Source organism: Eulemur rufifrons, chromosome 1 (assembly GCF_041146395.1).
Source record: "Eulemur rufifrons isolate Redbay chromosome 1, OSU_ERuf_1, whole genome shotgun sequence".
Classification (NCBI taxonomy): Eukaryota; Metazoa; Chordata; class Mammalia; order Primates; family Lemuridae; genus Eulemur; species Eulemur rufifrons.
Window position 1 is genome coordinate 93564293 of NC_090983.1, and position 144179 is coordinate 93708471.

General features: G+C 44.6%; 2 protein-coding genes across 2 annotated transcripts; both read left to right on the forward strand.

Annotated features, from left to right (window-relative positions):
• Positions 1-12145: 12145 nt before the first annotated feature.
• On the forward strand, positions 12146-105775 carry CFAP221 (cilia and flagella associated protein 221). Its single transcript, XM_069473624.1, has 23 exons — positions 12146-12284; positions 13491-13591; positions 23017-23103; positions 23238-23336; positions 25754-25854; positions 53170-53273; positions 66483-66642; positions 69161-69281; positions 69367-69478; positions 69671-69779; positions 72256-72343; positions 76548-76637; positions 77984-78082; positions 81796-81901; positions 83789-83922; positions 86191-86271; positions 86888-86995; positions 87086-87220; positions 91220-91378; positions 92725-92816; positions 98624-98716; positions 101751-101846; positions 105667-105775. The coding sequence occupies exons 1-23, from the start codon at positions 12146-12148 to the stop codon at positions 105773-105775; spliced, it is 2523 nt and encodes an 840-aa protein (XP_069329725.1).
• Positions 105776-128091: 22316 nt separating this feature from the next.
• TMEM177 (transmembrane protein 177) lies at positions 128092-131234 on the forward strand. Its single transcript, XM_069473638.1, has 2 exons — positions 128092-128124; positions 129843-131234. Exon 2 carries the CDS (start codon positions 129865-129867, stop codon positions 130798-130800), a length of 936 nt encoding a protein of 311 aa, XP_069329739.1. The 5' UTR covers positions 128092-128124; positions 129843-129864; the 3' UTR covers positions 130801-131234.
• The last annotated feature ends 12945 nt before the right edge of the window (positions 131235-144179 follow it).

Below are 144179 nucleotides of genomic sequence, written 5' to 3' on the forward strand. Positions count from 1 at the left end.
GGGGGCCTCATGACTTACAGTCAAACAAGGTAGGCCAGGTCCTTTTTGTATGGCCAGTTGTTACACAGAAAAGTGAAGGGAAAGTTAGGGTAATATTTTTATGTTTTATGGCTGGTTTTGGGGAAAAGGAGTTCTGGTTTCTATGACGTGCCTTGGGGAAGAGGGAGTCTAGTTTCTGTAGCTAGCCTTGGGGGAGACCGGGACTGAGAGAGAGGAAGGCAGGAGCAGGTCACAGAACTTTTCCTTTTGAGGCTGCTTCTGAGGCCTTCATTTGGGGGTATTGTTTTCTGAGTGCCTACATATAATATATGTTTAAATAGCTAGATGAGAGGTCTTGAAATGTTCCCATCACATAGAAATGATAAATACTGAAGGTGATGGACACCCTAAATACTCTGACTTGATCATTACACGGTCTGCATAGATAACAAAATATTACATGTACTCCATAAATATGTACAAATGTTATGTACCAATAAAAAAAAATTTAAAAACAAAACAAACAAAAGAAATTCTTTCTCTGTGTCTTTGAGATGTATGCAAATCTCTGTATTAACATGTGTGCAAAGGATTGTATCTGCCTGGCCATATAAAAGGGTGAGATTTCTATTTGTCTTTGCAAACTCTTTTATGGATTGCCAGTGATGTACATCACAGTCTGGTTTGACGCTTCTCCAATAATAAAACAGTTTAATTGTTTTCCTCATTTTGTGGAGAAGAATCACTGGGTTGGCAGGAGATCTTATTTTTAATTACTTTTCCAATCATGTCTTCTGTTTCTTCGCATTTTTCCAACAGCAATAAACACTTGGAGAACTAACCTTCATTTGATGAATATTTACTGAGCACCTACTCTGTTCTAGGTGCTGCGCTAAGACAACAGAGGCCTGAGGAAACTGGCAACCCCAGCCCAGTGAATAAAGCCATCGTGCTATGAGTGCATCCCCCTCCCAGGAGGCGCAGAAAGATGACTGAGGCTTATTTAAGATTTAAGAGACTTGCATAACCACATATTTAGTAAATCTATTGGCTGGCTGACATAAACAACTGCAGAGTGTAGTGGCTGGTCTTGCAAATTATGATAAATTCTATGACAGTAAAGATACAAGACAAAGCCTGGCAGATTAATGCATTAGTTTGAGTCATATCAGTCACCCACCACTTTTGCGGGTCAAATATATTTGAATATCAACAATATTATAAGGTCAAGCTAAAAGACGTCTGTTGGTTTTGCTGTCCAGCCTTCGTTCACCCTTCTTTTTCACCGTTCTTCTGGTACAGGGACCTCCTTTCTCCACTCTCAGACCATGTGGCTTGGGTGGAGCTCTCACCAGAAGCAGCCCCAGGAGTTAGCACATGACCCCAGCCTGGGCGAGGAGGGTCACCACCATACCCAACCAACTAATCACAGTGATTTGTTCAGGGATGGGTACAGGACTCAACCTGGGCCAACAGGAGTGGCACCAACAAAACCTATGTGTTGGCATTATGATCAAGCTCAAAGCAAAATGGCAGTCTTTCCCATGGCATGGGAAGATCCTGGCTGAGAATGAGGCCAACTTGGACTGGAGAGAACCAAGAGATGGAGAGAGACAAACCCTGACACCAGCATCCAGCACCTAGATGCAGCTGTGACTGAAATCCCCCCATCTCTCTCTCCTCTCTCTCTCTCATATATATACGTATGTCTATACATACATATATATGTACACACACATACATTTTTAAAAAAACTGTTTGAATCCATTTCCAGCACTTGTAACTGAAAGAGCTCTCTAACTTACACTTAAGGAAGGCTTCCCTGGAGAAGTGACCCTTGAGCTGAAGGGACTGGTTTGGGGCCAGGAGTCGGGGTGTGGGGTGGGGGCAAGGAGAGCACTGGGGAGGGAGGGAGAAATTAGCTACCCATGCGTGTCTGGGTCTAAGGTCTTCACCAAATGACTACATAAGTGCAATGAACTTGCTCTGCCCCTCCGGGCGTTGAATGAACCAAACAAAAAGACCTGTCCTCTCTTGAATGTCAGCTTTACTGGAAGCTGAGCTAATGTATTATTGATGAGGCATAAATAATGGGACAAGCGTGATTTCCTATTCAGTCCTGAAGTAAAAAAGTATAACGCTGACATTTTAATGAGGTTTTTATGGCCCAGGCTCACTGTGTACACTCTTGAAACGTGGGCTGGCTTTCTCAGGAAAGCAATTTTTTCTTTACTTTTCTTATTTTCCTCCTCCATTTGTCAGTAACCTTTTGAATATTTATATGAATTATTACAGTTAAAACAGATCAAATAAAAGAGAGCAAATAAAACCACATCTGAAAGACAATGTTGTTAGCGCTCCCATGGCCTTATCTTCACTGGATGGAGAAAAGGAAGGTCAGGTGCACCCCAACCTCCCAGAGACTCCCCACATTTCTGGCATTTGGTATACAGAGAAGAATGTTGCCAACAGACAAACCTGGATTCAAGCCCTGACTCAAGGTGTGCACTGGCTCACATAAGGAGAGTCCAGAGATCACGCATGGTTCAGGCTGGACTCATTCATGGCCCAGACTCTGTCTGTCCATGGATCCCATAGCTCTGCCCTCCCTGGAGTTGGAAAACCTCCGGCTGGTGGCAAGGTGGCTACCAGAGTTCTATAGCCTCACATCCACAACCAACACCAAAAGAACAGAGAATGTGGCACTCGCTTAAAATGTTGACACTCCCCCATCAAAAGGTGGAGTCTATGTCCCTCTTTTTAGATCTGGGTGGACATTTGTAACTGCATCAACTAATAGAATTGGTGGAAGTGATGCTGCCTTCCTTCCAAGGCTAGGTCATAAAAGGAAATACAACATAAGCCCGGCTCTCTCCTGGGACACTTGCCCTTGGAACTCAGGAACCGTGTTGTGAGGAAGTCCAGGCCACATGCGGGTATGTTGGCCAAGAGTTGTTCAGGCTCCCAGCTGACATCATCAACCCAACCTCAAGATGATGCTGTGGGAGGCCAGAATATGCCACCCGAAATATAACTGCAGACAGGAATAGCTCTGAAAAGCTATCCTTTTGTAAAAGAAACTTACATCTAACTACCTTGGTAAGGTAAACAGCAGATGCAAGCAGAGGTTTTTCTCTGAGGCCCCTTTATCTGCCTACAAATGGGTAAAGGTCTGATACCTCCTCCAGACAGAGATGCCCACACACAGTCACCTATTCTTTTGATTGCTGCTACCTGAGAGACCTGACCTGCATCGCAAGACAACCTTTGTTTGCAGTGCAGTTTCCCCCTCATCCTCCCATAGTTTGTAACCACCACCCTCTAGAAGCCCTTAATTCACTATTTCTTTCTGTGACTAAAAATGCTATTTAATCTCCTTGATCTCATTGTGTTATTGGGGACTCACTTTCCTGTGATACCCCCGTCCCCGCATGAAAATAAATTTGTGTGTTTTCTCTCCTGTTAATCTGTCCATTGCCAGTCTATCTCTGCAGACTTAAAGACTCAAACCTTCAGAGGATGAAAGGAAAAATTCCCTTCGACCTCTACAATGTCGTCAGACAATTCCAACTCCCATCTGTCAGGTTTTCCAATGGAGCCCCCAGACATTATGGAGCAGAAACAAGCTCTCTCTGCTGTTGTGTCTGAATTCCTATCGCAGAGAACCTGTGGGACAGAGTAAATGACTACAGTTGTTTCAAGTCACTAAGTTTTGGGATAATTTGTTATGGAGCAATAGATAATAAACACAGCATAATTTTTTTTAATTCTGCAAGATAAAAGCCAATCTTTAATTCTTTACAGTCAAATGACAAGCTTGGGGAAAAAATTGCAATAGTTGTCACAGAACAAAAGACAAATTTCCCTAATATATAAAGAGTTCCAACAATTCAGTGAGAAAAAGACCAAGAACCAAATGGAAAAAATGAGTCAGGGGAATGGCTTTACAGAAAAGGAAACACAAACGTCTCCTAAACAAATGATAACATGCTCACCTTCATTCAACATTAGAGAAATACAAAATAATACCACACTGAAATACTATTTTTTACCTATAGGATTAGCAAAAATATAAAAGTTTTATAATGTGCTGTTAGTGAGGCTATACGGAAACAAGCACTCTCATGCATTATAGATAGGAGCAGAAATTAATGCAACACCTATGGAAAACAATTTGGCAATAGTTATCAATATTACAAATGCAGAGATTTGGGGACTTAGCAATTCAACTCTGGAGACATTTTCTACAGATATATTCATGTGTATGTGAATGGATGTATGTGTAATTTTGTAGAAATGATGTATACATTTATATAAATAATTATAACATTGTTTATAATAGCAAAAGATCAGGAACAACCTAAATATCCAACAGTATGGGACTGCTTAAATAAATTATGGAATACTATGCAGCCATAAAAAAGAAGGAAGAGGTACTCCATGTACAGATATAATATGATCATCCAGATATATTTTTAAATGAAGAGAGAAGTGTCAGAAGAGTAAGCAATTTGGGCTTTTAAACAAGAGGTAAACTTACAAATACAAGCACACACATAATTGCTCAGATATATATAACGTATCCCTAGAAAGATAAATAAGAATCTGGGCCAGGCGCGGTGGCTCACGCCTGTAATCCTAGCACTCTGGGAGGCCGAGGCGGGTGGATCACTCGAGGTCAGGAGTTCGAGACCAGCCTGAGCAAGAGTGAGACCTCGTCTCTACTAAAAATAGGAAGAAATTATCTGGCCAACTAAAAATATGTATAGAAAAAATTAGCCGGGCATGGTGGTGCATGCCTGTAGTCCCAGCTACTCGGGAGGCTGAGGCAGGAGGATCACTTAAGCCCAGGAGTTTGAGGTTGTTGTGAGCTAGGCTGACGCCATGGCACTCACTCCAGCCCGGGCAACAGAGGGAGACTCTGTCTCAAAAAAAAAAAAAAAAAAAAAAAAAAAAAAGAATCTGGTAACATGAGTTACCTCTGTGAAAGGGAACCTAATGGCTAAAGGTAGAGGCAGGAGGGGAGATTTTTTTGCTTCTTGAATTTTGGTGGGTTTTTTTTTTTCTTTTTTGTTTTTTAGAGACAGGGTCTCCCTCTGTCACCCAAACTGGAGTGCAGTGGCACAACCAAAGCTCACTGCAGCCTCAAGCTCCTGGGCTCAAGTGATCCTCCTGCCTTAGCCTCATGAGTAACTGGAACTACAGGCATGCCCTACCATGCCTGGTTGACTTTGTTTTAGAGATAGGGTCTTGCTGTGCTGCCCAGGCTAGCCTCGAACTCCTGGCCTTAAGCAATCCTCCTACCTTGGCCTTCCAAAGTGCTAGGATTACAGATGTGAAGCACTGCACCTGGTCTACTTCTTGAATTTTGAACCCTATGAATATATTACCCATATTCTAAAAATATGTACAATTTAAAATATGGAAATCACTTGGCACAACTCACTTTTGTTTTTTTGGTTTTTTTTTTGAGACAGAGTCTTAATCTGTTGCCCAGGCTAGAGTGCCGTGGCATCAGCCTAGCTCACAGCAACCTCAAGCTCCTGACCTCAAGCCATCCTCCTGCCTCAGCCTCCCGAGTAGCAGGGACTACAGGAATGCACCACCATGCCCGGATAATTTTTCTATGTATATTTTTAGCTGTCCATATAATTTATTTCTATTTTTAGTAGAGACGGGGATCTCGCTCTTGCTCAGGCTGGTCTCGAATTCCTGACCTCGAGTGATCCTCCCGCCTCGGCCTCCCAGAGTGCTAGGATTATAGGCGTGAGCCACCGTGCCTGGCCGGCACAACTCATTAATTTTTTTTTTTATTTCAGCTTATCATGGGGGTACAAAAGTTCAGGTTATATATATTGCCCATGGCCCCCCATCCCCCTGAGTCTGAGCTTCAAGCGTGTCCATTCCCTAGACAGTGCACATCGCACTCATCATGTAGGTATACACCTATCACCTCCCCCCAGCCCCCACCTCTGTCCGATACCCAATTGGTGTTATTCCCAAATGTGCACTTAGGTGATGATCAGGGAAACCAATTTGCTGGTGAGTACATGTGGTGCTTATTTTTCCATTCTTGGGATACTTCACTTAATAGAATGGGTTCCAACTCTCTCCAGGAGAACCAAAGAGATGCCGTATCACCGTTATTTCTTATAGCTGAGTAATACTCCATGGTATACATATACCACATTTTACTAATCCATTCATGAATTGATGGGCATTTGGGTTGTTTCCACATCTTTGCAATTGTGAATTGTGCTGTTATAAACATTCGGGTGCAGGTGTCCTTTTTATAGAATGACTTTTGTTCTTCTGGGTAGATGCCCAATAATGGGATTGCTGTATCAAATGGTAGGTCTACTTGAATCTGTTTAAGGTATCTCCATATTGCTTTCCACAGGGGCTGTACTAGTTTACAGTCTCACCAGCAGTGTATGAGTGTTCCTGTCTCTCCACATCCACACCAACATGTGTTGTTTTGGGACTTTTTGATAAAGGCCATTCTCACTGGAGTTAAGTGATATCTCATTGTGGCTTTGATTTGCATTTCCCTGATGATTAGAGATGTTGAACATTTTTTCATATGTTTGTTAGCCATTCTTATATCTTCTTTTGAAAAATTTCTATTCATGTCCTTTGCCCACTTTTTGATAGGGTTGTTCGATTTTTTTCTTACTGATTTTCCTGAGTTCTAAATAGATTCTTGTTATCAGTCCTTTATCTGAGGCACAACTCATTAATGACTTAATTCTACAAATATTTTTGAAGTCCCAGAATGTACTAAGCAGTGTTCAAGGTGATGTGTATATAGTGGTGAACTAGCCAGCCTTCACTGAACTTATATAGTTCAGGAAAACAGATGTCAAAGAGGTAAACCCAGCAGCTATGGTCTGAATATATGCCCCCATAATTCATATGTTGAAACCTAACTCCCAAGGTAATGGTATTCGTAAGAGGAACCTTTCTGGATGTGATTAGATCATGAAGACAGAGCCCTCCTAAATGGAATTAGTGCCCCTGTAAAAGAAGCCCAAGGGAGCTCATGCACCCCTTCCGCCATGTGAAAACAAAGCAAGAAGGCACCATCCATGAACCAGAAGGCGAGTGCTCACCAGACACCAAATATGCTGGTGCCTTGACCTTGGACTTCTCAGCCTCCTGAACTGTGAGAAATAAATTTCTGTTGTTTATAAGCCACCGGGTGTAAGGTGTTTTGCTATAGCAGCCCGAACGGATTAAGACAGCTATGAAGGAAGAGAACTCAGCATAATGGGAGGGGCCCTGACTGAGAAAGAAAGCCAGGAGAAGCCCCTCTGAGGAAGGGATCCTTTGGCTGAGCGGGAATTAGGCAAGTTTCTGGCTATTTATCGCTGCAGCATAACCTGCTATACCAAAATTCGAAGGCTTAAAACAACACCGATTTATTATGTCTCACAGATTTTGGTGTCAGAAATTCAGGTGGGACTCAACTGGGCACTTAAAACAGTCATAGGCCCATCCAGATTCAAAGGGAGGGGACAAGGACCCTCTATCTCCATGGGAACAGTGTCATAGGATTTGCACCCACCATACCAGGCTAAGGGGAGGTGAGGGAGCACAGTAAAGTGGGGTGAGCAGCGAGGGGCCAGCAGTCAGGTCCTGCATGGCCCTGAAAGCATGTTAAGGATTTTGAATTTAATTTTCTGTATAATGTGAAGCTACCGAGAAGTTTTAAGCAAGGAAATTAACAGCTCCCCCCGTACTACTAAAGCTTACAGCTTATAGCTTCCATGCCTGTTATCACATTCACCTCATTGCATTCATTTGGTGGAAGCTGGGACACCTTCGTGTTCTGCTCCTTGTAAACTCTAAGTGAAATAAATCTGGAGCACATAATTAAATTGACTAAATAACTGATTATGTAAAACAGCTATAATTGTAGGGCTCCATCAGTTCAATCCATCAGATTCTCAAACTTTAATGTGCCTATGAATCTCCTGGGGGATCTTATTAAAATGCTGATTCTGATGCAATAGGTCTGGTATAGCCTGAAACTCTGCATTCCTAACAAGCTCCTGGCCACAGTTTACACTTTGAGTAGTGAGTGTTTAGAAATCATATGTAACATGTTTTCAGCTGCAAGGAAGAGATAACAGATTGCAAGCAACAAACAACCAGAGGTGAAATGACATCATCCAGGCCCAGGGTCTTAGTCCCGCCTCAGTCTTTTCCTGTCCTTGGCATCATCTTAACACGAGGGCCTCTCTGATGGCAGCTGCAGTTCCAGGAATCACTTCCAGACACTACAAAGTCCAGAAGGGGAAAGATTCTATGTCTATGTATGTCTTTTTTAGGAGAAAGTCGGTCTTCTCCAGAGGTCCCCCAGAGGCCTTTCGATAATGTTTCTGTGGCCAGAACTGGCTACACTCACAACCCACAAGGTGGGCAAGTGGCTTGGAAATTCCATGACTGGCCTAGATTAATCAGGATCTACTGCCAGAACTGAGAAGAAACTTGAGTAAAGCTGGGGTTCTGTTTGAAAGTGGAAGTAGGCAACCAGCAGTGTCCACTACACTAAAATATGCAATTTGGTTAATTGCTTACATAAAGACCTACATGTTATCTACACATGAGAGGGAATTTGTCAATTTTTCTAGGAAAAAATTAAGTACAAATTAAAAATCATTGTCCAATACCCATTCAAAAGTATATGGAAACAATCATGATTTGTGCAGGGGTGGAAAGGTCCCAGACTGTGGGAAACATAGTACCTGTTCTCTTGAAATCTACCACCTTCTTTTGAAAACAAAACAGAAAGAACTAAAGCAACTTACTCTATAAGCAAATGCATTGTTTCACACCCTTGGCCAACAGTTTCTGAGTAATCAGTATGGACAAAGAACTGTGTCAAGGGCTGTGGGAGATCCAAAGATAAAATACAGTCCCCTCCCCTAAGAATTCTGCGGTTTAAGACACATACACAAAGAATGGGTGCAGCATATCAAGAGTTAAACACAAGTGAAACAAAGTGTTATGGAGGCCCAAAGAAGAAAGAGCCTTTCTGGCCTAGAGGGTTATGAAGAGGCTGCTGGGTGTACCTTATCTAGTGCTAGCCTTGAAAGATGGGGAGATTTTTAATAAGTAAGATGGGGGAGTGGAGAATGAGAATGAAAAAAAAACGAGCATTTCCAGTGGGGGGGAGGGGGGGATGGATACACACACATCCAGCCCAAGTGATGATGTAGGAAAGGCAGGTATTCTCATTGAACTGTTATTATAATCGCTTATGAACATGAACCCATAAATAACAAGCAAGGGTCAGATCATACAAGGAGGGAGGGAGACAAGCACAGCTTCTGAGAAGAGAGGAGCCTGAGCCATCTGTGCAAAGGGCAATGTTCATGGATGAGCAGGAGGGCGTGGGCAGGGCAGGAGGTCAGGGGGGCAGGCCCTGTGTCATGTTTACAACCCCTAAACGTCAGTGTCAAGGACAGAAAGTTTCCTCAATGAATGAATTCCAACAACAAAAAACGAGATGGAGAGGGAATCTATTCATTAAGAGACCTAAAAGACATATCAATCTATCCCAATGTGTGAATTTTATTTGGATTCTGATTCAAATTGGCAAACTCTTAAAAAACACTTTACATATTTATGAGATAATTGAGTACTGTATATTTGAAGATGTTAAGAAGGTACTGTAATTTTGAAGGTATTGGTATTGTGGTTATTGTTTTTTAAAAAAAGAATTCTTATCTTTTGGAAGTATATTCTGAAATATTTATGGGTGAAATGATGTCTGGGATTTTCTTCAAAATAATACAGGGAGTGAGGAAACGGTGCAGATGAAACGAGAGCGCTGAAGGTCCATATACCCTTCTGCCTACCTTAATTTGAAATTTACCACAATACAAAATGCAAAACAAACTAGGAAACAGCGGGCCTTGGGCGAGCGAAGGTGGCGGAAGCGCCAGCCTCCGCGCTGGGAGCCCCGCCCCTGGGTCCTGTGCCCCCGCGGGTGCCCGGTGTCTGTCGTCTCCCCACTTTCTCGCTGCCCCTCGGGAGTCCACAAGCCTCGCATAGCGTAAGTTGCTCCCTCTATTCCTCTCCAGGCCGCGCAGACTGCTCCGAGCCCCCAGAAGTCGCCCACTGTCCCCGGCCCAGCCGCGGCCGCCCGGCTCTCCCCCACGTCCCGGGGGACTTTGGTGGCGTCCGCAACGAAGCCCGGGAGCGCGTCCGCGTCGTCATGGCGACGGTCCGAGCCTGTGCGCCGCCGACCGAATCCCGCCCGGGAACCATCTCCAGAGTGAGCGGTCTCGGACCGGGGGCCGGGGGTGGCCCGGGGGCGGCCAAGGGGTGGCCGCCGAGCTTCTGAACAGCCTCAGACCCGGTTGGGGGTCCAGCCGCAAGTCACCCTTGGCCCGCGGTCGGAGGAGAGGTCGGGGTGATGAACGAGGATGGGGTGATGCGCGGGTCTGGGGGCGACCCCTACCCCTAGCAGGGGATGGAGTGCAAGGTCGCCGAGGGGAGGTGTTTGGCCAGGGGAGCGGGCTTGCTCCGGAGAGCGCAGGGCGAGGGGACCCCCGGGGACTTGGCAGCGAAGACGAGGTCACGTGGCGGCGGGTGAGCTGGGCTGGGGCTGCGTGGAAATGGCTTAGCTCAACCACCTGCCTTAGTGCCGACAGGGGTTTGAGGAATTAGAGGGACCGGGAGAAGGGGCCGGAGAGTGACCCTGGGCTGGAGGCGGTGCTGAGCTGGGGGTGAGGGGAGACATTCTTCAGCGTGCTTGTGAGCAGGGATGTGAGGGAAAGAACATTCTTTCGGAAAGTGACTATTAAGCGCCTCACTGTGTGTATTCACTGTGTGTTGCTTGAGGCTGTAGACTGTTGGGAGTCTAAAGCTATGGGTCTCCTCCACAAAAAAAAAAAAACAAAACAAAACACAAACACATAAAGATCCACGCATTTTACATTCAATTTCAGGGGTTTCACAGAGCAACCCTCCTGTCTGTGCGAGGGGACCCAACTTAAGAGATTTAGTTGTGGAAGATATAAGGAAATGTAAGACTTGTAAAATGTCATTACAGGGCAATAAATTATCAATGTCAAATATGTAGTAGAAGCAGTGAATGCCAAAGAATGTTTTTTGTTGTTTTTGTTTTTTGGAGAGAGTCTCGCTCTGTTGCCCGGGCTAGAGTGCTGTGACATCAGCCTAGCTCACAGCAACCTCAAATTCCTGGGCTTAAAGCAATCCTCCTGCCTCAGCCTCCCAAGTGGCTGGGACTACAGGCATGTGCCACCATGCCAGCTAATTTTTTCTATATATTTTTAGTTGTCCAGCTAATTTCTTTTTATTTTTAGTAGAGACGGGGGTCTCACTCTTGCTCAGGCTGGTCTCAAACTCCTGACCTTGAGTGATCCTCCTGCCTCGGCCTCCCAGAGTGCTAGGATTACAGGCATGAGCTTCCGAACCCGGCCACTAAAGAATGTTCAAGGGTGTTGGATCAGAGTAGACTTCATGAAAAAAGTGGAACTTAATGAGTGTGTTAAGGGAAGTCAGACACAGGGTTCGAGGTCAACCGAGAACTGCAGAGCCCCTAGGAATGTCCCCAGGGCTATGGGTCTGGCTGACTAGGCTCTACCTTCTCATCACCCCCTGTTAGCAGAGGGCCCCGTAAATGCCAGGGCCCTATAAGCAGTGTCTCTGAATGTTAAAGGGTTCCACGGTCACATGCTCTAAGAAACTGACTTAGAGAAATCTCAGAAAGAAGAGTCCTATTTAACTGTTTACTTCAAAATTTTCCACATTTATTTGACTGTGAGAGGCTTTATTACCCGCTTCATGTGGCCCTACAGTGAGCTCAAGAAGCATCTCAGGAGTACATTTTGGGGAAAGCTCTTGAGAAAAATTAAGGACCACAGGAAGGTTTGGAGCAATGGCACAGTATTGGGTTGTGATGTGCGTTGTAAGAAGATTAATGGGACAGCCATGTGTGTGGGAATGGAGTGGCCGGCAGAGACGGGGGCAGGGAGTGCCTGAACCACAGTAAGCCAAGCAGCGACGAGGTACATTTGTCAGGGAATTAGAAAAAAAATGTACGTTTCTCATGGATGATTACACTGCTACTCTTTTCTCCCCAGGAAATGACCTTTGGCTTTAAAAAGAAGACTCCATTTTTCATGATAAAATGGCAGTGGTGAAAGCCCCCAGCAGAGAACTGAAGAATGCCGAAGAACCCTTTAAGAGCACAGCGCCCCTCGGTTTGAAGAGCCTGGTGGAGGAGCCTAAGAAAAGAACAGAAGTTCCTAATCACCTCCTAGAATCGAGTAAGTGGCTAGAAGACAGATTTGCTGTATAACTCATATCTTCCCAGGGGAGCCAGAGTCCAGAAAGCATAATGGAATTTTTGGTGCTGATTTATCCATATCATTTTACAGGCTTATCATAGGTTTTATGACTAAGAACAATGGTTCTATTTAGATCCATCTGCTTACCTGATAGATTTTTGTGGTGTAAATTAGTCCACAAGTTCTGTTGCTCCTACTTCCTCCAATTTCTCTCCTATCTGTCCCCACTGCCTTGTTTCTCATCTTCAGTGGGTTACTGGGACTCTTACAGGGGTCTCCTCCCTGGGCACACTCTTGTCCTGTCAATTTTCTTTCTAGAATCCAGGCTGGCACTTGTCCCTATCCTTCTTACATACTCCCAACCGTTCCCCTTGCATACAGAATAAAGTCACAGTTCCTTTGCTTGGCATTTGGCCCCCCTCACTGTTCCATCTGAACCTGCCCACCCAGCGCCATCCCCATGCGGTGTCATCCCTGGTCCAGCCACACCAGGTCACTCCCGGCTCCATCAGACCACTGCCTGGCACAAAGCGCTTCTCCACAGGTCCCTGCTCCTGCCCAAGTAAAGAGCTGGGGAAAGTTTTATAGACCTGGACACTTTTATGAGCTCGGGTGTTTTAATTTTGTTCTCAAAACTGAAAAAAAAAAATTCACATTACACACATTACTTACTGTCCAGAGTGATGATTATTCAGAGCTTTAAGATTACTCTGTATCACATTGTAATTCTATTCAGAGGAAATCAAACAATAAAAGCTAAAAGTACAGAGTAATAAAATTAAACATTTGGTGTTTGGTTACTTTGACCTGGATATTCATCACATAATAAGTAAGCTTAGTGCTAGAGCAGAGGCAGCCTGTGTACGCTTTATGAGTTGGTATTTTATTACAAAGATGTGTTCAAAATGTGTGAAGAGCAATTTCTTTTGGTAGGTGATAGACAATATATATGAATTTGTATTGTGATGGTAGTATCTCCCAAGCGATGTTTAAAAATAGAGAGGGAGAAGGAGTACAGTTTATTTGGAACAGATAATTAATCTTGTTGACAGCTGTATCCAGTGTCTGCAATTTTCATGTGCTTAAAATGCCCCAAATTAAAAAGAGCCTATGTTAATTGGATCTTCTTTAATTTAATATTTTCTTTGATGTCTCATGATACACTTATCTACATTGTTTTTATAGAGGTTTATGCAAAACTACTGAATAATAAGGTGATACAGGCAAGACCTGGCATATTACATTTTGGAGGCTATCGAGTAGAAAAACAACACCAACAGATTCTGGTAGGTACTTTTTAAGTGGGATAATCAATCATACTAACGAAATGACATGAATGTTCTGCATTTCTATTACTCATTCACCTAAAGAACAGCATAATCGGCCAAAGTGTTGGTGTAAATTAGGCCAGAAAGAGAGTTCCATGATGAGAAACTTTAAAGTTGCATCAGTGTCCTTGGACAAGTTATTCCAAAGGCTCCCCACAGCACTCTTTCCAAATAGGCGTCATTGCTGAGTGCCTCTTAGGAGCCAGGTCCTGCACTTTGTGTTTTACATGATTTAATTTAGTCCTTATACTAGCTCTGGATGCTGCATTATTACTCTCATTACATAGACGAAGAAACCGGAATTCTGAAGGGTTAATAATTTGTTCAAGGACACAGAGATACTAAGTGACAGAGACAGAATTTGGCTGTTAGGTTGCCTGCCTCCAAACCATTCTTGCTGCATGCCCACAGCACCAAGGAGTGGGGCGTCCCTTTCCTAGGAGGTTCCAGCCAGGGCTCCGTTTTCTCTGCTTGGGTCAGATGCCCACTCTTAATCAGTCGCTCTGGCCAGAGAGAACTTGTCTACGTCTGAGGAGGCAGGAGCCAGCTCCACTGGACCTCGGTGTAGCTCCATGGTGAACTGAAGTCGCTATAGCCTTTGGCCACTTGACCAGAAGAGACAGAGGAAGGGCTGGACTGCCAAGTGGCAAAGTCTGTAGTGACTGCAGTTTGCCACAGAGCTACACTGAGGACCTGTCCCTGCCACAGCAGACTCTCTACTTATAGATGTACCGCATTCTTAGAAGCCACGTCTTAAAGTGGATCATTTTAAGAAAGAGTTCCAATTATCGCGTTAGATTGTTCAGAGTGAGGAGAAACACTGGAGGAAACTGACAAATGGTAAAGCTGTTGGGAAGTAAAATTAGTTTTCTATCAGGCAGTGCCTAACAAACAGAGGGAGAACACAGTTTCCAAGGGTCCTTATGCATTGACGTGGGGACAGAGAACAGACCAGGAAGGGAACCTGCTATGTGCCGAGCATTTCCTCCTAGGGTAAGACTTAGGATTTAAAACTGTGATTAGGAACTTCACCCATCAAACTCCGAGGTCACATTTCTTAGAACACAGCATCAAAGACCAAAGTTAATGATTCATTTTGAAGCCTACTTTTCCTGGTTGTGAGGTTTGCTGTCTAGGTTATGGTAGGATATATCTAAAATATTAATAATTATGATTCATGATTACTCATTGTTTATAAACTAAATATATACCAAACACTAAAATAGAATTTTATTACTTGCTTCTTATGATTTTCTTTTTTTACATCTTTACTGAGGTATGTTAATAATTCACATACTATAAATTCACCCATTTATAGTATACATACAACGAGATAATTTTTAGTATATTCTCAGAGTTGTGCAACCATTGCCACAATCTAAATTTAGAACGTTTTTATCACCTCAAAGAGAAACCCCACACTCGTTGTAAATCACTACTTATTCTCCACTCCCTCAATTCCCCCACCCCCACACCTGCCCCACCCCCACCTTAGGCTAACACTCATCTACTTTCTGTCTCTATAGATTTACCTCTTCTGGACATTTCATATAAATGGAATCATACAATATGTGGTCTTTTGTGACTGATTTCTTTCACTTAGCACAATGTTTTCCAGGCTTATCTAAGTTATAGCATGTGTTGGTACTTCATCCCTTTTTATGGCTGAATAACATTCCATTGTGTGGATAGATCACATTTTGTTTATCCATGCATTAGTTGATGGATGTTCGGTTGTTCACACTTTGGGGTTATCGTGGATAATGCTGCTATGAACGTTGATGCACTTGTTTTTGTGTGGACGTATTTTCAGCTCTCTTGGATATATACCAAGGAGTAGAATTGTTGTGTTATATGTTATAATAGTTTTCTATGGCTGCTATAACAAATTACCATAAATTTGGGGTATTAAAAAAACAGAAATGTCACCAGAAAATTGGTTTCCCTGATCATCACCTAAATACAAATCTGGCAACGACACCAATTGGACATCAGACTGAGGTGGGGGGTGGGGGAGGGGATGGGGGTATGCCTACACAATGAGTGCATTGCGCACCGTTTGGGGAGTGGTAACACTTGAAGGTGCTGACTCGGGAAAGGGGGGGTGGGGAAAAAATATGAAACTATTGTAAAAAAAAAAAAAAAAGTCATACCAAATAAAAAAAAAAAAAAAAAAAAAACAGAAATGCGTTCTCTGACAGTTCTGGAGGTCAGAGTCCTAAACCAAGGTACCAGCAGAGCTGCACTTCTTCCAAGGCTCTTGGGGAGAATCTTCCAGTTTCTGGTGGCTCCAGGTATTTCTGGGCTTGTGGCCGCATAACTCCAATCTCTCTCTACCTTTCGCTTCACTTGGCCTTCTCCTCTGTTTCCCGGGTCTTTTCCTCTTTTGCTTTTAAAAGGACACTTACTGGATTTAGGCCCCAACTGGGTAGTCCAGGATAATCTCATCTCAAGATCCTTGACTTAATAACATTTGCAAAGACCTCTTTTCCAGTAAGGTCACATTCACCGGATCCAGGGATTAGAATGTGTGCATATCTTTTTGAGGCCACTATTCAATTCACTGGTTTTATTTGCTTTACTTATTTATGAGCTTACTGGCCATTTGTATGTCTTCTTTAGAGAAATGTCTATTCATATCCCTGTCCATTTTATAATTAAGGGATTTGTCTTTTTATTGCTGAGTTTTAAGAGTTCGTTATGTGTTTTGGATACAAGTAACTTATAAGTATTTTTTCCATCCTGTAGATTCTTTTAACTCTCTTTAGAGTGTCCTTTGCAGCACAAGAGTTTTTAAAAAATTTTGATGATGTCCAATTTATCTATTTTTTCTTTTATTGCTTATGCTTTTGGTGTTGCATTTAAGAAACCACTGACAAATCCAAAGTCATAAAGATTTCCTATGTTTTCTTTTAGGAGTTTTATAGTTTTAGCTCTTATATTTAGGTCTATAGTTCATTTTGAATTCATTTTTGTGAATTGTGTAAGGTAGGGATTCAACTTCAATCTCTCGCATGTTCCAGTATTATTTGTTGAAAAGACTGTTCGTTCCCCCATTGAATGGTCTCGGCTCTCTTGTTGAAAGTCAATAGACTGTAAATGTACGTGTTTATTTATGGACTCTCAATTCTACTTCACTGATCTACGTATATATCTATACTTAAAGCAGTACCACACTTGATTACTGCAGCTTGTGTTAAGTTTTGAAATCAGAAAGCGTGAGTCTTCCAGTTTTGCTCTTTTTTAACGTTGTTTTGGCTATTCTGGGTTCCTTGCAATTCCAATTGAGTTTTAGGATCAGCTTGTAGGATTTTGATAGAAAATGCATTGAATCTGTAGATCAATTTGGTGAATATTGCAATCTTCACAATGTTAAGTCACAATTCTTTTTTATAATAGACGTTTTATAACTTTTGTCACAGGTGGCATTTTCCACCGGTGTGGGTTCAAGAGAGGAGGTATCACCTTTCTTAACATAGACTTTCCTCAGAATCGCAAAGAAAGTCTTTTTCTTTCTTTCTTTTTTTTTTTTTTAGTCTATGGTATTTTGTTACACATAAGTCTCAATTAGCTTGCCAAGATTCCCTTAGTTTCAAGAAATATTGACATTCTTTACAGGATGGCAGTTAGTAGAGTTAATAATTAACTGGTAATTTTACAAGTTACTATGCCAAAAAATTAACAACAACATGACTCTTTTGGGTTATACATAGCTTTTTTTAAACTAGCATTTATTTTTTTTTTGCTTTTTTGCTTAGTATAATGTCAATGTTTCCAGTAATGTTACTAAATTTAAAATTATTTTGCCCTCTTCATAATTTTAATCATATTGAATGTACACTTTCATATTTATTTCTCCAATATCATTTTTGCATATTATTTTATTATCGCCAGTGAAGTTGTACTGTCTGGTGTACGCTGTCATGTTTTTAATAGAGTTAAGGATTTTCTTCTGTTTAATTCCACACACAGTTAGTGAGATCATCTGTTATGTGCCAAACAAACATTATGTCAAAGCATTACGGGAAATGCTAAGGTGAACAAAATCAAGAAGTTTTCCAAGTAGTAGAAAATATTAGAAAAGCACCAAATAACTCAAACATGATACCAGGCAAGCAAGGTGGAGGGAACTAAAAAGAAAATGCTCTGTGGAGAGGCAGCCTCTCACCCATGGAGGGGGCTGTAACAAGGGCTTGTGGAGGGGAAGCCATGTGGGATCGCCCAACAGCAAAGCGGGAAGTGAGGAGGAGACGTTCGGGGCAAGAGGAAGACGTGAAAGAAGTTTGGGCTGAGCGAGCACGTGACATATTTGGAGGCCCGTGTGCGATGTGGTTTACGTGGACCATTAGGGCTTTGGAGGGAGGATGTGGTGGAGAAGGTGGACATGTGGGTTGGAAAGAAAATGCTGACATAAGGAGCATGTGTATAAGTCAGAAGGCAGCAGGAAGTTAATGAAGTGTTTTTGAGCAGGGGAATCATGTGCTTGTGGAAGACCAATTTAGTGGAATTTTAGAGGATGGATGTGGTTCTCAACCTTTCTTTAATTATTGTCCCCTATGGAGGCGTTAATGAGAGAAACCAAATACTAAGGAATAAGATTTTGTCAGGTGGGATTGAGCTTCAGAGGGTTGCAAGACATTGTAATGTCTAAGATTGCTGTGGCCTCCCTAGAATCAATTTTCACTTCCCTTTGTGTGATATTACCCCCACTGAGAATGCAGGGTGGCAAGGGAGTATGATTTAATTATTGGCAAAGATAGGAAACCTCGACTCTGCACCATTCTGTTGGAGAACAGAGGCCATGTGTCTTTTGTAGTGCTGCCCCCAGCACTCAGGGACACTAGAGTGAATGATACTGAACTCACTTTATTAGAAGAGATTGACTTGGCAGAGACACTCTAATTCCAAGTAAATACAGTATAAAGCCTAAATAATCATATCGTTTCTATCAGACATTAAAACAAACAGAAATAGAAAAAAGTACAAAACGATTTCATCTCAGTAACATTCTGGGAGGGAGCACCAGCCTCCTGTTTCTACCAGCGAAGTTAAGCGGAAGCCGGAGGCAATTACCTTGAGGTTCTTGCCAGACTAGGGGGGAAATCCAACAATTGCTTTTATCTTGGTTTTGTTACAGGAAACTATGCAAATTGCCAAAGAATGGAATGATTGAATGTGTGTTTAAAACTGCAATAAATTGTTCATTAACATTTGAGATCGATCCAGATCTGGTTAAAGGGTATGAAACATTTTACTTGCATTCATACTGAAATCAGTGTATCAATTTACTCTTTTTTTTTTTTTTATTTTAGACAGAGTCTCACTCTGTTGCCCAGGCTAGAGTGCTGTGACATCAGCCTAGCTCACAGCAACCTCAAACTCCTGGGCTCAAGCAATCCTTCTGCCTCAGCCTCCCAAGTAGCTGGGACTACAGGCATGTGCCACCATGCCCGGCTAATTTTTTCTATATATTTTTAGTTGTCCAGCTAATTTCTTTCTATTTTTAGTAGAGATGGCATCTCACTCTTTCTCAGGCTGGTCTCGAACTCCTGAGCTCAAACGATCTACCCGCCTCGGCCTCCCAGAGTGCTAGGATTACAGGAATGAGCCACCCCGCCCGGCCCCTCAATTTACTCTTAAATTTGAAATAATGGTCCCCAGTTTTCTCAAAACCAAGACCCCCTTAAATTATTTTTTCCATTTGTGCAATGTGATTTTGTGTGGGAAATTACATTTATTAATTAAGTAATCCATCAGTTTTCCTGTGGGACAACGGGTGTTGCTGTTGCCAAGCCCAAAACAAAATTGTTAGCCTGTAAGTTATTATGTTAAATAAATGAACAGTTCCTTCCAGCTTTTGAAGATAATAACATTTTCCAATTCCCTATTGCAGCCTTTAGAGACACCCCCAACCCCTGCCCAGAATCTTGCTTCTCAAAATTAGGGCCGTGAATCCCAACGGCTTCTCCTCGGTGTGTGGGTGGGGGAATTGTAGCCACCCACATATATATACAGCCATATATATACAGCCATAAATACAGCACATCTTTCTAGTGCATCAATTTTACTCTTATATTTTGGAGAAATGCTAGCATGGGGCAACATTTTAGAGTAAAATACATGACCAAAATGCATTTTAAGATAAAACACTTCAAAAAACTTGTAAGCCTGCTTGAATTTTGTCCCCAGATCCCTTGTGTTAAGTATTAACCTTCTCTGAGAAGCTGTGCCCCTGATCTTAGAGGCTGAAATGTTGTGTTTGCAGGTTAGCGCCCCTTCTCCGAGCCAAGACTTCACTGGAAGGCTGGTTCTGCTCTTCTCTCAAAGGAGAGAATAGACTCTCCCGAGGGGACACAGAGGGAGCTCCAAGCAGACATGGGAGGGTAGTGAAGAGAACTGCGAGACCTGTGTGGGAAACCCCTTTAAGTGCTGAGTAATGGCTGTTCAACCCATAACTACTTGATGTGTGGCTGGTGGCCTTTTTTTTGGTGGGTTTTTTTTTGGAGTGGGGAGAGGTTCTGAAAAACCACAGAAGGGGCTGAATTGCATGTTAGAGACAAGATGGCGCCCTGTGGAGGCAGCAGCAGGGGAACGGGTTCCCCAGGGCCAGGAGAAGGTCAGCTCCCATGAGAACAGAGATCCTGGAGGGATCGGGAAATCTGCTGACCCCAAAATTGGGACACAGGGTAGGATTTTAGCTTGCCTCAAGGGCAACACTGGGTTATACATGTTTTGTTATGTTTTCAAATAAACTTTTAATATTAATTTAACATATACTTTCTAAGCACTTAATTCATTTTCTCAAGGTTTTTTATTCTTTGAATGATGATTATTTTTCCCAGTTTTAGTTATAAATGGAAAGGCAGGAATGTCATTTTATCCATGAAAGAATACTATTTTTAACATTCTAAAAATAAAGCTGATCTGCTGATAAAGCATTAAAAAAAGATAGGAAATGTGGTTTGAGCACTGAGATACACTGAGCTATGGGACAGTGGGATGGAGTGGAAAGAGCCCTCGGCCGGAGCTGGAGACCAGGTTCTAGGCCCAACTCTGCCACTCAGCCCCAGCTGTGGGCAGCACCAGGTTCCTGTGTCTTCATAAAATAAGGGATTGTACTACATGGCCTCTTCAGTCCTCCTAGGGCTCACACAGCACAGTCTTTGGTAGGACAAAGAACATGGACTACTATAGGAAGCAATGAGTATTTGCAACTAAAAATTGAGAACCACAAAATTAGTAGAATCTCCAGTACTCCAATATATTTTGGATGTCAGTCTCTTGGATGTTGACTTTGTTTTCTAAAATGTAGGGAGCAAGTTGTTCCTTTTTTGCTTTAATTTGTTACATCTTATTGTTTTAAGTGCATTGAAAAGCTCAGTGGCAGCACGTCCCCTAGAATTGTTGTAGGTAAGATTTGGTTGAAACATCCTTGTCAGAAGGAGTTCTCCCCGCCATCGCCACAGTCTGCTGACTGCCTTCTCTGCCACCTGCCACGTGGAGCAGTGGGCCTGGCCTTCGGTCTTAGCTAGTCTCCATTCACTTCAGATCTCAAATAGAAGCTGGACATTTTTTTCCTCTTTCTGAACTCCTATTACCTAAATGTCTACATTTTTGTTTGAGTTATTTCTTATTTCTCTATTGATCCAAACAATTCCAGATGGAGAATGTTTAAAGGCGAATATGGGAAACTATGGCCAAATAATGTACCTTTTACTATCGTGAATGGGATCTATGTTGTTTTATTCTTTAAGAAAATAATTCAAGTCATGGGCCCTTGAATGTCATTCTAAAGGATATCGGGCTTCTGGGCTCATCAGATGCTCACATCCCTTTTGTTCGAGAGTGGAAGTGCATGGATAGTATTTCCAGGTAATCCACACATCCTGAGCATCCCTTGTGCTGACATAGAAGACTCGCCAGCATGACTTGCATGAGCGTAAGTGAAGCACTCTGGCAGCCACTTCTGGAGTATGGATGCTGGATTAGGCTCTTTCAGTGCTCACTGAGTACTCCTAGAGTGTGGATTGCTGATTTCTTCTGAGGTTAACCACCCCCAGTGTACACATTAAAACCAGTTCATATGCCCTTGTTTGTTGCACTGTTTTGATGCCTTACTGAATTATTTTAAAGTAAATGACAGATGATAGAAGCACTTCTGCTCCAGTTCTCCCTGGACTCCAGCTCGAGGCCCTCACAATCCTTCCCCCATGACAAGCATGTGGACAGAGCTCTTTGTCACGGCTTCCAGGCCCAGGGCCAAGTGGCACCTTTCCATCCCCAGGCAGGTCCCACCTCCCCAGAGCTGTGGGTGAGGTGGGCCCAGCCCACCCAAGTTTCTCTCTTGGAAGGACCACTCTCAGGGACCAGGCCCTGGGAACCCACACCTTCACCAAGACTGCTGCTTGGAGGTCAAGAAAGGCTTTGGAAACTTTTTTTAAGGCTTTTAACATAATGAAAAAAGAGATGATATACCAAAACAGGGTCACAAAAATTGTGGTACTTTAAGAATGTTCACATGTAACAAGTAAGAACTTTTAACACATGCAAACACAGTGTAAGTTCACTGAGAGATAATGCCTAAAGTCTAGCTTAGGGCCTCGGAGAATGTGAGGCCTTGGGCAATGGGCCTTCGGAGCCCTTGTGACAGGCCCAGCCTCTGGCCTAGACTTCAGAAACCAGAGGTCCCTCAACTTTCCCCTGGCCCAGGAGAAGCCCAGGTCCCCAGAACCCAAAGTTCCTGCTTCCCTCTCGAGCAGAGGAAGGAGAAACACCTCTTTCTTCCAGACCCAGCTTATTTATCCACCAGCTGATCCTGCCTCACAGGGACAGTCTTCTCCTGTCACTGTGGAAGTCCTGACCTGGCCTCTTCATTGCCCCAGGGATGGATTGGCGGCTGTCCCCACCACACTCTCTTTTCTGATATTCTGATGGCCTGGGTATCCTCTGGCCCCCCAAACCAGTGGCATGTATTAGAGGACCTACAGGAATGGGCTGCTGGCTTCTTAGCTCAGTTGAGTCACAGGACTAAGTTGAGTTCAACAAAAAGCACACAGGGTAACTGTTAGAATGGTGGAGAGGGGGCGTAAAGGAAGACACATCCCTGGCGGGGACCAGGGGCCGCAGCCTCTGGTGCTGTTCCTACGGGGGCAGTAGGCACGTGGGGCATATTTTATTATTCTTGAAATGGTGTATGTTGTGTTTATTTCATTATTCTTTAAATGGTGCATGAAGTATTTTAAATCTTTTGAAACAGTTAAAAAATACTTGATGTCTCCTCAAATGCCTTTAGAAACAAAGATGAGGTATAAAGAAATGAGGAGCTGAATATGCAAATAAATTAAGCAGTGTATTTACTCTAAATGCTGCTTCTTCTCTCCCAGCACCTGGTCAACATTTCTGATGAAGACACACACGTTCATATTTTACCCCCACAAACCAAATACTTCCAGATCAGTTATGAGAAAAAGGTAAGCGCCTTTTCGTTACCTGTCCTCCCCACGGTGTTCTTTGCTGGGTTGTGGCTTTCTGTGTCTCAGGCCTGCATGGGCCAGGTGTGCAGTGTGCTGTCACCCACAGTGACAAGAGCCTGCTTGTCTTCCAGGAGCACCGCCTTGTCCCTGGCTTGTCCCTAATGGTCACCGTTACATTTTCTCCAGATGAGTGGCGATACTATTATGACTGCATCCGCGTTCACTGTAAGGCAAGTTTCTCAAAATTCCTTTTTATTTTTTGGAGGGTGGGTTGAACCTTATGTCCTCAAGGGAGGAAGAGAGAGGGAAGGACCAGTTAGAGCTTTCTCAGCCTGGTGCCCGGGTGTCCCCGGTAGCCAGTCTGGCTGGCATACTGGCTCACTGCCTGGTGACATGGGCTCCCGCTGGGCAAGTGCCAGGCTCTGAGGACCTGGACAGAGTCAAGAGACACTGTTTGAGGCAGATTTCTCACTGCCCTGAGCCTAAAAGCTTGTTTATCATGTGGCACTGGCAGTTGATGAAGGCTTTTTCAAATAACTTTAACATTTGCCTTTAAGTGCCAGGTTGAAAAATTAACAACCACTCGGGTTGTGATTATAAACACCAGCTACAGGAATGTCCGCAGAGGCAGCCCTAAGGGCCCGCAGGGAGGTGGAAGCCCTTTGAGTTCTTTATTTTATTTTTTTATTTCAGAATATTATGGGGTACAAACATTTTGGTTACATAAATCGCTGTTGTACTGTTTGAGTCAAAGTTATAAGTGTGCCCATCCCCCAGATAGTGCGCATTGTGCCCATTGGGTGTGAATTTATCCACCCTCTCCTCCCCACCCCCACCTGCTTAATTGCCAGTAAATGTTACTTCCATATGTGCACATAAGTGTTGTTCAATTAGTTCCAATTTAATGGTGAGTACATGTGGTGTTTGTTTTTCCATTCGTTTGATACTTCACTTAGAAGAATGGTCTTCAGTTCCATCCAGGTTAATACAAGAAGAACTCCAGCAAATCAGCAAGAAAAAACTATTAAAAAGTGGGCAAAAGACATGATTAGAAACCTTTGAGTTTTTTTTTGGCTGGGCGCGGTGGCTCACGCCTGTAATCCTAGCACTTTGGGAGGCCGAGGCGGGCGGATTGTTTGAGCTCAGGAGTTCGAAACCAGCCTGAGCAAGAGTGAGACCCCATTTCTACTAAAAAATAGAAAGAAATTAGCTGGACAACTAAAAATATATATAGAAAAAATTAGCCGGGCATGGTGGCACATGCCTGTAGTCCCAGCTACTTGGGAGGCTGAGGCAGAAGGATTGCTTGAGCGCAGGAGTTTGAGATTGCTGTGAGCTAGGCTGACGCCATGGCACTCTAGCCAGGGTGACAGAGCGGGACTCTGCCTCAAAAAAAAATAAAATAAAATAAAGAAATCTTTGAGTTTTTCTGAGCCTTTGTTAGGTCACCTAATTCCCCCTTTGGCCTTCAGCCAGCGTGGTCAATCCTCTGTCACTCTCACCCCTCCCTTTGCTCTCTAGTCCAAGCCTAATCTTGCAACTTGAGAGGCCCTCAGGTTAACTAAATTCTTGATGATTCGAAACTAAAATGGAAGACTATGCTTTAGTAACAAATGTTTCCATTTGTTTTTCTTTTCAAGCAATGCTTTTTGTTACTTACGATCTTACAGTAAGGTGACTTATCTTAAAGGCATTTCACTTTGACTTTCCTTTTTTAAAAAAAAGTTATAAAAATTTGCAAACTTACTTTTTATAAATCAATAGTGTTGTCTCATTGACTCACATCATCGTGTTAGAGATGCGTTTCCACAGGGGGAGGGAAAGAACCTTAGACCCAAGACACCTAAAATGGTATTTTAGATCAAAAAACACATTTCCTTAAGAATGAGGCAAGCCATTATAATTTTTTGGAGTTTCGATTTTTTAAAAAAATCCTAAAAATGAAACCAGAATATTGCTTTCAGAAGGAAGACCTGTGCTGAGCAGAAGAGAAATCCCTGGAGCAGGCATTGTGGAGTGCCCGGGCGTACTTCCTGCTACTTAGTGGCAATGCTAGTCAATAGTAATACCTCACAGTTATGCAGAACTTTTAACTTTTCAAGGCCGTCACCTGCTTTAATTCTTAAAAACACCTTTAAGGAAAGGCATAATTGTCTCCATCTTGCAAAGGGAAAAACAAAGCCATGAGAGGTTAAAAGTCTTGCTCAAGGTAAACATTATGGGAGACAAGAAGCAGGTTTCTGTGCCCTCTTGCCGGTAAATTGTTTTCTATTCTGTGCTGTCTGGGTCAGGTGATTCTGCACTGGCTTCTGTTTTTCTTGGATCACTGAAGGTTGCGTTTCCTTATAAGCTTCTGAAATAGAAGCAGATCCATTACTGTCTTCATATCTATATGAGACATCATGTTCTTTAACTTTCTTGGATAGTAGTGACCATCATTTCAATGAAGAGTACTTAAAATTTTCTACACTTTGTTTATGGCTAAGAAAACTCAGTATTCCTAATGTTGTACTTAAGCACTGAAGTTTCTTAAGGAAATATTTTTAAACAATAGAAAACAAGATAAGAAATTAAGCATCTATAAGTTCATCTTTAAAAATTGTAGTCTTCTGAATGTTAAACTTGACTTTTTCCTCATTAATTTTAGGGAGATGACACTTTGCTTGTTCCTATCCATGCCTATCCTGTCCTGAACAAATTGGACTTTCCCTCATTTATAAATCTGTCAAATGTTCTACTTGGTGAAAGGTGAGTTACCAAAATGAACCAGTAAAATGTTATAAGATGTGAAAAGTTAAGAGATATTCATGTAAAAACTAGACTTGTGTTTGTCCTAATGGAGGTTCATCCTTCTGCCTGAAATAGACTGGACTTGTAGTTGCAAAAGGCAAAAAGCAAAAACACATAAAAATCAAAATATCATAAGCAAGAAAGGGAATTTATTGGTTAAATTCCAAGTCAGGTACAGACTGAGTGGATGGATCTTCAGGCATAGCTGAGCGTAGGGTTTAAGTCAGGTTGCAGGAACTTGACTCTCTCCATATCTTGGTGGTTCTGCCTTGTGCGTCCCCTGCACAGGGGCAAGGCAGGTGCCAGAAGCTCCAGATGTGAACCTGGCAAGAGGGGTGATTGGAGAGGCTGAAGAGATTGGGGTATGCAAGCAAAAACCCAACATTGAGTCTTATTGGACCAACTTGGATCACGTGCCCATCCATTAACCCATCTGTTTTCAGATGAAAGCAAGCAAAGACAACAGATATTCACTATAGATGCCAAGTCTCAAATTCTCGTCTTCTTGTTTGGAAAATGGTTAAGGATTCCATTTGTAATTTGATATGTCCAATTCTTTCAGTAAATACTCATTAAATGCTTACTCCCAGGCATAGTGCTGTCTGTCCCTAGATGGATACTGAGCTGTTAGATATGGTGTCCATGGGGGGTTGATTGGTTCCAGCACCTCTTGTGGATACCCAAATCCACAGACACTCGTCACTTATACAAAATGGTATAGTGTTTACATATAACCTGCACACATCCTCCCATATAACATCTCTAGATTAACCTAGATCTTTAAAACATCTCTAGATTAAGCTAATGCAATGTAACTGCTATGTAAATAGTTTTTGTACTTTGTGATTTAGGGAATAATGACAAGAACAAAAAGTCTGTACATGTTCAGTACAGTCACAGATACTCCCAAATATTTTCAATCCAAGGTTGGTTGAATTCATGGACGTGGAACCTGCGAATGCAGAGGGCCAACTGTATAATGGTCATGTCAGTTGTTAAAATATTCAAATACTTCTATACTAGTTGGAAAATATATACTGTCCTGAATCCCCCACCACTGCAGCCCAGCTGCCTGGCCCCTCCCCCCTTCCCAATGATTCAGCAACTAAGGAGTTAATACCTAGCGATCTGGGGGTGGAGGGAGGCACCTGCAGAACCTGGCTCAGCCTTGTACAGTATCCACTCGGATTCCCTGCTGCCTGTGAAGGGTGGGTTGGTCGACATTCTGAACACCACCATGGTAAAAAGATGACTAGACAAATGCTCTGGTCCTGAAGGTCTCAGAGACTAATGGGGATAGGACCATGTCATCAATTAATTACAGCAGTTGCTGAGTGCAGCTCATATAGGAGGTGACATCTGGGTTATCCTAAGAGGGCACCATGGGCTGGGGACATCAGGATAGCACTCTAGGTCGGGAAAGAGCTTCCACAAAGGCATGGTGGCAGCAGACAGGGTGGACTACGTCGTGCAGGTGACAAAGGGCCACTGAAGGGCTTTGCCATCTGGTAACTGGCAAATGCTAAACGCTGTTGACACAGGACCAGAGGGAGGGCAAAGGCGGGCCTGGAGGGTGAAGGCGAGGGCAGCGGAGCCTGCAGGCAGCGCTGAGCAGGCCGTGCGAGTTGCTAATGACTGGGTGTGTTGAGTTAGAAAGAAGAGCAAGTGAGCGATTTTGATGGTGGTGGAGGCTTATGGATCACTGTGCATGAGCTTTAGGGCCCTTCTATTTTTTGTTGTCTTTGAATGGCACTCAAAACTTTAGATCTGGAACAATCTCGTTGGTCCAGCTGATGTGTGACTCTCCTCCCCACCCTGCCACCCCCCACCTTCCCCGTGAGCTCTCACTCGCCATCTCTGTTTGCTTCTGTTTTAAAACAACTCTTGAAAAATTTAAAACGAATAATACTTGTAAAAGAGTATATAATCATTTGTACAGTTTAACGAATAATACTAATGAATTCTTGTTTTAAGGCATAAAATATGACCAGTACCTTTGCAGTCACTATTCTGAATCTTGTGATAGTCATTCCCTGGACTTACTGGACACCTATGTATCACCCCCAAAGCATACATTGCTACGTTTACCAGTTTTTGATCTTTGCATAAATGGAATCATACTGTGTCTAAGTTCTTTGGTAATTGCTTTTTTCCCTTAGCATTATTTTTTGTGGTTGAGCCATGTTAGTGTATGTGCCGTATTCACTGTCGTGTGGTGTCCGCTGCATGAATTTAACACAGGTTTTATCCACCCTATTGCTCGTGGACCTATGGGTTGTTTCCACTATTTTTTTTTTTTTTTTTTTTTGCTGTGATGACACTGCTTTTTTGTGTCCTGTACCGTGGGTGGCTCCAGGGGCACATGTTCTAGAGCTTCTCCAGGGTATATACCTAGAAGTGGAACTGCAGGTCACAACACAGGTTCAGTATTGCTATGTAATGACGAGCCATTTTCCAAAATGGTCGTAGGCATTTACACACACACCTGCAGTGCGTGAGAATTTCTGTTTCTCCTACAAAGGCATTATCAGACTTTTGCATTTTTGGTGACTTATACGTTCTTGGCCCCATGCTCTTCCATTCTCTATTTATTTTCCCCAAAGAATTCTGCCAGAACTCCATCACAGGACTTCCTCCTCTCTCTCACCAACCCTTCCTGTCTTCACTCACACCTTCTCTTATTACAGGCACCCCAAGAATTGAAAAAGGAGAGTCCGTCCTTGCAGAGCACGCGGACTCTATGCATTTGAGGCCCAACAGATATCTCCTTTAAGGGGGCAGATACAGCGAATTTTGTATCAAAAGCTAAGTGCAGGAAACAACTAACTTTCTAGTTCATTGGTCCTTTTTTTGTTTCCTTCTTTTTTCCCCCTCCACAAATTACTTTTTATTTGGCTCATAAGCTAGGTTTATGAGTTGAGAACAATGGTTTATAAAACTGTTGAATATCATATGCCTAATAATGCAGACATCTGTCTTGGATTCTTAAAACAAAAATCTGCCAACCTTCCTGGAGGCTTTTCCCAAGCTTTGTTGTGCATAATGCTCTTCATTTATAATCAGGATGAAAATTTCAGCTAAACAGTTTATTTAACCGAGTCATTGTGTATAATGATGTGATATTTTAAAGAAACCTTTCAAAAGACAAGCACGCTGCTTTTTTCTTCCCAACATTCTGGCAGTAGGCATTGCCTTCCCAAGACTTCATGCCCATTACGTAGTGGCTTTTTATCAGCTTTGAACTACTCAAACCGTCCTAGGCTACATCTAATCCAAAACATGTGGTAACAGGACAGGGGGTGAGTACCGGAAAAGGCTGCCACCTAAAACGTTTCCTGTTAATTCTAGGCTACCTCGGGGGTTGAAGGTATCGTTTGGGTGGGTTCTTTCTGCGGCATTCATTCGTTCAGCCAACCTTTATTGAATGCCTGCCGTGTGCCAGGCACGCTGTGAGGTTCCGAGGATGCAGAGATGGTCAAGACCTAGCGCTGTGATCACATGGACAGTTCTCACTCCTGATCCCATGTATGCCGAGGAAGAATGCCCAGCTTGGTTGAAGTGAGTTGGGGGCAGGAGAGCTCAGACAAGACTTCCAGGGAGGAGAACATGCCTGAGCTGTTTGGAAATTTGGCCAGAAATTAGCCAGCAAAAGGAGGGCGTGGGTGGAAGAGAAGAGGGGCTGTCCCAGGCAGTGCAGTAGCGCAGGCAAAGGTAGAGATGGGAAATGGTGCAGCTAGTTTGGGCCTGTCTAGAACATTCCTGTGACTGGACACGAGTACAGGAGAGCTGTGACAGGGGAGCAGGGAGAGGGCTGAGCGAGAAGGGCCTCATAATAGGCTTTGCTGGGAAGTGTAGATTTTACCCTGAAAGACTAAAGTGGAGAAATGGCACAGCCTAGCTCCGGTTTAGAAACCTCACTTTGGCTGCCGTGTGCAGAGAATTGGAGGGACCGTGGCCAGGACTGCTGCGGTGAGCCACGCACAAGACAGAAGAGGGCCCGAGACACTTCGAAAATAGGCAATGATTGCAAATACCCAAATGTATCGTAGGGTCTTAGGTCCAGTTCCTGAGAAGCACAAACAGGATTCATTGTACATGATTTATTAAGGGATAACTCGTAAAGCAGTGAAGGCTAGGGATGGGGATGCCCAGTCCCCCAGCCAAGGGCACATCTTTGGAGAAGGTCAAGGTGACAGGCGGCTGGTGAAGGAAACTGCCAACAGTACCCCTACAAATCTAGACAAGCCAACTGGTCCTTGACTTACATGCCCGGTCTGTCCGTGCGCCACTGGGCTTCCTCCACCTCTGGAATCGTGCTTTCCTAGAGTGATGGCAGGTTCCATGAGCAGTTGAGTGGATACCAGCTGTCGCCTGGCAGAGGTGATGACCTCTCGGTGGCTGTGTCATTGCTGGATAATGGAGGGCTGACGTAGACCAGTGAACCATCTCTGGGCTGCTTTCCTTTCCCAGGACAGACCAGGGCCTAGGAAGGAGACACTGGCAGCCTCCAGGGGCTCCTAATCAGTGGCACACTGAGAGGTGGGTGGTGGACGTGGTCTGCTCCACATGTGAGCAATTGGGAGGAGGGGTCAGCATCTGTAGAAAATGTTTAAGCAATAAACTTCACCAAAAGTCAGTCTGCTTTTGCGTATCACCATGCACCAACAATTCTAAATACTACCAGTGATAAAATATTCCTCCCTGTAGGGGTGGGCTTGCTCCCCGCCACTGCGTCTGATGCGTGAGAAGCAATCGCCTTCGATTGCCGTCTCGCCGGTGGTCTCCAAGCTTGCCACTCTCATTTTGTCCATATCACAGCCCATCCTCGTGGGCAAGGCCCGTTGAGCCATCCGCCTTGCTCCTTCTCTGCCTTAGCACGAGCCCCCACAGTACAGACAGGAGCACCCCCAACATGGCTTCCTTCGTTTCTGCAGGGGCTGCCTGTCACATGAGACCATGGGACCAGAAATGATGCACCTGTGAGCTGCCTCTCTGCATTTGTCCCAGCTGCTTGGTGGCTTCTGAGCCCAACCTCTCAGCCTCACGGGGCTTTCCTCCTGGGTCAGCGCCTCTGCTGGCTCAACCACCCACTTGTCACCGTGTCTTTAGGAGATGGGATGCCTGACCCTACTTGCAGGGCTCTTTTTCCTTCTGAGTTTTAGATTTTATTTTTATTTTTTATTGTAAAATACACAAAGCATAAAATTTATCATCCTGACCATTTTTATAACTATTTATCTTACCATAATAGAGCCTGTTTTTTTTTTTTTTTTAAGACTTTATATTTTTAGAGCAGTTTGAAGTTCATAGCAAAATTGGGAGGAAGGTACAGAGGTTTCCCATATCCCCTGTCCCCCTGCCCCCACACATGCAGAGCCTCCCCCATTATCAACACCCCACACCAGACTGGTGTATTTGTTACAATCAGTGAACCTACATTGATACAGCATCATCACCCAAAGCATGTAGGTTAGGGTTCACTCTTGGCGCTGCATACCTCATGGGTTTGGACAAACATATGATGGTTACCTTACAGAGTATTTTCCCTGTCTAAAAATCCTGGGCTCTGCCAATTCATCCCCCTCCTCAGACCCCCACCACCCCTGGCACCCACGGTTCTTTTTACTGTCTTCATAGTTTTCCCATTTTGAGAATGTCGTATAGTTGAGATCAGACAGTATTCAGTTTTTTCAGACTGGGTTATTTCACTTAGTAATATGCATTTAGATTTCCTCCATGTCTTTTTATGGCTTGATAGTTCATTTGTTTTCAGTGCTGAATAATATTTCATTGTCTGATGTACCACAGTTTTATCCATCCACCTACCAAAGGACATCTTGTTGGCTTCCAAGTTTTGGCAATTATGAATAAAGCTACATTAAATGTCCATGTGCAGGTTTTGGGGTGGATATAAGTTTTACAGGGCCTTGCTCAGGCTGGTCTTGAACTCCTGACCTCACGCAATCTTCACACCTCAGTCTCCCAGAGTGGTAGGATTACAGGCATAAGCCACTGCACCCAGCCAACTTCTGTCTTTTAATTGGTGCATTTAGACCACTGATGTTCCAAGTGATTCTTGATATGGTTGGATTAATAGCTACCATATTTGTTACTGTTTTCTATTTGTTACCTTTGTTCCTATTTTTTATTTTTGTCTTACACTCTTTTTCTGCCTTTTGTGATTTTAACTGAGCATTTTATATGATTCCTTTTTCTCTTTTTTCTTAGCTTATCAGTTACACTTCTTTTTTTACTTTTTTTAAGTGGCTGCCTTAGAGTTTGCAATATACTTTTACAACTAATGCAAGCCACTTCCAAACAGCATTGTACTGCTTCATGGGTAGTGTGAGAACCTTATAATCACAAAATAGTCCTAATTCCTCCCTCATAATTGCTGTTATTCATTTCACTTATATATAAACATACATAAGCACTTATATATACACACATGTGCCTATATGCACATATAAGATATATACATAAGAATACATAATTGAAATCATTGTTGCTATTATTTTGAACAAACTATTAGTTATTAGATCAATTAAAAATAAGAAAAATTAAAGACTTATTTATTTATTTTTCTTTTTTTTTTTAAAGCTATCAGTCTTACTGGGAAGAGTTTTAATTTTACCTTCACTTAATCTTTCTTCATTGCTCTTCCTTTTTTTGTGTAAATCTGAATTTCTGACCCATATTATTTTCCTTCTCTCTAAACAAATTCTTTTAACATTTCTTGTCAGACAAGTCTACTTGCAACAAATTCCCTCAATTTTTGTTTGTCTAAGAAAGTTCTTATTTCTCCTTCATTTTTGAAGGATAATTTCACAGGGCACAGAATTCTAAGTTGGTGTTTTCTGTTTCTTAATACTTTAAATATTTCACTCCACTCTCTTCTTGCTTGCATGGTTTCTAAGGAGAAGTCAGATGCAGTTCTTATCTTTGTTCCTCTATAGGCAAGGTGTTCTTTAACTCTGACTTCTTTCAGGAATTTTTTTCTTTGTCTTTGATTTTTTTTTTTTTTTTTTTTTTTTGAGACACAGTCTTGCTCTATCACCTGGGTAGAGTGCAGAAGCATCATCATAGCTCACTGCAACTTCAAACTCCTGGGCTCAAGCCATCTTCCTGCCTTGGCCTCCCAAGTAGCTGGAACTACAGGTGCATACAACACTTGGCTAACTTTTCTATTCTTAGAAGAGACAGGATCTCACTGTTTCTCAGGCTGGTCTCAACCTCCTGAACTCAAGCAATCCTCCCATCTTGGCCTTACAAAGTGCTAGGATTACAGGCGTGAGCCACCGCGCCCAGCGTCTTTGATTTTCTGTAGCTTGGAAATTATATCCCTAGGTGTAGGGTTGTTTGTTGTTGTGCATTTTTTTTTGTTGCTGTTGTTTGTTTTTTTCCACATTTATTATCCTGAACGGTGTTCTTGAGCTTCCCAGATCTGTGGTTTGGTGTCTGACATGAATTTGGGGAAATTCTCAGTCATTATTTCAAATGTTTCTTCTGTTCATTTCTCTCCTTCTTCTTCATCTGATATTCCCATTGCACATATGTTACACCTTTTATAGTTTCCCACAGTTCTTGGATGTTCTGTTCTGTTTTGTTTTTCTTTTTCCTCTTTGCTTTTCAGTTTTAGAAGTTTCTATAGATATATCCTCAAGCTAAGAGATTTTTTTTCCTCAGCTATGTCCAATCTGCTAATAAGTCTGTCAATGGCATTCTTCGTTTCTGTTACAGTGCCTTTGATGGCTAGAAGTTCTTTTTGGTTCTTTTTTAGGATTTCCATCTCTCTGCTTACATTTCCCATCTGTTCTTGCATGCTGTCTACTTTATCCATACAACCCTTAGCACATTAATCTAGTTGGTTTAAATTCCCTGTCTGATAATTCCAACATCCCTGACATGCCTGGTTCTGATGCTTGTTTTGTCTCTTCAAACTGTTTTTTGTTTGTTTGTTTGTTTTTGCCTTTTAGTATGCCTTGTAATTTTGCCTTGATAGCCAGACATCATGTACTGGGCAAAAGGAACTGCTATAAATAGACTTTTAGTAATGTGTTGGGGAAGGCAATCTATAGTCATATGGTTAAGTCTCAGTCTTTTAGTAAGTTGAGTCTGTGCCTCTGGACTTTGAGGAAGTCTTTGAGAAGAATAGCAAGTACTTCTCAGGTGTTCCCCACCCCCTTAGGTGAGAGGATGGCTAGGGGCCTGGAGTTGGGTATTTCTCTTCTTCCACACAGAAGACGAGAGCTGCCTAGAGCTGGTATTTCCCTTCCTGATTTTCTTATTAATGAGTTGTGATGAAAAAACACATAAAATAAAATTTACCATCTTAGCCATTTTTAAGTGTATAGCTCAATAGTGTTAAGTATATTTATATTGTTCAACCAATCTTCAGAATTTTTTTATCTTGTAAAACTGAAATTCTGTACCTGTTAAACAAACTCCAACTTTCCCCTCCCCTCAGCCCCTGGCAATTGCCATTTTAATTTCTGTTTTCTATGAATTTGACTACTCTAGAAACCACATATAAGTGGAATCATACAGTATTTGTCTTTTTCTGACTGGCTTATTTCACTTAGCATAATGTCCTCAAGGTTCATCCATGTTGTAGAATGTGTCAGAATTTCCTTCCTTTTTTAGGCTGAATAATATTCCATCATATGTAGATACCATATTTGTTTATCCATGCATCTGTCAATGGATTTGACTTGCTTCTGCCTTTGGCTATGGTGAATCATTTTGCTATGAACATGGGTGTGCAAATATCTCTTCAAGACCCTGCTTTCAGTTCTCTTGGGTTTATGCCAGAGTGGAATTTCTGGATCATATGGTAATTCTATTTTCAATTTTTTGAGGAATTGCTAGACTGTTTTCCATAGTGGCTGTACCATTTTACATTCCCACCAACAGTACACAAAAGTTCCAATTTCTCCACATCCATACCAACACTTGTTATTTGATGTTTGTTGTTTTTATTTTTTGATAGTAGACATTCTGATTGGCATGAGGTTTACTTGCAGTTTTGCTGCTGGTTCATTCTACTTTCATCATTCGTACTTCAGCCATAGTCTTTCCATTTGCACCTTCTTATGAAAAGCCTGAAGCCTAAGATGGTCTCTAAGAAATTTTTAGATTGTTAGAAGGAAATAAAGAAGTGGTTCATCCATCCTCAGACATCCAGTCCATTTCAGTCTTTTTTAAAATCTTCAACTTGTCATTGCTTCATTATTAATTTATTCATTTATTTATCTAATCTGAATTTGACCTGCTGGCTCCCCATGTATAGCCTCTGATTTAATTAAGCCATTGGCCTGCGTGGTTTGGCCCACATAGTGGTGGTCCACGCAGTTTTGGGTTTTTAAAAAACAATTGAATTAGGCTGGGCGCGGCGGCTCACGCCTGTAATCCTAGCACTCTGGGAGGCTGAGGTGGGAGAATTGCTCGAGGTCAGGAGTTCGAGACCAGTCTGAGCGAGAGCGAGACCCCATCTCTACTAAAAATAGAAAGAAATTATTTGGACAGCTAAAAATATATATAGAAAAAATTAGCCAGGCATGGTGGCACATGCCTGTAGTCCCAGCTACTTGGGAGGCTGAGGCAGAAGGATCACTTGAGCCCAGGAGTTTGAGGTTGCTGTGAGCTAGGCTGACTCCATGGCACTATAGCCCGGGCAACAGAGCCAGACTCTGTCTCAAAAAAATAAAAAATAAAAAAAAACAATTGAATTAGCTGCCAACATTGAAAGATTAAGAGATTTCACATAAAAATTTGGATTTCCACTTCTCTTTAAAGAAAAAAAAAAAAGAAGAAGATCTAGCAGCACTGGGCCCATGTTCCTGCATGATGAGCTCAGCTGGGGTGGGTGGAAGCTGCCTCTTTACAGGTCAGTGCCCTTCCCAGCTTGCCACAGTCCCCACTGCTTCCTATTGCCTCACATTCATTTTGGTTACCATCTGGGCCCAGGAGGACTTTTAATAAAGAAACTGAAAAGGAGATGAGGCAATACAGTGGCATGTTTACTAGCACAGACCCATAAAGCTCTGAAGACATTCTCCCTGGATTCCAGTCCAATTTCTGTGTCATGATGGCTGTGTGGCTCTGGAAAATGACAGCCTCTCAGTGTCTCTCAGAATCTTCATCTATAAAATGCAATTGTTCTGAGAGTTAAATGAGTTAAAATAGAACTTATTCACAGTCAGAGCTAAAAGTTTTTAATACTTAATAGTGGTAAGAACAGTGCTTACCATGTAGTTAGTGATTTGTCTTAGCTATTATGATTACAGAAATTTTTACTTAAAGAATGCACAAATGAGACCTGGCCAGTTTGGCTCCCACGTTGATGGAGACAGACAACATACAGAGAAATTGCAGTGAGAGGCTTGAAGTGGGAGGGTTGGCCAGCCAAGCTGAGGGTGGGCTTCCAACACTGAGGGCCTGGGTGATGGCAGAGAGGCCTGTGTGAATCCCCCAAATAGACTGTCAAGGACTGTGCACAAGCTGGAGAGAGTGGTCAATGACCATTCCACAAAGGGGCAGGGCAGGACCTGAGGTGAGGGTGTGGCTGTGGGACTGCAGATGAAGAGTTTCCTCCTTGTCTTGGCACTTTGCTGTGGTTTGATGTGTCCCCCAAAAAGCATGTGTTGGAAACTTAATCCCCAGTACAACAGTGTTGGAGGTGGGGCCTAATAAGAAGTGATTAGGCTAGGAAGGCTTGGCTCTTATGGATGGATTAATGCCCTTATCACGGCAGTGGGTTCATTATAAAGGAAGTGGGTTTCTTATAAAAGAACAAATTCTGCCCCCTTTCATCTCTCTTTCACTGTCTCTTTGTCTTTCTACCATGAGATAACACAAAATGACGGCTCCTGCCAGATTCGGGCCCCTCAATCTAGGACTTCCCGGTCTCCAGAACTGTGAGAAATTAGTTTCTTTTCTTTATAAATTACCCAGTTTGTCATGTTCCATTACAGCAGCATGAAACAAACTGTCCTAGTCCATTCTGTGTTACTATAACCAAATACCTAAGGCAGGTAGGATGTAAAAGAGGTTTATTTGGTTCATGATTTTGGTAGCTGGAAAGTCCGAGACTTTCCAGACAGCCCATCTGATGAGGGTGTGGTGCTGCTTCAGCTTGCGATGGATGCAGAGGGGAGAGGTGTGCGCACAGAGACCAAGCGCAAGAAGGAACAACCTGGTCTCATGGTAACTAAGCCAGCCTGTGACAGCAAGAACTCACTCATTAGTCAATCCATAAAGGATCCACTTCCATGAACTAAACGTCTCCCACTAAGCCCCACATCCCAACACTGCCACACTGGGGATCAAATTTCGATGAATTTTGGTGGGGACAAACCACATTCAAATCATAGCATGGACTAAGACACACATACAATTTTTTTAAAAGTTTTATTGGGATATAATTCACATATCATAAAATTTGCTACTTTAAAGTGTACAACTCAATGGTTTTTAGTATATGCAACCATCACCACAATCAATTTTAGAGCATGTTTATAACTCCAAAAAGAAACATCATAACCACTCCCCATCCTCACCCCCAAAATTTCCAGCCTCAAGCAAACTAATTTCCTTTCTGTCTCTATAAATGTGCCTGTTCTGGACATTTCCTACACAATACGAGGACTTGTGTGACTGATTTCTCTCATTTAGTATAATGTTTTCAAGGGTGATCCAACTTGTAGTTTATCCAATTTGTATCATTACTTCATGCCTTTTCATTGATGAATAATATTTCATTGTGTGGATATATCACATTTTTCAATCTACTCATCAATTGATGGACATATGTGTTGTTTCCACTTTGGAGCTATTATGAATAATGCTGCTATGAACATTTGTATATACGTTTTTATGTAGGTGTATATTTTCATTTCTCTTGGGTATATTTAGGAGAGGAATTTTTAGGTCATAGGGTAACTCTTTGACATTTTGAAGAACTGCCAGGCTGTTTTCCAAAGTGGCTGTACCATTTACATTCCCACCAGCTATGTGTGAGGGTTCCAATGGCACTTACACTTTTAAATGAGTATAGTAACCATTTTTACAGCAAAAGAAGAAATACTGTGCATTGTGAGGAAGCACAAAGCTGATGGAAGAACACAAATTCATGTTTTCCCTTTTTGCATGGAATCAATTTGGACAGAATTGTCAGAAGTTATAGGTTTGTGTTTAATACCACTGATTTTGCTTTCTTTGAGGTTGTTTCTGGGGAGAAGCAACTAATCTGGGTAGAGCCTCTCTGAGGACTGGCTAGCACCTCAGCACATTTTCTATAAAGTCATAAAGTGGGCTTGTATATATTCATCAACTACATTTTCAGTGGCTGGATTTGGTGGTTGCAAATTTTCCTTACTGAGATAAAATTCCATGTGGATGCTTGCCAACGACCTATGAACAACTTTGGTGGCTTAAGATCTGGTGAAATGTACTTTGACAGCTTTTGTAAATAAAGAGTTGCATCCCAGTTTCTGTCCAGCATCTATAAGTCGAACACAGCATTGTGAGGTGCAAAGGATATTTGGTTCTTTCTTTTCTATAGGTTGAAACTGTGCTGTATGACTAGATAAACCTAACCATCATGGCTTGTTAAATTTGGTAATCATTCAGTATCTTAGAGAGTGTTGTAGATAAAACACACTCTCATCCTTCTTATATGTACAAGTAAATATGAACAAACTTACAATAGACATGGAAATTTTATATCTTACCATTCACATGGTTCTAAAAAGATTCATGTTAATTCATCATGCTGTGTGGTTTCTGCAACAATGTCTTCCTGGTACCAAATATTAATAACTAGTTGAAATTTGGAGCAAATCCAGCCCGTTGAACAATTGTTCTCCCACCAACTGATCTTCCTTGTGCCAAACTGACTTTGTTGACCAGTTGGTTAGTGTGTTATACACAAACTTACCTAAAAGCCACCTGGGGAAGTGATGAGAAATCCAGGAGAGGATCCATTCTGGGTCTTGTCCCATGGGCAAGGCAGCCATGGGCTCCCAAAGCAAGTGGACATATACTCATCTCAGGGTTGCAGAGGCTCTGAAGACCACAGGGCCACGTCAACAACACTAACAGAAAAGGTCCCTGGCTACTCCATTCCAATGCCAGGGTATTTTAGTTTCTTGAAATTTTAAGTCTCAAGTTTAGAAATTTACCGAAGGATGCAGGATGCTTTTGCGTAAGGGCAGTGAACCTCATGGCTCCTTTTAGAGAGTGTGGGAACAACCAAGGTCAGGATATGTCCAAATGTGAACAAATTCTCTCACTGCCCCTGGAGTTTAATGCATCTGGGCCACATGGGAATGTGCTTTCTTAAACAAGCATGAGAAGGAAGACTGATGGTGAGAGTTTGCCCCAGCATAGACTACAACCAAAACCAGTCTCGAACTGTGCCAAGAGAGTGCCCCTATGAGAGGGGGCTGAGAACCAGCTGGAGTTGAGTTAGAATGAAGGTGTCAGGAGAAGACTATCAAACCAATGCTCAGAAGGATGTTTTTGAAGCCCTCCCTACTTGAGAAAAAAAGTTTACATCTTCAGCTTGTCAAGAGAATCATGCTGCTTACGCACTTTATGTCTCCCAAACTCAGAGTTGGTACGAAGGAGCAGCAGCATTTCATGGAGACATTCTGACAAGGGTGACTTGAGCTCGTCGGCACTCCTGGGTTTTACTTCAGCCCCTACCAGGGTATAGGGAACAATAGTGAGCTTATAATAGTATTTCACATTGATCTTTGGACAAAACAATTGCTTGTCACTTAACAACAGCCTAAATTTTTACTGCATGAAAAAATTTCCAAGACTTTGTAATTAAAATTCTTTGATTCAATATCACTTTGCTGATCTAGCATCAAACTAGTTTCCTATCTTGACCCTTTATGACGTTTAGCAGGAGAAGAAAATCATCTAACCTCTAAACTATAGGGATCTGTATGATAATAATGAAAGGGAGTAAATACTTCTCCCTTTCATTTAGCAGAAGTAGGGGCTCACTTGAGATAGTCAACAAAGGAAACTTTCAATGGAAGACCTGAGCTAATTTTTTTAAGTTTTTCTTACCAAATGTTAAATAGTTCTAGACTTGGCTCCTGGAGAAAGCAATGGAAAGACTGAAAAACCAAAAACAGAGAGAGGCAATATTGACCTTACGAAAGCCTAGCTTGGCAATTCTAATACTCTGCTTTCCTCCCTTAGACTTTACGCACATTGTTCAGTTGGCTTGCGTGGGGCCAAATAATGGAGCGGCACACACTTATGATCAGCATCTGGAGCAAATGAATGCACATACCAGGGGCAGGAATTAAAGGTGGAGGATCTTTCTCATTTAGAGTCTCCCAGTCTCTATAAACTCTTGGAATCATTAATTACATTGAACAGCATATACATATTGTGGCTTAACATGAAGCTACCAAGCTAGTATCATGTGCTAAGCAGTAAGAAACTTTGAACTACTGCTGGAAAAAAGTATTCATGGGTGAATTCCCAATTCTAATATTGAAGAATATAGCATAATGAGTTTTAGTGTGTACTCAAAGTATGTTCCTGAAAGGAGCAAAGGCAAAAATTGTGGATAGTTTTTGTCCCTGGAGAGACACGCTTAAATTGAGAGTGATTTCTGAGTGCCCCCACCTCCTTGCTTAGTTTATACAGCTGTCAAATCCCACACTCAGCACTGCACAGGCAGCCACATCTGGTCACCACTGCTACTGCAACATCACACGTTTGTGGTACCTACACACACTCGTGCACACACAGGCACACATGCACTTTCAATGTGGCATCTAGAATGTGATTATTTAACCCCTGTGAAAATACTTAGAATAGAGTAACTACCAACTAGTCAACTGAATTGTAACTATGATTTCTTAAATAGTTGTTTTCTATTAAATATGCCCCAAATTTTCATCCCAATTTATATACTGCAATTTCAAAACCACAAATATTTGAATTTAAGTTTCTTTGTTTTTTTTTTTTTTTTTAAAAAGTCATTTGTTACTCTGCCACCAAGTGAGCTTTTTCTCTTAATAATTGCTGCCGGCTGAGCCCCAAGGGCTGGTAAGCTGGCCGCTGGTGTCCTGCTGGCCGTGCAGGCCGCGTTTCTATGGGTCAGTGAGCTCTGAGGCAGTGTGGCTTGAATACAGTCAGCATGTGGTTTCTTCTACCCCCTATTCCGAATGAAGAGGCTATCAGTAGTTTTTAATGTACCCTCTTATCTTTTCCCAATAAATACTATATTTTTCTCAACAAAAAAAGAAACCCATCTGCAGGAGGCTTTTCGTCTCCCATCACGTCTGCGTGGCTTCCTCCCTTCCCTTGGATGTGGCTCTCGTTCCTGCTGCCATCTTCCCTGTCCCTGGGCTCCAGCCACAGGCCCTGCTCCCACCTCCAGGTCCCACCCTGAATTTGTTTCCTTACCCCATGTTACCCCACATTGTCTGCAACTCTGGTGAATTATAAAGAGCTATTTCCTATCAAATTTATTAGTTGTATTAATACTTTAAGTGAAGTTAATATTTAGTTGGGGTTTTGTTTTGTTTTGTTTTGAGACAGAGTCTCTCTCTGTCACCTAAGCTAGAGGGCAGTGGCATCATCATGGCTCACAGCAACTTCAAACTCCTGGGCTCAAGGGATCCTCCTGCCTCAACCTCCCGAGTAGCTGGGACTACAGGCACTCTCCACCATGCCTGGCTAATTTTTCTATTTTTAGTAGAGACGAGGTCTTGCTTTTGCTCAGGCTGGTCTCGAACTCCTGAGCTCAAGTGATCCTCGGCCTTCCAGAGTGCTAGGATCACAGCCATGAGCCACCGCGCCCAGCCAATATTTAGTTTTTATTTTTATTTTTTTCAATATTAAAATTTCTTTTAATGACATATAGTATACTTTCTTATGCCTCCATGATGAATTAACTTTTTTGAGGTATTTATTTTCCAAGTATAATCCCTATACTTTATATGCTCTCTTCAATTGATTAAATGGAATAAAGGAAGGGTACCAAAAAAACAGACAAAGCACTTTAAGATACAATTCTGCTTAATGTGATTGACTGCTATAATTGTCCAACATTTGAGCAACTCAATATTTAGTTTTTAAAAGGCATTTTATACTGTGCAGTTTCACCCACATGAAGTACCTAGAGTAGTCGAATTCATAGAGACAGAAAGTAGAACGGCGGTTGCTAGGGGCTGCAGGAAGAGGGGATAAGGAGTCTGTGTTTAATGGGTGCAGAGTTTCAGTTTGGCAAGAGAAAAAAGTTCTGTGGATGGATCGTGATGGTTGCACAATAATGTGACTGTACTTATTGCCACTGGCCCGTGCACCTTGAAATGGTTAAAATGGTAAATTTTATGTCATGTATATTTTAACAAATTTTTTTAAAACTGAAATATGAATAGGGTAACATGCTATCTTTACAGATGACAGATATGTCATCTGGTCACCACCAACTTTTTCTGAAGTCAGTTCCTTTCAAGCCCCTAGAGGAATCTTTAAGTTCTTTTACCAAGTATGGAGAGGTGACCTCATTTAGTTCAGTTTGTTCCCGAGTGTTTACACCAGAATTCCTCCTTTTCCTAATCTGCTGGGGCAGGGGGGAGGGTAGGGGGTGGGAGCAGTTTTACCAATAGGAAGGACTAAGTAAGGTTGAAGAAGGAATTGAATTAAGGACAAGGAAGGGCTTAGGGTCAGGCCACCAAGAGAAAAACCGTGAAGCCTCCCTGACTCTTTGGTTCCCTTTGCCACTAATATTGGTCTAATCTTAGTCTAAAGTGAGGTGCTGTTTAATTCTCTAGGTGTAAAACAATAATTAAACACCTGTACTTGAACATTTCTTTATGTAAATTTCTATTTATCTTTGTTTAACTTTATCATTAAGGGTTATGGTCTACTGTACTTCTGGTTTGAGACCCCAAATCCAGTGAGATTAGTTGTGGCTTTGAAAATAATATAAGCAATATTTGAAAACTCAAAAAAGTCCATAAATTATCTTAGATAAAAGAGCATTCTTTGAAATTTGAACTAAATTTTATCCTCAGCTCTTCATAGCTTTTCAAACTGTTGCCCATTTGTTTGGAAGTTGGCAGTCTAATTGGGCAACTAATATTGTGTCTTATTTCCTTCTGTTTTTGTTGGTCACATTCTGAATTTATATTTAAAGCTTAAATGGAAATAATTGGTCAGTCCCCAGATTTCCTTCTCCCTCTCTGTGTGCATGCCAGTATCTGAGAGGAACTTGGTAACATTTGAGAAAAGGTCTTGGGACTTGGCCCAGCTCAGGCTGTGATGACAAATTACCCTAGACTGGGTGGTTTAAACAGCAAGTGTTCCTCATGCTTCTGGGGGCTGGGAAGTCCAAGACCAGGGTGCCCATGGTCAGGTTTTAGTGAGGGCCTTTTCCTGGTTTCCTTACATGCATGGCAGGGAGGGGCCCCTGATTCCTTCCTCTAAAAAGGGTGCTAAATCCCATCAGGGAGGCTCCATCCTCTTGACCTCATCTAAACCCAATTACTTCCCAAAGGCCCCACCTCCATCACAAGAATTGAGGCTTCAACATGTAAATTTTAAGGGGACACGAACAGTCCATGGCAGGATTTTATAAGCTTTCCTTGATGACTGTCAATCAAAGGAGCTGAAAGATCTGCTTCCAAAGTGTTCCACTCACATGCTGGGCACCTCAGGGCCAGGTGCCTCGGTTCTCTCCTTGTAGGTCTTTCCACGGTCTACTTGGGCTTCCTTACAACATGGTGACTAGGTGCCAGAGTCGGTATCCCAAGAGAAGTAGAAGCTACCAGGTTCTTAGGCCTTGATCTCAAGAAACAAGTACAACATTATATCCATTGCATTCTCTTAATTGAGTAATCATAGAGCCCAGAATCAAGGGAAGGAGACATAGTCTTTACCCCTCAAAGAGTGTTGAGAAGTTTGTAGACTTATTTGAAAACTGCCACAATGTATAACCCCAAAGCTTGCCCAGACTCTAGATTGTTTCATGAGTCTTCTGTACATTTGGAAAGGAAAGAATGATCCACAGGTACATCGTTATTGTCTACATCTTGTGAGCTGAGATTGATTCCCTTATCAATGAGCAGTTGACAAAGGAAAAGTCCCACTAGATTGACTTCACCCTAAAATGAGATCACTGGGCCTATTAACGCCAAGCTTCACTTGGCACTGACACCACCACATTATTGTCTGTTATAGTTCACCTTATCCATACATCTCTGTGGAAGTCATCCCTTTATCTTGGTGGTATTTCCCTCAAACTTTATACAAGCATAGTAACTAATGGCTAATTTACTGTGCCTTCTGAATCCAGCCATCTTGGAGTTAGCATTCATCATACTTACCATCAGTTAACCTTCATTCTCCCCAAAAGGAGACAAATCCTATATGGCAAAATGGCCTATTCATTCCACTCTCTAGACATTGAGATTTTTTTTTTCATTGTGCAATACACTTTTATTTTCCTTTTACTTTTGCAGTCATCTTTGAGTAATCGTGTAAACAATAGAATGGAATGGAATTACATTAAATTGTATGCAAGTGGCTCTAGAACACCTTAACAATTATGACAAGGCAATTATAAATAACTTTTTTTTCCTTAGTAATATATATTTCCTTTTTAAAGTGATTAAAGAGCTGCCGTATCTAGGATTAGCTAGGAAAGAGCAATGGCACCATCCCGGGAGCCCACTTCCCTGAAAGTTTAGACTCCAATTTTGAAAAATCCTGAGGTTTACTAGTTCCGTAATATATAGTCAAGCAGAGAGCTACTTGGGTTGTAAGTATTTATTCTTGAAACTTAATAGCGTTTTACCTTTTAGTCATTGCACAAAACCCTTTCTATTATTTTCACTCCACCTGGGTATTCTGCAGAATTTCAAGTAAAACTCAGATTCTGGTTTCAGATATTGAGATTTTTGAATTAAAGAGTATACTTTATTTTTTGGTATCTATTGTAAGTTCACAGATCATTCCTTTTCTCAAAAGTCCTACAGAAGGGACAAGAAAGAAATTTGGATTTATATTAATATATTCTATTATATTTACTTTCTGTAAGGCAAATTTCTCTCTTCTAATAGGCAATTTCTACATGGTCATAATACATATGTCTAGTATTTAAAAGATTTGAATTGGATTTTTTTCAAAATATGGAATAATTCTTTAAAAGTACTTAACATATTTTTATGCATAGCCTTAGCATAATTGATAAAATGTTTAAATATTAAAGTAACAGGGATAAAAGTTACGGTTACTTCCAAAAGTACTAACTTTTACTTGCTTTAATATTTTAATTGCCTGATTCTTGTAGGTTATAGCAGAACTCTAATTCAGGTTCCTATTTGCTTCTGAGGAATAATAGGCATAAAATATATGTATTTATTCATTTTTCTTCATTGTAGATCAGTTTTAATGGTATTTAGCAGGGGAATTTAGTTTAGGATTTTTAATTCCACCCTAAATCTAATAGGATTCTGTTTCTTGAAATATAAAAAGCTTCTAAATAAACTTTATGTTAGCTAAAATTTCTTTTGACCGAAATTCATCTAGACTGTCCTTGATTTATGGTTATGGTGGCCATGCACACTAATTTGACGTTCATAAGAGGAACAGCAGCAGTGAGAGCAAAGTTCAGCAATTTCATTAACATTTGTGTTACTTGAACTGCTCTGACTCCTGTACTTGGAATTCTGTGCCCTTAAGGAATTGTTTATTTTTCCAGGCTGGTTAATGTATCAGGAACTTGGCTTCATGTAATCATTAATAACAAATACCATGATACCTTTTCTATGGGAATTATCAGACCTGTGAAATTAATTGAAAATTGGGCATATATGACCAATGGGAAAAGCCCCAGGAGTTTTTGTTTGTTTGTTTCAATTCAGGAAAATGCAAACATGCAGCTTTTGGTGGAAGACCCCTAAACATCGGATTCTGCCTTGTTGAGACAGCACTGAACAGACCCCTGGGTTACACAACACAACACAGCCCCTGAGTCCACATGTGTCGCCAGCCTGCCAGCCTTATTTTCTTTCTTTCTTTCTTTCTTTCTTTCTTTCTTTCTTTCTTTCTTTCTTTTTTTTGGGGGGGGGGCGGACAAAGTCTCACTCTGTTGCCCTGGCTAGAGTGCTGTGGCATCAGCCTAGCTCACAGCAACCTCAGACTCCTGGGCTTAAGCAATCCTTCTGCCTCAGCCTCCCAAGTAGCTGGGACTACAGGCATGTGCCACTATGCCCAGCTAATTTTTTCTATGTATTTTTAGTTGTCCAGTTTTTTAGTAGAGAAGGGGTCTTGCTCTTCCTCAGGCTGGTCTCGAACTCCTGAGCTCAAACAATCCGCCCGCCTCGGCCTCCCAGAGTGCTGGGATTACGGGAGTGAGCCACTGCGCCCAGCTGCAGCCACATCTTCAAAGAGAGTGTTTAGACAGTTTAACACTTCACTTTGCACATTACCCAGGCTTGCTTACATCCTGAGGGCCATACGTAACTTGCATGCATGTGTAACTTGTCATGTTAGTTTTATCTATTCAGTGCTGGTAGAGTAACTGATGCTGAGTGGGGCCTGAGTGTCTATTAGGCTGAGTTGCCTGGAAAATGTAATGACTTTCATATACTCTGTTTTTCAGAGTTAGGAAGCATCTCAGAGAGTTAAGATTGAATGGATACCTCTAGCAAAGCCTGATTTAGAATAGGATTTATGAGTTGGGTAGAAAAACTGATGAAACATTCGTATCTTTGTTGGCTAAAGATATTACTCTGTATGGTAACCCTTATCCAGAACTTATATCAGAAACCTAGGGCCCTTGGACATGGTTGTATAAAGTCTGGGCAGGCCTCTACTCTATTGTGGATCTCCTGTACTCAGAGGGTAGCTACCGTCCTCTCTCAGACAATCACAGCTAGTGACCAATATTTTAAAAACAATTATGATAAAAGTTAATTAGAAACAGGGCATTGCTGGACAGGCATTAGGAGCTGTCTGCATTCAGAATGCAGGTCTCTCCAGAGTACATTTAGAGACACCTAGTCAAGATAAAGCAGTTCTACTCTAAATACCAATTAGTGACCAATGAAATACAAAAAGAGACCTCCAAAAAGATATATATCTCAGAAACAAGATAAACAACTCTATAGATCAGAGACAGAGTAGAAATGCTAAGTGAGGAGTAGAGTGAAGCCACAGGCTTGCAGGGTCCAGGTTCCAGAGTAGGCAGTGGGGGTTTGGGGGTCGCTCGCATGGGGTAAAGGAGACCACACGTGTCCCACTGATTCAAGCCATCGGCACCTGACCTGCTGTTTGAAGCCAGGGGAAGAGGTGAGCTGTTCAACCTTCGCACTCCTCATGAAAGAAAGCTGGGAACCCTCTGCTGACCTGTCGCCCGACTTTGCACCCAGTTGTGGCCAGAGGAAAGTGGAGGATAATAATAGCCAGGCTGTGATGCGGAGGCGAGCCCAGTTACCTGCCGGCCCAGGAACTGAGTACACTGTAGCCCTGAAATAGCTGCCTGGCAGAAGTCCCAATGTGCAATTATAAAATTCAATATAGATTAAATCTTTTTGATCAAAATGAGCCTTCAAATCCAATTTCCAAAACACAAGAATAACTCTCACGCTAAGAAAGACAGCCAAAACCCTACAATCAGAATATAATTGGATAAATGAATTTTTTTAGAAAAGTCTAATAAGACTTTAAATAGTATGCTTAGGAGCCTCAATAAGACAGATGAAGCAAACTTCCATTTAAAAAATCAAGAAATTATGAAACAAAAATAGGTAGAAATTTTTAAAAGTGCAGGTAGGTAAGAATAACCAATTTGAAATCTTAGGAATTCAAAATGTAGACATTTAAATTTAAAATCTCAATAGATCAAATAAATTCCACACTGGACACAGTTGAATAAAAGATTAAGTATTTCTACATTAGAAGATAATACTTAGGAATTAATACTTAGATTAAGTATCTTCTACATTAGAAGAAGATGATACTTAGGAATTCATCCAGAGCATAGCATAGAGAGATTAAATGAAAGGGAAATTAGGAGGTGTGGAAGCTAAACTGAGAAGCTCCAACACGTATTTAGTAAGAGTTTTGTCAGAGGAGAATGGAGAGGACAGCAGAGGAGCAACATGTGAAGAGTTAATAGCTGAGAGTTTTGCAGAATTAAAGATAATTACGAAGCTTTAGATCAGAGCATTCAAATATCAAGCAGGGCAAAGACAAATTCCTATCTAGACACACAGGAGTCAAGCTGCAGAGAGCATCAAGGATGAAGAGAAACCCTTAAAAGCTACCGGAGAGAAAAAGAGTGATTACCTGCAAAGGAATGATCACAGCAGTTCTTCATCAGCAACAAACAATTAGGTAAAGATAAAGAGTAAATATTGTCAAAATGCCAAGGGAAAATAAACAGTCAACCTAAAATTTTTCCCAGCCAAATTATTGTCCAAGGAAGAAAATAAAAAATAAGCTTATATACATAAGAATTTCCCCCACACAGCCCTCACTGAAAGAAATGTTATAAGATATATACCAGCAAGAAGAAAAGAATGCCGGAGAGCAGCTGTGGGAACCCAGGAACAATGGTGACCACCAAAATTGATGACATGTGTCGCTAAATTTAATTAATGATTAGCTATTTTTAAAATCAGTATTTTTGTTGTTTGTTTAAAAGTAAGTTAAGGGCCAGATGCGGTGGCTCACGCCTGTAATCCTAGCACTCTGGGAGGCCAAGGTGGGTGGATCGTCTGGGCTCAGGAGTTCGAGACCAGCCTGAGCCAGAGTGAGATCCCCGTCTCTACTAAAAATAGAAAGAAATTAGCCAAACAACTAAAATATATGCCAAAAAAATGAGCCGAGGATGGTGGCGCATGCCTGTAGTCCCAGCTACTACTCCGGAGGCTGAGGCAGGAGGATTGCTTGAGCCCAGGAGTTTGAGGTTGCTGTGAGCTAGGCTGACGCCACAGCACTCTAGCCCGGGCAACAGAGAGACTCTGTCTCAAAAAAAAAAAAAGAAGTTAAAATCAAAACTCAGCATAACATATACAAGGTGGAGGAGGTAAGAAAAAGTGTTAAGTGGGCAGGTAAAACTTGCCATACTATGTTTGGAAGGAAGTTAGAAATACCAGATACATTTAAATTTTGTTGGGAACTTTGTTGCTAGTAATTTTTTGAAAATTAAGAGTAACAATTGAAATAGTAGAAATATAATCTATCACTGCCAAATCATAGGAGAGAAAAAAAAGAAGAAATGTAAAAGCAATCAGTCCAGGAAGAGACAAAAGGACAAAAATGAAGCAAAGAAATCACAAAACAACGTGGTAGGAATAAATTCAAATGTATCTATCACTAATTGTTACAGACAAAAACAGAGTACACTCACCTATTTTTTTTAAAAAAGATTATCAAATTGTCTTTTAAAAAATCCAGCTATATGCTGCTTCCTAGAGATGCACCTAAAATAAAACTTTTCTGAAAGTTTGAAAATAAAATAATGGAAAAGTTAGGTATACCAGACAAATTTTAACAAAAAGAAAACTCATTTGTGATTAAATGGGAGAAAAAAAGCTTAGAAATAGAAGGAAATTTCCTTGACTTGATAAAGACTATCACAAACTTTCCAGAAACACCATTCTTAGTGGTATAACGTTAAAATTGTTCCAATAAAGTCAAAATAAGAAAAGGATGCCCTCTATTATAACTTACATTTAGTATTGTGCTAGCAGTCATCATCAATGCAATGATCTGAAAAAAAATATGAGTTATATGCATTGGAAAAGTAAATAGAAAAGGGTCCTTTAGTTTTTTGTTTTTGGGTTTTAAGATTATATGATTTTCTACTTAGAAAAATCTAAGGAAATATACAGATAAACTTTTACAACCCATAAGAGACTTTAGCGTAGTTTTAGATCAATCTCCAAAAATAGATAGCATTGCAATATACTAGTAATAATGAATTATGAAAGAAAAAAATCCATTCACAATAGCAACAGCAACTATAAGATACCTGGTTCTATGGTCTGAATGTTTGTTTCTCCCCAAAATTCACATCTTGAAATCTAACCCCCACGGTGATGTTATTAAGAGATGAGGCCTTTGGAAGGTGATTAGGTCATTTAGGACAAAGCCCTCATGATGGGATTTCTCTTCCTATAAGAGAGACCCAGGAGAGCTCCCTTAGTCCCTTCCACCGTGTGTAGACACAGTGAGAAGATGGCAATTTATGAACCAGGGAGCGGGCCCTCACCAGACACCAAATCTGCCAACACCTTGATCCTGGACTTCCCAGCCTCCAGAACTGTTAGAAATAAATTTCTGTTGTTTATAAGCCACCCAGTCTATGGTTCTGTAATAGCAGCCCAAACACACAGAGACACCTAGGGGTAAAAAATCTAACCAAAATGTACGAGCTCACTGTGGAGAAATTTGTAAAGTTTGTTTGAAGGACATAAAATTAAACCTGAATAAATTAGAGACATACCATGTTCATAGTTTGGAACAGATTTCAATTCTCTCCAAAATAAAGATAGATAAGGCTATCTTAAAATTAAAAACTTCTGTTCAACAACATACCATAAATAAATCACAAAATAAACTATGGCTTGGAAAAGATATTTGCAATGCATATAATTAACAAAATTAATATTAGAATTCACAAATGAATAAAAGAACAAAACAACCCAATAGAAAAATGGACAAAGGATAAGCACAGGCAATTCATAAAAGAGGAAACCCAAATGGGTACACAGGAATAGAAGCTCAACCTCAAAGAAAGGAGATACCATCTCACCTCCATCATGTTGGCAGAAGTTAAAATATCTGGCCGGGCGCGGTGGCTCACGCCTGTAATCCTAGCACTCTGGGAGGCCGAGGCGGGTGGATCCCTCAAGGTCAGGAGTTCGAGACCAGCCTGAGCAAGAGCGAGACCCCGTCTCTACTAAAAATAGAAAGAAATTATATGGACAACTAAAATATATATATATACAAAAAATTAGCCGGGCATGGTGGCACATGCCTGTAGTCCCAGCTACTCGGGAGGCTGAGGCAGTAGGATCGCTTAAGCCCAGGAGTTTGAGGTTGCTGTGAGCTAGGCTGACGCCACGGCACTCACTCTAGCCCGGGCAACAGAGTGAGACTCTGTCTCAAAAAAAAAAAAAAAAAAAAGAAGTTAAAATATCTGAAAATCCTAAATGTTGGTAAACAACAGAAACTCCCCTCTGCCGCTAGTGGAAGTGTCAACTGGTAAAGGGCTTTGAAAAACATTTTGGCCATATCTTAAAAAGTTGATAGTTTTATTTGCTATAATACTACCCAGCAATTCCATTTTTCTGTTATACCTAGAGTAGCTCTGCTACAGGTGCACATGGAGTCGTGCACAAGGATCTTCAGTGCCACACTGTAATAGTGGAAAAGTGCAAACAACCCGCCATCAGCCGAGTAGACAAGTGTGGTACAGTCATATAATGGAATGCACTTCGATAGTTACAGTGAATGAACAGAACTTCACGGATAAATATCAAAGTCACAGTGTTGAGCAAAAATAGCAAGTTTCAGGACAATATTTTTAAAAACAAACATACATTATATATTTTATGAGTACATACAAATGCAGTGATACCATTAGAATTCACGGGAATGATAGCGAATACGGGGTAGGTCACCCCTAGAGAGAGAGGAAGGGGAGAGGATTGGGGACGGGTGAACAGGGAGCTTCAACTCTTCTGTGATGCTTTTTATCTTTAAAAATAGAACAGTGATATAGCCAAAGCAAAAGCTTTAATAACACTTGGTGGTGGATAAAGGAATCTTTATATTATAATGCTTTATATTTTTCTTTATATTTGAAATATTTCACAGATTTTTTTAAAAGGTAATGAATTTTAAGGCCAAGTAAAAATGCTTTGGTCATAGTTTTAACAGCTACATTTGAGCTATACCATATCCCCAGAATTGCTACAGTAAAGGGGTTATTTCACTTTGCTCCCACAAATACTTGCTGAGCGTTTGGTCTGTGCGGGACTCTGGGAAACACTGGAGACCCAAGTGGACTTGGGCTCTGCCTTCATAGCATGTAGAGTCTCCAGGGAAGACAGGCGCTGGGCAGCTAGGGAGGCCCGTCGTGATGGGAGAAGTCCACGACAGATGGGTCGGGGTGGGCACCACCCCGGAAGGCAGACCCCAGCTGGCCTGGCAGGTCTGTGCACATTACAGTCGCATTCTCCCGGGAATTGCACTGGGCAATGGGAGCAGATGGGCCGTTGGCAGGGAGGCCAGCACACGAAAGGATAAGAGGTAGGGCCAGCCCTGAGGCAGAGGCCATGATGGGCCGTGGTGGGCATGAGGGCTCGGGAGTGAGGGGGGAGATGCACTGCACGGTGATGAGGACGAAGGAGCCGGCTGGTGGCCAGACAAGGAAGGAGATGCGAGGTGCAAAGAAAGGCGGGGAGTGGCTGGGTCGCTTGAAAGGAGGAGCTCAACTTCCTGCTGCTGAGTAGATGCCGAGCGACCCTGGAGGGCTCTGCTTCCCCAGCCTTGCTCACACTGCCGACTTGGGCTGCCCTGAAAGTAGGAGGGGACATTATGGGAAACCTGGGGCTCTCTGAGAAGTCTGTCTTGTCTTGGGGTGACACAGCATTTCTGAATACATAGATCCCCTCCAGGTTCTCTAATGGCTGCTGGACTTCTGACCAAACAGTCTCTAGCCTGTTACAGCCGAACAGCCCAAATGTGGCTTCTTCCGTGCTGTTGAGTCCCGGTCTGTGAGGGCCAGGGGTCACCCAGGCTTTCTGTAAGGCCTGTCTATTCGGCGTTTCCTTGGTTGTGTGAGGCCTCGTTGTGGGGTAGAGATTGCCTTTCCCCCGTTACTCTAAGTCTCTGGAGCATAAACCTAATGGTGCTTAAGACAGCAGGACAGTGGTAGTCGGTGTGTAGACACCAAGCGCAGTCTACCTGCCTTGAATCCCAGTTCCGCCACTAACCAGCCACGTCACCTTGTGCAGAACATTTCCCCTCACTTGTGCCTCGGTTTCTTCCTCTTCCGTAAGTGGGAATAATCATGGCACCACCTCCTAGGATTAAAATGGTTAATATACGGGAATGCACAGGACAGCTCCTGGCACACAGGAAGCACTGACTCAGTGTTGGCTGTCGTCATCATTGTTTATTATTATATATAACTTGAGTCTCTATTTCTTGCTACCAAAAGAGCTAGTTGTAAAGAAAAATAATATTGTAATTTTCTTTTTGTTTGTTTTGCAGCAAAAGTTATGTTATTCCTTTGCAATGTAGCTGCCCTGTAGATTTCGAGTTCCATGTCACTTTGCTTCGGTCTCATCAAGCCTTCGCTATTGAGCCAACATCAGGTAAGGAGAGTCAACATTTCAAGTTTCCACTTTCCTCAACATTCTCAGATCCAAGAGAGAATTTGGAAAGTAGATCTCAGGGTTCTAAAAACAAGAATCAATCACATTTGAATGTATTATTATATTTTCAAATGTGTAACAGTAACAAATTTTTACACATCTGACATAATGTAAATTGGAATTGGGCACTTGCGAATAAGGACACTTTTGGATAGTTTGTATCAGGCAGATAATTTGTAATATCTGGGTAAGTTTCTTCCAAAGTCAAAACTTGAAATCAGAAATTGATCCATTCTAATTCTAATTTTGGCTCTTGGTACATCCTCAGCTCTGTATTCACCTTTCAATTCAATTTCATATAAAATAGGAATCTTATTTCTTCCAGAGCTGTCAGAATCTTAGTGAAGGGTCTAAGGTATTTGTCTCACTTGTGGTTCGGATGGCCTGTCTTTCTTTGCATGCCCCGAAGGACACGGACCCCTGTGCTGCTGAGGACATTTGAGTGTGAAATTTACACCTGAAGTGATTTCTGCTTCCCAGTTTCTGTCTCAGTGTTTAGGTTTGTGGTTTAAATATCTGTCCACAGTGGTCTACTGTGAATGCTAAAATAGTTCCTTTTGTTTTGTTTTAAGTCTGGGTATTCATTTGCTTACAACTCTTTCATCACTGCAAGTGCATATTTTGTCCAACAAATGAGTGTTCAAAGCAGAAACTTTGAATTAATTCTGAATTATCAGAGATATATAGATTGTTTTCTAGAGAACCAGGAGCCATTCTGGGATTTTTAAAAATATAACTGTATATATTGCAAAAAAAAAAAAAAAAGAAAGAAAGAAAAGAATGTACTTGATTCTCTTTCCAAAGAGAAGAGGTTTTTCAGCTATTTGGGCCTTAAAAAGAAGGGAAAATAGATGTTTACCAAAATTGTACTACACAAGATGGTATTTCACATTTTAAGTATAGCTGATATTCTTACAATAGGCCTTCCCTCGGCCCTGCCCTGGCTGATGGTACATACTCCTATTAAATTCTGCAGACAGAAGGGAACGGCTGAGATTTCTGAGCAGCCTTGATGGGAGCTGTTTGCAGAGAGGTCAGCGTGTCGGCAGTGGTGCGGGTGTGAGTGAGGTGGGCAAGAGAGGCAGCTGGGGGCTCCTGGTGCTGGAATGAACTAACGTGGGCCTTGAGCGCCTGACCTGAGCTGGTGTTGGCAGCCAGGGAGGGGAGGAGAAGGTAGGGCACTAACGGTCTTGCCAAACTTCTCTAAAAAACTGGGACCTAAGACCCAGAATACTAATTTACCAAAGGGGTTTTGAAACACAACCTATTCAAAACCCAGGGACTGTGTAGGTAAGAAAATACAGCACTGAGCAGAGTTCACTGACAACTACCTGTGAAACACTTAAAAAAAATTATGCAGGCCTTTCCCTGAGCGCTCAGATTATAAAATGCACAGCCTCATAATCCAGACAGATGCGTTTTGCGTGAGATACTTTAGTCCATCTGATATGCCTTTGTGATCGTTCTGGCACTTTGTTATTTGTATTTTAAATTCCTCCTTTAAGTGAAATTAAATTGAATATATCAGTTTGGAGTCCAGAGAGAGGTGAGAGCCAAAGATAGAAATTTGGGCGTCCCCAGGTGTTAACAGATAGTAGAGCCGCGGGACTGGACATGAGGTCACCCCGGGAGTGAGTGTGGATAGGGAAGGGGACCGAGGGCCAAGCCCTGAGCGCCCAGGCACTCACGGGACAGCCAGGGGATGTGGACCCAGGAACAGAGAACAGGAGCAAAATCAGGACGGCGTGGTGCAAGGGAAGAGAATGAGTCAGTGAAGGCAGGAAAGCAAGCCAGGGCTCCTCAACGTTTGGGATCCCTCTTTGCTGTTTTAAGCGCTCTGCCCTGTGTGGGTGGTGTTGCTGGCTTTCCAAACTGCTCTCACGGGCTCAACCCTTTGGCCTCTTCAGGAGCTGTTTTATGAGACTCAGGGCATCCCCTGGTCTCTCAGGAATTTTTTTGGTTTGGTTTCCCACTTAGTTGATGTATCGGTGCATCTTTGATTGTTACGCTTGCGAGGTTACGGAATTGAGTGATGACTCGTAAAGCCTTGGCCGGCTGCACGGGGAGTGGCTGCAGCGCAGGCCGGCAGGTCACCCAGGCAAGCTTGTGCTCGGCGGCTTTCCTCACTTGCCAGCATCTGGCGTGTCTCAGAGGCTGGACAGCTGGACAGTAATGGGCCACTTTTTGGCCATAAGGCATTATTGCCTCCATGTTACAAACTGGGTCCAGACAGGCTAAGAACCATGGGCTAATCTGACACAGTTAGCATCTATATTTGTAGACACTGTTTTAAGCTCGCCTTTGGTAACCAGTTTCTGAAAGACTAGTGAGGACATCCCTAGTCTGTCAGGTTATAAGCCACATCTGCTGTAGGAACGAGAAGCATCGTCTATGCACACCTTCCAGGCATTGTGTGCTCAGGCACAAAATGAAAAACTGTGAAAAAAGTGTGAAGAAGGCTAATTGCATTTACGAGATATGCCCCCAACTTTAACTCAGCCGGCCACGTGCCCACTGGGCATCCTGAAGACGCAGGTGTGCTCTGTAGCTGTCAGAAGCTGGATCTGCTGGTGGTGCCAAGGGCTTCCCAAGACTGGGGAAAATGAGTAAAGGGTTTTATGACCTTCCTTGTGCTGCTGACAAAAACTCAACGTAATTAAAACATCAAGAACACTCTGCTGATAATTTCGGAAAAGCCAACAATACTCAACTTTGGCCAATATCCTATTAGTGTTGGAGACCAGCCAAATGCCACAAAAAGTTGTTGAACTTGTCTGCTTGTGACTATTTTGTGATCCTGGAAGTTTCCTTGTTGTCACAGTCACTAAGGAAGAATGCATCCAGTTCACATAAATGGCAAATTACAGCATAAAATGGCTGGCTAAGCAAGAGTTCCTTGGGAACTATTGTCCAGAATTTTTTTTTTTTTTTGAGACAGTCTCGCTCTGTTCCCCTGGCTAGAGTGCCGTGGTGTCAAGCTCACAACAACCTCAAACTCTTGGGCTCAAGCAATCCTTCTGCCTCGGCCTCCCAAGTAGCTGGGACTACAGGCATGCACCACCATGCCCAGCTGATTTTTTTTTCTATATATATAATTTTAGCTGTCTAGATCATTTCTTTCTATTTTTAGTAGAGACAGGGGTCTCACTTTTGCTCAGGCTGGTCTCGAACTCCTGACCTCGAGCAATCCTCCCACCTCGGCCTCCCAGAGTGCTAGGATTACAGGCAGGAGCCACCTTGCCCGGCCTGTCCAGAATTATTATATAAACTTTCCATAATTTCATTCTCTTTTTTCTGTTATGTGGAATATATAAGCCACTTACAAATAATTGTATATTTGGCATCTTCTGAGATGCAAATTTCTTACAACGTTATATTGATTTGGGAGTAATCCCGGAGCTTCCGCCCTTGCTTTGGCCTCAAACTACTTTTTGGTTACAGGTTTCAGCTGAGGGCCACCACCCCAGCAGGCAGCATATCCCAGCAAACAGGAAATCTCCCTTCCCCCCGGTGAGCACCAGGACACCAAGAACACTGCACCCTGCCTGTCGAGGTCCACGACGCCTCCATGCACCTCCTGCTCGGGGCAGGTCTGGACTCCTCGTCCAATCACGCTGTCTCAGGTGGACTCATTCATGCTCCCGGCAATACCTGCACTGTGCTGCCCACGCCAGCATTTACCCATTTAGGTTTCAAAGGGGAGCAAATGTTAACTCCTTTTTGCCTCTTTTATCTCCAAAGGCCCCTTGCCCCTGGTTGAGGTATTGTATCACATAACAAGCCTCACCTGCAAGATCCAGCTGCCTTTGGGAATCCCTGCGCAGAGCGCTCCATCCAGATAAGAATATGAACAGGGACAGTTGTCCCTGCTTCTCCTCCCCACCTCACCATGCGCCAGCAGACTGGTGAGACAGAAGACCCCCAAACCCTAGTGCAGACTGTGCAGGGGACAGATCAGGATTGTCCGGGGGATGTTAAGGCCTTTGGGTCTCCAGCACACAAAACAGGCCCCCATAAAATGTTTTTTATTGGTAGTTAGGACCATGAGGAATAGCCTCATCCCAGAAAATATATACTGGTTATATGACTGTTTAGAAAAATGGTGACATACAGATCTTTGGCAAGGTTCACTTCAAACAAATGATGGACCTGAGTGAGGTACACCAGGAAAGGGCTTCTGGTACCCGTCCAGGTCAGCAGATGTTTGAGGACGAGCCAGGGGCCATGTGCAGGGTTGGAAAAGAATGCTCAGGGGAAGGAAAGTCAAGAGATTAGACTTTTAAAGGATTTTCTAAAGAACCAAACTTAATGAAAAGGAAGGGAGAACAGTTAGGGAGAGTTAATATAGTAGATGCAAATGAGTCCCCCAGCTTTTAAAGGACATACATAATTAATTAATAAATACACATTGAAGAAAACAGAAAAGCTGACAGGCAGGTGGCAATTCTCTGTCACATTGGTGGCCATGGTCCATTTTACTCGGCACTCACTATGTTCTTGACGGTGGCAGTGGTTGTACACAGTGTGACTGGCATGGTGTTAATAATTGCTTCCGTTTATTAAGTGTTAGCCACATGCCAGGTACTGTGCTAAGCGCGTCACATGCACTATTTCATTTAAACCTACAGCCCTGGGAGGAGGAAACCATTACTATCACCTTTTTGTAGCTGAGGACAGTTGAGGCTCAGGGAGACTTGCCCAGGACAACAGGGTCTGCCTGACTCCAGACGCAAAGTCTCAACCACTGCGCTAAGCTGGAAGAGTAATGATACAGGATACCTTGGTATAGGACAGGGGACATATGGACTCGTAGCATAGACTAAAAGTTTAGGAAAATTCTGTTTTGTGAGAGAAAAGTTGAAGAAATTAGTAATAGCTCTCAACCAAGGCTTGCATATTCTTCTTGCCTTCAGCGGCCCTAAGTATCTCATGTTCAAGAGGACTATCTGGTGGGGTACCAGTCTGGACTGGTTGAGCTCACTTGACCACAGCAGCAGTCAACGAACTTGACCCAGAGAACAATGCCTGTACCTTGACCAAACTCTTACCTCCGCTGTCCACCCAGAAGTGCTGGTCCCAGTGAGGCCCAGGGAGAAGCCAGGGATGGGAAAGCTTGTCTTCCAGGAGGTGGAGGAGAGTACCAGCTTTCACATGGAGAGCAGGCCCTTCTGCAGGTCCTATAGCACCAGTCTGGGGCAGGTTCTGTGCCAAAAACTAGGTAACAGAAACAACAGAGGAAAAACAGGAATCACTCCGGGTGTAAGTATAGGAGAAATGGGTTTAAACGAACGTAAATGTTTGCATTTGTGAGCTTTATAAAAATGATATATTTATTATAAAAAATTAAAACATGCATAAAAGTATAAAACGTACATTGAAAAAACACTACTGAGAATCTCAGTAATAAGCGTCAGGAACATTTGTCGAACACCACCGCAGACACCGCTCTGTGCTTATGTACAAAGAGGAGAAAGAGGGAGGCTGGACTCATACAATGATGCAGGGACAGAGAAAACTGTAAGAAAAACGAGATCATATGATACAAAAAAATCTTTGTTGTTCCGTGATATTGACTTAAGAAAAACAAGTGAAGCTGAAGGAATTAAGGAACTTCCTTGATGCATGTCATATTTGTTCCTAAAATTTACTGCTAAAATGAAAAGAGATTATGAAAACATGAAGAGGTCAGGGCCACCATCATATTCTGCAACTGCGTGCTCCGCCTTCAGCCAGAATCTCGGCCGTGGAAGGTGGGGACACAGCGCAGGGACACTTTCCCTCGCCGCGTGCAGCTCCAGCTCTGTGACTCTATTCTGTGCTGTATGGATGACAGCATTCGCGTTCTGTTTTGTGACCATAAATGCCACAGTCACTTAGATTCTGTTGAAATGCAGCCAGGGTGTTGACCTCTATTCTTCATCCCACGTTCTTTCCATTCCCAAACTCTTTATTTAGCTTTTTCTGGCTGTCTGGAAGTTGTCACCTAGTGGCTTGTCAACCAGAGGTTCCTGGCCACATGCTGGGACTGCTTGCATGTCAGAGAGTCTCTCTGCTGCCTGTGATCTTAAGGGACAACTTGGCGAGGTATAAGCGTTCACCTAGAACTTCGTAGACGTTGCTGATTGTGCTCTGGTGTTGACTTTGCCAGGAATTCGGAGGCTGGACTGAATCTTTCCCCATCCAAGGTAAATTCTTGAGGCCCTAGGGGTCTTTTTTTTCAGTCTTGAGGTTAAGTAATGTATCAGGATATGTATTGGTGTCATTTTTTTCTCCCCTGGAACATGACCTGTCCTTTTGATGGGGAGAAAAAAAAATGAGGTATTATTTTAGGAAATGTTTCAACTATTAAAATCGTAAATATTTTAGTATTCTATTTGCTTTATTCTCTTCCTGAGGAGTATCAATTGCGTGTGTAATGCTGGTTCTCTTTTGCCTTCAGTATGTACAGGGGCTGTCCGGAAAGTATCCAGCCATGCAGTATGAAAAATTATGAACATTATGGCTGGATACTTTCTGGACAGCCCTCATTATCTTCTTTAACTTCATCTGTGTGGATTTCCCATTCCTACCTGCCATGTCCTTGCCTGTGTTTTCAGCATGTGTGTGTATGCCTATGTGTTTATGTGTGTATGTACGGTATGTGTATGTGGTGTGTGTGCATGCATGTGTGCGGTGTATGTATGCGGTACATGTGTATGTATGCAGTATGTATATATGCGTATGCATGTGTGTGTGTGTTCGTTTTAATGGTTCCTTCTGCGGCAATTTCTGCCTCAGTGATGGTTCCTTTTCCTGTTCCATTTGTTTCCTGAGCTCCACCGACTTTCTTTTCGTCTCCTCCTAGTGTGTTCTAATACTGCTTCCTTGAATTCTGGTGACTGCTCCTGTGACAAGGCCGTGCTGTTCCCTGTAAGACTCAGGCGAAGCACCTGTGTTCGAAGGCTGTCCTCCTGTGATGTGTTCCTTCTCTGATTTTGCTTCTGTTCCTTTCCTCCTCCGGAAAGTATTAGTTTTCATTTTGTGGTTCACATGCATAGTACCTGTGCTGTTTCTATTCAGCACTGGACTCAACTCTGAGTCAGAAGAACAATGTAGAAGGGATAATAGTAATAACCCTAGGTAGCTGATGCTTACATAGGCTTTGGCACATGCCAGACACCACTCCGAATGCATAACTCATTTGATACCCCCAACAACTCTTATAAAGTTGCTTCTGTTATTATGTCCACTTTTCAGATGAGGAAACTGAGGCACAGAGTGTTCAGGCAAGTTGCCCAAGGGCACTCAGTTGGGCCGTGGCAGGGCTAGGGTTGGGATGCAAGGAATCCGCCTGCACCCCCCACCCCTGTGTGCATGTTTGTGCATCCCGGGAAAACGTCTCCCGTCACTGCCCTGTGCTCAGGAGGGCCAGGTGTTCACAGGAGAGTCACTAAGTCACCTCTGCTGTGTGCCACCATGCAGCAGTCACCACTCCCCTCTTTCTCCACTAGGTCACCTCCCTCTGAATGGGTCACAGACAATGGACATGGCTGTGGCAGTGTAGTTGCTTCTTCAGCCCCCTGCCCTCCTAGTCTATGTCGCTGGGGTCCAGTCTCTTTTGTCATTGTCCCCACTTCTCCAGGGCCCACCCACATGCCTACATTTTGTCAGTTTAACCAGAGGGTGGTAGGAGCTGTTTTTCAGGACTGTGACTCTCACTTTGGGGGAAAACTATACCCTCTTGGCTCTCAGCATGCTCCTGTGCCTCAGGTCACAGCATTTGGTAGTCGTGCTTCTTGTTTGTGCGCTGGGGCTGTGGCCACTTCCCTTATTGAGTAGATTTTTTTCCTCTCCCTTTTTACCCATTTTCCCTTATTGTTCTGGTGAGTTTTGGTGGAGGGGAGTCGAGTTAAAAAAGCTTTGCTTCACCATCTTTCGCCAGAAATGCCTGGGGTTGGGTTCTGCAGGGCTCTCCTCCTCCCTGTGGTCCCACATTCTTCCATAAGTTACTGTGGAGCACCTGCTTGCTGGGCCTCAGACTCTGTCATACCCAGAGATCAAGACAGACATGGTCCCTGCTGTGTTGGAGCGCAGACTCCAGTGGGGGGTGGAGGGGAAAGGCAGGCCCACAAACAAAAGATGTTGCCCAGAGTCAAAATGATTGTGAAGAAAAGTAAGGCACGGTGATGTGCCCAGGCACCTGCCGTCAACTGGGTGGTCAGGAAGAGCCTCTTGGGGGAAGAGTCATGTCAGCTTAGACCTGATTGACAAAGAGATGGCAGACTTGGGAAGAGCTGGGGAAGAGGATGTCACACAGAGGAAGCCACCCACACAAGGGCCTTCAGGGTGGAACAGACTTAGCAAGGTCACACTCAAGGGAGCCCAGGGTGTCCAGGGGGCGTGAGCAAGGCAAGGAGAGTGTGTGGCCCACTGGAGAGGCCAACAGGGCCTTGAGTGGGTGGGAGTTAGGATTTGGCTCTGAGTGGGGAGGCAGTCCACTGGAGAGTCTGAAGCAGGGGTGGCCTGGCCTCGTGTACGTTTTAAAAGATCTCTTTGGCTCCCGAGGGGAGAGTGGGTTGGAGTGGCACAAGGTGGACACAGGCAGTCCCCCAGGAAGGAAGCTGAGGCTGGTGAGGATGGTGGTGGCCTTGGGGATGGTGAGGGGTGATGCTGGAGTGGGTGGGCCTTGCTGAAGGGGCCCCGAGGCTCCAGCTCAGGCCCTGGGTGGGTGGGGCCTGCAGCTCCTTGAGTGCAGTCTGACTTCCAGACTTCCCGGCAGTCACTTTGTCCCCTGCAGGCGCTGGCTCTGTGGTGCTGGCCCCAGCACCAGGCACAGTGTGGCACCAATGTGTGTGTGCTGCACGAATTGTCCCTGGCCGGCAGCTTTTATGCTTGGCAGAAAAGGGATTCCTGACCTGGCTTAGTTTCCACGGCATCCTCTACTCAGACTTTGTCTGCACAACTTCCCGTCAGCACGGGCAGAGCCCTCGGGAGGCTCTGGTCTTGTGCCTGACGTCCGCATTTTGGATACTTAATGCATGCAGATGGAAAGGAAAGTCAGTAGATTCTGAAAGACTTAATTTTACCACTTATTTCTGGTTCTAGTCAAAACAGCTTGCTGGAGGGAGAAGGGAATGCAGGACTGAAGAGAGTCCTGGGGGTTACTAGCAGTCCAAGGAGCTGTGCCGTGTCAGTCATCCGCTGTGGCTGGGCAGGAGCTGGTTCTTCCAGGAAAGTTAGAACACGTAGGTAGCTCAGGGCTTATGTTCACCTCTTCATGGTAAGTCTCCAGGCCTAAACGGTAAACTAGACCTTTCCAGAGGCAGCCCAGCCCTTGCGTTCTGACCTAGATTCGCCTGGATTTGGCACTTCCGTGGAGCAACAGGGAAGACCCGGTGCTTTGGAAGCTCATCCCAGTTGGCTGGGCGTCGGGGGGCAACTCCCTCTTCCTGTTTAAGAACTCAAATGGGTCAAGTGTAAGCTTTTCAAAGGAATATTTCCTCTTCCTGACATTTTAATGATAATTTAATGCACAATAAATTATTGCTTGTTTTATTTAGCACAAGCACTGGGAAGGCCACATTTATAGGACACACACCATCTGCCAAGCATTATCCCAGACCCGGTACAATTCTTTTCTCCTTTGAGCCTTGTCCCATTTTACAGACGAGAAAGCTGAGCCTCAGGTAAGGTAACCAAGCTAAGTCACAGAGCTCACGTGTAACCAAACAAGTGCGTGAACCTGGTTCTGGTGATCCCTGGGCCCTTCTCTTGCACACACACCCTGGGCAGCAGCAGTGACTTTGAGTGTCACCACTGTGAGTCAGATGGCTGCCCTCCCTTCTGTAATCCAGGAAACCCAAAGAAAAGCATTGTTAGAATTTGTCAACATCTTGCTCGTAGATGATTTTAAAACTATGTGGCCATTAATTTCCCAACCAAAGCTTAGAGAGAGTAAGTAGTTTACCCAGTCACACAGTTAGTGGAACCCTAAATCTTGGAAGATTAAAACCAATATTTGCTAACATGTTAAGTAGGTGGGCTGAATGGCTCTCTGACAATTTAGGGAGAGCAATCAGTACTTTCTGAGATCTTTGAAGAAAAAGTTATTTTAAAATGATAACAATATTATGGTAACACTGTATGGACATGTTGGAAAAAAGAACTTTTTAAAAATTATCCCCATCCTGGCCTTACTCCCTAACAAATAATGTGCCTTTATTTTTCCATCTCCTTTTAATAACATCCCATATTTATGCCCAGGCTTTATATAACTGTAATCTAGGCAAAGACACAATGGTGTTTCCTGGTGACTTCATTTATCATTATAACTTTTTTTCAATGTTGTTACATTTTCTTCATAGTACCCATTTTATTGATAAACTAGGGTGTTCTTAGCCTTTAGTTTATTTTTAGTTTTGTTCTTTCCTCTTTGTCTCTGCTCCCCACCCTCTCTGCCCTGGGTGATTTAACATTATCTCTGGTTATCTAAGGGTAGCAATCTGAAATTGACCACAGATGGACTTGGACTGAAACCGTAAAATAGGGCTTTTAAAAATGAAGTAGTCATTTTGGGGGTGCCCTTCTCACTTTTAAGACATAAGTTTTCTCACTTTTAAAAAGGGAAACGTACTCTCCTTTGTACCACCGTTGGTTTTTGCCAAGCAGCAAGCTGTGACTCTTTGGCACGCCGTTTACAGCTGTGCACGTTTGGCCGTCCACCGCTCTGGCTCTGTTAACAGAGCTGCATTAACTGGTATCCCTGTTAGCGGAAAAAGCAGTTTACTCTGGTTGCCTGGGCTACACCACCACAGTGTGCTTTATGTATTAGATCTGGGCTGGGAGCACTTAAAAAATAAATCAGCCAGGTCAAGGCAAACATTAATCCTTGCTCCAGAGCTTGTTCTTGTTCTTTTTAAGTTAATGAGCTCGAGCAGAAGCAATAGAATGTTCTTATCTAAAGCCCCCAATGAATTATGGATCAAATGGGTGTATTTTCTGACCGAGTGAGTGGTCGAGATATTGAAGTCACACGCGTCGTGGAGAATCGGGGTTTCCATTCAGCTGATAGATCCCAGCTCTTCTGACGATTCTGTCCTGCAGTGGGCCCTAGCCTAGGCTCACTAGTGGGTGTCATTTAAGATTTTGCCCTCTGTGCTCAGGAAATTGACAAAGATTTATTTCTGAAGCCCTGTGTCAGGGATCCAGGAAGATAAAAGAAGTACGGAGCTGGTGTCTGCCTTTGGGACTTACGATCTAGTTGGGAGACGGGGAAACTTTGAAAGGTTACAATTGAGGTGGCACGTGAGTCCGGTAGGAATGACAGAATTTCAGGGAGAGGCAGGAGGAGTTTCAAGTAATACAGGTAGACAAGCTTTCAAGTTTGGGTTCATTCACCCATTCAACAAGAATTTATTGATCTGGGAAGGCCACAATAAACCTCCTTTCCTAAAATGTATGTTCTAATCTAGGGGAAGGCAGGTGGTAGATGAGATAATTTTAGGGAGCAGGATAAAGAAGCTAAGAGAAGATCTGGAGAGAGAGCTCTCCAGGCCCAGAGAGCTGCAAGTGCCGAGCCGGAGGCAGCAGGAGCCGGAGGCAGCAGGAGCCGGAGGCAGCAGGAGCCGGAGGCAGCAGGAGCCAGAGTCAGGGATTGGAGCCAAGGCCCCCTTCTCCCCAGACCTCTTCATCTCCTCGCCAGGGGCTTTCCTTCCCACCCACTTGCTTCCCCATGCCCTGCATGACCTGACTGTGTATTTTATATTCATTTCTTGCTTTCTGAATTTTTATTGTTGTTGTCCCCAACTAGACCATAAACTCCATGAGATCTGGAACTTTGTTTTGTTTGTCAATGTATCTCAAGTGCCTAAAACACATAGTAAATGCTCAGTCGATACTTGAATGGCTGAATGAATGGTCCATGTGATTAAGCATAGAGAGAAAGGAGAGTAATACAAGATTCAGAGGAGGGGATGGACAGCAAGGAGGGTATGACGGGCACTTATGAGGGACTGTGCAAGGCCCCTGTGGGGACAGCGGAAGGACCAAGGGTCTCATCCAGAAAGCAAACCAGAGAGCCTTCAGTGGAAGCCAGAGAGAACGTTAGTTGTCATCACACCTAGTACATCCATCCTCCCTCCTTTCTATTTTTCTTCAAGCCCTGTTGGCACCAGATACAAAGGAGGAAGAAGGCACAGTGTGATATTTGACTTTGGAGAGAACAGCACTCTATCCTAAAGATTTGAAAGGCGAGAATCAAATTACACAAAAATATAGGGAGCTGAATTACTCTGACACAAACTCATCTGTGTGTTCCTAGCTTTTCCTTGTTGCTTACAGCATTAACATCGACATCTGGTAATTTGCTTAAAGATGATAGTTCTGGGAGTTCATGTCTGAATCACTAATGCAGATTGATGTGCATATATTTATATAACTGACACAATCAAATAATGATCATAAAGGATAAATGTAGTAATTGATAAATAAGATCATGGTAAACATGCAGAAGTTGATTCACATGCATTTAATGAAAAGACTATCTAAAGATAATAGAAATATAGTACTTGTGCTTAGCATGGGAAGAATGTACAGTTGACCCTTGAACAACACAGGTTTGAACAGTGCAGGCCCACTTGTGCACAGATTGTTTTCAGTAAAATTACACTGAGTGCACCTGCCTCTCCTCGCTCTCCTGCGTCCTCCACCCCTTCCTCCTCTGCCACCCCTGAGACAGCAAGACCCACACCTCCCCTTCCTCCTCCTCCTAAGCTGACTTAACTTGACGACAATGAGGATAAAGACCTTTATAATGACCCACTCCCACGTAATGAATATTAAATATGTTTTCTCTTCTTTATTATGTTCTTAATAACATTTTCTTTTTCTAGTTTACTTTACTGTGAGAACACAGTATATAATACATTATAACATACAAAATATGTGTTAATCGATGGTTTATGTTTTCAGTAAGGCTTCTGGGCAACACTAGGCTATTAGTAGTTAAGTTCTGGGGGAGTCAAAAGTTATATGTGGATTTTCAACTGTGGTCAGCACCCCTAATTCCCAAGTTATTCAAAGGTCAACTGTATTTGTGTGTGTGTGTCAGCCTTTTTGATTGGACTTGGCAAGAAGAGAGAGTATCACGTTTTCTCATTTCATTCCCCTCAGGAATAATTCCGGCTAAAGGGAAGATGAATGTGACTGTTAAGTTCACACCCTTTCAGTATGGGACTGCACAAATCAAAATGCAGCTGTGGATTTCACAGTTCAGCTCTCAACCACACGAATGTGTCTTCACCGGAACGTGCTATCCCAACATGGGCTTACCGTATGGCTTCTTTGCAATGTTTTTGTTTATTCTTAACACTTTTTCAAAAATCCAAGTCTTACTTTCTTCCATGCTGTCGCTCTTGTAACAGAATGCCATCAAAACCTTATTTAACATGATAAGCCGACAGAAAGTACACTTTACAACAGTAATACATAGACTATGCTAGTAGCTAGCAGTAGTTGCTTCTGCCATGAAGGGAAGAAATAATTTCAAAAAGGGATTTGGGGGCATAATGCTTTCACTGATTACTGCTGGTACGCCATTTGAGTTTCTCATATGCATGTATTACTGCCTATTCAAAAATTTAAACCATAGGACCAAAACAACGTAACTATTTTTAAAGTTTCTCTCTACCATTATAATTACTCGAGTGCCTGCTGTGTGCAGTGTTCATTGCAAGGCCTCGTGAGAAATGGCCACATCCTCAAGATACCAAAATAAGACATGTACAGCAGGTGACTTCACATGAGGCAGAGATGGACATGTGCCACACTGCAGGGTTTTTTAAAGCACCATCAGAGTTTAAGTCAGAGTGACGAGATGAAATGGGATTAAGTTTTATTTCATAACAAATCTTTTCTCAACTTCCATTTCCATTTGAATATGAGCTTGTATGTTTATATTCCAGTGTATCTGGTTAGTGTCATAAGTTTTTTTTTCCTTATGCTCATGATTGTTATAAAAGTTAAAAGGAAAAGTTGTCACAGTATAAATACTAATCTTGGAAAATCCTGATAATTATCTTGAAGATTATAAAGAAATGTTTTGATTTTCCTCCTCTTTCCTTCATGCATGGATACACATCACATATTAACATCATTAAGCATATTAAAAGTGGAGTAGCAACCTTATACCAAAGTATGAACCAACTCCATGATTTCTTAAATATTTATGTCAATATTGTCTTCCTAAAAATTCAAAGTAGCCTAAGTCAGCTGTGGGATATTGGTGTGGCCTGCTGAACCCAAATTCTGCAAGTAACCATAGTAGAAAGAAAATCACTCAGGCAATAAAAACAAGTACAATTGAATGCAAATAAAAAACAGTGCTAACTTTTCTGGTGTCAGGGAACCAGGCCAGCAAAATGCTGTTTGCCCTCTCATGTCACCTGCTGCAATAATCAAGTGACTTTCTCGAAGACATCACCTGAGTGGGATTTTTACTTGTGTATCCTTCTATAGATGTGTTCTTAAATCCACGAGAGCACTGTGTGGTAGAAGCACACTGAAATGCAGGCGTACACTATTTCTAAACTATTATGTTAGTATCTTATTTAGTGCATTTGACATTTCAAGGGCTATGTCTCGAGACCCGCATGCCTCCCAGAACTGCAAATAGTCCTATAACATATACATTCCACCATGAAGGGGAACAAATTACACTGGCTGGAGTGTTCTCTGAGATTTTCTTGGATTGCTTTCTTTGTTTCAGTGTAGGATGCGTAACAGACTTACTCACGTCCTGAATCTGGCACTGCCAGATTCCACGTGTAACTCTTCAATTTATCATTTTCTTTAGACCCCTGCATTTCCATCGTCAACACTGGCAGTTAGAGTTGTTTAGGAGACTGTTTTTTAACCCCAAGAAGGTTTTGTTGTCCCCCGGTGTTTACAGCAGAGGGCATGTCAAAGCCCTATTGAGGTGTGCTGAGCCACAGCTCACTCCCAAGCCAAGCAGCTCATCCCTGCGCATCAGAGCACGGCAGTCAACGTGCGTCTCACCACGGGACAGGTTCTGCCGTGCCATGGGTCTTTAAGGATGCTCTTACATGGGTAGATTTTAAATTTGGGGTCGCCAGCGTATGCTCCGTATTATGCAACCGGGCTGGTTCAGTAGGTGCTCAGCAAATGTCAATGGATTGTCGGAATGAATGAGTGTTAGCATGTTGTTGTCTTATTTCTGTAACGTCATGGAAAACAAGTGCTCATCCTGTAAAACAAGTGTTCACACATTCTTGCTTAAAGACATGCTTCATAGGTAGCATTTCTGAAGATAACATAGTTCTCCTACATCTCATAGTAAATAACCTGAATAGCGTCTTCGGGCTGTTAGCTGCACTGTTTCTACCTACCTGCATCCAAAGGCAATTTTCCGCTACAGAAAAGATCCCAAACGTTAGTCTGAATGTCTGTTTGAAAGATCTTCCCACAAACAATGAGCATAGTGACTCTTTTACCAGAAAGATAAATCAAGGTAAGATTTTTAAAATGTAATAAATTTAGGTATTGACAACCAACAGCCTTGAAGTGAATTTTTTAGCATGTCATGTTTTCACTTGCGATGTTCTTTAAGAATATAAGGGAAAACAACCGTTTGTCAGCTATTTTGATATATACGATTATACTCTAATATACTGACCTCGTATTTATTTTAGTAGACCGCTGTTTTGGTACACAGATTTATTTTCAGTTTAGAGAGGATAATGGGCTGCAAGACATATTATCAGAAGGAACATAAAAATAGGAACCTTGAGTTTATGGGCATATACTAATTTAATATCTCTGTTAAACTATAGATTAGAAGAGTTTGAAAGGTTAAACAGTCTTTCTAAGAAAGTGAACGTTCCTCCAGAGAAAGCAATGGTGCATCTAAATTTTCACCGGCCACCAGCGAAGGCGAAACCTCAGAAGAGCAAGGTAAAACAGGCCTCGTCCTCAGTGAGATGCGAGGTCTGACGGCGCAGTGCAGTAACACATTGTCCCTGCTCATCTGGTCTCTCAGGAAATTGTGTACCAGAACTTGAGATTTCCAGTCGATTTATCAAATCCATATGCTGTGGCGACCGTTTTAAACCAAGAAGCAGGAAAATTGAAGATTAAAGAATTAAGAGAAGGTAACTAGCTGGTCCCCATAAATCAGCCCCTGGGCAGAATATGAAAGAATTGTTGCTTGTCACATTTATTACTCAGGAACAGCAAAACTCGGTTAGATGGCTATTATGCTGGGCCATTAGAAATGTGTTTTTCTGTCTGCAAATGATTCTGATTTGATTACTGGTATAATCACTGTTTGCTCCTGCCTTCAGTTTTGGACCAAGGCACTGAAATCTCAAAAACAAGACAGATGAAGGAGGCGCTCTTTGAACAGAAAGTCAGACAGGACACTTATGAAGAGATCGAAAATCACCTTAAGTGGTAAATAATGAGCAAATATTTCTATCAAGTGACAATACGTTGTTGTTAGGTGATGGTCTTTTATACAGGAGACACACGAAATATAATAACTTTTTATGGCCTTTGGAGAAATTGATTATTCGATCTCCACCATTGGTCCATTTCTGAATGGAGTTTCTATTAGGAATAAATTAATGTGACCAACCATGCTCTTTCCTAAGCACGGCCCGTCAGTGGCAGAACTAGAGTGAATTGTGGGAGACACTGGGCCCCTGCTCCCCGCTGGCCACTGCTGCCAGCACCCCCTCACTCTAGGATAAATCTGGGTGGCTTGGACACCCCAAACCTCACCCCATCACCTCTCACCCCACAAGGAGTCCCTGGGCTGTGTGCCCCAGAGGCAGGTCTTCCGGGGAGCCCCATGGGGTGGGGGTGTTCGAGGGGGCTCCTGGTGGAGGTTCTAAAACTCAGATGTGAGAATTCTTATCTTTCTGTGACCAAAATGGAACCTTTTCACAAAAAAAGGTTTTTTTTAGCAGATCAGACCAGCCGTATCCTTGTGTACAGATTGAGCTAAAGTAAGCTTTAGAAGCTCTCAAATTGAGCTTAAAAAGAGGCTTCTGGAAAGTGTCACTGAGAGGCTGCCTGCGGCATGCGCCTCCCTCCACACTTCCCAGCACGTGAGACTGTGCCTCCCCTCGAAGGTGCCCCCGCCTGCTCCCCTGTCTCGGGGAGGAGTGGCCTCTGTATCAGACAGAAATCCCTTCTGCTCCGGCTTAAGTTTGCTTCACAGTCCTGCCTCAGTTGGGAAGCAACTGAAGCTTTTATTTTTTTAAATACTTTTTCCCTATTATGAAAAACAGATACAAGTTTCAGAAACAAAGGCTATTCATTGCAGGAAACCTGGAAAAAATATTTTTTTAAAGTATGGAGAAGGAAAAAAAATCACTGTGATGCCATCACTCAGCAGTGACCACTGTTAGTTAATATGGTGGGGTTTTGTGTGTGTGTTTCTTTGCAACAGACTTGAAATCACATCCTGAATTCCATTCTGAATATTGTGTTGTTCGCTTAATATTTTTCCCAACTTTTTGTCAAAAGATTTTAAACCTGCAAGTCACACCCATGTACGCTTGACCTAGATTGACTAATTGCTCACATTACGCACATACGCTTCCCCTCACTCTACACACATGTGCACACACACACTCACGTTTCTGAGCCATTTGAAAGTAAACTGCAGACATCAATAAGCTTCACCCCACATACTTTACCATATGGCTACTAAGAACGAGGAGGTTCTCCAACATTACGGTAATCATGTCCAAAAAATTGAACACTGATACAATTGTCCCAATAATGTCCTTTATACCTGAGGTTTTGGGTCCTTTTTGTTTTTGGAGAGGGGAATGCAGGGTCCAATCAAAGATCATACAATTTGTATTTAGTCTCCATGTCTCTTTAGTCTCCTTTAATCTAAAATAGTTCTCCAGACACCCACCCCCACTGTTAAAGTCATATTTATTTTGGAGATGTGCCGGGTTTCATGATGGATATATTATATACTGAATACCAAAATATTGTCATCACTCCAGAAAGAAACCCTGTACCCATTTACAGTCTCTCCCCATTCCTGACTCCCTGGAGCCCCTCACAACCACTAACCTACCTTCTGTCTCTATGGATATGCCTATTCTGGGCATTTCATGTAAATCAAATCACATATTACATGGTCTTTTGTGACTGTCTTCTTCCACTTAACATGTTCTTAAGGTTCAACCACATCATAGCATATATTAGTACTTCATTCCTTTTTATGGCTTAATAATATTCCATTGTATGGATATACAGCATTTTGTTTATTCATTCACCAGTTAATGGACATTTTAGTGGTTTCTACTTTTTGGCTACTATGAATAATGCTGCTGTGAACATTTATATACAAGTTTTTATGTGACCATATCTTTTCAGTTCTCTTGGGCACATATGTAGAACTAGAGTTGCTGAGTCATATGATAACTCCATGTTTAACTTTTTGGGGAGCCATAAAACGGTTTCCATGGTGGCTGTACCATTTTGCATTCCCACTAGCAACATATGAGGGTTATAATTTCTCTGCTTCCTTGATTAATACCTTTTATTTTCCATTATTGTTTTTATGACCATCCCAGTGGGTATAAAGTGGTATATTGTTGTGGTTTTGATTTGCATTTCCCCAATGAACAATGATGCTGAGCATCCAGATGTTTTTGTTCATAAATACTTTAGCATGTGTTGCTAGAAGATAAGCTTCATTTTGTAGAACACTTTATTTGTCTTAGTTACGTTGCTGGAATCTCGATAACTTCTCCACCTCCCCGACCATGGTGTCTCCTCCAGTATCTCTGCACCCTTTTCAGTTGTGGAATATAGTGAAGACAGTCTGTGCTAAAGCTGACTGTGGTATTCTGATATTCTGATGGGTTCTGGAAGCTGGTTTTTTTTTTTTTCTCTCCAGGCAGGTGCACCTTGGTAAAGATCCTATGTCTTTTAAACATAGAAAAGAGCTCACTGAGGAGTGGCAAAGAGCATGCGCCAAATATAAGGTCAGAATCACTGCTGATTTGATATCATTTGTCTCACTAAACATTTTGAATTCTTACTATATGCAAGATTCCAGGTGAAAGGAAACTTACAGTTAAGTTGGAAGTGGAGGAGGCTAATAACAAGAAAATTGATAACCATAAATCAAGGCTGCCTAATTGGAAAGCTTCCTGGAAGACATGGCATAATTATGAAAAGTCGTACAGAGGACAGAGTCATTCAGATGGAAGGAATGGCTCAACGCAGGCTAGAATCTGGGTGTGGGGTGCCTCTGTCCCATGATCTGGAGAGCATGAAGGCTCGAGAAACCGAAAGATGGTGACCAGGAGCCACGCCAGAGACAGATGCACATGACAGTCCCAAGTCAGAGATCCTCAAAGGGGCTGAGCAGAGAGAGGGAAACTGGCTGAGAGGAGGAGGGCTGCACCCACAACGCCAAGGTAGCACCTGTAGATTTGGAGACATGACCTGTGGGGCTGGGCAACAGCCATGGCCCCACTGTGGCTTGGGAGACAGCTGTTACATGCAGGGCAGGTGCAGAGAACACTGGTGACATATCCATAGTGGCTGAAGCAGAGGACATACCTGGGCCAGAGGTGATAGGACTCAGCTGAGGCTCTGTGTCTGCGGGGTTTGGATTTATTGGTAGGAATTGCAGAATCATCCATCACGTATTCTGTTAAGTCTGCTCGGGCTGCCACAACAAAGTACCACAGACTGGGTGCCTTAAAACAACAGAAATTTATTTTCTCCAGGTTCTGGAAGCTAGGAGTCCAAGATCAACTTCTTAGCTGGGTTGTTTTCTTCTTTTTTTTTTTTTTTTTGTTTCAGAATATTACGGGGGTACAAATGTTTAGGTTACATATATTCCCTTTGCCCTGCCCAAGTCAGAGCTTCAAGCATGTCCATCCCCCAAACGGTGCACACTGCACCAGTTAGGTATGAATATACCCATCCCCTCTTGCCCCCACCCACCTTCCCAGCACCCAATGAATGTTACTATAATATGTGCACTTAAGTGTTGATCAGTTAGTACCAATTTGATGGTGAGCACATGTGGAGCTTGTTTTCCATTCTTGGGATACTTCACTTAGTAGAATGGTCTCCAGCTCTATCCAGGATAATGCAAGAGGTGCTAGATCACCATTGTTTTTTGTGGCTAAGTAGAACTCCATGGAATACATATACCACATTTTATTAATCCACTCATGTATTGATGCGCACTTAGGTTATTTCCACATCTTTGCAGTTGTGAATTGTGCTGCTTTAAACATTCTACGGCAGATGTCTTTTTTGTAGAATGTCTTTTTTTACTTTGGGTAGATGCCCAGTAATGAGATTGCTGGATCTAATGGCAGTTCTACTTTTAGCTCTTTGAGGTATCTCCATATTACTTTCCACAGAGGTAGTACTAGTTTGCAGTCCCACCAGCAGTGTATGAGTGTTCCTAACTCTCCGAATTCACACCAACATTTGTTGTTTTGGGACTTTCTGATAAAAGCCATTCTCACTGGAATTAATTGATATCTCATTGTGGGTTTTATTTGCATTTCCCTGATGATTAGAGATGTTGAGCATTTTTTCATATGTTTATTGGCCATTAGTCTATCTTCTTTTGAAAAGTTTGTATTCATGTCCTTTGCCCACTTTTTAATGGGGTTGTTTGATTTCTTTGCTTGCTGATTTTCCTGAGTTCTATATAGATTCTAGTTATTAGCCCTCTATCAGATATGTAACATGTGAATATTTTCTCCCATTCTGTAGGTTGTCTGTTTGCTCTCGTGATGGTTTCCTTGGTGGTGCAGAAGCTTTTTAATTTGATCAGGTCCCATTTATTTATTTGTGTTGTTGCTGTGATTTCCTTTGGGGTTTTCTTCATAAATTCTTTCCCTAGGCTGATATCTATAAGAGTTTTTCCAACATTTTCTTCTAGAATTCTTATAGTTTCATGCCTTAGGTTTAAGTCTATTATCCACCGTGAGTTGATTTTTGTGAGAGGTAAGAGGTGCGGATCTTGTTTCAGTCTTCCACGTGTAGCTATCCAGTTTTCCCAGCACCATTCATTGGATAAGGATGCCTTTCCCCAGTGTATATTTTTGTCTGCTCCTTCTGAGAGCCATGAGGTAAGGATCTATCCCAGCCCTCTTTCATTGGCTTATGGATGGATGGGCGCCTTCTCCCTGTGTCTTCACATGGTCCTCCCTCTGTATGTGTCTGTGTCCTAATCTCCTCTTCTTATAAGGACACCAGTCATACTGGATGAAGACCTACTCTAATGACCTCATTTTAACTTGATCACTCTTTTAAAGACCCCATTTCCAAATACAGTCACATGCTAAGATACTGGGGGTTAGGGCTTCAACATATGAATTTTGGGGGTTCACAATTCGGACCCTAACACAGATATTTAAGCTTGGGACTGTGAGCTTCAGGTAAACTAACTTGATAGCAGTGGGTAGGTGGGATTGGGGGGAAGCTGTATCCTGTCAGATAGGAATGTTTCTCATATTCATATATTTCTCTTTCTAGAGGATGTATTTCTGTTTCTAGATGTGGAGTGCAAACCAGATATTTAAGTACATTTGTCTTATTTTTCTTTATTTTTCATAAGAAAAACAAAAGAATATAAAATCATTACATTGGTAAATCTTTGCATTTAGAAAAGGCACATGTTATATTGGCATTTAAGTTTAGTTCGGTGAGTTCAGATTTTCTGCGTGCTATTTTAAAAACAAACTATCAAGTATTTTCTGTCAACTCTGCAGTGGAATGCTAGTTTCTAACTTTTTAAAGATGAAGTTGATAGACATGGCACGATGGGGCATTTATAGGAAAGGTGCAGTTACGTCCTTAGCATCACTCACGGGACAAAAAGAAGGATGAGAAGGCCTCCCTGGGGCCCTGGTATATTGGAGACACTATAAGTGTAGCAGGAACCCTATTCTTTGTGTCCTGGGGATTTCATCTGGCAGCTGAGTCCTGGCAGGTGACCAGTGGCAAGGAACACCTGGCAGCCCAAGGCATATGGCAGAAAGCTGAGAAAAAGAGAAATGATGGGGGAAGAAGGGGGAGTTGGCATCACAGCTGTTTGGCACAAACCATCAAGAGTGATGTGCTTTTACTCAGGGGAAAGGGTAAATAATATTCAATAATATTAAATTCTGAAATGTTTGTCATAAATAAGTAGTCTTAATAAAGATACTATTATTCTATCTTTATTCTTGCTAACGCTCTATTTGCCAATCTCTTCTTTAAATGGCCTGTTTTACTTTACTCTTAGTGGTGGTGGGGTCTGGGTCTCTCCCCATGAAATCTGTACTTTGAACTTAAGGTGTAATTTCAGGCTCAACTTCCTGATATGTGCAGATCAGAGCTAGACAGCTCACCACCCTGGTGACAATAACACACCTCTCTTATTTCTGGATAGGGTGTTAATGTGATGATCAGAATAGGTTTCTTCCAACTAAGCCTTTAGAAATGATTATGAATGGTGTGCTTAAGAGCCAAGCTACTGATAGTTTTCACGAACAATAGAACCTACAGGTAGGCAAAGACTAACATGACCTGCAGAGCTCGCAGTCCTCTGTCCGCAGGGGCAGGCTGTATGGACACTGGTCCAAGCCCAGCCAGCCTAGCCCAGGAGTCACTGGTGACTCCCAGGAATAGGAAAGAGAGCCCAGGAGCCATTAAGCAGGCAGGCAGGGGAAGGAGAGCAACCGGGGACCAGTCACTTCAGAGAAGGGGCAGGTCGCTTTCCAGCCCAGAGAGACCTGTCAACCTCCAGCACCCAGGAAAGGGGAGGAATGACCACGTGCCTTCTTTAAAACCTGACACTTGGATAATCAACTCCGAGAGCTTAAAACTTCATTAGGGTATTAAATGTCTTTTCAATGAAATCTATATACTGCCATAATTACACGGTTTCCTAAAATCCTGTCTGTGAATTTTAAGTGTCTTGGAAATAATTTCCAAGACTATCCTTTACTTATGAAACAAAGGCTTCGAGTCTGTGCTTCTGTCAAGGCTCCCTGTGTTTATCAGTCTAATCCTGATGACCACGTTAACTGAGCTGTGTCTCCCGCATTCCTAGCGGGAGCTCCCTGGGTAGATTTAGCCAGCTGCTTAATGGGTTTCTAACAGTTTTAAAGAGAAAGAGTTTTTTGCATTTGCATCCAACTTTAATTATTTTGATGATTAAAAATCCAGCTGGATAGAGGAGATCCTATTGTGGATGAGGAATTTCAGCGACTCAAGACAGAAGTTAACCATAAACGGGTCGTTCGTGATCTAGCAGAGGTGGGTAACTTTCCTTTATTTGGAATCTAATTATCTGTAGCTCTTTAAATGCTTATTTTTAAAAATGCTAAAAATTTTATGGAAATCCTTTTACTGAGAGACATTTAATAATTTTTAATATGCTTACATTTTCAGAGTGCTTTTTTTTTTTCACCATGTTTTAACAAGTAAAGCGTCGAAACTTGTAAATAATGTCTCTCTTGACATTAACAGCATGACATACTGTGCTCCCCCTTTCCACCCCTCTACTTTCTCTTTTTTGGTCTCCTTTTTTGTTTCCTTTTGCTCTCTGAGCCCCTGCCTGCCGGTCCTCAAGGTGGGCTCCCGGACCTCTGTTCACTTCCCCTTCCCTTGGTAGAAAAGATACAAAACCAGAAGTCAGAAGCCAGAGTCCTGGTCCCCGCTCTATGACAGATATGGGACCTGGGACAGGCCTCTTAGCTGTGGTGTTTTAGTGTCCTCAAATGTACGATGGAGACAGTAGCCCCTCTGCCTGAATCTCCTCTGTCATGTAATAGTTTCTGGCTCAAACTCCAATTTTTAATTTTAACAACGAAAAAGAAATTCTTCCTAGTCTCCCCATCTCTATCATTTTTATTTTTCTTTGCTGAGTTTGCCATATCTGAATTATCTCCCTCTACATTTAATCTGGCCACAGTCTTGCCAATAGCTCTTCCGCAAGGCCATACTGGAATCCAACTTTCACGTCGCACCCACGCCTAATCCAGTAGGTTTTTGTTCATCCACCTGCTCCTCCTCCCTCTTCTCTGCAGCTCACCGCGTACACCACTGTAAGACTGACGCATTTCTGATGCCTTTGTCTTTCGGCTCTTTCCCTATCAAGAACCTTCAGTGCCTGAGTCTCTGGCTGACCTCACTACACCCCCGGGTACCCTTTCCTCCTCGGCATTTATTGACCATGCACGCTGGTGCCCAGGGCGTGCAGGGCTGAGCTGAGCTGTCCTCCTTCCCAGCCTGGGGATCTCACAGCCTACTCCTCCCAATTCTGGATGTAGCGCCAGCACCTGCCACGTGGGACTGATTTCTCTGGGACGTTCTTCTTCTTCTTTGGGGTCACATGTGTTTGCTTGAGCTTATCTAACTAGACTATAAGTTTCTTAAAACCCAAATCTTGTCTTTCACTTTTGGCCCCCAACTCAAGAAGTATTTATTCCCTATAATGCTGTGTACACTAAAAGTGCTTACTAAATGGCAGAACAAATAAATAATAACTTGATTTGGGATAAAATTCTAAAGCATTTTTATTAAATGCCAGGAGTTAAATTCTATTAAATCCCAGGTGTTAAAATGTAAATGTAAGATGTGCCTATATTTTATATTCGCAGAAAATAAAGGAATTTCATCCTAATTTTGACCCACTCATTAATAATACCTGGGTCAGCAGGTTCAGGACACAAAGACGGTTTCAACAAGTAGCACGCAAGGTAAGTCTCAGCACCAGATTGAAATTTTGATTTGTTTGGTCATCAGCACAGGAAATCAAGCAATGGGTTTTTTATAACATCTTTATTGAGATACAATTCACAGGCCGTAAAATTCACCTTTGTAAAGTGCACAGTTTACTAGTTGTTAGCATATTCAGAGTTGGGCAGCCATCACCACTGTCTAATTCTGGAGCATTTTTATCACCTCAGAAAGAAACTCAGTACCCATTAGCAGTTACTCCCCATGCCCTCCTAATCCCAGCCCTGTCAACAACTAATCTACTTGCTGTCTCTATGGATTTGCCTGCTCTGGACATTTTATATAAATGGAATCATACAATAAGTGGCCTTTTTAAAAAAAATTGATTAATTTTTAAATTTATAATCGACACATAATAATTGTACATACTGGACACAGTGTGATGTTTTAATGCATGTAACATTGTATAATGACCAAACCAGAGTAATTGCCATATCCATCACTTTAAACATTTGGTTGAGTGGGGGGGCAGGTGCCTGTAGTCCTAGCCACGCTAGCAGGTGAGGATCGCTTCAGTCCAGGAATTCTGCGCTATAGTGTGCTATGCTGATCAGGTGGCCGCACTATGTTCGACATCAATATGGTGACCTCCCAGGAGCAGGGACCACCAGGTTGCCGAGGGAGGGGTGAATTGACCCATGTCAGGAGCGGAGCAGGTCGGAACTCCTGTGCTGATCCGTAGTGGATTGCACCTATGAGTAACTGCTGTACTCCAGCCCAGGCAACACAGCCAGACCTCATCTCTAAAAAAATTAAAAATTAAAAAAAACACGTAGCCTTTTGTAACTGGCTTCTTTCACTTAACATATCTTCAAGGTTTGTCTATGTTTTAGCATGTATCAGTACTTCATTCCTTTGTATGGCTGAATAATAGTCTGTTGTTTGGATAGGCTACATATTCTTTATGTCCATCAGCTGATGGATGTTTCAGTTGTTTTCACCTTTTGGCTATTACAGGTAATGCCGCTGTGAACATTTGTGTACAAGTCTGTGGACATATGTTTTCAATTCTTCTGGGTATTTGTACCTAGGAGTGGAATTGTTCTCTAGAACAATGGGATATTGATCAGTTACATCTAGAGAGAACAATTGAGAATTCCTGAGAGATATTTTCCTTGACATCCAAGCTCATGATTTGCCCTTCGAAGGTGTCATCTCCCTGCCCTGGCTTCCTCACCCTCACACTGCTCTTCCACCGAGCACATTTCTAGCCTCCAGTGGCTTCCTGTTATCAGGATAAAATGAAGACTTGTGACCTTTTAATGCCAGTAGGGGAATAAGGAGCCCCCCAGTCTGGCTGTAGCCATACCTCTCCAGCTTCCCGCTGTCCTCTACATCAGTGGTCCCCAACCTTTTTGGCACCAGGGACTGGTTTCATGGAAGACACTTTTTCCACGAGGGTTGGGGGAGGAGGGAAGGTGGAGCTCAGGCGGTGATGTGAGTGATGGGGAGCGGCTGTAAATACAGATGAAGCTTTGCTGGCTCACCTACCACTCACCTCCTCCTGTGCAGCCCAGTTCCTAATGGGCCGTGGACCTATACCAGTCCTGGGCCCAGGGGTTGGGGACCACAGCTCTACACTGTTCCAGTCCTGCTCTTCTTCCAGACACATCATTCTCATTCCCTACTACCAACCTGTGTTTCTGCTCCTCACCCTTCAACTAAAGTGCCTCTTTGTCTCCACTCCATGTGTGTCCTTTGGGCCAGCTCAAGTCTACTTTTCCTGTAAGAAACAATCCTTCTAAGCTTTATCACTCAGGGATCTCCTTGGTGCCGGTTGCATCTTACGTTATATAGATCTCTCATCCATGCCACTCGAGTATGGCTTCCGTGGTTGGCAGGGCCGCACCTCGAGCAGTGGTTAAGACCTGGGCTCTGGAGCCAGACTGCCTGCGCTAAGTTCTGCCACTGCTTCCTAGGAGCTTTCTGATTCGAACCTGTTACATAACCTCTGTGCCTTAGTTTCCTCATGTGAGTACTGAAGATAATAGTAATAAGACCTGTCTCATAGTGTTGTGAGGATCAAATGAGTGAATATTTGTAAGGGACTCCAAAAGCTGATGTCACAGCTTGTGTTTCAGGCGGTCCTCTGAGCCTGGACCGGTGACCGTCTGGGTGGAGGAGACAGAGTTCACTGCATCGGGCCACATACTTACCAGCCTCCAAGGCCCCGTAGAGCCAGTGTCCCTGGGCGGTCTCTGCATATGTGCAGAGCAGGGGCAGCCACAGGAGGCTTGGCTCGAGAGGAAAGCAGTAGAAAGAGGCAGCACACAGCTGTGTCTGAGACAGGAAAGCGTGGCCCTTGACGATGGGCAGACAGCAGCGAGAGACTGGCCGGGCTGGCGTGCCACCAGCGAGGCCGCCTTAGCACCGCTGCAGCAAGCCTCCGCTTGAACAGAGGGGTGTCAGCAGTGACTTGCTTTGCTCTGAGTGATGGCTCAGGTCTTCCTCACACTCCACAAAAGTGGAGTGCTGTCAGTTTTATGTGCCAATATGCCCCCGGCCTAGTGACTTCTTGCCATCTCCCCAGCTCCAGCCACAGCCCAGGCCCCCAGCACCCCTTGCCTGGACCGCTGCCACGGGTGTCCCCGCTTCCAGTCCCCACACAGCAGCCGGAGTAGTATCTGAAAAGCTTACAGATGACCGTACCCCTCCCCTGCCAAACCGCCCCAAAGACTTCCCGTCACAATGAGAATGAAATGCACAATTTTTATCAAGGCTACCAGGCCACATTGGAGTTCTCTCTGTCCCCCTAGGCATGTCTCCTTTGTTCCTGCATCAGGGTCTTTGTACTGGCTGGCTCCTCTGCTCAGAACTCTCTTGCCAAGAGCTTTATATCATTGTCCCCTCGTCATTTAAGTCTTAATTCGAACCTCACCTCCCAGTGGCCTTCCCTCGTTATCCTTGCATGCGTGGGCAGAGGCCCCCCCCTTCCAGCCCGTCTGTCGTGCCCTCGTGCGTCTGCTCCATTTTATTTTCTCTACGGCGTTCATCTGGTTTGTTCGTGTAGGTTTTCATTGTCCTCTCACCCCAGCTCCCCAGGAGCACACGTGGAGTGTGAGCTCTGTGCAGGCGGGACTTTCCTTGCTCCTCACTGCATCCCTGGGGTCTCGCTGGGGCTGAGCACAGAGTAACTGCTTCATAACACTTGTTAGGTGAAAGAGCCCTTCACAGAAGGACAGTGGAGAGAAGTGCTCTGGGGACAGGAGCGCTCCCGCGCAGCAGCGACCCGTCTGACTGCAAAGCCCGGTGGAATGCCGTTGGCATTGCCCATAATCCACAGCCCTATTGCTACAGAGTCGCCCGTGTAGTTTGTCCTTCGACTCTGAAAATAGCACAGCAGTCACATTACTATTCAGATATATCTAGAAGAAAGGATGTGGAACTGGTCATTCTTTCCACTCTGAAATTATGAGAAAATCGAGGCTCATAAATTGGGTGGGACAAGGCCAGATGACAACCTGGTCTTTTTTGTATTCAGGCAAATCAACGTTGCCCAGACCTTGACGTGCCCGAGGCCTCAGTCTAGGGCAGCGTGCCGTTCTCCCTGTGAATTCTGCCTCACAGTGGTCGTGTCAGCCCTTAGTTATAGTCACGGAAAGTGAATTAGCTTGACTACCAAATGGGCATGTGTCAATTAATAATTTGAAATCGTTACACTTTCCAATTCCAGGTCATCGTTCAGCGACGATTACACAATATGCTGACTGCTGTTCATAAAATGGACAGAGAGAGTATAATGGAAAAGATCAGCCAAGCAAAACAGTCGTCAGGACAAGGTAAAGTGTGGCTGCAACGTCCAGCGATGCCGAGACTGGCCGTTCCTCGGAGCGTGAGGTTTCTTTATAATGAACGTAGCTGTGTGGAATTAAAGTGTTTTCATAAATCGCACGTATTGGTTTCCTACTGCGACTGTAACGAATCAACACAAACTTCACGGCTTAAAACCGCACAAATTTATTGTCATGCAGTTCTGGAGGTCAGGGCTTTGTTCCCTCTGGAGTCCCGGAGAGAGCCGATTTCCTTGCCCCTTCCTGCTTCTGGAGCCCACCTGCGCTCCCTGGCCCCAGGCCCCCTGGCCACCACTCTAACCTCTTGCTTCAGTCGTCCCGTCTCCTTTTCTGACTCTGACGCTCCTGTCTCCTCTTATGCAGCCCCTGTGACCACACAGGGCCCACCTGGAGAATCCAGAATCATCTCCCCATCTCAAGATCCTTAACTTAATCACACCTGCAAAGTCCCTTTTACTGTGGAAGGCAACACATTCGTGGGTTCCAGGGCACGGGATATGGACACCTTTGGGTGCCATCCCTCAGCCTGTCACATGACACGAAGCAGATCTCTATGCCAGGTGTGGCCAGAATACCTGGCCAGCCCCAGACGACGCTGTGATGTCTGTGAAGTTTGGCCATAGTGCTACCTCCTGTTTTGTGCTCTCTGCTTCCTCTTGTCACCAGAGAGACTAGGGCAGTCGTCATTTATCCTGCTTGATGGGCTGAATTGGGTATTTTCTCTGCCTCGTATTTGCACATTAAGCTTTATACTCTCTTATTGTCTTTGCTGTTTAAAGAAATCCCAGTCCTCTGGTGCCCAGGTTGGCTGGGGCAGTTGGAGGCCCACTCTCAGTAGCTTCTGGGAGCCCAAAAGCCATATATGTCACCATCTTCTCACAATACACGTATTTGCGATCTGCGGCTCACGTGCAGATGCACAAGCAGGCCCTGATCCTTCCGGACCCTCCCCCCTCCCTGGCCCTAGCCCTGGAGCCTGGCTCAGGCTTCCCCTCCTCCCCCAGCAGCAACCACACCCCCTCTGCCTTTCCACCAAGATCCAGATGTGCATTTGGTTTTTCAAAACATCATATAGCATTTTAATGATTTTTTTTCCTCCTATATTATTTTTATTTCTGGTATTAAAGTTTCTAATAAAGAAACTCTTCTTTTCAAAAACAATTGTAAAATTTACCTATGAATTATGTGTGAATATCTGTAAAATGTCTTCATATACTTCTTTTTTTTTTTTTTTTGAGACAGAGTCTCACTCTGTTGCCCAGGCTAGAGTGAGTGCCGTGGCGTCAGCCTAGCTCACAGCAACCTCAAACTCCTGAGCTCAAGTGATCCTCTTGTCTCAGCCTCCCGAGTAGCTGGGACTACAGGCATGCGCCATCATGCCCGGCTAATTTTTTCTATATATATTTTTAGCTGTCCATATAATTTCTTTCTATTTTTAGTAGAGGTGGGGTCTCGCTCTTGCTCAGGCTGGTCTCGAACTCCTGAGCTCAAACGATCCGCCCACCTCGGCCTCCCAGAGTGCTAGGATTACAGGCGTGAGCCACCGCGCCCGGCCCATATACTTCTTTAATTTAGCCTTTTTCTTTGCTGGATTCATCCAAGATACTATATTTTAATTAGGAAATAGAGTTTTTTGGAAGTAAAAATAAAGCACAATTTTTAAAAATTAGAGAAGAGGTGGAGGTAAGTAGCAATGGAAACAGTAAACATAGAAATATAGACATATCTACATAAACGCAGATATTCTGTCTGAAAAGGCGTGTGGCAAACCCCCACTAGTCTGTGTATGGCAAATACGTAACTATAGACGGTGGTTTCCCATAAAAGTACCTTATAAGAACCCCCTGCAATTCCCGTTTTGTTTTTTACCCACAGACAAGAATTCCTCTAAATTCCTGCTGCCGTGGGTCAGTCAGGATTCTTACTGCAGGCGGTTCTCCCTGTCACCCAGGGAGGTGCTGCCCTTCGAGTTCCCGTCCCACAGTCCTCCTCAGGCCTCCAACGAGCTGGTAGGTGTCGTCTGGCTATGAGGCAGGGGGCGGCAGGGGCAGATACCAAGGCAAACCCTCCCCCAGCTTCATCCTTCACCCTCTCCAAGAGGCACCCCAGGGAGGCCTGTGCCCAGGAAATCGTGCCCAGTGCTAAGCCAGGCAGCATCTCTGGCCGTCTGCCTGGCACCTGACCTGCGCTGAGCTTGCTGGTAACCTGGGCTGGGTCCTTCCCAGCCTGGAACCCAGCATGAACACTGACCCCCGCCCGACCGCCCTGGGACCCAACCTGAGAGCACAAGGGCAGAGAGGGGACCCAAGAAGGCCCAGCCTGGCCCGGGGAGGCAGGTTCTGCTCAGCTGAGCCCTTCTGCTTCCTGGGCAAACAGGGGACCAGAGAAGGGCAGCCCCCAGGTCTGGGCCTGACCTAGGAAGGAGGGAATGTGGCCTCAGAATCTGATCATCTAGCCCATCAGACTCATGAGCCACCTCTGTTTCTTTCTTTCTCTCGCTCATGGGCACAAGGATGCATTATAATGGAAATGAGAGTTAACCCCTACATTCAATTACCACGAGTCAGGCAGCATCTTAAGTGCTTCAGTTGCTTCAGTTGTGTCACCTCATTTAATCTTCAACAAATCTATGTGATAGAGTTATTATTTTACAGATGAGGAAACTGAGGCACAAAGTCACATAGCCAGTAATAAAATGTTGCTCAAGTTCACAGCATTAGTAATAAAAAGTGTGCTTAAGTCAATATTGTAAGTACACATGCAAAATAATTTTCTTCCTTCTTTATTCTCTCTCTCTTTTTTAATGGATTTAGGGAATACAAGTTGCATTCCGTTACATGTGTATATTGTATAGTGGTGGAGCCCGGGCTTTTGGTGTACCCAACACCCGAGTGGAGTGCATTGTACCCCACAGGTAGTTTTTCATCCCTCACTGCCCACCCTCCCCGCTGTGAGTCTCCAGTGTCCATTATACCACTCTGTGTGCCCTTGTGTGGCCAGAGTTTAGCTCCCACTTATAAGGGAGAACATGAGGCATTTATTTTTCTGTTCCTGAGTTCCTTCTCTTAGGATAATGGCCTCCAGTTCTATCCAAGTTCCTGCAAAAGACGTTATTTCATTCTTTCTTATCCCTGGGTAGTGCTCCATGGTACCACTTGTGGTACTACATATGTACCATAATTTCTTTATCCACTCTTCAGTTGATGGGCACTTAGGTTGATTCCATATCTGCGATTGTGAGTTGTGCTGTGATAAACATACAAGTGCATCAAAATAACTTTTTGATTTCCAAGAATTAACTTACCATTCACATCCTAAAATATTTGTTAAGTATTGTAGGTTAATATACTTAAGAATTATAGGACTGAATTTAGAAATTCTATGTTTTCTGCATTCAATAAATGACTTAAAACTCAGAACAATTAGTTCCTAGTATATAATGAATCTGTGACTTTTGAGCAATGGTCAGCATCTGACACTCAGTAATTAACGGGGTGAATAGGGTGATGGGGTGGGAGGAGATCATCACCGTGCTGTGGAGCCCACCTCATTATTTTTGAATAGTCTAAAGCTTATACATTTCATTTAATATTTTTGTTAGCACTACAAAGACTTCTCCACTACTTAGGGCTGTTGAAAAATGGAGCACTCAGCATTCCTGTCTAATTTATTCCATAAATACTGTATTTCATCACTTCTAAGATGCACTTTTTTTACATTTAGCATCCTTGTAATTGGGAAATGTCTTATAGTTGATGGCATATTAACATTTCATCATATTAATTTGACAATGTTGTGTTAGATTAGGTGAAGTATGGTATTTATTGAGTGCCTATCATATGCCAGGCACCGTTCCAGGTTCTCTGAATGTCTCAGGCAGACTAGCATGCAGGCAGTGTATCAGGTAGCGCTGTGGGGATTAGCACCTGTGGAAGGCAAGCAGAGGGGACAATTGGGCAGAGAGAGCAGTAGGACTTCAGTCCATTTCAACAAAGGCCTCTGCTGGGCCGATGAGGAGCTCTGAGGCTGGCATAGGGTGAGCGGACAAGACCCCCAAAACCATCTACTAAGAGATGTAGAAAAGGGGATGACCAAGGCTGCCTTCGTACCCCACAGATCAAGTAGCAGCTGTGGTTGTGGGAAGGGTGGCTGCTTGGAGAGCAGAACTAACTGGTCGTGGTAATGTTTCAAAACACAGTGGAAATAGAAGCATAACCACTTTTGCTCAGTGCTGATTATCTGTCCTTTTTTTTTTTTTTTGATTTTTTACATTTTAGGCTCCTGATGGCCTTGGACCAGTCCCCATTAAACCTTCAGAAGTTCAAATCAAGCAGGGTTATTCTTTCTTCAATTTGCAGGTCAGATCTGTTACATAGTATTCATCAATTGAGTTTCTTATGGAGTGAAAACAAATTCTTGGAGTGGAATTGAATATTTTATTGATTTTGTTCCATTATGGAATATACCATGTAGCATACTGTGTGGACTTTTCTGCTATTATTTTATGGTATGTGGGAGGTACAACAGATTTTTTTTTTCCTAAAGTAGCTTTTGAAAACTAGGGTCTTTACTCTGTGGATATACCATATATTATGCATACAGGAGTGAAGCTATGTAAACTACATGTATTAGAAGCTTCAAGAAGAAACACAAGATGAGGTGAACAAAAATTAGTCAGCCTTTCTTGAGGTATATGACCACTGCTATTTTTGAAAATAACAGTATTTTGTTATATTTTTACAGTTAAGCCACATGCTGTGGTCGAGTAATTATGAATGCTTGTATGTGCTGAAACCCGAGCAGGGCTCAGGACTTGCGCTAAAGTCCGTCCGGTGCTGGTGCAAATGAGCACTCGCTACAGGCTGATGGCTACAACCTGGTGCTTGTTTTACTTTTACCATCAGGCAGGTCAGAAATGCTGCTGTTGAGAATGGTAACAGGTTTTTAAGGATATTCAATCTTCTTTCACTTCAGGTTCCTCAACAATATAAAATTAAAAGGTATCAGCCATTCTCCATCCACAGATCTTCAACAAGTTACAGACCCCAGAAGCTTGCTCGAGCCCTGAGGCAAGGAGCTGAGGTGACACAGCCCCACCTTCAAGAATCGCTCTCACTTTTCCCCTCTTGTCCCGGCATCAAGACTAACACGCTGCTCTTGGTCCTTGTATAGGATGAAGTCACCACCATCGTAGCCCTTCCAAAACAGGACTCCGCATCGGAGCTCTCTGGCAAGACCTCAGTCCTGAGCATGAAACCGCCTGAGGCCTTAGCCACGTCTCCAGATTATGATCCGCTTTATATTTTTGTAAGTAGCAGTTGGCAAAGGTCTTGTGTTCTGTGTTTCTTCCAGCAATTACTCCATAAGAAAACAGGAGCATTTGTTTAGTATATTTTTTTCTCTTTGGAATTTCAAGTGTGAAACAATACCTCACCTTCGAAATTATTTGCCGGCATTTATTTTTGGGAGAATATTACTGTTTCTGTCTTTTAACAATTTTTGCATTTTTTAATAAAAATAACTTTATGATCTTTTCTAATTACATATGATATATACATGTAAGCCAAAGGAGAAATCAAAAGAGAAATTAGAAAGAATTTTTAAGTGAATGAAAATGAAAACAAAAAATTTGTGGGAAATTTATGGCACTATACTTCTACATTAGAAAAGAAGAAAAGTCTCACGTTAATGTCCTAAGCGACCCCTTTAAGAAACTAGAGGCCGGGCGCGGTGGCTCACGCCTGTAATCCTAGCACTCTGGGAGGCCGAGGCGGGTGGATCGCTCGAGGTCAGGAGTTCAAGACCAGCCTGAACAAGAGTGAGACCCCGTCTCTACTAAAAATAGAAAGAAATTATATGGACAACTAAAATATATATATATACAAAAAAAAAATTAGCCGGGCATGGTGGCGCATGCCTGTAGTCCTAGCTACTCGGGAGGCTGAGGCAGTAGGATCGCTTAAGCCCAGGAGTTTGAGGTTGCTGTGAGCTAGGCTGACGCCACGGCACTCACTCTAGCCCGGGCAACAGAGTGAGACTCTGTCTCAAAAAAAAAAAAAAAAAAGAAACTAGAAAAAGAAGAGTAGATGAAACCAAACTAAGCAGAGAGGAGAAACAATAAAGATCAGATTGAAAATCAATGAAATAGGAAATAGAAAAATAATAGGTTCTTTGAGAAGATCAATAAAATGGAATAAGCCTCTATCCTAACTGATCAGGAAAAAAGGTAAAAGATACAAATTACCATGTGAGGAATGAGAAGGGTGACTTCACTAGAGATTCTACAGATAGTAAGTTAATATTATGAAAAATTTTTGCCAGTAAAGTCGACAACTTAAGTTAAATGTGCAAATTCCTTAAAAGGCACAAACTATGAAATCTTATTCAAGAGGAGATAAATAACCCAAATAGCTCTATATCTATTAAATAAATTGCATTCTGGTTAAAAACCTTCCCATGAAGAAACCTCCAGCTTCAGATGCCTTCACTGGGGAATTCTGCCAAACATTTAAAGAAGAAATAATACAAATTTACACAAACTCTTCCAGAAAATGGAAGAGAAGGGACGACTGCCCAACTCATTCTAGAAGCTAATGTTACTCTGACATCAAAGTCAGGCAGAGACATTGCAGGAAGAGAAAAGAACAGACCAATATCCTTCATAAACACAGATGTAAAAATTTGTAACAAAATTTTAACAAATCAAATCTATCATTACGTAAAAAGAATAATGTATCACAAGCAAGTAAGGGCTTGTGCTAGGAATACAAGATTAGTTTAACATTCAAAGCTCAATATAATTTGCATATTAACAGACTAAAAAGGGAAAAATCTCAATAGGTTCAGAAAAATTATCTGACATACATTATTGATAAACACTCTCAGCAAGTAAGGGATAGAAAGAAACTTTCTCAATCTGATAAAGGGCATCTATTGAAAACCTAGAGCTGATACCAAACTGAAAGATAAATGAATGCCTTTCCCCCTGAGATCAGGAATAAGGCAAGGGTGTCTGCCCTTACTGATTCCATTCAAGATTGTAACTATAGCCAGTGCAAAAAGGCAAGAAAAATATTAATAAACAAAAGGCACCCAGATTCTAAAAGAAGACATAGAACTGTCTTTATTCACAAAATTATTGTCCATATAGAAAATACAGTGAAATCTACAAAAAAAAAAAAAAAACCTACTAAAACTAAGTGAATTTAGCAAGGTTACGGGACACAGAATCACCATACAAAAATCAATTATATTTCTACATACTAACAACAAACACACTGATATTGAAATTTTAAAAGCCATTTCACTTAATAGCATCAAAACTATGAAACATTAGGGATAAATATGACAAAAATGTATAAGACTGATACATTAAAAATCATAAAACATTGCTGAGAGAAATCAAAGAAGACCTAAATAAATGGAGAAATATACCATGTTGGTGAATTGTGATATCTAATATTGTTAAGGGATCAATTCTCTCAAAATTAATCTAAAAACTTAACACAATTCCATTAAAAAACTCAGCAGGTTTTTTTTCTTTTTGTAGATATTGACAAGCTTATTCTGAAATTTTTATGGACACTCAGATATATCCAAAACAACTCAGAAGAACATAGTTGAAGGACTTACACTACCTGACTTTAAAGTCTATTGGGAAGCTACAGTAATCATTGGTGTGCATAAGCAAAATCCTTACCTTGCGTTGTAATGAGCCCGTAGATACTGTCTGAGGTTGAGAATCAAGGAATGGAAGAATAAGCATACTATTTAGATTTAGGGTAGTGGCCATCAGAGTCACAAAATGCAGAGATAATGGAAAGAAACAGCTTCTGGAATGTGCGCCTGGGGACAGGAGCCCATTGCATTTCATCGCAAATCCTCGCAGCATGGGTGAGCCACTGCATACGTTAATATGAGGAAAATTAAAATTAAAATCATCATGGGGTGATCACTCAGACCACTTAGTCTGGTAGCCATGGGGATCTAAAGTAGGACAACTACTGGAGACAGAGCAGTTGCCTTTTTCAAAAAGACTGCATTCATTATCCTTGGCCCAGGGCAGACCAAGAGAGCTGGCCGCATAGTGACCTTACGTGTCCTCGGTCAGCAAGAATAGGGGACACTCTTGAAGGCCACGCAGGTAATTTCCCACTCCCCTGGTGGTGTGCACCTTTGCCCCCATCACTGCTCCCGTATGTACCCCAGATCTTGCCGAGACTGCAACATGCTGGCGGGGTGTGTGCTTGTTTCTACATTACTGCGGGCTTCACTGCCTCTCCGTGCTCTCCCCACCTCTCCCCCAGGCCCTGATCCTGACCCTCACTGCCGGTCGCCTCTGCACTCACAGCTTCCAGGCTTTCCAGCCCTGTTGACTTACCAACACACCACTGCTGGGCCCTCCCACCCACTGCAGCTGGGTGCTAGAATGCCTCACCCATCCAGCTGCATGTCATTTAAATTGTGGGGGGACATTTGTTTCTAGGCAGTAAGATTGGGTTTCATAAGCCAAGAGGAGTTGTGTTTTCTTTAATTGTTAAAAAAATCATATAAACAAAAAGAACAAAATCTCAGGTTAGTGGTTCTTAAACATCTGAGATTAAGTAACTGAGAGGGAGACAATCTATGTTGTTGTTTGGGACGAGAGTAGGGTTTTGTTATGCAAGCCCAGGAAAGAACATTAAAAGGCTTTATATTTTAGTATTTTACTATAATTGCTCTGTGTCTCCATTAGTTCTCCTGGACAATTAGTAAAAAACAAAATCTCCCTTAAAACCAGATACTACATCCAAATGGAGCCTTCCTGAATTAAACACATTACCAAAACAAAGTTAAATGTTGACATTTCCTGATATATCAAATATCATCCTCTTTTTTTGCCTTCTCTTTAAAGTAGCTTTTAAGGGGCTATTTTTGTTTTCAAAACCGGAAGCTTATTGAATTTTTAAAACCAGTTGCTTATTTAGTAATTCCCCCTAATTTATCAAAGTTAGAAATAAATACTTGAAGCCGTTTTAAGCTATGATTTCAGTTAAACTTGTTTTCATGAGAGCTTAGTAAATCCATATGGTATGTAATGAAGTTCTTAAACCAGAAAAGAGACATGTATGAATGACTGTGATATTTGTAAAATGCTACCAACTTGAGGACACCTCTGCTGTCCTGCTCTTTTCCAGACGAGCCGACATGGAATCGCAGAATGTTAGTGCTAGTGGGAGCCACAGAGAACGGTAGCTGACGCCTGTCCTATGCCTGGCTTAGAAACCGCTAAACAAAAAAGAATCTTCTCTTTCCTTTCTTCTGCAGAATCCCAGCCCAGGATTATTTGCTGTAATGCACCCTCTGACCTACGTGGAAACTTTGATAGATTACCATCTATGCTCTCACCCCAAGTACAAGTTCACCAAAGAGTCCCACAGTGGGTCCAGCATTTCTCTCACCCAGAAGAAGTTTCTCCATCACATGGTAATGTCGTCACCAGCCTCACTGGCAGAGCTGGCCCTGGGCTGCAGGGAGGGGCAGGGGACAAAGAAAGGGGGTAATGGCTGGACAGAGGTTTTCAGCCACAGCTGCAGAAGGAGAGTGGGAACAACAGCCTTCGTGCGGCCAGCCCTAAAGGGGTACGGTGGAGACTCGACACGGCCTTGTCCTGTCCACACACCCCCCCAGGCTGCCTGCTGCCTGCTGCCCTGTTCCCAGCATTCTCACTCTCGTTTCCCCTCGAAGGCCATGCCTAGTGTTCGTATTTTAACCATGTAAAAATGGCCACATGGTGTGCGTAACCCCTTGGTCTGACCTCCTCTTTCTTTGGCCCCAGCAAGTGTAGAAACATCAGAATGGGCGACATGACACATGCACAGTAAAGAAGGGGCTCCAGGAATTCCTTCTCCCCCCACGTGACCAGCCTGACCGGAATATCTCACAGCACCTCTCGAGGATTAACCTCAGGCCCTTCCAACTCAATACATCCCTAACTCAGCTCGTTGTCTCTCCCCACTTGTGCCAGCCACACCCCAAACTGCCTCCTCTTCCTGTGCCACCGGGTTGCCTTTTTGTTCTGTGGACTGGTGCAGTCACCCACGCGGTCCGGGATCACTCCCTCTCCCTCATTCGCCACCTCTGACCACCACTGGATGCCCCGTCTGCCTCTGAAGCAGCACACACATCTCCCTCCAGTCCCCGCCACGGCCCTCCTCTGCTGCGGCCAGCCCTCCACAGCCGTCCTCCTTAGACACAAACCTGCCCGGAGCCCTCGGTGTGTCCTGCTTCTGCTGCCTGCGGGAGCCGCTCCAGCTCATCAGCCTGGCCCGCGAGGCCCTGTGACCTGTCGCTCCTGCCACACTCCTGCCAACCCCATCGCACCCTGCCCTCGGCCCGGCCCGGCGGAGCTGGTGGCCTCCTGGCAGCACTCTCCTTCCGCATGGTGCACACGCGCTTCCCCTGCCTGGAGCGCCATTCACGAGCTGCCAGCCCCTCTGAGTGTCGCCTTAGCGTCCCATTCACAGTAATCAGAACAGACTGTGGTGCGCATCTGCCCTCTGTCCCGAGGACGTGTTGCTCGTGTTCCTAAAGAAGACGAAATAACCTCTCCCTTGTCTCTAGCTTCAGTCATGTTGTTTAATGCCCTTCGCTGGAGCAATTGCCTTTTTGTCTCAGAAAAATTCAATCAATCTTAATGAAACTATGAATATTGGAGCTAACCTTTTAAGACTGAAAAAGAGTCAGTTGAACGAAACAGAAGTCCTTTCTAGACTTTACCTCACCAAACAGTTCCTTTCCGGGTAGGAGCCCTGTGCCGGCTTTCGTTACAGGACATCATTCCCGGCATCATGCACTGGAAGAAGTTCCAGTCCCTGGTGTTCAACTCCATGCCCGACACCTCCAAGACGGAGGCCGCACAGAGGTAAGCACAGATCACCTGTTTGTCTCACCAGGCGTGTTTGCCCCGTGGATTACAGAGGCAATGATCCCCAAAAGTTAAATGCCAGTAATATGTCAAACCATACTTTTCTTTTTTTTTTTTTTTTTTTTGAGACAGGGTCTCGCTCTGTTGCCCAGGCTAGAGTGCAGTGGCATCATCATAGCTCACTGCAGCCTCAAACTCCTGGGCTCAAGGGTCCTCCTGCCTCAGCCTCCCGAGTAGCTGAGACTACAGGTGCACGCCACCATGCCCGGCTAATTTTTTTAATTTTTGTAGAGACAGGGTCTCGCTCTTGCTCAGGCTGATGTCGAACTCCCGCCTCGGCTTCCCAAAGTGCTAGGAATACAGGCTGAGCCACCACACCGGGCAAACCATACTTTTAAAGCATGAGGGAAGTTTGCTAGTCAGAGAAATGTGGTAATATATAAGCAATTTTCATATCTTGAAATTACCTTGAGGTAAACTTTTTTAAAAAAGTAATGTCATAGGTGGCTAATTGGCAATGCTTGAATAAAAGTAGACAACCAATATGTATAATTCAGCTGAAATATTCATGGCCAATCTTTAAAATGTTGTAGTTGCCAAAGTTACCTTCTGCAGCCCCCATATCTAATTCCAAAGGATCCACCTCTCTCGTGTCACAGCCTGGCACTATTCACCGTGTGCCCCGTGACGTCCTCACAGACACAGCTCCACACAGGGCCTGCAGCCCAGCTCCAGACACGGAACTGTAGATGACAATATGTGAGACGACAAAAGAAGAAATGTAGAGTAACTACATTTTTGCTAATTTGCTTATTTAATAATCTTCAGGGCCATAAGATATAAAACACGTAGCCTGGTGCCTTTTCTTTAGACTCTGCCTGGTCAGTAGCGCACACCTGAGCCCTTGACTCTGAATTTGCTTCTTCAGTCCATTGCCCATATACAGCTTAACAAGTTATTGGTGAGCAAATGTGACCAGTGTCTCAAAATGATTATCCTCGGCTGTCACCTTTTGTTCAATCCTCTGATCCAGAATGAGGCCCGCCCCCAGGTGGCAGAGCACTGTCATGGCCCCCAGAGTGGCCAGGACACCTGAGCTCTGCCACCCACAGAGACCAGCAGGTGATCTTTCCACACCCCCAGCTCCTACTAGTAGACCCTGGGTCCTCTGATTCAGAAACCCAGCAGGAATGCCACGCGACCTCCAGGAGCTACATGGCCTCCGCCACACCCCTCAGCCACTGTCACGGCCCTGTCCTCTTGTCAGTAAGACAAGGGGATTGGCTTGTTGCAAAGGTCCTTCTCAGCCTTGACATTTTAACTTTGACAGGAGCACAAGAGCTCACCTTGGGTGTGGCTCCTCCGAGTACACTACCCATCCACCTGCCCACCGAACCCCCCCCCCAGGTATTTGAGGAGATAGTTGGAATCCATTTTGTGACCCTAGAACACTTACTGTGGCTTCCTCCTTCATTGCTTTCATTGCGGAGCTTCCCTGAGAAGCGCGTCCTGAGTTAAGCCGAGTGCAGCTGTCCGTCCAGGGGCTTCACCGTGTGCCGCCCCTGTGGGTCCTTTCCTTAGTGCTCCGCTGCCTGGAGATTAGCACGACCTGAACACAAAGCACCCAGCGTGGGACTTGGGACGTGACAGGGCTCAAAAATGGTAGTTCCTTTCCTATTAGTTCATCCGTATCTCATCCACCACGTTGCCACCTCAAAATAAAGTCAGCATCTTTGTTCTTCATTTTCAGCGTTCTTCTAAAATCTCCACAATCAGGGGGAAGGGGCAAAGCAGAGAGAAGGGAAGCTTTGGTGCTGGAAAGTCCCACCTCCATCGCTTGCAGCTGTGTTGCACTCTCCGCCCTTGGGCGAGTGACTTATTACAGAAGCCCTTTGGGCAATAATTTCCTCCTGTGTGAAACAGAGGTGATGATGGTGCCCTCACAGGGTCGTTGTGAGGATTAAAGCAAAATAATTATGTGAAGCATCTAGCATCCAACCTGGTGCATGCTTAGTAACGCTTCCTTCTCTTCTGCCCTCCACGCCTGTCCACTGCACCTCGAGGTCACTCTTGCCACCAGATGGCAGTGCTCCATCACCATTTCGGTAAACTGCCTCATTTCGCTGGGGGGCGAGGACACCTCAGAATTGACCCCTGTGATCAGTAAACTGGTTTTGAGTTGGGCTTGGGGAGCTGCCTGGAGACTGAATAAGCAAAATCAGGAGATCGGGAAGTGGCGACCTGCTGACAGTGTGTGCCCACTGGCAGCATGCACAGGTCTCAAGAAGTAAGAAACAGCATCCATTTTTTTTTTTTTCAAGGCAATGTCCTTGGAAAAATCTCCCGAGGCTGTTCTTTCAACAAGCAGTCAGAGTGCGGTTACCTCGGGCTTCTTCCACCATGAATTAAACATGAATTCCACATGAATTACAGAAAACTTCCCAACCATGAGTTGTTACTTCAGCCTCTATGCCCGCGTGCTCTGTTGGGCCAGTGTGTTTCAAAATAAACTGCAGTGGCCTAACAGCTCATAAAAATCAAGAAAGGATTCTGTGTTTCCTTATCGTGGATTTCCACTGGATGTAAGATTCTAGGTCATGTTTTTATTTCTAAAAACAGAAAATAAGATGGACAATTCTTTTTTTAAGGTCTGTCTTGGCTTATTCAGGCTGCTATAACAAAATGCCTCAGACTGGGTAGTTTAGAAACAACAGAAATTTATTTCTCACAGTTCTGGAGGCTGGGAAGCTCAAGATCAAGATCAGCAGATGTGGTGTCTGGTGAGGGCCCACTTCCTGGTTCATACATGGTTGTCTTCTCACTGTGTCCTCACACGGCAGAAGCGGGAACGGAGCTCTCTTGGGCTGCCTTTATAGGGCACCCAGCCCATTCATGAGGGCCTCACACTCATGGCCTGATCACCTCCCAAAGGCTTCATCTCCAAATACCATAACATTGGGGGTTAGGTTCCAGTATATGAATTTTGGGAGGGACACAAAATTCAGTCTATAGCAAGTTCCTATAACTTCATTAATTATATTTCAATTTTGCAGCCATTTCACTTGAGTAAATTACATCCTATTACTTATAAGGTTTTCCTTATATCTTTTGCTCCTAAGAGTTATCTGCTTATTGCTAAACCATGCAACATAGTTATTTGCTGTTTATTTATTTCAAGTCATTTTTGTAGTCATAAGCATTGAAGCAGCTCATTGATTTCTCCACTCTTTGGTAAATTCAGAGAGAATTTGTTAAGTCACTATGTACTCCCAGAAAATCTGAGTGTCAACAGCAACTGAAGAAATTATCTGATCCAGTAGTTCCCAGACTTTCAGATTTTATAAATGAATGAAATGTCCAGAAGAATTTTGGGAACTGACTTGGGATTGTCAGAGTTTTACTTTGGCAAGTGAGGACATTAAAACAAAACAAAACAAATAAAATGCTCAGCCACCATCTACTGTCATCACCGTTTCAATTTTAAAAGAACACATTAACACAAAATGTTAGAGGAAGATGATCTCAAAATTTAAACATTGGGTTAGTTTTGTTTCATGAAAAACTCTTGATTTTTACCATTTCATCTTCCCAGACCAGTCTGGTCTCAGGAGAGTGGTCCAGCTTCTGAACTTCTCAGTCCCTCCTCTTAGCAGGAATCCCCTCTGACTACACATCTTCTAAAGCTTCAGTAGAATTTTCAAATAGAACCTGGATTCTTTGTCATGAAGTCAATAAATAGGGCTAACTCTGGGTGTGGAGACCCAGGTTCCTTTTAGTAGGAAATGGGATTAAAGACCAAAGTCTGGGTGCTAGGTGTGCACATGGTCACTGGGGTGTTTTTGCTTCTTTGCCTGTTCAGCAAAGGGATACACACACACACATATATAATGTACATATAAATATGCATGCACACATATATACACATATGTATATATGTGTGCATATCAACAAATACATATATATATTTTAGAAATAAAAAATTCATGCTAATATCCACAGTTTCAGTCCATATCTATTGAGCTATTGATTGCTTTCCACCATTCTGTGTTTGTGTCTCCTTCTTCCACTGTGAGAACCCTGGCTTCTAATATATTTTATAATACATCTAAAATTGTTTCAAAATTGCTTCACCCATGCCCACTTTAATAAACATGCAAGGTGAAAAGAGTTCAGATTTATTTGTAGTTCTCCCCCTACCCCCATCCCACCCAAGACTGTGGTTATATATTCAAATACTATATTTATAAGTTACTTGAATTATTTCTTTCTCTCTCTTCTCTCCCTTTTCTCATTTCTTCTTTCCTGTCTTCCTTCCTTTCTTTCAATCTCTCTCTCACCCCCCACCCAGTGTGGTTATGGAATTTGTGTGAAATATTATTTGTTTCAGTTTGCTTTCAGTCTTTTTATTTCCCTTTTTTATTGACTTAATTTTATTTTTCAATATGTAGAACAGTAATTTGTTTTCCAAACTCATAACTATACAAAAAGAGGGTCCCAGTGGGACGGGGCCACAGGCATGGTGGAAGGAAAACCCCCCCACACACACATACACACACACGCACACAAACACACACGGGCGTGCTCAGGAAAGAGTAACTCCTCCCATTTCCCACCCCTGGTAGGTAACCAGCTTGGCCTTCTAACTTATCCTTCCTGTGTTTCTCTTTGTAATGCTAACCAGAGTGTATATATTGTCTTATTTCTCCTTCTTTCCTACACGAAAAGTGGCATTCTAGATATGCTTTCCTGCATTTGCTTTTTTCACTTAACATCTCCTGAAAATCACTCTATATCAGTTCACAGATACCGTCGTCATCCTTTTATCCATCTGTAAAAGCCGTGGGGCCACCATTTTCTGGGTTTTTGTCCAGCCAGCCTCCACACTTGGCAAGCAGGTGCATTTTTGCACAATAACAAAACAAAGATAAGAGTCTTACCTCAAAGACATACGTGCACACACGGAGCCTTCAGTTGGTTACTGTTCCCCATTCCTGCCGCCACCTCACCTGCAGCCCATGGCCTTTCCGGCCTCTGCTGGGAGGCCTGTCTCCTCCCGTGTGCCACCACCTCTGTCATTCTTTGCTCTTGTTCATGAGACGGCACTCTCCGAGCTTCTAGAAATTTATTCCAGAAAATTGTTGAAGACTTTTATTCCCTGATGTCCTTCCTCCTGTTCTCTTTGCTGCTGTGTGTTCAGTTTTTATTCCTTCAACATCATTTGAAAGGTTTATAAGGAAGGCGTTGGGACCAAAAACAGTGAGCGCTCGTTCCACCTTCTTGAAATTAAAGTCTGCTGCCAACTTTTTAAATAACAATATATTTTTCTCCTCTCTCAATTCTTTAATATCCTCAATATCCAGGAATTTTCATATAGAGCTCTGAAGTTATAATGCCAAACAATACATCAGAGGATGGGGAGGAAGGTTTAAAACTGAATAGAATGACTAAGGAAGAGTATGAAGGTGGGGAAAAAATACTAAGCACAAAAGTAAACCATCTATGCCCACCCCAGGAAATAATGTGATTTTAGACATTACCAACTGAAAAATCTATGATATCTATGATTCTGTTTTTAAACTCCAGAAAATGTCTTATTTGGCAACGTTCTCCTGGGTTGGGCTGGGGCTATTGCACCCCCACCTTTACCTGCCAGGAACCGTGAGTGTGTTTTCAGGAAGGAGGGAGGACAAAGTAGTAGACGCCTCATCAGTGGTGAAATAAAAGTGCCTTAGAAAATTATATAAAGACCCCAGGACTTCTCATGTGATCGCTAATTCTTGACTGCCTATGGGATTTTTCCACAGCTGTGATTCCCTCAGTTCAGTTTTGCTTCCCACAGAAGTCCCCGCCGTTCTTGCTGCCTTACCAGAAGAAGACAGACTAGAAACAGTTGAACGGTATTTTGTTTGTTGTTTATTTGTTTGTTTGTTTGCCTTTGGTCTCTAAATGTGGTCTGTTTTCCAAAAACATGTGCAGTGCTGTGAGGGATTTCAAAAGAGCACACAGAGCCTGAGCTTGCAACTCAAATGAGGAGATAACCCAACCACATCATCACCAAGATTAGATGTTAAGTTCATGGTGGAGAATCGCAGTCTCTAAGCTCTACAATCTACTGATCCTTAGGTGCTCCAGGAGCTCAAGGGTGGGGAGATCAGAGGTGGTGCCAGATGGGCTTGGAAGGCTTTAGTGGGTCATGTGGACTTGGGTTAGGGCATGAAAGATGAGTAGGATTTGGATAGGCAAAAAGCAGTGTAAGCCCGAAAGCAAGGCACTTACATTTGATTTTACGGATCAGCATCCAACAACCAATGAAAATGTGTCCCTGAATCTCTTATCCCTATGCCCATTTAAACCTGATGGCTGGAGAACCAGCGGCAGACCCGAGAATGGGGAACCGGAGCCATGAAGAGCATGTGCCCTTCTCCCAGGGCTGCTTCTCCATGGTGAGCTCCTCAGTGTGTGGCACCCAAACGCCCAGCGCACAGGTGAAACCAGCTGCATCACCTGCCCTGGCCCCACCTGCAGATGCCTCTAGATCATGGTCATTACTTTCTCCTTTGTAAAAATATACGTAGCTATTTGTTACATCACCATGTAATTTCAGGGAGAGAGTTAGAAGTTCTGTACGTTTTAGTGGGTACTTTTCTACCAGGCAAAAGTAAAATCCGTTTCTGTTTTCTAGTTGAATTATCCAACATAGCATAAAGTTTCATCCATACTCATCTTTCCTTAAAATTAGATTCCATCAGAATGATGGTAGAGCACTCGAGATGTTTGGTAGCATAGTAATAAAGGGAGTAGGCTGTGGGCTCAAACCCTGCACCCTGCCACCCACTTTCAATACACCTTGGACAAGTGACTTCACCTCCACATCCTCACCTTTAAAATGGGGTAACCCCAGGACCCTCTGGTGAGTGGCTGCAAAAACCAAATGAGTAAATACGTGCCAAGCGCTGAGTCAGGTGCCTGGCACATAGTAAGGTCTTGATCATTGGAGCTCTTATTATTTTTTATATAATTTACTTTTGTTTAGTATTTTCCCCCACCTTTAGCAGTTATCATTAATGACCTTGATATTCCAAACCCCTAGCCCAGTAACTGACACTTGGTAGGCAAGCAACAACTCACTTTTGAATAAAATATATCACCCAATAGTAACAGAGTGAGAAAATGAAAATGAAAGAAGATATGTGGTTAGAGCTCCAAAATATCAAATGAAGAGATAGTCATGTCCCAAGAGGTTTCCTTTTGTCCTGTGTTATACTGAAAGAATAAAAGATGAATAAATATTTCTGCTATTTTTAAATTTTGATGTTTAATATCCTTGGGGGTGTAGAGGAACACTTGGATGTATTGCTGTATCTGTGACAACAGAGTTGGGGTGCAGCACAAAGAGGACCACCAGCCTTACATGGCGAGGTCACAGGTGCATCAGGAAGACCCTTAGCCCCAAAGTAACTCCCTCACTCTATTTCCTGAGCTTCTATTACTGAAGATCCATTCCTTTAGCTTTGGGCCTTGTCCCTATTAAAGCACAAATAGCTCTGGGAGGGAACATTTTGAGTCTTGCTTATAACTCAGCATAAGACCCTCAGAGCCTTCTTAGAGCTGAGGTTTGGGAGGCAGGAGAGATGGTGGAAATGGGGGATTCCTAGTCCAGTGGGGAGGCCAAGGGAAATAGGAAGAGTAGTGGGAAACTGCTAACGGGAAGATGATGTTTGCAAAGCACCAGCATGGAGCAGCTACTCCATAAATTTTAGCTTTCAATCTTACGGGGTTACAACAACTTTTTGCAGATTTCAAGGGTATATTTCTTAACAAAACCTGTTGTGCCCACCTCTGTTTACATATATTGCTGCTGAGAAAGTGTTCCTGTTTTTAATTCCAAACTTTGAAGGATTTGTTGCCTTCGTTGGTCTTGGAAGCATTTCTCTTCAACCGAGTGTGGCAGAGATGGCTACTGTCAAAAAATTTATTGTCTTCCTCTTCTAAAGTCATAGTCATTGAAACTAGAGGCTAAATTTCCCAGCTTCCCTTTCAGTTGTCAGTGGAATGTAACCAGATGAGATATATTTCACTTCTGAGGTCAGGACTCTAAACAGAGTGCATGTGTCTCTCCACACTCTTCCTTCTCGTTTTACTCCAGCTGCAACCCCAACATGCAGGGACCCAGCCTGAACCATCAAACAACAAAGCTCTAAACCAGAGGTTGGCAAACTGTGGCCCACAGCCAAATCTGGCCCACCACCTGTGTTTGTAAATAAAGTTTTATTGTAACTCAGCCATACCCATTTGCTTATATATTTTCTATGATTCCTGTCACGCTGCAGTAGCAGAGTTGAGTAGTTGTAGCAGAGACGATACGACCCACTAAGTCTCTATAGGAAAAGTTTGCTGATCCCTGCTTTAGGGGATAGCAGACCACAAAAAGATAAAAAAAAAACCTAGATCCCTTTAATTTCTTCTTTCATCAATAGGCTATTTAGAAATATATTGTTTAATTTTAAAGCAATTGTGGGCTCTAGTTATCTTCTTTGCTATTGATTTCTATTATAATTTCATTGTGGCCAGAGAACATACTCTGAATGATTTCAAGCTTATGAAATCTTTCAGGCTTTCTTTATAGTCCAAGATATGGTCAATTTTGGTAAATGTTCCCTATGCACCTGAAAGGAATATGAATTCTGTAACCCTATTTTTAAAAATTGTTTTTATTCTCTGATAATAAATAACTACCACTATTCCTACCATTGTTGGTGGAAAGCAATTTATCACCCTTATCCTTCTCTTAACATAAACTCAACAAAAATAGATGGGACTAAAGTTAAATACCACAAGAACTGCATAACTCCTAAGTGATCACAATATTTCATTCTGTTTTTATGTTGGGAAGGAAAAGCAGTTCCCACTAAACATCTTATCACCTTTCAGTGAGCTCTGTGAACAGAATGTAGAAGTTACATTGACTCCAGAAATGATCCGAGCAGAATTCCCCATGTTGTACTACAGGGACATCAGGAAGCAGAAGTAAGTGGATATTTTTATGCCTTATTAGTAGGTAGCCTGGAATAAAATTTGTCCTACGTGGAGTACAGGACTGTCACATTGTTTGAATCTAAATACCTCAATCTTTGAAAGAGACGCATTTCTGATGCTTCATATATTGATATGTATATTATATGCACAATTACACTCCCTGAAATGTTGTTGGCAAGTAAGCCTTTAAAAACTGAAATCGATTTTCCATTTGTTTATCAATCAATTTCAGACACGTGTTTGTTTTTTATAAATAGTTGATTGAGTTTCATTCGATATAAAGAACCCAGGCTCTGGAGCAACCCCTGGGGCTGAATCCCAGCTCCACCATTTATCACATGGGAGATCTCGAGCCAAGCTATGGTATTTATCTTCTCTGGGCCTCAGTTTCCTCAACTGTAACACAGAGAAAGTAAAATCTCTCTCCCCGGGCAGTTGTGAGGATTGGATGGGATGCCGAGTATGGAAGCATCTAGCGGTTGCCTGACGTGAACTAGAGCTCAGTAAATGTTCTTTCCTCCTTCATTCCACCAGGGGCTAACTAGCTAAGCAAGCATCATCCTTCTAAACATTGGCTTTAAAAACATGACAATAAACATGGAAAATGTGTTCAAAAAACACTCGTTTGTAATGAAAGACAAACAAATTAAAACAAAAAAATTGGTCTTGAAGAATACTTCTGTAATATACATAACCACTTATAGTTCGTATGGTTTAGAAGTTTGAAATTCCAGGTATACAGTACTTTTTTTTTGCTCTTCTATTTTAAAAATGCCCTTTTTATTATTAAAAAATTAGAAAATACAGAAAAATATAACAAAATAAAATAAAAACAATAATCCGACCACCCAAATAGTAATTCATACATTTTGATATATGGACTTTCAAAAATATACATGGTTTTAACAAAATCAAATCATGTTGTACATATTGTTTTGTTTTCTGTACTTTTATTTAATAATATATCATAAACACATATTTATAAATATAAATATGCATCATTATTTTCACTAAGTAGATGTAACATAATTTATTTAACCAACCCTCTACTCATGAACGTGTGAACTCTTTTCAATGTTTTGCTGTTATTAATAGTGCTGCAACAAACGTCCTTGTGCCATAATTCCTTACAAACTTATCAGACTGTCCTTAGGAGAAATTCTAGGTCAATGTGCTTTTTAAGTTTTCCACATTTATCGTTTAATTGCCATCCAGAAAGTGCATTAAACACTACCAGCAGAGGTTAGGGCTGCCTGCCTTCAAATGCCCCGGACAACATGGAATATTATCATGTTTTTTTTCATCTTTATCAACAGGACAGATTTTTTAAAGACCATCTCATTGTTTTAACTTTAATTTCTTTGTTTATAAGTGATATTAAAAATTTTCCTATCTTTATCAACTGTGTTTCTTCTTTTATGAGAAGATTGTTTTGCCTATTTTGTAGGAGTCCCCCATTTATTAACGATAATTACCCTTTCTTATATATGCTGAAAATTCATTTTCCGTTTGCCTTCTACCTTTGTTTAGGGTGTTGTGGGTGGCCCTGCCTTTTCTGAAAGGAATGGTCACATGTCTTAGAGCAGTATGGGATTTCTCTGGTTTGTTTGTGATAGTTCAGAGGCCTGTGGCAACCAACACTTTTCAGAAAAATAGCTTGGCAGTTTCTGGTGAAAAAAAAATTTAGGAAATAAAAATTTTAAGTAGAATTCCAGTGAGCATGTATTTTGATTAGTTAATTAACTCATTAAAGTATCATGTTATACGACACAGCACATAAAACTTCCTGCACCTCAACAAGTAGATGCACTTTGTATTTTGTTTCAAGTTTGAAATAGTTGACTAAAGGTTTTAAACAAAAACTTTTTTTTTTCTATTTCAAAAATTACCCCTGGATGTAGAATGACTGGCCCCATGGGCGGAGGAATATCCAATATAACTCTCCACTTGCTCTTTCGCTTGAGTTTTCCCCATTTATTCTATGTAGCTTATGTTGAATGACATTTGAATATCAAATCATTATTAAATGAAATTGAAGTTACTTTATATATTCACCCAAAGTGGTATATCTTTTTTTTTCTTTTTTAATGTATGTTGGCTACATTTTTATGTATTTTGAGTAAAAAAAACCTAACAAACAATAAACTCTAAACATTTTCTTGCATACAAATAGCTTCTAATTTTTCAAAACACATATACATAAATTTCACACATTTGCAGTAAACATTCCCATGGCATTTGGAATTTTCCTCTTTTGCAGTTAAAATTATTTTATGTATACTTTTCACATGTCAAAATTGTCAATATAATTATCATTTTATTGGCTGCATAGTATTCTAACAGGTTGATATCCCACAGACTGTTTTCAAAAGTTATTGGATTCTGAAATTCTCTTCAGCTCATGTGACGCATTACCCGCTGCTCAGTTTTTTCCTCTCTGTTCTTAGTTCTTTCTCTCCTCACCTCCTTCCCCCTCAGCCAGAAGGAAACAGAGTCCTCCTGTCAGATGCACATGCAGCCAGAGCTTGGACAGACAGGAAAAGAACAAAAGGAACATGTAATTGGTGTTTAATTTCCCCCAGGACAACTGTTATTTATTTTGTTTCCAGCAAACATTTATTTTTATGGATGCAGAGAACCATCTGCTCTCCTTCAGCCTGAGATTACCTGGAGAGATTCTTTGCTGCGACCTTCTCAGGACCCTCTAAAGGGAGTCATGTTGTGAAATGTCCAAGAAACCATGAGAGTGACTTTAGTTGCTGACAAATCATTCAACACTCCTTAGGTTATCACAGTATTACTCAATCATTAGTGTCTTTAAAGGGATGCATGATCTGTATATTTTTAGACATGATTCCATAAAATGGTTCCAATTAATTTCTTTAGTTATGTGCATTAGGGAATATTTTAATTGTCCATTTTCAGGTATTTCTGGTTTTCGGAAACTGTCAGGCATTTGCTAGAACTTTACATGTCACCCTCTTTAGAAAATGTCTCAGAAGCACTTAAGTTTATGTTGGATTCTCCTATCTCTCAGGCAGCTCATATAGCCGAGTTCAAAATCTTTAGATGAGACCTCTGTCCTTTCAACCAACACACCCATACCTCCTGCCAGGTCCATGTACACTGCCGAGTCTGCCTCTGCACCTAAGCCTTGGTCCTGCCCCCCCAGGAGGCCAGTTGGGCCCCGAGCAGCCCAGATCCTCCCCATCTCCACCCTTTGTCTGGCCCCCATTGTGCCCGTCCGTCGACAGCCTCCTTTCACACCACACCAATCGAAGCAGCACCCGGCAAGCCGTGGCCATCCTGGCATCAGTCTTGGTTCCACACCGGCCACTACTTGACCCAGGTGCATGGCCTCCCTCTCGGTTCCCACGCGTCTGGAGCAGGGTCAGAGTCAGAAATAGCGTGTGTCCCCTTCATTCATGAGAATGAAAACCAGCTAAGGCTGACTGAGCATGTAGACGGCATCGTGCTAGGGTCTCTGTGAGTGATTCCATTTCCCTTCACAAAGTTGCTGGGAGATGGAGTCACAGGCGTGTGCACATCAGGACACAGGGTCTCAGGACAGGTAGGTGACTTGCCCGTGCTGAGAATCGGTGCGGCTGAGACCGGAAGCCAGGTTTGAGTCACTTACAAGCTGAGTATTTTCACTGGTAACTAAATTATAGCGAAGTATAATTAAAACCTTCTTCATCTATTAAAAATAATAACTCTTTCACCCTTCACCAGCAGTGCTGGGTGGTGGTGGGTGACTTGCATGTTTTATTAAGTGTCCTCATGTGTTCTTATCGGGGTTTTTGATATTCAGAGAAGTGAAAGACCAGGCACAACCAGCGGAGAAGGCGGGAGAAAAGGTGCTCGAGGAGATGAAGAGTCTGCGGAGCAAAGCTCTCAACGCATACCTGATTCTAGAATAAGAATCACCAGGAGGTCAGGTCCCTTCATTTGCTTTCTGCGGGCCACTGTGGTCCTGTGTGTGCATGCACATTCCAACCATTTTTCACATTAAAGCTTCCAGAGAAAAAGATTGATATGTAGATGATGTATATATTTTTAAATTATAAATTTTATTTTTAAAAATAAAATGCCATTAGTATGATGGCAACGTTGGTGGCTTTTTGGTACAAGATTTATTGCTGGAACACTTGTGAGCAAGGTGTGATGAGAGACCGAGAGCCCGGTGCCGACAGCCGCTCCTGAGCGCATGCCGGGGATTGTGACGCCCAGGCACAGAGGTAGGGTGGGCCTGCGGGGGGCTGCTCGCTCCCTCCTCTGCGGGACCCTCCCTCAGCCCCCGAGCATCGCTGCTTCGGCTTGGCAGCCGCTCCCAGGGAGAACAGGGCTGGCACAGATGCCGCTTCCCAGCAGCTGTGCAGGTGGCAGACACTGGTGAGGAGGGGCTGGACCTGGGGAGGACACTGTGAGGTGACTGGAGCTCACAGACGGGTTTGGGAACGCCTGGAAGGCAGCCCTCTGGGGACTCCCAGATGCACCCAGGACAGGAGGTCACTGCTAGGAGGCCAGTGAACTCCAGGCCTTTTGCTTGTGTCTGTTAACACGACGACATTCATACGCACAGGCCAGTAAGGCTGATGACATCTGGGTGATGTTGTAACAACCCATAATTATCCAAATATATTTGGGTGTGTCCCCTCCACTCATTTCTCTGTGCACACATTTAAATAGCTGGTGTCAGACTCATGTGTACTCTTCCCTACCTCATTGAGTCAGACATTTTTTTGGAATTTGTTTTCCCCTCATGAAACCTGAGTTGTTTAGGGACAGGCCCCCCAGCTCTGGCGCGTTTGAGGCAGCCCTTCACATGCTTCGGACAGTTAAATACCACCATGGGTCTTCCTTGTCGTCACTCGACATAGGTGAAGGGGAGAGCTTGGGTCTGTGAAACCCATTTCTTCAGTGTTTGTCTTGAAGAGCATCCCAGTCCAGGTGCAAAACAGATCGCGCCTAGGTGAAAACAGAGGTTTTCCTCGTTCGGTTACACACCAAGTCCCTGTGGGAAATGCCCCGGTGGCAGGGGGTGGGAGGGACACACAGTTGTGGGAGCAGAGCCCAGTGGCCACTCCTCAGACCTAGGGCTCCCCGATAAAAGGGTGTGTCAGACATGCAACAATGTGCTCATAGAAGTACGTCCCAGTAGTATACATGCAACTTGGAACGTGCTACACTGAAAAATCACTCATCGCTTATCTGAAATTCCAACTGGACTGGACATCCATTGTTTTCTGCCTGAATCTGGCAACCCTACTCAGCACTCAGTGTGGTCTTTGGAGAGACAGTGTGTGAAGGAATTACGGAATGGGGACAGGCAGCGATTAACACAAGACTGTGAGTAAGGCATGAGTCAGGCTTTCTGACCAGCGAGAAGAACAGTGTGTTTTCCCTGGGGTCTACCATGTGCCAGACCCTCTGGGGCCTGTAGGGGGGGCGCCCCTTCAGGAGGCGGTGTTCCTCCTGCTCCACAGGGGAGACCCCAGGGATCAAGAAGTCACATGACTCCCCCAGCTGGTGAAGATCCTAAAGCTTGTGTGACTTCAAGGCCTGGGCAGAGTCAGAGAGGGGCTCTCTGGGTACCCAGGACACAGAGCTGTGGGCCGTGCTGGGGAGATGAGGCGGAGTCAGTGCCGCTACTGCTCGAGGACACCAGAGTTCTCATTCCAGAGTCACCCACAGCGGCCTCTGTGTTTTCTTTCTCTGCTTTCCACCTACCTCCTCCTCCTCCTCCTTTTTTAAACTACCAATTTGCCCCACCTCATCAGCTTGGGGGATAAAATGAGGTGGTATTACTTTTACTACTCAAAGTTCACAACTTGTATCTCCCACTTTTTTTTTTTTTTAAGAGACAGGGGTCTGACTGTGTTGCCCAGGCTGGTCTTTAACTCCTGGGCTCAAGTGATCCTCCTGCCTCAGCCTCCTGAGTAGCTGGGATTGCAGGCATGTGCCACCACAACCAGCTCCCATCTCACTTTTAACGAAAAGTGCTTACTTCCAGAGGTTCCTCTTCCTTCAGGGATAAGTCCAAGCATCCTGGCGGCGGGGGGATCTTACTCGGCCCCGAGGCTGGTCCGATGACCACTAAGGAACCCTGGGCTCTTGGCTGCAGTTGCTGCCCCAGCTTGAGGCTGTCCTTGTGGCCTGGCATCTGATGGGCGTCCGTCTCTCCCAGGTCTGAGGCTCACACCATCGCTGCTGGCTGGGCCGTGGTGCAGAGGGAAGAGCTGCAACCCCAGACCCATGCAGGCCTGGGAGATGGCACCGCACATGCGCACACACACACACACACACACACACAAAGATGTACACACACACATGAAAAATTCGAAAGCGTTGCTGAGCACCCTCCAGGAGCCAGACACAGATCAAGTCTAGGAGGGGTCAGTACCCAGGTCTGCCCATGGCAAAGCAGACACACGACAGAAAACAGATTTCACACATGTGTCGTGTTCCAGGTCATGAGAACTGCTACAAAGGAATACTAAAGGATGGCAAAGGGCTAGGGAGTGGCCATCAAAGGCCCCTCGGAGGAGGTGTCATTGAGCAGAGACGTGACTGAAGTGAAGGAGCAAGCCATGCAGTCATTCGGGGACGAGCTTCCCAGGCGAGGGGACAGCATGTGCAGAGGCCCTCCGAGGAGGTGTGCTTGGCTTGCTGGAGGGCCAGGAGGAAGGCCCGGGGACTCCAGCAGAGTGAGCTGAAGGGAGAGTGACAGGGAATGAACACAGCGCCAGCCAGGGCCAGGTCACGTGGCACCTTGCGCCAGGAAACGGACTTTGGCTTTGGATTTCATGCCAAATGCCATGGGGAGCCCTTAGAGGGTTTTGAGCAGGGGAGTAATATGAGCTGTTTTCTGTTTAAAGCAACTTTTCATGTTTGTGTGGACAGTTGACTAGAGAGGGCAGAGGTGCAATAAAGGAGACCAGCCAGGTGCCCCACTCTGGAATGTTCCGTCAGAATTCCTGCTGTCTGGCACCGGGGACTTTTCTGAAGACAGGCTGGTCAGGCTCTTCACAGGGTCAGACATCTTGTCGCACCAACAAAGGAAAACAAAAGCCTAGCGGCTTCTGTGGGGAAGCGTCATACTTAGACATGAGCGACCTCACCCCAGCTGCGCCTTAGGACCACCCGGAGAGCTTTGCAGGCGAACAAGGCCGAGCCCCTCCTCAGACGCACCGAGTGGCACTTTCGCACTTTCCGGGGCAGGCTGGGCAATGGCAGCGCTCAGAGCTCCCCAGCTGGATCTGACCCGCAGCCAACGGCAGCCAAGCCGGGTGAAGTCCAGCCCCCTCCCCAGACCCGCAGGCCCTTGCTACTAGGTGTGTTGCCTCCACTTTCTTCTGCAGCCTCTTCCCTCCCTGCAGGGAGGTGGGGACAGTCTAACTTGGAAGCCTGACTGGTTGCCTTAGAATCCCAGTCCTGCTCGTACACTGCGTGGCCTTCTCGACATCTCTGAACGCCAGTTTCCCTCCGGCCAAAGCAGGCGTCAGAACTCGCCTCACACGGGCCTGGGAGGGTTCAGTTAGGAAGTGTGCAAAGTAAACCTGGCATGGAACAATCGCTCAAAACACACGAGTTCCCCTTAACTCACAGGGCAGGACCTCAGCCTTTTTAAAAACTTATTTTGAAATAATGTAGACTTAAGGAAAACTTACAAAACTAGTGCAGAGAGCTCCCATATACATTTTACCCAGCTTCCCCCAATGTTAATACCCACTGTGGTACAATGGTCAAAAGCAGGAAATTAAAACTGGTACAGCACTACTGACTAACGTCCCCTCGCTGTTTCAGGAGTCCACGTTGCACTCCGTCATCGTGTCGGCTTCGTCTCCGCTAGTCTGTGATGGTCCCTCGGTCTCTCCTTATCATTCACGACCTAGACACATTTGGCAGTTATTTTGTAGAGGGCCCTTCAGCGTAGGTTTGTCTAATGTGTTTCCAGGACTAGGATGAGGTTATGCATTTTTTTTTTTTTTTTTTTTTGAGACAGGGTCTCGCTCTGTTGCCCAGGCTAGAGTGCTGTGGCACCAGCCTAGCTCACAGCAACCTCAAACTCCTGGGCTAAAGCAATCCTCCTACCTCAGCCTCCCGAGTAGCTGGGACTACAGGCATGCACCACCATGACGGCTAATTTTTCTATTTTTAGTAGAGACAGGGTCTCAAACTCCTGACCTCAAGCAATCCACCCACCTTGGCCTCCCAGAGTGCTAGGATTACAGGCATGAGCCACCACGTCTGGCCAGAGGTTATGGATTTTTGCAAGAATTCCACAGAAACGGTATGTCCTTCTTGGTTCATCTTGTCAAGGGGCGTGTGATGTCAATGTGCCCTATTACTGGTGATATTTACCTTGATTACTTGGTTAAAGTGGTGTCTGCTGAGTTTCTCCCTGCAAAGTTACTACTTTTCCCTTGCTAATTATTAAATGTCTTGGGGGAGTGGCTTTGAGATTATGCAAGCATCCTGTTTCTCCTCAACTTTTCCCCACCCTGTATCTGCCAATCTGCATATGAATTCCTACTTTAGTATCTGTCGGTGGGTCTCGTCTGCAGCAGTGATTACCACACTGCCTGTTTAATGACGATTTCCACGAGCTGCGCCTCTCCCTTATTTAGCCATTTATTTCCTCATTCAGTATTTATTCATAGCAGTATGGAAGCATGGACATTTATTTTATTATATGGGTTGTAATCTAACACTATCATTGTTTATTTTTGTTGTCCAAATTGTCCCAGCCGCTGGGGGCTCCTTCAGGTTACTCCGCTGACCTTCCGACTTGCCACCAGCCTTTCTGAAGCACATCCTTACCTCCCAGCACCACAGGATGTTCCAGGCCCATCTGCTTTCCCGGCTTCTGCCCTGGAATCAACCATTTCTCCCAGGAGCCCTAGTTCCTTTTATCAGAGAGTGGTGCTTAGAAACAGAGACTTGGGTATTTATTGCCACTGGGGTCCCACTGCTTCTGGGCCCTCTCCGTGGACGGAGCTGGAAAACACGCCTATTTATACTGAGCCACACATAGACACACGTCCGTATCTCTGCACCTACATGTCCGCATATGTATCAAAAACGTGCATTGATACTGATGCTTCCAGGGCAACGCCGTGGGTTTGTTTTGCTCCCCGCTTCCTTACTTGTAATTTTCTTCCCTACAGTGAGAAACTCTGCTCTCCTCATCTACAACATCATTACTTATTTGTTCAAGCTTAGCGTATCCATAAAGTAATGTCAGAATTGTTAACCCATCTCCCCGTGAGAAGCACATTTACCAGCTAGATTACAGTATTTGTGTTCTTTTTGACTTTAGCTTTATAAGGTCCTGTTAAAGTACAGTTTTCCAAAGTTACCTGGGCTAGTTCTTTTTTCCCCCACTCCCTTTAGTGTGGCCGTATTAGTCATTGGAGAGACAATTAGGTTAATTTGTTACTGTTCATATTCCATATTGGGTTCCCCCACATCCTAGTTGGTGTTAATGATTTGTTTGGGGGAGGGCATATGGAGCATTACTATGCTGTACGAGACAGAGCTATCATACTACATACTCAGGGACCTGTCATCGGGCTGCCCTGTTCCCATTCCCCCATCTGCCTCACTGGTACCCAACTTCTATAGGTAACCAGTCTCTTTGGTTTCTGGTTTATCCTTTTCATTGATAATTTTTAAGGCCCCAAAGGCTCCCGTGCTCTCCTCTCTGCATTCCTCCTCCACATGCACCAGTCTGTGGCCTCACCTACCAGCAGTTCCCTAGCATAGCCCACTCGTTCACACCCCTGGGCCTTTGCACATGCTGCTCCCAAAGACTCCACCACCTTCACGCCTTACTGCCCTTCTCAGCTCAGGCTTTCCTCTGCCCACCAGGCCCCGTACTCACCAGAGAGGAGGGGCCCAAGCAATGCTTGTTGAGCCCCTGGTTAATCCCCTACTCCATCCCCCTTACTTCCGGGCACCCGACATTACATTATTTGTGTGAACTCTCTGGCTCAGGGCTTGTTACATGAATTTGGGCCTATTCTCATGTCAGTGCACCTGTTTATGTCCATCTCATTTTCCCCACCTATAAACAGAAGCCAATTTCTTTTATTTCTCTCTCTGCCTTCCAAAGGCCATGCAAAGGCTGTGGCCCCTGCATTGACTGTGCCAGGGATCTGGTGCCACCTGGTGGATGCCAAGAGAAAGGCCTCCCCTGACTCCAAGCTGTACCCTCGGTTCCCACCATGAATCAAATCAACTTCCAAACTTGGATTGTCGTCTGTGCTTTACTTCCTTTTCTCAGACCACCTGTAGGCAGAAAAGGCAAAGAAACTCTACATGTACTTTCTTCCACAATTTATCCCTTAGAAAAAATCTCCTTCAATGGAATCACTGACCACGTGAGGTTTGGGGGCTCCCTGTGGGATCAGTCACCCAGGTTCCTTAGGCATCCTGGGTATGATCAAGTCTGGATGGTGAACGCAGACATCAGGGCTAACAGTCCTCTCTAGATTATCACGTCGTTCTCTTTCTAAGGCCAGAGAAGTACATAACCAAAGAACCTCGGGATAATCCACTGCAGTTTCTTCATTTTGAAGTAAGTATAATTGCTTCCCTGTCTAGCACTTTCAGTTTATAAAGTATTTTCTCAACGATCCTCACAGCACTCTGAGATACACAGAGTAGCTATTATTATCATGACTTATATGTGGGGAAACTGAGGCCCAGAAAGGTTCATGGACGTGTCCAATTAACAGAAGAGCCAACTTTGGGCAGGACCCAGTTTTCCTGGTACCCAGTCCACTCTCCTCTCTGCTACATGACAGTCAGTGGAAATTTTACAGATTTGGATGTCTTCACTTTTTATGTAAACATTCAGCTTTAAGGTCTCTGAGAGTAAAGATAGGACCTAATGATATTTATACTTAATTACTTGTTCTTTAAGATACGTAATATGGAATAAACACAAATTAGCAAATGTCCTGGCTCTGAAAGGATCAGCTGTGATCTAAATAAAGGAGCTGGTGCGTCTGCCCCACCAGGGCAGCGGCTGTGTCCCACTCACTTCCGTGTCCACAGCATGCAGCAAGCTGTTTGGCAGGGCGCAGGCTCTTGATAAATGTCTGTTGGATTAAAGGATATAAAAGAAATATGAAAAATATGTGTCTAATACCATTTACATTTTCAATCGCATGTATGTTTATAGGGTTTATTTGCTATAGGAAAGATAGAAATTGAACTTAATAGATGAATTTATAATCCAGAACATCAGAGAGGGAAGGACATGGCATGTCGCCTAGCCCCAACCTGGTAAATATTGGGTGTAGTCTCTGTAAATGTATCAAGTTCATGCAGTTCCCTTGCCTTTTATTAAATACGAGGAAAAACAGTATTGACTTCACAGGATTGTTGTGCAATTAAATAAAATAATCCTAGTAGTGCAATGCATAGTAAATACACAATAATAAAATTAGCTATTATTAGCATCACAATGTTTTTATTTGTTGAGGGAGTGAAGCTGAGTCCTTACTCACCACCCATCTTCTTCAGTTACCCTCCCCACCCTCCATCCCCCCATGTCCCATCCTGCAATAGCTGAGTTGGGATCTGGGCATGAAAGAGAACTTTCCAAATGGTGAGGGGAACGAAGCATTTCACTAAAGAACACCAAGTCTCTGACCTTTCCAGCAGGTTTCAGAGGTGGGTTTGGTAAATGTTTAAAGAGTGGAGAAGTTTGGAATATGGACCCCCTGGAGGCAGGGGAATGGACTGATTGGCTCAGTGCGCTCCCATATGTCTCCCAGAGATGTGGAGGAGTCTATCTCAGGTCTCTGTCCAGACCCATCAGACTTCCGCTTCCAGGTCAGCCACAGGCTGTCTGCCCTCCTTTCACTAGATAGCATCACAGAGAGGGGTTTCACCTCGAAGGCAAGGAGACCTGTCTCTCCTGGAGGACATCTTGTAGGAGGCCCAGGAGCACCGAGGAAAGGGGCAGTCACTCACCTGTAAGGTAGAGAGCCCACAGCACCCCTCCCCATCCTCATCACGTGAATCCCACCAGAGCAAGCCAGGCAGACCAGGGACTTGCAGGCTGGCACTAAAAGGTAGGCTGAGCTGGTCTGATCCCTTCTCTCAGGAATCTGGACCTAGGAGTGGAAAGAGACTGAGCAAGTTAGCAATAGGAACAGAAGCTGGACAGTCATGAAGTAGAGAAGTTGGTGGGGCAGCCACCATGGGCCATGAGCTACTCAAGTCAGAGGGCAACAAGGAAGTGAGATTGTGGCGTTTGGACAACACAGAAAAAGAGCAAAGGCACCACGAGACAGCAAGAGGCGAGCCAGGATGGAACCCAAGCACGCCCGCCCCTGAGCTGGCTTCCCCATTCCCAGCTAGCCCAGGAACAGGCTCTGGCCTTGCAACAACCTCTGTTTTACTTGAAGAAGCCTAAGTGAGTCTGTTCCTTCTGCTAAAGAGCCTGATCAGATCTTGGGACCTGGCCAAGGCATGGACCCAGGGGGCTGGTGACACATTCTCCAAGAGTGGTATGTTTTCAGAAAAATGTTTCATTTCTGATACTGTTGGCAGGAAGTTTGTTAAAGCCATTGTGAAAAGACTTCAGAGGAAGCAATGCAAAAGCAAGACCTTGAGGTGTAGATAGAAGATAGTCAGAGGATGCTCCCCCATCCCCAGTAACCAACAGTGCAAAGCCTTGCACACACACACACATACACACACACATCCTGTCTTAGGTCCAGCTGTCAATATCTAAAAAACTGGATGTCCACCAAATGTGGGGCTCTTTTTTTATGTGCTCACTTTCCCTGATGTTGGAAGCTGATGTGGCTCAAGGCTGAATCTAGGGACAGGCTACTCTCAAGGTCCCCATTGCATAGAGCTCCATGCTGTCCACCTTGGGGCACCAATGGTTCTGCTGTACCCACTAGTCCCCCACCTTCCAGAAGTTCTCACCTCTGCTTCAGGCTGATGCACCCACCTCCAGCCACAAGCCTGGCCAATTGCCCAGGGCCTGTTCTGTAACTTGCAGAGAATGACTCTGTACCTTTAACTAAACTGCTTGCCCACCTTCCCTAGGTTCTAACTCTGGAGTACTTACCAAGACTCATCTCATCCTGCTTCACAGTCCTATTTACCCTCCCGACCACCACCACCACCACCAGAAATCAAACTAGATTAGCAGAGAGGTTAACAAAAGGGGACAAGAATTTGGCCACCACTAACATGGCCGTTCACATTATGACCCAGATGTGGAGGTCGGGGGACAGCCAATGAGCAGTCGTGTGGGAAATGTCTTTGTTTCTCTTTCCATCCTTCCTACCAGAACAGTAATCTCTAGGAAAAGAGCTATGGATGAGAGAGCAGACCACCCCTACCCTGGGCCCCTGGATCAGCAAGTGTCGTCTACACTGGGGGTGGGGTGCTGGTGTGATAGGGGCAGCTCTGTGTGGAATATGGGATTGAAGTTTTAAAGCAAATACTGAGTCTGAGTCTTAACCAAAGTGAGACTAATACTGACCGACAAATTATAGATCTGGACTGTGCATCATTAAGGAAGGGAGCTAATAAGGAAATCCAGCTGTTTAAAGAGTGCAGTTAGTAGCAATTACCGGGGAAATAAAGCCATTTCATTTAGCCCTCAATGAGCTGATATTGCTCAATCAGACTGATTCACCCTATAGTCATTACCGGAAGTTCCAGCTTCTGATGTCAAAAAGACATGACAGTCTTGTCTATCATGATGGAAAAATTAGGATCGTGAAAGTGACAGGGAGGTGCGGTGCAGCCCAGGCAAGGGATCCAGGATTGGGTTTGTCTCTGGGGACTGCAATCTAGAGCATGGCATGCTCAAATTAGCAAGAGGATGTTGTGGCAATAAGGGAAGCTGGTATCTCAGAAAAGATGAGAAAAAAATGAATCTTTTATATTTGAAGAAGTTTATTTGAGTACTCAGTTGAGTTAAATTAAAAATAATGATACAATCCTATGACATTTTAAAAATATATCTTTTCTGGGTCTGTCCCTCATGTGGCCTGCTGTGCCGTCACTCACTCACAGTGTCAAGTAGAGTGATCTCAGGTATGCCCAAAGCACCTGGATTTTGGTCTCCAATGTACGTCCCCAGGGAAAGGAACCAGGGATCCTGGGAAAGTATCTGATTTTATATCTTGGAGCAAGGATAATTAAGATGGGCCTGGAGCATCAATCTGTTGCCGGAAAAAAAAAAAAAATATGCTTCCAAAGCTGTCCATGTGGTTTTAAAGAATCTAGGAGCCAGTCTGAAGGGGCTCCCACTGAGCAAATTGTGATAATTTTGGCGTTAGAAAGAAAGCAATAGTTCTCTGCAGAGCCATGTGAGGCAGCTAAAAAAAATTAAAAAGAAGGAAAAGAGGCATGTATAAGTTTTAAATGATGTTTATTTACAGTACGTGGACCAAGTCAAACTATACTGTATTCAAGTTTTGGTCAACATCACAATTTCATCATTGCAAATCGAGCAGTTAAAAGATTCATTTTTATCCCAGTAGGGGATGAAGAACCTCAGTGGCTCTACCCAGGCAAAGAAAAATTGTGGAAAATTTTGCTATAACAGAAAAAATAAATAAATGGTGTTGGAAAGTCTAAGTATCCCCAAAGATTCTCGGCCTAATAGACACCAACCTAAGATAAGGAAGCCTTTCTGGTCCCCTGTCCTGAGCACGAATATCCCCTCAATAGCTCAACGCAAAGCGCCTCAGTGTGAAGCGGCCCAAGATGATGGTTCTGTGCCCCTGGGTTGGGAGAGTGTATTTTGTAACCCAGGATGAATGAAGGAATCATATTATCAACAGGTACTTTGGTGCTTGGTAGGTTATCTGCAATAAGGAGGTCTTCAGTCACTCCACTGTTTCATACGTGCTTCCATTTTAAGACATTTGAAACAGTTAAGAGAATCTGTTACATTTTTCTGTCTATCTTTTTGGATTTACAAGAATTGCTTAAAGGTTTAGGAAGATCTTACTTATGAGATTTGAAAGACTACTTTTGCGGGGGCTTGATGGTTAATTTCACATGTCAACTGGACTGGACCAGGGGACACCCAGATATTTGGTCAAACATTATTCTGAGTGTGTCTGTGAGGACATTTCTAGATGCGATGAACATTTGAATGGGTAGACTGCTCTCCCCAGCGTGGGTGGGCCTCATCCAATCCACCCAAGGCCTGAATAGAACAAAAGGGGGAATAAGAAAGAATTTTTTCTCTCTGCCAGACTATCTTAGAACTAGGACATCAGTCTTCTGCCTTCAGACTCAGATTCAGCCTCAGCTTTCCTGCCTCTTTAGGGCTTTGCCTTCAGACTGGAGCTGCTCTTGGGTCTCCAGCTTGCTCACTGCAGATCTTGGGACTTCTCAGCCTCCCTAACTGCGTGAGCCAATTCCTTCTAATAAATCTCCTTAAATACACACACACACACACACACACACACGAACATATATGCTATTGGCTCTGTTTCTCTGGAGGACCCTAATACAGGGCGTTAATGTATTTAAGAGAATCAGCTAAATTAAATTTGAAAGTGTGGTTTGAAATGTCTAAGGAAATTTGATCAATTAAGTACAGAAATGGTGTGGTATAATTAAAAAGATTTAATCTGTGAAACGTATGAGTTAATTGAAAGTTAATCAAAGAACAAGTAGAAAAATGTCTTATTTTATATAAAAATCATTGGACCTATTAAGATAATATTTATAAATTGAGATTTTAGGCTTAAGGGACATGAGATATTTAAACTTTAGTCAACTGAATAGTAAATAAAACATTAGTAACTCTTAAATACTCTGTTAAGAGAAAAACTCTAGACAAATTAGATTTAACAGGGTTTAATTGAGCCAAGAACAAGTTAGCCTGGGGCAGGAATCCCCACCTCCACCCCCCACCAGAATAGGGTCAGAGCGGCCACATGCTGCTGCCTGGTGCATAGGATTTATGGGCAGAAAAGCGAAGGTGACCGGGAGTGAGGTACAGAAACAGCTGGATTGGTTACAGCTTGACGTTTACCGTATTTGAATACAGTTTGGACAGCTGGCCGCCTTTGAGTGGTTGAAACTCGGTGACTGGTACAGAGTCGTTTACAGTCTCTTGATTAATTTAATAATTCCTTTCCTGCCCAAATCCCCCTCAGAAATTTTTTTAAACCCATCAGATGTCAACCGTCATTTTCTGGGTGCTTACCCCAGTATTCATTTCCTGTTTACCCTGAATCTGGGCCCACTCACTCACCCCTTGCAGGCCTCCCAGGGTCACTTCCCTGTGACCTTCGGAGCCCTTTGTCCTTCCCCAGCAGATCCCCACCCCTTCAGCTCTCTCCGCCCGCTTGCTCTCCCCAAGCTTGGCTCTCTTCCCGGAGGACACCACAGCCCTCTCGAGTGAAGTCACCTTCTTCTCCTTGCTCCACGGACATCAGGGCAGAATAGTCGTCCTCTCTGCTGTCACAGCCACCTTCTCCTTCAGAATCCCAGCTCCTCTGAGATGCCAGCAGACCGTTCCGTACACCACCCGTCCTTGCTGCTGTTTTCTACCCACCTCCCGCACTGCCTCGCGTTCTTCAGTGATCCTAGCGCCTGCATCCCTGATTCCTCACCGCTCCGCCTTTCGCCATTCCTGCCAAACTCCGCATCTGCACACGCAATCCACCCACATCCTCCACGGCTCAGCCTCCCGTTTTCATGGTACCTGGAATTTCACATGTGGAGGTGGCAGAGCGACAGCACAGAGAGATCAAGGCCATTGAAGGATTAGTTTATTACCTACAGTTGTCGAGAGGAGGGGGGCGCACCATGCCACGCAGGACCACGTGGGAAATACCCGGGCAAGGGGAACACGTGGCCCGGAGGTTTTACTGTGGTTTCTGTGGGATGGAACAAGCAAGGCAGGGCAGGCAACTGAAGCGAGTTTAGGACTGAAAAGTTTGAATCATTTCGGCGGGCTCTGGAGTAGCGGGCTTTTCTCTAGCTGTCCGGTATCTAATCCTGGGGAGACTTAGAGCGGGGAAATGTTCACTGTGAGTGGGATAAAGGAGGTGGTTGGGGATGTGGGCTCTGGGTTGGATGGTTTGCATACAAAAGCCATGCTCTGGGAGAGTCATTTGCATTCTCTGGGAATTAGCCCTGGAAGGGGCATTCTCTCCAGGATTAGCAAAGCCACCCCAGATGTCAAAGCATCATAAAATATAGAAAATAAAAACATGATTAATAACCTCCTCAACTCTTCATCTTCTCTTCCACCCGATTTCAGCGATCTGCTCCCATGGTCATACCCTTGAACTTGGTATCACCAATACTGCCGTCACTTCTGAAAGGTGCATTTCGGGACTCCCACCCTCTAATCACCCCCCTTCATATTTCTACTTGGCTTTCTGTGCTGACCCCACTCAGCAGTTCCACTGAACCAATGATCTTGCCACTTCGTCCTTCAGTGCGGAGCACATGGTATGTTCAGTGTTAGGTAGATAAATCACCCCACAGGCCCTCACTATGCACCTCGCTAGCTTAGAGTTCATGGTCCATCACTATATAACCACTTCTCTGCAAACACCCTCCCCGGCCTTGCCCCTTTCTCTCTACTTTGTGCTTGACTGGCACCCCAGCTCTGATTAAACCCAGCTGTCTATCTAGCCACCCTGCAACCTGAGCACTCGAACACTGTTGGAGAAAATACCACAACCATGCTAACTAGTCCCACCTTGTGTTTTTGACCCAGATCTCAAATCACTCAATACTGTACAAAAATCATTCCATTTTCCTCGTGGAAAGGTCTTTCTTCCTCTTCAAGTAGAAATTCTATACATCTTTTCTACTTTCTTCAAACCCTCCCATCCCACTGCACTCTCAGTTGATGCTGCTGCTCCAAGATCAGTGAGGAAAAAGAGGCAATTGATAAGGACAACCGCATCTTCCCAGCACGAACTCCCCAGCCTGGGCCCTGGAGCTTCTCTCTCACTGCAGTGACGGGTTGCCCATGAGCCCCTCCTCCCTCTCGTGCCCTGGACCCCCCTCACCTACCCCAGGAATGCCTTCCTGCAGCAGTCCCCCTCTCTGGCATCACCAGCTTCTCTCTCTCAAGGAGATCATTATCATAGAAACATGCTTTACAAAACAAAACTAAGCCCTTCTTGGACCCCAAGTGCACCTGGAGCCACCGTCCCCTGCCTGCTCCCCTCACAGCCAGAAGAGTTGTCCGTGTGCCTCACCTCCCATTCTCTCTTCAACCGGTCGGACATTCCTGCTCACCTCTCCCTAAATAGCTCTTGGCTAGGCCACCAATGACCACCACTGCCATCAGAATGGCGTCGAGCCCTGCCCTCCTCCCTAACCATCCCTTCCCACCTCCTCCAGCCCCCTCTAGTGCAGCCGCACTGTGCTTTCTGCTCCCTGGCCCTGGATCTCTTTCCTGCCCTTGGCCTTGGGCCTAACACAGATGTCCATCTCAGTCCGTCTCCTCCTTCCCCTCATTCAGATCTCAGCCCAAACATCTCTTAGGGTGGTTCCCTAACCACCCTAAGAACTCCCTACCCTACCCTGCTAGGTCTATTAGTTCCTTAATAGCCTTACCCCTACTGGAATTATCTTATTTTCTTGTGTTTGCAGGTGCTACATAAAAAATACTAAATAAATAGATAAGCAAACCCTTACTGAAATCTCTACCCAACCCCCAAATAGCAGTGTGAGGGCAGGAATTCATACACAGGTGGAGAAAGAATTCTCAATGAGAAGATTAGGGCAGAAAGAACTAAAAGTTTATTTTACTTTCTCAGAGAGAGAGAGAGAGAGGGAGAAAGCAGGAAAAGAGAGAGAAAGAGAGAAGAGGGAAATGGTGCAGTACCCAAAAGAAAGAAGGGGGAAGTGCTGGCTTCCAGCAGAAGGAGCTTGGGATTTTTATGGGGAAAAAGGGGGAAAAAAAGAAAATTTTTCTGTGGCAGACTGATAGCAGGAAAACGGCTATGGAGCTGCTGCATCTGGGTTTTGTTTTGTTGTTTTTTTCTTTTTCTCTTCTTCTAGAGACTAGCTTACTGGTAGTCTGGCCGAGCTGGTCTGGTAAGGAGGATTTACACTTCCTTTCTGTCTGCTCAGCTCTTCTCAAATGCTGTGAAGACACTCTCTATGAGCAGTTAATTATCAGAAACTGCGAGTTAAGATCCCTGTGGTTAATCTTAGAGACAGCAAGTTAGATAGTTTATTTTTCTCTGTTAGATAGTTTATTAGCAAGACCATCCTTTCAGGAGGGGTTGGGAGAAGTAGGACCCCGGCTAGCAGGGCCAGGGCCTGTCAGTTCTGCCCCTGAGACCCCTGGCTGGCTGGCAGCCCAGGAGCACCGTCCATGAGCACAACTGTGGACTTGGTTCACAACCCCTCCCCTCCAGTGGGTACTGTCCCCCGCAGGCCTTCCTGGCAGGGGGAGGACAGGGGCTCTGCAGGAGGAGCAGGCCCCAGCCCTGGCCTAGCAGTGTTCCCCCTGGGTCAGACCAGCCCCTCCCAGACCTCAGCAGAATGTTCCTGAGAAGGAAAATCCCAGCAGAGGAGGACAAGCCATGAGAGACCTGTCGCAGCCATTCCTGGATCCTATCAAACAGCAGCAACAAAGTGCCGTCTCTCATCCATCTGGAAGCCTCCCGGACAGAGAGCAGCCTGTGCAGCCTGTGCCGACCTCACACTAGCGGGCAGTAAGGGGGTCTGGGGACCGTATAAGCCTCAGCTCTGAGAGCCTGCCCCCTGAGCCCAAAGTCATGCACCCGGCTTCCCTCTGGGGCCCTGCCTGGCTTCTTATGGCGGCCCCTCCCTCAGCACTCTCCGCTCCCTCACTCGGGAGAGGATCTGGCTGAGAGCAGACAGTGGCCAGCCCTCCCCTCCCTAATGAGGGACACGATCTCTTCAGGAAGAGCACCCACCCCGCCCCTTGACCACCCAGCAAATTCCAACAAGTCTTCCAAAGTTCAGGTACAAAGCCACCTCCCCGGGGAGAAGGGGCCATGTCCTTCGGGGCTGTACTGGAGGGAAGAGGGGAGGGCTGTGTGCTCACAGGGGTTTGTCTGTCTGCTTTATTGCCACAGAGCTACTGAGGGCAGTGACTTTTTTTATCCATGTTTAACCCCCATGACGTGGCACAGGGCAGGAGCTGAATGAATAAATGAAAGAACACAGGAGTGGCAGAGTTTCCACCACATCCAGAAAGTGGTGAGGGAGGAGTTGGTGGGGCTGCTTGTACCCCCAAGCTCGATGCAGATGACTACACACTCTTTCTACAGGGAAGCCCAGCCTCAGGCGGACACCCGCCTATCCCACGCAGTTCTTGCTCCTTATTTCTGAAAAATAACCCTCCCAGGTGCTTTAGCTGAATGACTGATAATTGTCTGTCAGCTCTACATTAGGATTAGTCAACCTACTTTTTTTATATATGCATTTTTTATTGAAATTGTAAAGGAAGATAAAAATCTCAGGACCACTCCCCCAACCCCTTAGGCAAAAAGGAAGGTCAAACCTGGAGGCTGAGTCATGCGGCACCCCCTTCCAAATGAATAGCTGTTGCTATGCGTCAGCCAGATCCCCACAAAAAGGTAAAAGGCCTCAGGCATCTACAGGGACTGCTCCCACGGATCATTCATAAGGAAATTCCTTGCTGGAATTTCTTTGCCTCCCATAAACAAGGACAAGCAAATTGTAACATTAGGTCTACAGGCTAAGTCTAGCGCCTAAAACTAAAAACTGTTCTATTCCATGCTCATAATGTTGATTATAAGTTTATCTTCCCAGGTGCAGCAGAACAGAGACAAGATCAATAATTCCTCCACCTACCCAGGGACATCTGCATAATTGATTCTTCCTTCAGTCCCTTCTTCTCTTCTAATTTCCCCTTATCTTATGTAAAATGTAGATTTCCGGGGCCTCACAAGAGTGTAACCATTTTCCTCACTACCCCCTCCTCCTGTTCCTTTCTGTGTGCCCTCTCCACTCAAATACTGAGTTCCCAAATCCCTCTTTGGAAAAAACAGTCACAGATTTGTCTGTGGCTTATATTTTTCCCAAGTGTATTCTCAAACTTTGGCTTAATAAACCTACATTGATTGAGATCTTTGCCTCAGTCACGTATTTTGTGTTGTCAAGATAAAATTCACATAACATAAAATTTGCCACTTTAGCCATTTTGAAGTGTAAAAATTGGTTTTTAGTGTATTCCCAATGTTGTGCAATCATCACTACTAATACTCAAACATTTCATCACTGCAAAAAGGAGCCTCATACCTGTTAGCATCCCCATTGCCCCTCCCTATCCCTTAGCAACCACTAATCTGCTTCTTGTCTCAATGAATTTACCTGTTCTGGACATTTTATATAAATGGAATTATGCAATATTTGTCCTTTTGTGTCTGGCTTCTTTCATGTAGTATAATGTTTTTAAGGTCAATTATGTTGTAGCATGTATTAGTATTTTATTCCTTTATGTGACTAATGTGAACTAGAATAAAATCTTAACTCCCCCCCAGCTGACTGAATGGACCCCCACTTGGCCAAGGGGCCCCCAGAAATACCCTAGAACTAGTTGCTGGCCATGAGCAGGGAGGTCAGACACGTCTCATGGTGCCCCCATCCCTTCTTGGTGATACCCTTTGTAACTCATTAACAGGCCTAAGGTTATATAAGACAAAGCTTGAACCACACCTGCAGGTCCCCAATTTACTTAACGGATTACTTAAGTCTGGGTATACGCCCAGTATATGTCCAGTGGCTTGTCTCTGATTAGCAAACTTCCTTATCTTAACTTAAAACATTCTTAGCCTTTAGACAAAGCTTCATTTCTTTAACCAATTACAAATCAAAGAATCTTTAAACCCACCTGTAACCTGTAAGCCCTTCACTTCAAGATGTCCCACCTTTTCAGACCAAACCAATACACATCTTCCGTGTATTGATTTATGACTTTACCTGTAATTCTTGTCTCCCTGAAATATATAAAAACAAACCATAATTTAACCATAGTGAGTCTGCTTGCTCAAGGCTTCTTGGGCGTAGCTCTAGGCCATGGCCCTCAAACTTGGCTCACAATAAACCTCTTTAAAAGATTTTATAGGGCCAGGCGCGGTGGTTCACACCTGTAATCCTAGCACTCTGGGAGGCTGAGGCGAGAGGATCGCTCCAGGTCAGGAGTTCGAGACCAGCCTGAGCAAGAGCGAGACCCCATCTCTACTAAAAATAGAAAGAAATGATCTGGACAGCTAAAAATATATATAGAAAAAAAATTAGCCAGGCATGGTGGCGCATGCCTGTAGTCCCAGCTAGTCGGGAGGCTGAGGCAGAAGGATTGCTTAAGCCCAGGAATTTGAGGTTGCTGTGAGCTTGACACCACGGCACTCTAGCCCCAGCAACAGAGTGAGACTCTGTCTCAAAAAAAAAAAAAAAAAAAGATTTTACAGAGTTTGGCTTCTTTTTCCATTGAGAGTAATATTCCATTGTATGGATTATGTATGCCATGCCATAATTTGTTTATCCAGTTAACAGCTGGTGGACATTTGGGTTGTTTCAAACCTTTTGCATACTGTGAATAGTGTTTCCATGAGCATTGATGTACAAATATTTGTACCTGTTTTCAATTCTTTGGGGTATAGTCCCAGGAGTAAAATTGCTGGGTCATATGGTAATTCTAAGTTTAACCTTTAAAAAAAAATTTTAAGAGATGGGGGCTCTCTATGTTGCTCAAGCTGACCTCAAACTCTTGGGCTCAAGCATTCCTGCCTCAGCCTACTGAGTAGCTGGGACTGTAGGCTCAGACTACTGCACATGGCTTAAGTTTAACTTTTTGAAGAACCATGAAACTATTTTCTACAGTGGCTGCACCTTTTACATTCCCAGCAATATATGAGGGTTCCAGTTTCTCCACATCCTGGTTAACATTTATTATTTTCCATTTTTTTATTATAGCACTCTAATGGTTGTGAAGTAGTATCTCTGTGGTTTTTATTTGCATTTCCCTAGTGACTAATAATTATGAACATATTTTTATATGTTTTTTGGCTATTTGAGTATCTTTTTTTGGAGAAATGTCTACTCAAGTCGTTTGCCCATTTTTAATTGGGTTGTTTTTTGTTGTCAGTTCTTAGAGTTCTTAATGTACTCTGGATACTATGCCCTTATCCAATATATGATTTGAAAATATCTTCTCCCATTCTGTGGATTGTCTTTCTGCTTTTGATACTGCTCTTTGATACCCAAAAGTTTTCCATTTTGATGAAGTCCAACTGGCCAGCCTGCTTTAAAAAACATTTGAAAAACATTTTTAGAAATTATTTTGGAAAAAAAGAAATTATGGAAATTTCCAGACACACGCAAAAGTAGAGCATGGTATAATGAAAACCTTTGAACCTGTCATGCAGCTTCACAATAACTAACATTTGTCAATGTTATTTCATCTATGCCTGCGTTTTTTGTTTGTTTTGTTTTGGCTGGAATATTTTGAATCAAATAGTAGACATTGTGTTGTTTACCTGCAAATACTTGAGTATGCATCTCTAATTAATAAAGACTTTTTGGTTTATATAAACTTCAGGCTATCATCCCACCTGACAAAATATGCAATAATTTATTAATAGCATATGACGTGCAATCCATATTCAAATTTTTCCAATTGTCTCAAAAGTGTGAGAAAGAAAAAACCTTTTATATGAAGAATGTGAGCCCCTTTAAATCATCAGGCCCAGAAAGTCATCTAAAATGTAACAATAGTCACATCTCAATCCCCCTTGAGCTAAATAATTACTTCCTGAAGCCACTTGCTATTCTGGCTCTAGACTAACTGAGGACAAGTAGCCATAAAATGCCACACACCCTATAGTTCAACAATGTGCAGCCAATCAATAACCAATACTATTTCTGTAAACCAATAAGAATTCCTGATGAACAACTTTTGTAATCACCCCTCTCCTGATTAGTCCCTTTTTTCTTTAAAAACTTGAGCCCCTCTTGTTCTTCAAAGCACTCCTCACAGCAACTCTGAAGTCTGTCTCAGGTCTCTTTAAACTAGATTCCGACCTTTTTGATTATTTTAGGTTGACAAGTGTCTCTTTTTTTACAGTTATTTGACTCAGGATCCCCACAAAAGTCACATATTGCATTTAACTGCCCTGTTTCTCGAATCTCTTTTATTTTATGAGACCCCTTCTCCTCCCTGGTTTTTTTTTTTTTTATGCCATTGATATGTTGGATGAAGCATGCCTTTTGCCCTGTAGAATGTCCCACATTCTGGATTTGTTCGAGATCACATTGCACCATTTACATACAAAGAACTGAGCGGCCAAAGTTGGGATCTCAGAAACAGAGCAGACCTTAATAATAATAGCTCATAGCTAGGTGGCACAAACAGGGCGCTATACATACATGTACTCATTTTATCCCCCACAACAACCCTAGGGGGTAGGTAGTACTATTATCCTCATTATACAGATGAGAACACTAAACCCAGAGAGGCTAATTTGCTCAAGGCACAAGCCAGTAAGGGACTGAGCCAGGATTTAACCCTGGCAGTCTGGTTCCAGCTTCTGTGCTCTTCCCTCTCGTGAGATTTGCATTGGTCACAGAAGCCCTTTAGGACAGGATGCTTTTCAACGCTGAGATTGAATGAAAGACCTCAGGTCAGATCTTCCTTTTCTGGGGCGAGTGATTGGAAGTGTCCCCCCGCCACACACCCCTTAGTTATACAAATTAGTTTCTAGGGCTGGCAGCTATTTTCCTGGCAGTAGACTGTAACAGGGCTCTTTGAGACACACATTATCCCGAGGTCCCCCTGCCTCCTAAGCAAGGTCTCTTTCCCTGGGCTTTAGTCTTTCTAAGCACTGATTCTGGGCTGAGGGACTGGCCAAGGTCTGGGACAGCCACACAGAGTCCAGGTTCTCCGCTAGAGCCAGCAGGGTTCTCTCTGCCTCACCAGCCCATGACTCCACAAGGGGCTGCTGGACCAAACCTGAGGCAGGAAATGCCCACCCCAAGGTGCCCCCACAGGAAACTCAAGGGCACAGGGGATTTGCTGGGAATCAGGCATGGTCTGGCTGGTCAGCTCTGACTGACTCCCTGCGGCGGGTCCTTCTGTAATTGGGACCGGAGGGCTACACTGGGCATTTCCTGGAGGCACAGTGGCCCACAGGCTACTAACCTTCCAAAGCCCAACCCCAATGCGCACACACTTCCAGGTCACCTTACATCTTCATCTTTCCTAGTCCTCACCTTTCCACCCAGGAGATAAGCCCTCCTTACCCCTCCTCTGGGGGCTGGAATGGAAGAGAAGGCCACACAGAGCCCAGACCCAGTTGAGAGGCTGGCAAGACCCACCGGAGAATCTGTACCGAGGCGGGAGTGGTAATGGAAATGCACAGGGATGGGGTCCCACCGTGCTCTGGTGCGTACTTGCCGGACAATGTACTCAAGCTCCATGGCTGTTACTTCATTGGTAAAATCGGGATAATCTATTCATATTTCAGGGGTCCGCACATTTTATCTGTAAAGGGCCACAGAGTAAGTATTTTAGGCTCTCTGGATCAGACTGTCTCCGTCATAGCTACTCAATTCTTTTCTTCTAGCAGAAAAGGAGACAACTGGTGAAGGAATAGGCGTAGTTTGTTCCAATAAAACTTTATTTACAAAAGCACTTGGAGAGCTGGATTTGGCGCACAGGCCAAATCACAGAGCTGATGGAAAGGAAAACTGACAGATGTGGACTGCACAGTGGGGAGCACTTGGGATCAGCCTGGGGATCAGCCTGGGAGTCAGCGGACGTGTTTACAAACGAAGCTCTGAGCCCCCGGCCGGGAGTGGACGCTTCCAGACAGAAAAGGACACGGGCCTAGCAGGCCCATGTGTCTGGGCTCCGCGGGGGGCTCTGCCATAGGCCGCCCTCTGACCCAGGCAGGGCCGCGGTTCCCTCGAGGGTTAGATGGGATGACCAAAAACGCCTTTCAAGTTCACAGAAGGAAGCGCCAGCCTGCGACACTGAACCCCCAGTCCGCGCAGTCGCAGGGCGCAGACCCCGCCTACGTGCACAGCTAGGGGCGGGGCCTCCGCCGCCGGCCTGAGCAGCCGCAGGCTCCTCTTCGTGCCATCGGCCCCGCCCCAGGGCCCCGCCCCCAGCCCGGGCCCCCGAGCTTTGGCCCAGCCCCGCCCCTGAGATCACCGCGCCAGGGCCTGGACCGGCATGCTTTGCGACCGCCCGCCCCGCGCACGTGCGGCGACGTCCCGGGCGGCGGCGCAGGAGGTGAGCACGCGGAGCGGGCGGGTGTGCGTGCAGGCAGCTGGGCTGGACCCCTTTCCGGCTTCTTGCCCGGAGCGCGCTCGGACTACGGAGCAGCCTAGAGGGCGCGGGGTAGAAGCGTAGCTGGGACCCCGCTGGCCCAGCCCCCTGCGGGCTGCTCGGCACCGCCTCTGAGACCTAGCCCAGAGCGCCGTCTTGGTGCCGGTGGTCCTGGCTGCCCTGGCGTGTTGGGACCTTGCCCGGGAAGGACCGACCCTTCCTTTCCTACCCTCAGGTTCTGCGTTGACAAAAAAAAAAAAAGCCCAAATAATACGATTCTTGTAGGAGTTCTTGATTAAAATAGGCCAAGTGGTACCCTGCGTTCTTGTTTGCGGCCGGTTCATTGCTAAGTAAACACTTTTCACAGACAGGGTTACATAAAGCTTCAATCAAAGTTAAATACTTGTGAATTTTTGCCGAGACGTAGTCTCGGATGAAGTGATAGGTTGCTTGGGATATTTCAAAATATCCCAGGGTACTGGGGTTAGGAATAACACGTAAGAATTTGCGGGTACACAATTCGGCCATAATACTGCCACTTTACTAGCTCAGGGTTTTGGTCAGTTTACTTAACCTGCCTGTGCCTCAGTTTTCACAGCTTTAAAATAGGGGCAATAGTGGGATGGGGGTGTGGGTAGGAAGAGAAATGAAACACGATTGGCCATGAGTTGATATGATTGAAGTTGGTTGATGCACTATTTTGCCTACTTTTGTATGTTTGTAATTTAGCATAACAGATTTTCTAAAATGAAGTTTGCTGTGGATACATGACAGCCTGTGTTCAAATACTATGCTAGTTATCGTCTCCTAGGGCTGCCGTAACAAAGTACCACAGAGTGGGTGGTGGCCTAACTGGCTGAAATTTATTTTCTCCCTGTTCTGGAGGCCAGAAGTCCAAGACCAAGGTGCTGGTTTCTTCTGAGGCCTTCCTCCTTGGCTTGTAGATGGTTGTCTTCTCCCTGGATCTTTAAATGATCTTCCCTCTGTGTTTATATCCTAATTCTGCTTGTAAAACACCAGTGAGATTAGATTAGAACCTAGGCTAATAACCTTAAATTACCTCTTTAAAGATTGTCTCCAAATACAGTCACAGTCTGAGATACTGGGGTTAGGAATTAAACATAAGAATTTGGGGGTGCGCAATTTGGCCCATAACACTGACACTTTAGTAGCTTGGGGTTTCGGCCAGTTTACTTTGCCTGTGCCTCAGTTTTCAGAGGTTTGAAATAGGGGCAATAGTAGTAATTAGGTCATGGGATTGTGAGGATTCATTTGTTAGGTAAGATATGTAAAGCTCTCAAACTGTGTCTAGCATGTATTAATAGTTTAAGTACTCAATAAATTGAACATATGGTAGGACTTTACCATGGGATGAAGGTGCTGTGCCTAGCCATGGGAATAAAAATAATAATTACAGCCATTATCACACGGAATGTCTGCTGCTGTGCCAGGCACTAATTGTTGTATGTATGTTCATTCGTGTACTTACTTCAACGACCCCAGAGATGGGCAGGGCAGATGAAGAAGTGATGCACAGAGATGAGCTGGGATTTGAACACAGGCAGTCTGTGCACAGGCAGTGCTGTATTGTTTCGGTTAAAAAGGGTGCGGCCCTTGGAGAATGTTCAGTCTGCAGGCAGCCCCGGAGAACTGTTGGCTGACTTTTCTTTTTCTTGGTCCAGGTTGTCAGCGGTGGCAGCACTCATGGCTGGTCCCCTGTGGCGGGCTGCAGCATTTGTGCAAAGACACAGGACAGGCCTCTTGGTAGGTTCCTGCGCAGGCCTATTTGGGGTTCAGATCTCGTACCACCTCTTCCCAAACCCTGTGGTCCAGTGGCTGTACCAGTACTGGCCTCAGGGCCGGCCAGCCCCGCTTGCTCCAAAGCTGCAACACCTCTTCCAAGAGGTGCTACAGGACATAGGCGTCCCCTCAGGCCATTGCTATAAGCTCTTCACCACCTTCACCTTCCAGCCTGTGGTTGCAGGCTTCCCAAAACTCCCTGCTGGGGCTGTGGTGGGCATCCCTGCCAGCTTCCTAGGAGGCCTAGTGACCGACACTGACCATACGGTGGTCATACATGGACAAAGAGTAGACTGGCAGACCCCAGCAGGTGCCAGGCTGAGAGATTCCCTGACCCTGTCACATGATGCCCAGAAGTTCGCCTTGGCCAGGGAGGTGGTGTACCTGGAAAGCAGTGCAGCTGCCCTGCAGGCTCTGCTGGCCCCAGCTTGCCTGGCAGGGACCTGGGCACTGGGGGTGGTTGCCAAGCACGCCCTGGGGCTCTATGGAGGCCCCGTGAATTTACGGGTTGCTTTCAACTTGGTGGCAGCAGTGGCAGGCTTTGTGGCCTACGCCTTCTTCACGGACTCTCTCACTCATTCCCTGGAAGCCTGGCAGGACCGCCGCACAGCCTCCCTCTCTGCAGCCTATGCCCAGGGTGGAGTGGAGTTCTATGAGAAGATTCTGTCGGGCAACCTGGCCCTGCGCAGTCTTCTGGGCAGGGAAGGGGAGAAGCTGTATACGCCCAGCGGGAACATCGTCCCCAGACACTGGTTCCGCATCAAACATTTACCCTTCACCGTCCGCCGGGACTCTCTGCTGCAGATGTGGAGGATGACCCTGAACCCAGGCCGCTCCTGATGGGCTCACCACAAGGACACTTCCAGCTTGTGCAGGCACCACACTGCTGTTGACTCTCAGGGGCTCTTAGTGCCTCTACACCCACAGCTCACGGTCAGAAAAATCACAGGCTTGGGAATTAAATAGCCTGCATTCTACCCTACGAACTCACCACTTCCAAACTCATTGACCTTGGGCAAGTCCCTTTATGAATCTGAGCCTTGGTTTCCCAGACTGTAAAATGGAGAGACAATGTAAACTACCTCGAAGAATTAGGTTAGGTGAGATCATGAACTTAAGGGCCTGGCAGAGAGGACGTGCCATAAATAAACAGGACGTCCCTCCTTCTTGGTCTTTGGTCTCCAGTGGGCTGTGGGAGTCAGGCCACACCTCACCATCAGAGGTTCTTGCAGTATGTGAACACTTTCTTACAGCAAAGAACCACCCCTCAATTTGCCTGGCAGTCAAATCCCAATTCCCTCCACTGTGGTAGAGGTTAAAAGATTTAAGAGGCCACTATGAGAAGTTAGTGTGGGCCTGAGAGGCTATTTTCTGGTGGGGCCTTAAGGGCGTTGTGACAGTTGGGATCCTGCAAATGCAGATGACACTCTCGGAGAGGGGGGAACCAAGAAGGGGTAGAGGGCACCGGGAGCACCCTGGACCCGAGGAGAGGGGAGGTGTTTCCAGAACCTGGCAAGGAAACCTGTGGCTTGGGAGACTTGGCCTGAGTTTTGCCCGAAGGTAGAGGAAGGAACAAACCGTTGTAAAACTGAGTCCCTGCGGGGAGAGAGCTCACTGGTGCAGCCCCGGAGTGGTCAGCCTCCCTGGACACAGCATAGCCAGGGCTTGGAGAGCAGAGGCAGTAAGGTGGGGTGGGCTTGGCTCTTAGGGGGCAGTGAGGAGAGCAGAGGGGTGGAGGTGAACAGTGGACTGGGCCTGATGTTCCCCTAGGGACCCATGGGAGGTTGTGTCCCTGCCCTGCTTGTTTCTCTTGACCCCTCTGATAGTGGATGCCACAGACCCCCAGTTTTGATCCCTGGACAGGATATTGCAGAAGGGGAGAGTTGTGCTGTGATCAGGGAGTCAGGCCCAACTGGGCTTCATGGCATCTTTTCATTGGAGATTACACATTCCCTGGGAGAGTTTTGAAGAATTCAGGCCTGGCACCTATGTAACTCAGGGCAAAGGGATTCGGCCACATGCAGGGAAGGGTACTCAGTGGTGGCAGACAGTTCCTGGCAGGAGACCTCAAGAGGCAAGTGAGCCAGGGGAGGGGGCCGCAGGACGCAGTGGGGGCGGCACAGCTTCCTGCTGGGTCACTGGCCATGGGCTGGAGCCAGTGTGCTGCACACTGGACCTGGACAGGCTGGCTCCTGAGGGCAGCTGGTCCCCTGCTCGTCTCGCAGGTCATCATGCACGCTGCCCCTCCTCATCGCATTCTGCTCTGCATGTCCTCCACAGCCCGGCCCAGGCCATCTCAAACCCTCCCACCGAGACCCCTCCCAGCAGGTTGGCAGGCAGCAGCCTTGCTGGGGGCCTGCTCCGGCCCAGCAGTTCCTCTCCCTCCCACGGTGGCTGACCAGCACCCAGGCTTGCCCTTCCAGTGGCTCTCAGCTCCATCCCCTTTTCGTCATCTCTATGGGCCTCCTGGCTCTTCTCCCAGTTCTCCCAGCTCTTGCAGTGTAGGTCTGATCGGGTGGCTCTCCCACTTAAAACCCTGTAGGGACATCCCGTTGCTTTCTGGCTAAAGCTCTGTCTCCCACCCATCCGGTATCCCACTTCTCCCAGCTCTGCGGATCCTGGGATCGTAGCCCCACCTGCACTTCCATTCCTTAACTGCTCTCCCCTCCTTCCCCATGTAGGCCTTGTGTTCATTGTGCCCTTGCTCTGGGACGCTGTCTCTGGCCTGCCCTTTGCTCAGTTATTTAGTTCTCCTGCTGCAGGAATGCTCAGGGACCTGACCCCTCCAGCATCGCTCCACCTAGGGAACCTCCCCCATCTCTTGTCAGACCCCCATTTATGTACTGTCATGTACCCTAAACCTCTTCCTAGCCCAACTGCTAACTCTATTTGAGATGTGATGGAGTTAACGGTTTAACTCTGCTGCAAAGTAATATCTACAGTGGCAGAATTGTGTGTCTTGTGTGCAGCTCTGGACTGAAGCTCTCCGTATTTTTTAATAAATGAACAAGGCTCTAAGCTACAGCAGACACAGCCCCAGCTCTCTAAAGTCTCAGCAGCTACAGTAAGGCTGGCTGGATGCCCCGGATGAAGCCACTGTGAAACCTATCTGACCCTGTCCTATCTCCCCTTCCTTGGGGCTTTCCAAGGGCAGGGCTTGGCCCCAATCTTCTACAAATGCTGACTTCACTGAGGAAACCAGGATACTTCTGGGTCACTTCCTGTAGGGCACAGAGTACTACCCAGGGCAGCAGGAGGATTTTGTGATATATTGTGCCCGTGCACACAGATTTAGGGGTTGATGCCAGGAAGGTTAAGAAACATGCTTGAGGGCTTTGCAGGTGAGCCAGGTGGCAGCAAGTTACTGTGTAAATGTTACCCACTGTGTGCCGCAGTCGTCAGGCCTCTGCCCCAGATCCCTGGAGAACATTGTTCTGCTGACTTGGGCCCTCCCTCTGCCCATGCTAAGTTCATGGTTTTCTGGGTATAAATGTACAGCGATGCCCAACACCCCAGAGCAATCATGCACAGACCCAGAACCGGGCTGACCTACAGCGAGCTACGTGGACACACAAACACTACCCCTTCACCCCCCACACATGCATGTGCACATTTGGACACAGCCAGATTATGGGGAAGGGAGTCCCAGAGTCATGGCTCTGGCATTGGCGCTGGCCCTACTGCCTCTGTCCCCACCAGTGTCCACAGTGCGGGACCCCACTCAGCCTTGCCTGGAGCTGGGCTCACACATGCAGAACCTGATCCCCATGTGTGCGTCGATCACAGGCTGAGTCCCAGATGGATGAACAGGTCGCCACCCAGTGAGCCCTGCTTGTCTCCTGCCACCACGTCCCCAAAGTAATGTAATGGGGCCTTTATTATGCACCACCCCGTGCTACGTTCTTAGAGGCATTTTTTTCGTTTATCCCAATTGGGGCACATAGTTGGTGATGTTATTACTTTAGTTTTACAGGCAAGGAAAGAGCACAGAAAAGTGAAGAAATTTGTCCTAAATCATAAAGCTTTGTAAGTGGCAGAACAAGGATTTGAAGCTGGCAGTCTGGCTCCAGATTTCGTTCTGAAAACACTAAATTTATACTGGCCTATTTATGCTGAGGGTTTCATGGTGCAAACTTTTACTGTGGATTCTGCAGCCCTTCTCATGCTGGGTTAGAGGTGACTTTTCACGCTCACTTGTTCTATTAGGAAGAAATGGTCACTGAGCAGAACTTCCAGGGAGACCCTTCCATCTCACTGAAGAGGAAGGGGTGCCTGCCTGTCATGCTTAGTGCTGAGGTGGGAATGGGGCAGAGGGCAGAGCGTCATGGAGCTCTAGGAGGCATCAGGGCACCAGCTGAGGACAAAGGGGCCTTAGGAGGCAGGGAGGGAGCACAGTGGGCAGCCAGCTGTGGGTTCAAATCCTGGCCCTACCACTCTGGCAGAGCGATCTTGAATAAATGATTTCATACTTCTGGTCCCAAATACCAGCAATTGCTTGAGACTGAAACCCTCCCAGAGAACTCACTGCTGCGTAATACAGCTTTACTTGAAAGCTTTTCGAATCCCCACTTGGGGCAGTTCAGGTTACTATCTCTCTCTGGGAAATTACTTAATTACTCGACAGCAACGAGAGCAGAGGACCCAGGTGGCCCTACGGGGAGATACTGGGCATTGAAGCAGGAGATGGTCCTTTACACCTGCTATACTAGTAATTTTTAAGTGCTGAAACATTGTGTTGGTAAGGGCGTGGTAAAACTGATACAAATGTGCTGTTGGTGGTATCTGTGTTGGGCAGCCTCTGAGATGGCCCCCAGTGATCCCCAGTCCTGGTGTTCTTGGCTGTGGGTAATAAACCACTTCCCTTGCTCCTCTCGGTTCTAAACGATAAAATACAGCAGCATTAAGGGGACGTCCTTTCTGTGATTAAGTTACAAAAGATGGTGACTTTGGTCTTCTAAGCAGACTCTATTGTCTTCTCGGCTTTACATGTTTTGTCTTGAAGCATGTTGCCATGTTGGAAAGGTCCACGTCACAAGGAACTAAGGGTGGCCTCTGACCAACAGCCTGCTGGGAGCTGAGGCCCTCCGTCCAACAGGCCACGAGGAACTGAGTGCTGCCAACAAGCATGTGAGCTTGGGCGAGAATCTTTCCCCCATCCAGCTTTCAGACAAGGTTCCAGCCTCAGCCAACACCTTCATTGCAGTCCGTGAGAGCCCCTAAAGCAGAGAAGCAGCTAACCCATGCCTGCATTCCTGACCCACAGAAACAGCAAAGCAATAGACGTGCATTGCAGTAAGCCGCTTGGTGTTGTGATAACTTGTTATGCAGCAATAACTAACACACTTTATTAACTGGCATAATGTTTTTAGCAAGCAATTGACAAAACTTGATCCAATCACCAAACTGTATCTTTTTTGACTGAATAACTTCAAATCTAGAATTATCCCAGGGCTATAATCCAAGAGAAATTAAATACTATATGCCCAAAAAGATGCATAAGAGCATTAGGTATAAATACAAAAAAATAGGAATAATGGAAATGTTGAATAATAGTGACTTAGGAAATTTTGGTACATCACTTGTTGAATATTGTTCAGCCATTAAAAATTATCATTATGAAGACTATAGTAGAAGCATAAGGAAATATTAGTTGTAAATATCCCATCTTTTAAAAAGTATATGAGGGCCGGGCGTGGTGGCTCACGCCTGTAATCCTAGCACTCTGGGAGGCCGAGGCGGGTGGATCGCTTGAGGTCAGGAGTTCAAGACCAGCCTGAGCAAGAACGAGACCCCATCTCTACTAAAAATAGAAAGAAATTATATGGCCAACTAAAAATCTATATAGAAAAAATTAGCCGGGCATGGTGGCGCATGCCTGTAGTCCCAGCTACTCGGGAGGCTGAGGCAGTAGGATTGCTTAAGCCCAGGAGTGTGAGGTTGCTGTGAGCTAGGCTGACGCCACGGCACTCATTCTAGCCAGGGCAACAAAGCGACACTCTTGTCTCAAAAAAAAAAAAAAAAAAAAAAGTATATGAGGTACTATCTGCATGGGGATGGCAATAATAGAAACATGGTAAGACCTGGGAGGAAATCACAAAACTGAAAATAATTCTGTTATGATGGAATTTGAATGAGTTTATTCATTCAAGCAGTAAGGATTTATCACTGTACACATTTACAGTCATGCATTGTTTAACAATGGGGATACATTCTGAGAAATGCATCACTTAGATGATTTCAGCATTCTGTGAACATCATCGAGTGCACTTAGACAAACCTAGATAATATAGCCGACTACACACCTGGGCTATATGGTACAGCCTGTTGCTTCCAGGCTACAAACCTGTACAGCATGTTACTGTACTGAATACTGTAGACAACAGTAACACAATGCTAAGTATTTGTGTATCTAAACATAGAAAAGGCCCAGTAAAAATATGGTATTACAATCTTATGGAACCACCATGATGTACGGGGCTACTCATTGACCAAATGTCATTATGCAGCAGGACCCTGTGTGCGTGTGCATGTGTATGTAAAGGCTTACTCAGAGGGGCTCTGGACCTCCACCCTCTCCTGGCATCAAGGTGACAGATTCTGGCATCCCTGCTTCTGGCCCCGCATTCTTGGGGCACGGCCAACCTTCTGTCTGTTGGTTACTGTGGCGGCCATGAAAATGTGCCGCTCAGACCTGCTGTGGGAGCAGACTTGACTGACAGCCCCGGCTGTTGTTTCTCTCGATCCCCCCAGTGCCATGCCTCCAAGGGCTGCTTTCAGCCAGTGACTGAGCATGGTGGCAGTACTGCTGCAGGTGAATTGAGGGACTCCTCCAGTGGGTGACTATGGCTTGAGGACTCTGCACTGGCCTGGGCGAGCCATTCTTAGAACTGCTCTGAATTCTGAGATCCTTCCTTCCCCCTCTCCTCCGCAATGTAAGACTGTGCCCCGGTCTGAACAATCTCCCCACCCTTCCCTGTCTCTCCCCCCGGGCCTTGTCCTTCACAGGCATTCCCCCGACACAGCTCTTAGTCATGCGGTCCTGTCTTGGGGTCTAGTTCTCACATGACCTGAACCAACACAGTTACTCCCTCAGTCAGGTGCAGTGTGAAGTCCTGGGGACACACCCCTGCCCTCAAGGGGCTCCGAGTCCTGCAGAAGAGACAGTTTGACAAGTATACCTGCAGTGACAACACGTGAGATCAGTGCTGTGAAGGTGTGTGAGGGAGCATGGGGGGAGGGCACCCACCTCAGTCTGAGATGGGAGGCAATCAGGGAGAACGTCCTAGGAGAGGTGACCTTGTTGCTGAAACCCCCAGAGTGAGTTGAAGGAAGTCAATGACAGTAATGTCAAGTACTCATATAATACTTATTATATGACAAACACTTTACATATATTAACTCATGTAATTTCTATTAATACAACAGTCCTATTATCCCCATTTTATAGATAGGTAGGTCAAGGCACAGAAAGGTTGAATGGCTTCCCACCAGCCAGTGCTGGATTTGGGATCCCCACCCAAGCAGTCTGACTCTAGCACTGTGCTCTTAGCCACCCGACTTTCACTTAGCCGGGCGAACCAGGCCACAGGAACGGCCTGTACATAAGCCAGCAACGAGACGGTTGGTGCGGGTTTATATCAGTCAGGGTCCAGACAGGAACTGAAACCACACAGTCATCTGAACAGGGAGAATTCAATATGAAGAATTACTCTATAAGGAATTATTATTACTGTAATAATGGGGGATTGGAGTGACAAGGACTGGCTTGGCAAGAGCCATCTGGACTCAGAGCCACACTGACGCCGACTTCTTCCAATCCGAGTCCCCAGAGCCTTTGTTCTCCAGAGGGCCTTGCTCCTTGCTAGAGGTCAACGGTGAATGGTATCGATGGATCCAGACTCAGTTATCACCCACCTCTCCCTTTCCCTTCTCCCAGTCTGCTGCCCAGGGTGCCGTGAGGACAGGCTGCTGATGGCAGGCACTGCAGGCATTGTGAAGGCTGAGGGCCCAAGGAACAGATTAAGGAGCAGAGCCCACGCAGAGAGAGGTGGCACTGCGTCCCACACAGACAGCAGTGTCATTGCTCTATCATCAGACCCTCTGTGTGTATAGACCACTGTCAACATCCGAGACCTGCCAGGGTCTGATGCCGTGACACTGGCGGCTAGCTAGGCACGGACAGTCACGGTGTGGCTGTAGTCATGCGAGGTTTACCCAGCCGGGCAGGTGGATACTGTTTGCTCACTGGTTTGGTTCCCCCAAGACCTCGAATCAAGGTCAGTGTTGAATCTTCCCTAACTTCATCCACCGAGGTCCTAGGGCTTCTCCCGGTGCCAGGGACTCTCTCTTCCCCAGGTCTCTGAGCTTACGTTCCTTGAGCTGGCCCACTTCAGAGCTAAGCACAGCAGATTGGGAGGGCCCCTCTGGTGCCAGTGCTTGTGAGCAGCCCTGGAGGCCTGAGTGATGTGTGTCTTTGGTCAATTTGCCAAGGCAGGAAACTGGAATCCGGGTCCTGAAAGGCTGCTGGGCCATCTTTGACCTTGGAGCCAGACCACCCGGGTTAAGATCCTGGCTCTGCGTGCAGCTTGCCACTCTGGGCATGCAACGTACCCTCTCTGTGCCTAAGCTTCCCCGTATATAAGTTGGAGTGATGACAGTGCCTACCACCTGGGGTTGTTTTGAGGATAAAATGAGTTAATATTTGTAAAGCACCTTGAACAGTCCCTGGCACAGAGTTAAAGCTTGAGGAAGTTGAACACAATTTTTATTCACCGGTCATTGCCCAAGGCACAGTTGTCGGGAAGTGACTAAATCAAAGCTGGCCCACTGTGGCACTTTTGGAAACGTCTTGGGTGACTGTGGCGTGAGTCAGGGTTGGCAGCACTGCCCTACACGGCGTTCTCAAGCCCCCGGCAGAGTTTTATTTATATGTCTGACTGCCCTGCGGGCCTGGGACCTCTATGAGGGCAGCAGCTGGGCACACCCAGCTCTCGTTCCCGGTACCCGTTCGGGAAGTGTTTGCTGAATGCATGAGCTAGTGTGACAGAAGGGAAAGAAGGGAAGGGAGCGTGACAAGAGGGCCGACTCCAGAGGTGCTGGCCTGTCAAGGTCAGCTCAGTGCACATTTCTCAAGGGCCACGCAGGGGAGAGACTGCTGTGACAAGGCCTTCAGACCCCTTTTTGTCCCCTCTGGACTGGGCTCCTTCAAAGGATCCCCATTACCTGCTGCCATTGGTGCAGCAGCAGCTGGAGGCTACCCATGGCCACTGTTCCCCAGGACCAGAGCAGCCCGCTCAGCCATCTCGCACCCCGATTGTCCTGCGCTGGTCCTGGGGAGGAAAGGTGGCCAGCTGTGGGGTCTGGACTCAGCCTCTGTAGAGGAAGCAAGCACAGATGTCACGGGCTCTAGACCGCTCGAGATTTGGGCCACAGATGCCCACCCTGGCCCATCATTGCCTCCTTCTCCTAAGCGTGGAGACCCCAGCTTCCTCCATCTCCTAACTCCTGTTGGACCCACTTTGGATCCAGCCCCTCAGGCTGGCTCTGCCAGCCAAGTGAATGTCAGGAGCCGTCTGTTGCCTAAACCGTGGCAGCTGTTGGGAAAATACTTGCAGACATATGAATCAGTTTTGCTTTGCCTCATGATAAGATCTTCAGTTGAGCAAGTGGGGCGGGGGGTGCTAAATTATACAGAGGTTACAGTAGCCAGAGGAAGGCTGAACAGTCCAGGAAAGGGCAGGAGAAAGAGGCCTGGAGACCATTAAGGAGGTGCGGGTGGGAGGGCCTGCAGGCCTGCTTTGTAGCTCAGGCTGTGGCACCTGTGAGAGCACCCGGCCACATCCCCCTGACAAGTCCAACACTGGGGTGGCTCTCAGCAGAGGTGGCAGAGAGAGCTTCTGGTGCCTCACCTTAGGCCTGTTCTGCATAGCCCCACGTTGGAAATTCTTCCAGGGAACAGCATTACAGCTCCCACATAGGGAGCCAGGCTGTTTCCTTACATTATCTCACTTAATCACCACAAACCCCTTAAAGAAATACAGGGGTCAGTCCCTGGGGCCAGATGGGAAGCAGCAGCTTGGCGACGTTAAGTCCATGAACAGAGTAGTTGGTGATGGGACCAGGGTGGGGACCCATGGCGCCCTCTCGCAGACCTTGTGCTGTTTTCTCTGCCAAGGCCGTGTGGCCTCCCCGGGGAGGTAGGATCACAGCAGCTGCCGTTTGTGAGCAGCAAAGCCCCCAAAGACTGTGGGGAGCCCCCTTGCCCCTGTGCTAAGGTGCTCTTGGGGAGTGATTTGAAGCCATAGCATGTGGGACACCCAGGATCCCTGACTGGAGTGTTTCTGTCACTCAGTCACTGCCTTGTCCCCACACGGTGCTGGGCTGAAGGTCTCACTTCTAAAACTCTGGTTCTTCATAAAACTTTCTCCAAGGAGAGGGAGACAGTGAAATTCGATCAGCTTTCAGAAGAGGAAGCTCTGAATCACCTGGGACCCTTGTTAGTTGGTTCCCAGGCTTGCCGAGAGCTGCTCAGTGAGGCGGTCCATGGGCAAGACCCAGGAAGCTGCTGTTTCCACAAGCTTCTCCCTGGCTGACTCGGTTGAGCAAGGGGAGATTTGTGTGCCCTAAAGTTTGGGAGTCACTGCTTTTGGGTAAGCCACACTGAGGTTATGTTCTTTAACTACCAGAGGAGTGGAGCCCCTCAAATCCATACAGGCCCTCCAGAGGGAAAAGACCTCGACCACACCTGAAACCAAGGTTGCCAGCATGTGACCCACCCATGTGACCTCTGCCCGCTGGAGCCACAGAAGATACACATACACACATATCACACACACACACACACATAAACACTATACACACACCACATACAGAGACACACCACACACATAAACACTATACACACACCACATACAGAGACACACCACACACATAAACACTATACACACCACACACACAGATACACCACACACACCCCCCACACAAAAACACTATACACACCACACACAGAGACACACCACACACACTCCCACACATACACACACCGCACACACAGACATACCACACACATAAACACTATACACACACCACACATACAACACCCACATACATACCATACACTACCACACACACACGCACCACACCACACACACATCATACACAACACACCACCCACACACGTATACCATACACACAACACAAACAGTATACCATAAACACACATACACCACACACACCACACAAATACATACCATACACTATACACACGCACACCACACATACCACACCACACACATACACACATACTACATGCACACATAATACACCACATATATACATACCACATGCACATACACACACCCCGCATACCACACACCCCATACACCATACACACTACACATAAGCAGCACACACACATATGCCACAGACACACCACATAACGCACGGACATATCACACACACACCACGCATGCAGACATGCCCAGGCAGCATTTGGAAGTCCAGGCTAAACAAGGTATTAATTTGCTGGCCCCACCAGGTTCTCCCAGGTATTGGAAGCCGAGGTGCGGAGAGAGTGGGCCGGTTCTGAGTGGGGCTGCAGAAGCCTGGGGACCCTCAGAGGCAGCGCGGCAGGGGCAGCCCACGTGCTGCTCGCCAGGCGCTGTCCCCACCCACTTTCTCACCTTCAGGGAGGTGTGGCCGCGTGACCTGCTCTGGCCGTGGGTGTGATCGGCAAAGGGGCTACTTCCCCACGAACGCACTGGAGAGCCAAGGTGTCATTCTTCATCTTCTGTGTCCCTGCTGGGGTCCACGTGCTGAGTGCCCAGGTGAGGAGGGTGTGAAGTGGAGCCCACACGTGAGGGACCTGTGGTGGGAGCAAAACTGAACCTTGTGCTTTTCAGGCCCAGATTTGGGGGCTGTTTGTTACCATAGCATTATCTTCCCCACCCTGGAGCTGTACCACGCTTAAGAACCAAACCAGCACAGGGTTAAATTCACTCTACTTAGACGCGTGAGCAGAAGTGGGCCATGGGGGGGTCATGAAGAGGAGGTGAGAACTCTGCCCCTTGGAGGAATCCTACGAATTGCTAGCGCTCGGGCCTGTACAGCCCAGCGTCCGCTGATGCTGCAAAGCCCTTCTGAAAACAAACATTAAAAAATGATTGTGCAACACAGAGCTGCTAAAAATGCTTCATTTGGGTGGGCAAGAGTGTCTTTGTGTCTGTCTTTTTTTCCACTGAAAGAACATAAGCTCAACGGAGGTGACAGCCCTGCAATGTGAACAAAATAGGTCTGGGAAAACTCCATTTCATTTTGCATCCCTCCCCCACCTCTCACGCCCATCTCTGTGAAAAGCTGAGAGCAATGCACAGATGTAAGGAGCTGTTTTCATTCTTGTGGCTACAAGCCCTCCCCTCTGTTCCCATGGCAGCCTGGCACACTCTCCGTGCACTTTTCACACTGCATTTTGTCTGGTTCCTTGTCTGTCTCTCCCGACTGGGCTGCGAATGTCTTGCGGGCGGGGCCGGGTCTTCCTTTTTGCATCCCGGGCACCTGGCTGGGCACCCGGCCCACTGGAGGTGCTCGGTGGCTGTGAGTGGGCAGGCGGTGTGTGGGAAGACGGACCACGGGCAGAGAGGTGGGGAGGAGCACCGAGGGGGTGAGGCCTGCGGGCTGAGCACAAGCTAATCCGAAAGCATTTCTTGAGCACCCACTGTGTACAAGTCGCAGTACGAGGTTCTGGGAAAAGTCCAGATTTGCATGACACATTTATCGGTTTACAAACACTTTCATATATGTTATTTTTTTAAACTTCACAACACCCTGGGGAAGTAAATTGTACATAAACGATCCTGTTTGGAGAGTGAGTTTACAGAGTTTATGTGAGTATATCGTAAAGGGCAGTGGCCTTGGGCCATGTGTCTTCCTTTAAGTCCTGGCTTTGTCCCCACCCAGCTGTGTGGCCTTGGGAAGCTTCAGCAGCATCCTAGTTTATCAAAGGAGGGGACTGGCTCTGCAGCCGCACACAGCTCGCAGCGCCTGGCCTGGCCTAAAACCCGAGACTCTTAGATTTACCGAGCAAGCGATGTGCAGCTGCCCTGAAAATAAGGGCTGGCTCCGGCCTCAGGGGCAAGCCAGACCAGGGAGAGAGGCCAGGGGCCATGACCGTCTCATCTTTGTGTCCACAGAGCGTCCTCCAGGGCCCAGCCCGGGAGGCACACATGGATAAATGCAGGAGTGAAGAATGGGCAGCCTGGATGGGGACCATGTCCAGAAATCCCAGCTGTTCATGAGCATGGGGGCAGAGGTCAGGCCTCAGGGATTAAACCAGAGCCAAGGGAAAGGTGTGGCTGAGTGGACAGCTGTTGAGGTCATTATTGAGGTCACTCAACAAGTCCCAGGAGGACTGGGCCTGGAGAGGTCCATTGCTGGTATTTGTCACTTTGTCACTGACCTCACAGTGACTACGGTGGGGGGTGGAGGGTGCTTTACACAAACCTGCCACATCTGTATCACCAACCCTCCATTCATTAGTACACCCTTACTGAACACCTACTATGTGCCGGGCTCTGTTCTAGGCCCTGGAGAAACGGCAGTGGGTGAGAACTCCTGCCCTTGTATTCCCGTGCGGGCACAGCCAGCCAGCGAGGAACAAGCAGCGACAGTGTGCGCAGCACAGTAGGGGCTGGGGGACAAGGGAGGGCAAGTGCTGGGCAGGGAGCGGGTGCTTTCCTCAGTAGGGTGGCCCAGGATGACCTCCACTGGGACAGTGACACTGGAGCAAAGAGGGAGGGAGCCAAGTGGAAATCTGGGGGAGGGCATTCCGGGCAGAGAAGGACAAGGGCAAAGGCCCTGAGGCAGGCGCGTGCCTGGAAGGCAGGGGGAGGATGTGAGGGGAGGTAGACAGGCAGGGAAGGGGCCAGACTGTGGAGGGTCTTGTAAAGGATGGGCTGGGGTTGTCCACACCTTCATCTGGGAACCTTTGCTTTGTCTTCACTCTGTCGTGAGGTCAGGTGTCCCTCCTGCTAGCCCTGCCTCTGTGGGAGCGGCCTGCCCTGGAGAGCTTCTGGGGCCGACACAGGCCTGACTGGCCATCTCCGGGCTGGTGCCAACAGCCCCACGCACCTGGCTTCCCCAGCAGACCCAGGGGTGCGGCTCCCGGAGGTGCAGCTCACACCCGGCATGCCTTTGAGTGGTACCCATGGAACCGAGCCCCTTGC

What these genes read in the sequence shown, in the direction of transcription:
- CFAP221 (XM_069473624.1), top strand. Translation starts at nt 12,146, where the DNA reads ATGGCAGTGGTGAAAGCCCCCAGCAGAGAACTGAAGAATGCCGAAGAA. An exon ending in AGATCAGTTATGAGAAAAAG is followed by an intron (nt 23,104 to 23,237) that starts GTAAGCGCCTTT and finishes CTTGTCTTCCAG; the next exon opens with GAGCACCGCCTTGTCCCTGG. An exon ending in CGAAACCTCAGAAGAGCAAG is followed by an intron (nt 69,282 to 69,366) that starts GTAAAACAGGCC and finishes CTGGTCTCTCAG; the next exon opens with GAAATTGTGTACCAGAACTT.
- TMEM177 (XM_069473638.1), top strand. Translation starts at nt 129,865, where the DNA reads ATGGCTGGTCCCCTGTGGCGGGCTGCAGCATTTGTGCAAAGACACAGG.